We start from the raw sequence: 144,179 nt of genomic DNA on the forward strand, positions 1-144,179 counted from the left end.
AGATGCAGATGAGGGCAGCATTGATGATGTCTTTTACTGTATCTGGTGCTCCCAGCGTGGTCTCCTGTGGATTAGTGAGACCTGACATAGGTTGGGAGACCGCTTCACCAAGCCAGAAAAAAGCAGGATCTCCCAATGGCTACCCATTTTAATTCTACTTCCCATTCCCATTCTGACATGTCAGACCATGGCTTCCCCTACCATCGCGATGTGGCCACACTCAGGTTAAAAGAACAACACCTTCCATTCCGTCTGGATAGCATCCAACCTGATGGCATGAACATCAATTTCTCAAACTTCCGGTAACCCCCTTTCCTTCACCATTTCCTGTTCCCATTTCCTACTCTCACCTTATCTTCTTACCTGACTATCACCTCTCTCTGGTGCTTCTCCCCCTTTTCTTTCTTTCACAGCCTTCTGTCCTCAGATTCATCATTCTCCAGCCCTGTACCTTGTTACTCTGACTTCTCATCTTTTCCTCCAGTGCTGATGAAGAGTTTCAGACCAAGACATCAACTGTTTACTCTTTTCCATAGATGTTGCCTAGCCTCCTGAGTTCCGCCAGCATTTTGTGTGTGTTGTTTAGATTTCCAGCACCTGCAGATTTTCTCTTATTTGTGCTAAGAATGCTTTAAATCCCTCTGCTAAGGTCCCTGCAATTTCTGCACCAGCTTTCTACAAGGTCTGAGAGGCACATTGTCAGGCTCTGGGATTTATGTACCCTAATTTGCCTCAAGAAAGCAAGCATCTCCTCCTTTGTAATCTGTATACAGTTCATAACATCACTGTTTTGCTTGCATTCAATAGACTTTGGGATCATCGCTCAAATAAATATATATGCAAAAAAAAATGTAAGATCTCTCCCATCCCTTTCAGCTCCATGCATAGATAGCCATGTTGATCTTCAAGAGGACCAATTTTCCTCCTTGCTACCCTTTTGCTCTTAGTATATTTTTAAAAACCTTTGGAATTCTCCTACACCTTGCCTGCGAGAACAACCTCATACCATTTTTTAGGCCTTTTGATTTCCTTTTATGTATTCTCTTATCTTTCTCATATTTAAGTACATCATTTGCTCCTTGCTGCTTATACCTGTTATGCACATCCTTCTCTTTCTTAAATAGAGCCACATTATCCCTCAAAGAAGGAAGGTTCCCTAAACTTGTTAACTTACCAAGCATGGCTTTGCCAGAAAACAACCTGCCCAATCCACAATTGCTAAATCCTTTCTGATACCAGCAAAATTGGCTTTTCTCTAATTTACAATCTCAATTGTGTCAGTGCGTGGCCAAGTGGTTAAGGCATTGGTGATCTGAAGGTCACTAGTTTGAGCCTCAGCTAAGGCAGCGTGTTGTGTCCTTGAATAAGGCATTTAATCACACATTGCTCTGCAACGACACCAGTGCCAAGCTGTATTGGCCCTTGCCCTTCCCTGGGAGAGGGGAGACTTGCAGCATGGGCAACTGCCGGTCTCCCATACCAAGGCGCAAATCCATGGCCTCTCGAGTCTAACAGATGCCTAAAAAGATCTCATTTCAAGGACTAGAACTATCCTTGTCCATAATTATCTTGAAACTAATGGAAGTTTGACCATGAGATTCAGAGATGTGTGTCAGACAATCCCGCAGGGGATTGTATTGGCTCCCTTCCTGTTTACTTTGTACGCCTCAGACTTTAGATACCACACTGAGTCATGACATCTGCAGATATTCTCCAATGACTCAGCAATAGTTGGGTGTATAAGGGGAGGATGGGAGGATGAATACAGGGTCCTGGTGGAGCATTTGTCAAATGGTCCAAGCTGAATCCTCTGCAGCACAACATCGGTAAGACAAAGGGGATGGTGATAGACTTTAGGAAGTCTAAGCCTGCATTGCTCCCTTTTACTGTTGATGGTGAGGACATGGAAGTACTGAGGACCTACAAGTACCTGAGAGTGCATCTGGATGACAGACTTGAGTGGAGCACCAACACAGAAGCTGTGTACAAGAAGGGCCACCTCTACTTCCAGAGGAGACTGAAGCCCTTTGGAGTATGCAGGCCTCTTCCTCACATCTTCTACCAGTCTGTTGTCACAATCCTCTATGTGTGCAAGTCAATGGCATCAACACAGGTGATACCTACAGACTCAATAAACTGATTAGAAAGTCTGGGTCTGTTACGGGAATCAAACTGGACACATTGGAGACTGTAGTAGAACAAAGGTCGCGACGGAAAATCCTGACAATTCTGGACAATGTTTCTTATCCTCTGCATTCCACCTTAACTGAACAGAGAAGCACTTTTAGTGATAGACTAAGACAACTGCACTGCTCCAAAGAGGTTATTTTTACCCTTGGCTATTATGCTCTATCATAAGTCAACCTATAGCCAGGGAAGTGATGACCCCCCCTCCTGTTAGACTGTTTGAGGTAACTTATTTTTTATTCTTTTTACTTCTCTTCTAATATTGATATCTGTGCACATGTAATGCTATTGTGACACTAACTTCCTTTGTGATCAATGATGTATCTATCTAAATCCAAAGAGTTCCCTTCACACACTTCTGTCACCTGCCCAATACCACTGACTTGAAATCACAAAAACTAACCACTATCACCTTTGTGTGTCCAGTCTTTAATACTAAAATTATCACAGCTGATAAGATAAAATCATATTACTGTGGGTATGGGTAGAATCCTTTACCCCTATAACTCTACTATTCTGATGCCTCTCTGTGGTCTCATGAACTGTTTGAAAGAGGCTCAAAGCGAGCTTGAGGAACAACACCTCATCTTGTGTGAAGGAACATTTCAATTAGAGTGGCCAGCCAGTGCTTTTGTCCCGGGTGGAGTTGGCTAGTATGAGAGGGCATTATTTTAAGGTGATTGAAGGGGAAAAGTCAGAGTCAGGTTATTGCAGAGAGTTTGTGTGTGGAATGCACTTTTGGGTGCTGATAGAAGTAGGTACATTAGGGTCATTTAAAATAGACAGGCAATGGATGAAAAAAAACTGGAGGGCTATGTGGAAGAGAAGGGTTAGATTATTCTCTGAGCAGGTCGGCTTAACATTATGGCCAAACTGCCTTGACTGTTCCTTGCATCAGTTCAGGGCGGTTCTGGTATAAGTTAAAGAAACATCTATGAAAACAAAGAGATGATCAGCAGTCAGGTCAAGACACTGTATCAGGCTTCTGCTTCAGAGTCCAAAATCTAAAACACTAACCACCCCTCTGCCTTCACAGATGCTGCCTGACTTTCTGAGATAAAATGCTGGTAAGTGGGATGGTTGGAATAGACATTATAGGCATTATGTTTATGATATGAAAGGGGTAAATTGATACCATGTAAAGGCCACAGCAATCCCATTCTTCCACTAATTTTCATTGTAGCACATATCTCTGGGTATGGGACAATTTCCAACAGTCAATTAAATTACTGAACCTTTGGGACTTAAGAAGAAAGTGGAGCATCCAGGGCAAGTCTACAGATCACAGAAATAATGTGTAAAATTCACACAGATCGGACCCCAGGCAGGACTGAATCTAGATTGCTCATCACCATATACAGTTCTCTCTCTCTCTCTCTCTCTCCTCTCTCTCTCTCACTCACACACACTCACACAAATCTCCTTACTAAATCAGCAATGGTAATAGAAAAAGAGGAAAAAGACATCAAAATGCAGTCAAGCAGTGCTGTAGAATAGAGTTAACATTTCCTGTTAAAGATCCTTTGTTAGAACTGGCGGAGTTAACTTCAAGGTGCAAAGAGGAAAGGGAGGAATTGATAGGATGGTCTGATATTGTAAGGCCAGGAAGGTTGTACAGGTAATGTTTACAAAGCTTTCTGGTTGATAGACTAACATATGCAGTTGGAAAGAGAGTAAGAGAGTGGGTGGTTGGGGGAGAGTGAAACCACAGGAATAATTGAAGTATGAAACTTAGTAGCAAGTCAGAAGAGCTACAGAGAAATTAAATTAGTGTGGTCTGGAAATGCCCAGCAAATCAGAGTGGCTGTGAAATGAGGAGAACCGAATCAATGTTATAGAAGTATAAACTCAGAGCAAAGCTTGCTAGTTCTGAAACAAAGAGTTTAAAAAAAAACCTGAAATGATTAAATTTGACATTTAATGTCAATTTAATGTCACAGTGTGTCCAGGTGAGGATGAAGTGCTGTTCCTCAAACTGTCATTGGTCCTCATTGGAACTGTACTGGAGATAACAGTCTTATGCCCTCTTCAAATGACAGTAAAGGTTTGCTATCAACTAGGGAAATTTGTATGTGTGGTCTTATCTTATCACATAGACATGATTTTAGGAATACATATTTAAAACTTGAATATAAAACTCAGTAAATCTGTCCTCATGTATTTGTGAAACATATTTCTTTATAGGTGATCGTTCACATTGACACTAATTCAGAACTACCTCTGGGTCCAAATCGTAAAACTTGTCACCTCATTGTATGGTTGTGCACAAAACAACACAGAGAACGAGTGACAGGACACATAAAAATAGAACGCAACAGTGATTTAGCTGCAGTGCATCCTTTATTTATCTACGCTGACAGATTTGCAGTTTGATGAATCACCTTTCTCTTCAAGGCAATATGGAATATCCAAAACAACAATGGAAGCAACAGGGAGATGATTATCCTGAAATTTATCTTCAAGGCTTTTATGAAACATATTCATTAAACATTTTTCTCAATAATCATGCAGATTATTTTCACCATCAGAATTATTCCGACCATTCTACAATGTCATTGAACAGGAGCTCACAGAATTTTGAACTAAGTCATGAGGGATCTTCACCTCATGTAATTCTACACCACCAGCTTGAACATTATCAACAAAGCAACCAATTACAAAGAGCAGGATGTCCTGTTGAAAGTATCACATCCTGTGGCCACCAAGTAATTGTCACATCACACCAAGGGTTGCCTGCTTATGGAGCTGCAGCAGAACCTGCAAAGCAAAGTGAAACTCCCAGAACATGTATCCTTGCTCTTGCCATGATGATAGCTGGCATCCCCACTGTCCCTGTGCCCACTGTGAAAACTGAAGACATGGTGTTGGCAGCACAAAAATTCAGAGATGATAACCCAAATCTAAGCAGTGACATAGATGAAATGCTGAAAGTTCAAAGAGACAGAAAAGAAGCCTTTATGAATGGTTCACCTTTTTACAGATGAAAGTTAACACTGCAGATGAGAGGATCAACTAACTGGAAGAGAATGAGAGAATGTACCATTCTTTATCCTCAAGTTAATGTCTTGCTAAAAGAGAGTGGAGATCAGACTGATACAAAGAAAGTCAAATCAAATAACCTAATGCACTCATGAATGCTTGACCTTTTTGAACAAGTTGGCCTCAGGGAAAAGAATCTACAATTGTTGCAATTGATACCACTTATAAATATGTTAATTGAGTTCCTGTACTTTATAAAAGAACATTTGAAATAAATCTGTATATGATTGAATAACATTGTTTTACAATTCAGTTTTTTCTAAATTATAGTTTTAATTTTGTAATAATTTTCAATAATGCAAAATAATATGTTGGCTATTATTTCTCATTGGCAATATGATCTGTAAGTTTTTATCATTAAGACAAATACAAACTTACTAATTAAATGGATAAAGTAGTCTTTAGTTTTAAGAATGTAAATTCAGCATGAGAATGAACACGTAGATTCTGTAATTCCAACTGTTGCAAATATAAATATTCTGCACAAAACGTTGCAACTCTGGAAAAATCAGTTCCACATGCAGATCATAAACATAAGGGATTCTGAAGATTCTGCTGGAAATCCAGAGGTACACACACAAAATGCATCCGCACCAGACGTCAGTACAGGGTTCAAATCTAGCTGGCTCCTTGCACTTGTGCTGGGTTAAGTGTCAAGCTTGCAACTCAACCTCGTAAAACAGCCAAACACCACAGAACTGGCAAGGTTGCCCCCTCCCCCAAGCAAAGCGGAGGGGGGGTGGGGTGGGGGAGAGAATAAAGCATGCAAAAGCTTGAGGAACTCAGGTCAGTTTGCATCTATGGAAAGGAATAAAGAGTCTGTGGCGACCCACTTCCTGCGCAGGCGAACCGGCTCACAGATAGCCAACTTGTGGTGGGAGACTTTGGTAATGCACCTCTGAGGTCATTTCCGCCTGGAGAGGGCGGGCGCTAGGGGTTAAATGCCAGCGCCACGAAGTTTGAATAAACTAGTCTTGAAACGTCTTACCAACTGCGCGTCGTCTCTAACTCTGTATGTAGTACATCGCTACATTGGTGACCCCGGCGGTCCAAACGAGATTTGGACCAAAGATGACTGACTCTTCATTTGTTCACGCAGTTTCGCTAAAATGCGTGAGATTTAGCCAAGCAGAAGCCCAGTTCCAGATTCGGCGCATATCTTCTGATTCCACGCGTTACTATCACGTGGTGAGCGCCCTTGACCAGGAGATGGCCGCCCAGGTTGCGGAATTCATACAGTCGCCCCGGAAGAAGGCAAATGTGAAGCATTCAAAGCGCTGCTCATTGGGACCTTTGGCCTCTCACGGCGGCACGGTTCACGTGGGACTTCACACTGGCCGCTGTGGCCCAATCACTCCTGGGGGTGGACTTCTTGCGAGCTCACAGCCTGCTGGTCGACTTGCAAGGGAAAAGACTGGTACATGCCGAGACTTTTCAGACGTTCTCCCTGGGTGAAGCCAAGTTGCCGGCCCCACACCTGGACTCCATCACGATGTCGGACAATGAATTCACCAGAATCCTGGCGGACTTTACATCGATTCTGGCACTGCAGTTCACGGCCGCCATGCCCAGACGTGGAGTTCAGCACCACATCCTGACCAAGGGACCACCCCTCCACGCCCGCACATGAAGGCTTCCCCCCCCCCAGGAAAGCTCTGCCTGGCGAAGGAGGAGTTCAAGAGGATGGAGGAATTGGGGATCATAAAGAGGTCCAACAGCCCATGGGCCTCCCCCCTGCACATGGTGCCCAAAGCAGCTGGGGGTTGGAGACCAAGCGGCGACTAGTGCAGACTGAACGAGGCTACAACTCCAAACCGCTATCCCGTGCCGCACATACAGGACTTTGCAGCAAAATATTTCCCAAAGTAGACCTCATCCGGGGATGACATCAAATCCCGGTGCACCCTGAAGACATCCTCAAAACGGCACTTATCACCCCATTCGGCCTATTCGAGTTCCTTCGAATGCCGTTCGGCCTGAAGAATGCCGCACAGATGTTCCAGCGGCTAATGGATGCGGTGGGACGCGACCTGGACTTTGAGTTCATCTATTTGGATGACATCCTTATAGCCAGCAGTAGTCGCCAGGAGCATCTGTCCCACCTCCGCCAGCTCTGCTCCCGCCTGAGTGAATTCGGCCTCACGATCAACCCGGCCAAATGCCAGTTCGGTCTCGAGACCATTGACTTCCTGGGCCACAGGATTTCCAAAGATGGGGCAGCACCTCTGCTCGCCAAGGTAGACTCGATCCGCCACTTTGCCCGGCCCAACACGGTCAAAGGCCTACAGGAGTCGGTTGGTATGGTGAACTTCTACCACCATTTCCTCCCCTCAGCAGCCCATATCATGCGCCTTTTGTACACCCTGATGCCGGGTAAAGGCAAGGACATTACTTGGGATGAGGAGGCCGCGGCCACTTTCGTTAAAGCCAAGGAAGCCTTGGCAGATGCCATGATGCTGATGCACCCCAGAACGGACGTTCCGACTGTACTCATGGTGGACGCATCTGACACAGCAGTCAGTGGGGTGCTGAAGCAACTCATCGAGGGGCGCTGGCAACCCTTGGTGTTCTTCAGCAAGCACCTATGACCACCCGAACTCAAGTACAGTGCTTTCAACTGGGAGCTGTTGGCACTGTATCTGGCAATCCGGCATTTCAGGTACTTCTGAGAAGGTGTCCACTGCGTTCACGGACCACAATCCGTTGACCTTGGCGTTCAAGAAGGTGTCCAATCCCTGGTCGGCTCACCATCAGCGACATCTGTCGTACATCTCTGAGTACACGACGGACATCCAGCATGTCTCGGGAAAGGACAACATTGTGGCGAATGCACTCTCCAGACCAGCTGTCCAGGCCCTGTCCCTGGGGGTGGACTATGCAGCACTGGCGGAGGCGCAGCGGGCAGACAACGAGATGCCCAGCTACAGGACCGCAGTCTCGGGTTTACAGTTGCAGGACTTTCTCGTAGGCCCAGGTGAGAGGACCCTCCTGTGCGACGTGGCTACCGTCCAATCTCGCCTCATTGTCCCAGCTGCCTGGAGGCTGCGAGTTTTCGACTCCATACACAGTTTGGCGCACTCATCTATCAGGACAACCATCTGGCTGGTCTCCAGCAAGTTTGCGTGGCACAGACTTCGCAAGCAGGTCAATGAATGGGCCAGAACGTGCACACAGTGCCAAACAGCCAAGGTGCAGCGGCACACTAAAGCCCCACCGCAGCAGTTCGAACCCACCCACCGGAGGTTCGAGCACATTCATGTGGATATCGTGGGCCCCCTACCAGTGTCCTGAGGAGTGCGATACCTCCTAACTATGGTAGACTGGTTCACGAGGTGGCCAGAAGCAGTCCCGCTCACCGACACATCTGCTGATTCCTGCGCCCGAGCACTAATTGCAACCTGGGTAGCATGCTTCGGGGTACTGGCCCACATTACCTCCAACAGAGGAGCCCAGTTCACCTCCAGCCTGTGGTCGGCTGTGGCCAACCTGTTGGGAACTGCCTACCACCCACAGTCGAATGGACTAGTGGAACGCTTCCACCGTCACTTGAAGTCGGCTCTCATGGCCTGCCTGAGAGGACCTAACTGGGTGGACGAGCTTCCCTGGGTCCTGCTTGAAATTCGCACAGCGCCCAAAGAGGATCTGCACGCCTCGTCGGCCGAGTTGGTGTACGGCACACCCCTGGCCGTCCCGGGAGAGTTCATACCAGCCCCAAGGGGGCAAGAGGAAGAACCCGCAGTAGTCCTGGACAGACTATGGGAGAGGCTCGGCAACCTGGCCCCCGTACCGACTTCATGGCACGGACGGACCCCGACCCATGTACCCAAAGACCTGCAGAATTGTAAGTTTGTGTTTGTACAAAGGGGTGAACACCAGGCACCGCTACAGCGGCCATACGAGGGGCCGTTCAAGGTGATCAACAACAACGGGTCCACGTACATTCTGGACATTGGGGCGAAAGAGGAGGTTTTCACAGTGGACCGACTCAAACCAGCCCATGTGGATGGCACAGCCGGTCGAGGTTCAGGCACCGCGGTGCAGAGGCAGACCTCCCAAACAGAGGCTGACCCAGACTGTGGACATTGGGGGGGGTGTATCGCCGGTTCTGGGGGGGGGGGTGTTATGTGGCGACCCACTTTCTGCGCAGGTGAACCAGCTCACATATAGCCAGCGTGCGGGGGGAGACTTTGGTAATGTACCTCTGACGTCATTTCCGCCTGGAGAGGGTAGGCGCTAGGGATTAAATGCCAGCGCCGCGAAGTTTGAATAAACTAGTCTCGAAACAACTTACCAACTGCTATTTGTGTTGTTATTTCAGCGCTGTGTGTAGCACATCGCTACAAATCGATGTTTCAGACTGAGACCCACCCTTCATCAGGACGGCATGTTTTCCATATGATTCCTATATCTTTTTGTCATTCATAGTTCCCTAATCTTGCCACATTTTGCTTTCATGCTCAAAGTCAGTCGAGTTTATTGTCAAATACATAAAAATCAGAACACTACAGCACGGAAACAGTCCCCTTCTGCCTATCTAGTCTGTGCCAAAGTATTATGTTGCTATTGAAGCCTTCCATCCATATACCTATCCAAATTTCTATTAAATGTTGAAATTGAACCTGCATCCATCACCTCTGCTGGCAGCACGTTCCATGCTCTCACCACCCTCTGAGTGAAGAAGTTATCCCTTATGTTCCTCTTAAACATTCCACTCTTCACCCTTAACCCATGACCTCTAGTTCTAGTCTCACCCAACCTTAGTGGAAAAAACTTACTTCCATTTACTCTATCTATTCTCATCATAATTTGATATCTCAATATCATATCTCTAAAGCATAACCTATTCAGCATTTCTCTATAATGCAGGTCCCCATGTCCCAGTAATTTTCTCTTTCAATCTTCCTGACATTTCTTGTAAGTAAGTGACCAGAACTGCATACAATACTCCAAATTAGGTCTGACTACAATGTGTCAAAAGTTCTCTTTGTGACCCTGTCTACTTGTGATGCCACTTTGAAGGTATTATGGATCTGTATTCTCAAATTCCTTAATTCTACTGTACTCCTCTGTGCCCTACCATTGACTTGTAAGTCTTAACCTGGTTTGTCCTCCCAAAGTGCAGCATTAATTTTCATTTGCCTTTTTATTCAGCCCATTTTTCCAAATGGTACTGATCCCGCTGCAAGTTTTGTTAGCCTTCCTCGATGTCCACTATGACCCAAATCTTGCTGTCACCTACAGATTTGCAGATCTTGTTTACCACATTATTATCAAGATAATTGATACAGATAACAAACAATAATGGACCCAGCATCAATCCTGTTAGCACACCAAGACACAGGGCTCCAGTCACAAAGACAACAATCTATAAGACCATAAGACAAAGGAGCATAATGAGGTCATGGTGCATGGAATCTACTCTGCCATTCCATCTTGGCTGATACATTATCTCTCTCAACCCATTCTCCCACCTTCTCTCCATAACCTTCGATGCTCTGATGAATCAAGAACCTATCAACCTCCACTTTAAATATACCCAGTGACCTGGCCTGCACGGCAATCTGTGGCAATGAATTTTTTTCTTCATCTCTGTACTAAGTGGATGTGCATTTAGAATCTAGAGACTGTGCCCTATGGTCATGGACTCCCAAATTATAGGAAACATCCTCTCCACATCCATTCTATCTCTTTCAATTTTGATAGATTTCAATGAAATTCCACCCCACACTTCTAGACTCCAATGAGTACAGGCCCAGAGCCATCAAATGATTCTAATAAATTAACCCTAAGATTAGCATGAATCTCGTCTGGACCCTCTCCAATGCCAGCACATCTTTTCTTACATAAGGGGCCCAGAACTGCTCATAGTACTCCAAGTGCAGTCTAACAATGCCTTATAGAACCTCAGCATTACAACCTTGTTTTAGTATTTTACTCTCTCAAAATGAATGTTAATATTACACTTGATTTCTTTAACACTAACACAACCTGCAAATGAATCTTCAGAGAATTCTGTACAAGGAATCCCAAGCCCCTTTGCACCTCTGAGTTTTGAATTTTCTCCCCATTTAGAATGTAGCCTATGCCTTTATTCCTTCTACCAAAGTGCAAGACCATGCACTTCCCTAGACCATATTTCATCTGCCAATCGTTTGCTCATTCTAAGCCCTTCTATCGACATCCGGCTTCCTCGGCACTATTTGCCCCTCCACCTTTGTATCGTCTGCAAATTTGGCTGCAAAGCAAGCCATCAATTCCTTCATTTAAATCCTTGACATATAACATGAAAAAATTTGGTTCCAATACAAATTTTGTTCCCTGTGGAACACCACTAATCATTGGCAGTCAAGCAGAAAAGGCCTCCTTTACTCCCACACTTAGCTTCCTACAAGTCAGCTCATCATCTATCTTTCCTGTAATACCACAGGCTCTTGTTAAGCAGCATCATGTGCAGCAACTTGTCTAAGACCTTTGGAAAATTCAAGTAAACAACATCCAATGACTCTCCTTTGTCTATCCAGCCTGTTATTTCCTGAAAGAATTCCAACAGATTTATCAGGCAAGATTTCCCCTTAAGGAAGACATGCTAATTTTGGCCTATTTTATCACGTCTTCAAATACCTCAAAACGTCATCTTGAATAATAGTCTCCAACATCTTTCCAACCACTTAAGTCAGGCTAACTGGCCTATAATTTCCTTTCTTCAGCCTCCCTCACTTCTTAAAGAATGGAGTGACATTTGTAATTGTCCAGTCTTCAGAATGATTCCAGAATCTAGTGATTCTTGAAAATTAATTATTAATGCCTCCACAATCTAATCAGCTACCTCTTTCCAAAACTTGTGGTGTAGTCCATTTGTCCAGGTGACTTATCTAGCTTTAGGGTTTACAACTTCCCAAGCACCTTCTCCTTGGTAATAGCAACTACACTTATTTCTGCCCCTGACATTTCTCATATTTCTGGCATTCTGCTAGCATCTCCCACAGTGATGACTGACTTAAAATACTTATTAAGTTCATCTGCCATTTCTTTGTTCCCTATTTTTACCTATCCAGCGTCATTTTCTAGCAGTTTGATATCCACATTCATCTCTCTTTATATTTCTGAAAAAAAAAAATTTTGGTATCCTCTTTTATATTTTTGGTTACCTTAACCTCATATAAGCTTAACTTCATATAAGCTTCAAATAAGCCGGTTTTTAAAAGCTTCCCAATCCTTTGTTCCCACTAATTTTGCCATATTATAATTTTTGCTGTATTTTGCTCTCTTTTGCTTTTATGCTGTCTTTAACTTCTCCCTTGTTAGCCACAGTTGCTTCATCTTCCCTTTAGAATACTGCTTCAGCTTTAAATCCACATGACAATAAGATATAGGGTTTTTCGGTGACGTCGTCGTCGAGAATGGCAGCTTAAGTCACTAGCTCCTCCGGAAAAACGCGTATTAAGTCCCATTAACCCATCAAATATAATATTTTTCGAAAAATATCTGATCTGAAAAGAGGAGCAAGAATGGGGAAAAAGAATGGAAATAAAAGAAGCGAGACTGCGGAGCCTGCGTCCGAGAGGAGTGCAGCGAGCGGCTCTCCGACCCGACCGCATGCTCACGAGGCGGCCGCCGGGCCTCGTTCAGATGAAGCGGCAAATATGTTAGAAATCCTGAAAGAAATAATGGAGGTCCAGAAAGATATAAGGCAGCAGCTCCGTGATATTAAGGCAGAGCTCGCCAGCGTTAATCAAAAAATAACGGTGGCAGAGACTCGCATTGAGAAGGTGGAACGGATACTGAGCAAGACAGTAAAAATCATACATCACCAAGAAGGTAAACTGCTTGATCTGGAGGGAAGATCATGGCAGAAAAATATCAGAATCTACAACGTTCCCGAAGGAGCAGAGTTTGTTGGAAAGTTACTTCGGGATGCGCTGCAGCGTCCCCCGGCTATGAAGTTGGAAGTCGAACGAGCGCACCGCGTGCTCGTTCCAAAACCTACCCAAGATAGAAAGCCACAACCAATTATAATTAAATTCCTTCGGTACAGCACCAAGGCGGAGATTCTACAAAGGGCCTGGGGTAAGAAGAGAGTGTTTTTAGAGGATAAATTAATATATTTCCACCAAGATTACCCAGCCCCCCCCCCCCCCCCCCCCCCGTGGTCCTCCAGAAACGCAAAGAATACTCCGAAGCAAAGCGAGTACTAAAGCAAAATAAGATTAGATTTCAAATTCTGTACCCTGCTAAACTTCGAGTGTTTTATGACAACGGGACGCAGAGGACCAGAGGGTTGTCCGTCAGCATGATCAAAATGAAAGAAAGCCTGGCTGAGGAATTGTCTCGCTTGGCTTGGGAAATAGTGTGAGAATCGAGAAGGCAGGAGATGGGAGGAAGCTGAGAGAAACATATCAGGAAGAGACTGGGAGTTTCCCAAAGACAGTCCTCACCCCTTTCAGAAGAGCCATAAGGTTTGGCTAACTTTAAAAATGCTGAGAAGCTAAACAGAAGCAAAAGTAAATGGTGATATACCTATCTCAAGAAATACTTACTATAATGTGGATTTTATATTACTCAGTTGTTATTCTTTATTCGCTCGCTTACTCCTTTTACCCCACCAAAATGAGAATATATATATATGGATATGTGTGTATATATATGTATGTGTGTGTGTGCGCGTATGTATATGTATATATGTGTGTATTTTGTGTATGCATGTATATATATGTGTGTGTGTGTATATATATATATATATATATATATATATATATATATATATATATATATATGTATGTATGTATGTATATGTAGGAGGAATACACAGGGAAATCTTTTCTGTGTAATGGATTTGTTCACTGACTTTTATGAATACTGCAGTGGGGGCCCTCAACTCACAAATAGGAGGGGTTATCCCCCACAGCTAGACATTGCCTCCAGCTCAACGGATGGTCATTTACTAGAGACCTCAGCCATGGAATCACACATTCATTGCCATTTTTGTTATTATAGACAATAGACAATAGGTGCAGAAGTAGACCATTCGGCCCCTCGAGTCTGCACCGCCATTCTGAGATCATGGCTGATCATTCACTATCAATACTCAGTCCCTGCCTTGTCCCCTTGATTCCCCTATCCATCAGATATCTATCTAGCTCCTTCTTGAAAGCATCCAGAGAATTGGCCTCCACCATCTTCCGAGGCAGTGTATTCCACACCTCCACAACTCTCTGGGAGAAGAAGTTCTTCCTCAACTCGGTTTTAAATAACTGACCTCTTATTCTCAATCCATGCCCTCTGGTACTGGACTCTCCCAACATCTGGAACATATTTCCTGCCTCAATCCTATCAAATCCTTTAATTATCTTAAACGTTTCAATCAGATCCCCTCTCAATCTCCTCAATTCCAGTGTGTACAAGCCCAATCTCTCCAATCTCTCTGCGTAAGACAGCCCTGCCATCCCAGGAATCAACCTAGTGAATCTACGCTGCACTTCCTCAATTGCCAGAATGTCCTTCCTCAAACCTGGAGACCAAAACTGTACACAATATTCCAGGTGAGGTCTCACCAGGGCCCTGTACAAATGCAAAAGGACATCCTTGCTCTTGTACTCAATTCCCCTTGTAATAAAGGCCAACATTCCATTTGCCCTCTTCACTGCCTGTTGCACTTGCTCATTCACCTTCATTGACTGATGAACTAGGACTCCTAGGTCTCTTTGCATTTCTCCCTTTCCTAACTCTACACCATTCAGACAATACTCTGCCCTCTTGTTCCTGCTTCCAAAGTGGATAACTTCACATTTATTCACATTGAATGACATCTGCCAAGTATCTGCCCACTCACCCAGCCTATCCAAGTCTCCCTGTATTCTCCTAACGTCCTCTTCACATGTCACACTGCCACCCAGTTTAGTATCGTCAGCAAACTTGCTGATATAGTTTTCAATGCCCTCATCTAAATCGTTGACATAAATCGTAAAGAGCTGTGGTCCCAATACAGAGCCCTGTGATACCCCACTAGTCACCTCCAGCCAGTCCGAGAAACACCCATTCACTGCTACCCTTTGCTTTCTATCTGCCAACCAGTTTTCTATCCATGTTGAAACCCTGCCCCCAATGCCATGAGCTCTGATTTTACTCACAATCTCCTATGTGGCACCTTATCGAATGCCTTCTGAAAATCTAGGTTCACAACATCCACTGGCTTACCTTCATCTAACATCCCTGTTACACCCTCAAAAAACTCCAACAGATTAGTCAAGCATGATCTGCCCTTGGTAAAGCCTAATCCTATTACTGCCATCAAGATGTGCCACTATTTCGTCCTTAATAATGGACTCAAGCATCTTCCCCACGACTGATGTTAGATAGTTCTCTGTTTTCTCCTTCCCTCCCTTCTTGAAAAGTGGAATAACATTAGCCACTCTCCAATCTTCAGGAACTGATCCTGAATCTAAGGAACATTGGAAAATGATTACCAATGCATCCGCAATTTCCTGAGCCACCTCTTTTAGACCCCGCGGATGCAGACCATCTGGACCCGGGGATTTATTAGCCTTCAGTCCTACCAGTCTACTCATCACAGTTTCTTTCCTAATGTCAATCTGTCTCAATTCCTCTGATATCTTATGACCCTGGCCCATCCATACATCTGGGAGATTGCTTGTGTCCTCCCTGGTGAAGACAGATCTAAAGTACGCATTAAATTCTGTTGCCATTTCCCTGTTTCTCATAACAATTTCTCCCAATTCATTCTTCAAGGGGCCAACATTGTCCTTAACTATCTTCTTTCTCTTCACATAGCTAAAAAAGCTTTTGCTATCCCCTTTTATATTCCTGGCTAGACTGAGCTCATACCTGATTTTTTCTCTCCGTATTGCTTTTTTAGTTAAGATCTGCTGTTCCTTAAAACTTTCCCAATCATCTGTATTCCCACTCATCTTAGCCCTATCATACTTCTTTTTCTTTAATGCTATACAATCTCTGACTTCCTTTGTCAACCACTGTGGCCCCTTCCCCCTCTTTGAATCCTTCCTTCTCATTGGAATGAACTGCTTTTGCATCTTTTGTATTATCCCCAAGAATATCTGCCACTGCTGATCCACTGTCTTTCCTGCCAGGGCATCCGCCCATTTAACTTTGGCCAGCTCTTCCCTCATGGCTCCGTTGTCTCCTTTATTTAATTGCAACACTGACACCTCTGATCTGCCCTTATCCCTCTCAAATTGTAGATAAAAACTTATCATGTTATGATCACTACTTCCTAATGGCTCCTTTACTTCAAGATCACTTATCAATTCCTGTTCATTACACATCACCAAGTCTAAAATAGCCTCGTTCCTGGTTGGCTCAAGCACAAGCTGTTCCAAAAATACATCCCTTAGACACCACAAACTCTCTATCCTGGGGTCCAGCACCTACCTGATTCTCCCAGTTCACCTGCATGTTGAAATCTCCCATAACGACTGCATTACCTTTAGCACATGACAATTATTTGAGTTTCTTGGTTCTTATTTGTTCAGTAAGTAGATCGATTAAGTTTTATTCTAATTTCAATGATACATTGACAGATAAATACAGATGGCTAAGGACAAGGTAAAATTCATTTCTTTTAATGTAAATGGGCTATTAAAACCAATCAAGCATAAGAGAATTTTATCCAAAATGAAAAAAGAACAAGCCCATGTAGTATATTTACAGGAAACTCATTTAAGTGATAATGAGCATAAAAAACTAAATCTGTTTTTCTCCTCATATAAATCAGGACATAGGAGAGGAGTGCTATTCTTATCTCAAGTAAGCTAAATTTTGAAAAAGTATTCAAAACTGGAGATAAAGAAGGCAGATATATTCTGGTAAGGGGGAATATAGATGACAATTCAGTTACTCTATTGAATATATACGCACCCCCGGGAAGTGATATTGGTTTCTTTCAGAAAATTACTGATATTAGGGTAACGGAAACAAAAGGTCTCCTGATATGTGGGGGAGACTTAAATTTACAATTACAACCAAACTTAGACTCTTCCAATAGAAAAACCTATGAAACAAAATCTTTACATAAGAAAGTTAATACACTTTTTGAGGATGTTGGTTTAATTGACATATGGAGGGACCTTTTCCCTGACAGAAGGGATTACACTCATTATTCTGCTCCTCATTCTGTATATACAAGAATAGACTATTTTATAACATTTGGAAAAGACAAAGACAAAATAAACACCTGTGGGATTGGGACAATAGATGTAAGTGACCATGCACCTATATATTTATCAGTTGATTTTGACCTACAACCAAAGAATACTATTTGGAAACTAAATTCAAGTCTACTCAATGATACGTACTTTAAGGAACAAATTAAAAAAGAAATTGGTCTCTACTTAGCATTTAATGATAATGGAGAGGTTTCACCTCCCATTTTATGGGATACTCTGAAGGTGGTCTTAAGAGGGAAAATTATAGCGATATCTTCATATAAGAAAAAAATAAGGAATAAAACATTAGAGGAATTACAAAATAGGCCGAAGGAGCTAGAGAAAAAACACAAATTGAATTTGGCACAGGATACATTAGGGGAAATTAAAAGAATTAAGAATGAAATAAATAATTTGGCTACATAAGAAATCAGGAAAAACTTAATGTTTCTGAAACAGGGACATTATGAAAATGGGTCAAAATCTATGAAAATACTGGTGTGGAAACTGAAAAAAAAAGATAGCAGAAAATACAATTCATAGAATTAGGGACCTAAGAATGAAAATGATAAAAAAAATAAGCTAAGTGAAATTCAAGAAGCTTTTGAAGTGTTTTACAAAATGCTATTTTCCAAAGTTCCAGGGGGAAGCATAACCCAAATTGACACCTTCTTGAATTCTCTCGAGTTACCCACTTTAAGCAAAGAACAAAATAGAAGGATGACTACTGACATAACTGAAGTTGAATTAAAAGCTGCAATTAGTAGGCTTCAATTAAGCAAGTCACTTGGATGAGATGGGTATACAGCAGAATGGTACAAAGAATTTTGAAATGAGTTAATTCCTGTTTTACTCCCCACACTGAACTGGGCTCTAAAAAAGGCACAAAGGCCACCCAGTTGGAAGGAAGCGATAATCTCAGCTATACCAAAAGAAGGCAAGGATAAAATGGAATGCGTGTCATTTAGACCAATATCCGTTCTTAATGTAGATTATAGGTTATTTACCTCCATCATGGCCAAACAGTTAGAGGAGTTTCTACCCATACTGATACATAATGATCAGACAGGTTTTATACAACAACGCCAGACTCAAGACAATATCCGATGGAAACTTCACATTATGGATCATATACAAAAAAATAAAATCAAAGCAATAGTGATAAGCATGGACGCTGAAAAAGCATTTGATTCAGTTAATTGGAATTTTCTTTACAGAGTTTTACATAAGTTTGGTTTCCAAAACACAATTATTAAAACTATACAGACATTATATGACAACCCTACTGCTAGGATTAAAATCAATGGATATTTATCAAATAGTCTTACCCTAGAAAGGGGTACGAGACAGGATTGTGCATGTTCACCACACTCTTCGCGCTATATCTGGAATCATTAGCTCAATACATCAGACAAAATGAAGATATTGGGAATTGCTATTAAAAGGACAGAGCATAAATTGGCTTGTTATGTGGTTGATATTTTAATCTATCTAGGGCAACCACCATCTCTTTACCTAATTTGATGCAATCCTTTGAACAATATGGTCAATTATCAGGATACAAAATCAACATAGATAAAACCCAATTACTTTCATATTACTATAGCCCACCAAGAGAAATTGAAAGTCGATACCCCTGGGCATGGCACACAGAGTCTTTCAAATATTTGGGCAACATTATGCCAAAAGATTTGGCAAAATTACCAGAATGTAATTATCAGCCTCTATATAAAAAAATTAAGGAAGATGTGGCAAGATGGAGCCTGATTCCTTTTTTCAGTCTCAGTTCAAGGATTGAGTCTATTAAAATGAATATACTGCCCAGACTGTTATATCTCTTTTAGACCCTACCAATAGAGATTAATCAAAATCAATTCAATGAATGGAACAAGATGCTCTTAAGGTATATTTGGCAGGGTAAAAGGCCTAGAGTTCATCTCAAAACTTTGCAATTAGCAAAGGAAAAGGAGAGATGGGGAATGCCTTCTCTTAGAGATTATTATTTTGCAGCACAGTTGAGAACTGGGATATGTAGGTGCAACTCATCATATGACGTTCAATGGAAAATCATTGAGGAGCGGGTACTTCCCATCCCCATACAAGCAATTTTGGCTGATAACAACCTGCAAAGGTACATAAATACTATTGATAACCCATGGGTGAAATTGACTCTTAAACTATGGAAAACCACTATAAAAGAATATTATCTAGAGGGAGATATTGCAATTCTTAAATGGTGTGCATATGACTCTGATTTTACACCAAATAAATTGGATGCTAGATTTAAGGACTGGACAGCTAAAGGAATAACAGTTCTTTGCAACATAATGAAAGAAGGAACACTGTTCAGTATTGAAATGCTTAAAGAGAAACACTTATTAGAAAAACAAGATTTTTATCGGTATTTACAGATGCGACAATATGTTAATAAGATGCTTAAAAATGTAACCAAGGCAAATACATGCTTAATAGAGCTCTTTAGAAAAGCATATAATTCAGATAATGGTAGTAGAATCATTTCAAGCATGTATAAGGGTTTGTCAAATCTTAAAACACATTCAACTTCATACATTAAAACAAAATGGGAGAAGGAAGGAGGGATAATTATATCTGAGGAAGAATGGACAACAATATGGAGATATCAATGGAAGTGTACCAATTCACAGAAATGGAGGGAGTTTGGTAGGAAAAACTTGATAAGATATTTTATTACATCCTCTCAGAAATCCAATTATGATGGTAACCTCCTTGTTTGCTGGAGAAATTGTGGAAATCAAAATGCAAATCATTGTCATATTTTTTGGGACTGTCCTGTTATCAAAAACTATTGGAGGGGGATACACAATGCCCTACAAGACATCTTTAAATGTGAAATACACTTGGACAGTAAGACTATATATTTTGGATATATACCACAAGAATGGTTGAAAAGAGATAAATATTTAATGAATATACTTTTGGTGGCTGGTAAAAAGACTGGAAATGGTTATCACAGGAGAGCCCAACTTTAAATACTTGGATGGAAATTACAATGGACATTTACAAAATGGAGAGGATAACAGCATCTGTTAATCATAAGCTGGAACAATTTGATTCATACTGGGAAAAATGGTTTTACATAATGCCTCATAGGCCTGATTTTATTCTCATAAATCAATGAATCTGTTGTATAAAAAGATCACTCCCTACTTGTACATACTTCTTTCCTTTTGCTTGTTTTTCCTTTCCTCTCTTTTCTATAAGTGTATACCTCAGACAAATACTTTGTGGAGATTTGTGATATATATGATTATATGATGTATATGTACAATGTCTGAAATACATCTTATGGAAATGTTTGTTTGATGAACTTCAATAAAAATAAATTACAAAAAAAAGACAATAAGATATAGAGGTAGAATTAGTATAACAGGAGTCTTCTCTGCCATTTCATCATGTCTAAACCATTTCCTTATATTTCTCATATGCCCTGGCTAATCAAAAGTCTATCAATCTCTGTTTAAATGTACCCAATGACCTCCACAGTCACCTGTCACTACAAATTCCACAGATTCACCTGTTACGAAATCCCGTAACTGGATCACTTACCAGCAAAGATAGAGAGGTCCGTTGAAGTCTGATGGTACTATTTTTAAAAAGTCTTTATTTATGTAGGGGCACAAAAATATGATTAATACAAACATTCAGATAATATACGTCGTCACTACTCAATCTAAAAGCACGGGTCGAATAATGACCATCAATAAGAAACAGCTCGATCGTTTGTCTAGGGGATAATATATTGTCCGATGGAAATATAAAAGTCACTCAGTTCCGGCAGGCTTCAGCCCTTTGGGGGGACCGCTGGGTTTTCACTTGTTGGAGAGAGAGAGAGATTGGTGAGAAAAGAAATTTGCCCGGGTCTTTTATGAAGCGAATCCTTTGAATCAGGGGAGCGGGCTTCCCCGTTGTTAGCTAAAAGCTGGTTTCCGCGGTTCCAGTCACCAGAACATTCCGCGGTTCCAGCAACAGAATCGAACACACGTGACTTCCTTCAAATGGCTTCCCGCTACTACAGGATAATTAGCGTTTCTTCTGGTGCGTCTGAAGGGGGTGTTCCCCCAGGCCCTCCTTTATACTTCCTCACGGGGTCTCAGATGTCAATCAGGTTGGGATGATGCAATCTCTCTCTCAACCAGCCCACTTTGCCCAAGGGCTTGCACGTAGCATAGTCCCCAATCCACAAACGTGGTCTCCAGGAGACAATGGTCAATGTCGCATTATTTTGCATCGCGGTGGAACGAGGTATTAGGCACGTCTCTCTCTCTCATTTCCTGGGTCTCCCGAATGGACTCAATAGTGATCTTGTGATTCTCACAAAGGAGGGGGCTACCCCGCACCCTTCGGCCCCTCAGAGCTGTAGTACATTCATAACACCCCCTTTCTTCAAAGCGTTTTCACCAGCGGTGAAAACGAAGTAGTACAGAGTCTTACCGGGTTTTAGAATCTAAAAACAATACAGAAGGTTTTTTTTACAGAGTAATACAGTTATACATTCAATTCAGTATCTAAACAGTTAACAATTACAGTATCAGTTTCTTTAATATCTTAACATCGTGTACCGTACTAAAGTCTTGTAGCATCAGACTTCAATTTAATAACCACCTATTTTATTTCTTTCCTTCAGCAACAAAACTAAGGAGGTGTGATCTTAGCTTATGTGCATCTACAAAAGTTTATGCGAATACTAATCGTTCCGGTCATTTTACTTAACCGGCAGGTCTCCAAGGGGCTGTCTTTATTATTCACAGGCTTTGGCGCAATCCCGTACAACCTGCTTTGCTTTTCAAAATGGCATCCCATTAACCGTTGCCTCTTTTCCGGTGAGTTCCCCCCCCCCCGTGGGGAACTTGAGTAATTTGGCATGGTAAACTCCCGCCCGCCTCGTTCATAGGGGTTATTTTATCAACACCATGTCCCAAATTTAGACCATTTTCACCCAATTTAGGTGGCTAGCCCTTTTGTCAGGACCCTCCAGGCTATTGGTTTTTAATTCGAACTCTTTGTTCAAGTAGCGCACTGAATTCAGCCTCTTCACACCCCATCCTGGCATAACAATAGAGTGCCCCCCCCCCCGCTATCTCCCGGCTCACTCGGTAAGCGATCTGCCAGGTTTAAATTTTTTTCATTCAACTTGGGAACTACAGACTTTCCGTTTCCTTCAATAATAATCCTCATCTCCCCATTCTTAAATTCTGCATTAACTTTGAACACACCTTCGAGCACAAACACCTGGGAACTCTCACTTCCCACGGTTACCAAGTTTAACCCTTTTTCCACTGAACCAAGTCTATCTGACCCACAAGGACGGCCACTGAATCAAATACCTCAGACTTCTGAGCTCCGTTACTAGGTTCAGTACCATGTGCATCCCCATCTTGGACACACTCAAATGGGACATTGGCCTCTTCCAGGCTTTCAATACCCATATCCTTTTTAAATTCTAAGTTCCCCCGTTTCTCCCAGGTAATCTCTGGGCAACTCCCTTCCGGAGTAAACTCAACCCCGCGGGCTGAAACAACCTCATCTGCCAACCCAGCAGACTTCTTCGAGGTAAGGGCACCTTTTTCATCTAGGGCTGCCCTCATTTCATTATCGGGAACACCTTTAGAAGTTTCAACTTCCTCAAACAGTTCTGCCAAACCAGACAGATCATCCATGTCCACCTCTGGACCTCTTAACCGCTCTATTGGTTCCTCATCTTTATTTTCTGCCTCTAGAACCTTTCTCCTCGCTAAAGGCATATCTACCTCCGTTCCCTTACCCTCTTTCACTTTACTACTCTTCGTTTTACCCGCCTCTAAACCCTCGTGGTACAGGGTCGGTAGAAACGTCTGGGCCAAATCAAAACTGGCCCGATTTAAACTGCTCTCGTTCTCAGCTGCCTTTCAGAACAGACTGCGAGTGACCGGGCATGCGGGATAGATCTGGGACTCTAGGGGCGGGGCTACCGCACTCGCCGGTCGGCGGGTCGGCATCATGACTGCCCAAACCTTACCACCTGCTAAATCGTCCACGTCAGTTCTCGAGAACTCTGATGGCACCCCTATTTCAACGGGTCCAGACACCAGCTCACAATCCATAATGACCTCATGTAAAGGCACCATTTCTATTCTTTTACTGATTCCCTCTACCGCTACCATGCCCGTTTTTCGACCAAATTCTAGTACCTTACTGCTGATCAATGACAGCTCAGCCCCCGTGTCTCTCTAGATTCGTACGGGAATTGGTGGTTCCCCCTTCCTCAAAGACACGGTTCCGTGTGTCAGACAAGTCTCAGACCCTTCTCGTACTCTGTCTACCCAGGGCTCTCTTGTCGATTTACTGATTACCACGGCACACCTGATAGGGACTGCGGCTTTCCCTTTTCCTATCTCTTTCCTCGGAGCAAATCATCGAGATGCAATATGCCCTCCCTTTCTACAATTAAAACAGGTCAAACCCGGAAACCTCTGGCCGTCTTGCCTTTCCCCCTCAACCATACCGCTAGCTCCCGGTGGGACCTCTGCCTCACTCGTCGGACTTTCTCGATCGTTCCCACGGTCTCTCTGGGAACTTTTATTCAAGGAAAACTTTGTCTTGTGGGTGAGGGCATATTCATCCGCGAACCTAGCAAATTCTGAAATGGACTTATTCGGCTTCTCATTCAAATACATCCGGATGTCCTCCGAAACACCACCTTTAAATTCCTCAATCAAAAGTAACTCCCTGAGACGCCCATAATCCTCGTCCACTTTTTCCGCGGTGCACCAACGGTCCAAGAGCACACCCTTCTCATAGGCAAACTCGGTATACGTCTGATTCCACCCTTTTTGTAAATTTCTGAACTTTTGTCTATATGCTTCAGCTACTAGCTTGTAACCCCGGAGAATGGCCGCCTTTACTTGGTCATATTTCTCTTCCCCTTCCCCCTCCGTGGACAATGCCGCATATGCCCGCTGGGCCTTCCCTCTTAACACACTTTGTAACAACGCCACCCACTGCTCTCTGGGCCACTTCTGATTCCCTGCCACCTTTTCAAAAAGCAAGAAATAACTATCAACATCCGTCTCCTCGAACGGGGGTACTAATCTCAACGCCTGACTGACATCAAACTGCTCCCCTCGGTCCGACCCCTGACTTCGTTGTTCTTGCCTTAACTTCTCCATCTCCAAGTCATGTTTCCTCTCCTTCTCCTTCTCGGCCCTTTCCTTCTCCTTCTCAGCTGCTTCCAGCTCTTTTAGCTTTATTTCATGTTCCCACATTAATTTTTCCAACTCTAACTGAGCCGCCCCACTAGCTGGTACCTTTTCAGGGATAATTTCCAATACCTCAGCTGTAAACACATTCTTCCCAATATAATACTGAGTTATTGCCCTTCGTACCTCCTGCTCTTTCATTGACAACCTCACCCCTGCGAGGTTTAACTCCTTTGCCAATTTTATCAAGTCCGATTTGGAGGCCACCTCCAGCGCCTCCAGAGTCGGGTTTTCTATAAATTCACCATGTCCATCTTTGCTGGTTTCCCGTCTGGCTACTCATGTAACCAGATCCAAGTTTTGGACCTTCCAGCCCGATTCACTGGCCCTCCAATTTGGTGTCAAATCCTGAGACGAGAACCCCAACTGTTATGAAATCCCGTAACTGGATCACTTACCAGCAAAGATAGAGAGGTCTGTTGAAGTCTGATGGTACTATTTTTTAAAAGTCTTTATTTATGAAGGGGCACAAAAATATGATTAATACAAACATTCAGATAATATACGTCGTCACTACTCAATCTAAAAGCGGGGGTCTAAAAATGACCATCAATAAGAAACAGCTCAATCGTTTGTCTAGGGGATAATATATTGTCCGATTGAAATATAAAAGTCACTCAGTTCCGGCAGGCTTCAGCCTTTTGGGGGGACCGCTGGATTTTCACTTGTTGGAGAGAGAGAGAGATTGGTGAGAAAAGAAATTTGCCCGGGTCTTTTATGAAGCGAATCCATTGAATCAGGGGAGCGGGCTTCCCCGTTGTTAGCTAAAAGCTGGTTTCTGCAGTTCCAGTCACCGATTCCAGCAACGGAATCGAACGCAAGTGACTTCCTTCAAATGGCTTCCTGCTACTACGGGATCATTAGCGTTTCTTCTGGTTCGTCTGAAGGGGGTGTTCCCCCAGACCCTCCTTTATACTTCCTCATGGGGTCTCAGATGTCAATCAGGTTGGGATGATGCAATCTTTCTCTCAACCAGCCCACTTTGCCTGAGGGCTTGCACGTAGCATAGTCCCCAATCCACAAACGTGGTCTCCAGGAGACAATGGTCAATGTCGCGTTATTTTGCATCGCGGTGGAATGAGGTATTCGGCACGTCTCTTTCTCCAATTTCCTGGGTCTCCTGAATGGACTCAATAGTGATCTTGCGATTCTCATAAAGGAGGGGGCTACCCCGCACCCTTCGGCCCCTCAGAGCTGTGGTACATTCATAACACACCACACTCTTTCCCGCACCTTCCAAATTGTTCCCAGAAACTCCAGCCATTGTTCTGCAATCATCCCTGCTAGTGTCGTCTTCCAATCAGCTTTGGGCAGATCTTCTCTTGTGCTTCTGTAATTCACTTTACAGCAATAATGATAGATCTGATTTTAGCTTCTCCTTTTCAAATTTCAGAGTGAATTCTATCATATTATGATCACTGTCTCCTGGGGATTCCTTTACCTTAAACTCCCTTATCAAAGCTGTATCGTGACGTAGCACACAATCCAGTTTTGCCATTCACCAAGCTGTTATGAAAAGCCATCTTGTAGGCATTCTACAAATTCCCTCTCTAGGGTTGTAGCACCAACTTGATTTTCCCAATCTGCTTGCATATTGATATCCCCATTTTTACATGTCTTTTCCATTTCCCAATATAATTTGAAGAGCATATCCTGAATACTGTAATTTACAACCTCATCGTGAAAGCCAAGTGACTGAACCTTTTTGACCATCCTCTCATGTGGGACCTTGTCAATGCCTTTGCTAAAGTCCATGTAAACTGCATCCACTGTCTCTCCTGCATCAACTTACCCAGTAACTCATTTAGATAGACCTACCATACAAAAAAACTAATGTAGATTATCCATAATCAGTCCCTGTCTATTGAAATATTTATATATCCAGTCCCTTAGAATATCTTCTAATAACTTACCCACTCCTGATGTCAAAAACAGAATCAGAATCAGGTTCAATATCATCGCATATGTCGTGAAATTTGTTGCCTTTATGGCAGCAGTAAAATGCAATACATAATAATTTCCTGTTGATAACAGCCTTTCTTAAACAACAGAGCAACATTACCTATTCTCCAGTATGTCATGCATTTTAAATACCTCTGCTAGGGCTCTAGAAAGTTATGCACTCACCAATCAAAGACCTTATCAGGCCCTGGGAGCTTATCCAGCCCAATTTGCCTCAAAGCAACAAGCACCTCCTACTCTGTATTCAATAACCATAACCTTATTGTTGTGACCTCACTTCTATAGACTCTGTGTCTATCTCCCAAGTTCGAAATTCAAAATAAAGTTATTATCAGAGTACATTCATGGCACCACATGAATGTATATCCCTGATATTCTTTTCTGCAGACATATTTAGTAAATCTATAGAAGAGTGACAGTAAACTGTAAGCAAACTGTGCAAATGCAGATAGAAATAAATAACAATATAACAAGAGTCCTTAAATGAGTGTAGCGAGCCCCTTTTGTTCAAGAGCCTGATGGTTGAGGGGTAGTAACTGTTCTTGAACCTGGTGTAGTGAGTCCTGAGACACCTGGACCTTCTACCTGTTGGCAGCAGCGAGAAAAGAGCATGGCATGGGTGGTGAGGCTCTTTGATGATGGATGTTGCTTTTCTACAGCAACGTTTCCTGTAGATATTCTCAATAGCTGGGAGAATTTTTCTTGTGATGTACTGGACAAATTCCATGTCCTTTTGCAGGATTTTCCACTCAAAGGCATTGGAGTTCCCATAGCAGTCTGTAATGCAGTCAGTCAGCACACTTTCCACCACACATCTTTCAAAAGCTTTAAGTTCCTCGGGGTGAATATCACAAATGACCTGACTTGGTCTAACCAAGAGACCACTGCCAAGAAGGCCCGCCAGCACCTTTACTTCCTGAGAAAGCTGAAGACATTTGGCCTGTCCCCTAAAACCATCACTAATTTTTATAGGTGCACCGTAGAAAGCATTCTTCTAGGGTGCATCACAACCTGGTATGGAAGTTGTCCTGTCTAAGACTGGAAGAAGCTGCAGAAGATCGTGAACCTAGCCCAGCACATCACACAAACCAATCTTCCATCCTTAGACTCACTTTACACCACTCGCTGTCGGAGCAATGCTGCCTGGATAGTCAAGGATAAGTCCCACCCAGCCAACACACTCCGGGAGAAGGTTCAGGAGCATGAAGATATGTATGGCCAGATTTGGGAACAGCTTCTTTCCAACTGTGTTAAGACTGCTGAACAGATCCTGACCTGGATCTGTGCCGTACCTTCCAAATATCCGGACCTGACTTGCACTACCTTACTTTCCCTTTTCTATTTTCTAATTATGATTTATAATTTAAATTTTTATTATATTTACTTCGATTTGTACTTCAGGGAGCGTGAAGCGCAGAAACAAATATCACTGTGATGTTTGTATGCTCTAGTATCAATTGTTTGGTGACAATAAAGTATTTGTATTTGCATTGAATTGTATTTGTACACATCTATAGCTTTCCAAGATTTTTGATGACATGCTGAACCTCCACAGACTCCTAAGGAAGTAAAGGCACTGTCGTGCTTTCTTCACAATTATATTTATATGATGAGTCCAGGACAGGTCCTCTGAGATAGTGACATGCAGCAAGTTAAAGTTATTGACTCTCTCTGTCTCTGATCCTCCAATGAGTACTGGTTCATTGACCTCTAGTTTCCCTCTCCTAAGGTCAGTAATCAACCCTTTGGTCTTATATGTAAATATAGATGCAAAAAATCCATCGAAGACCTTCCCTATTTCCTTAGGCTCCATGCATAGATCTTGTTGCACTATTATGGATTGTTAGGTATGATGGTGTGGCAATCAGTGATTTGTGGCTGAAGGTTGTAGTTAGGGGCTGAATGTTCAAGGTTACACTTTGTATCAGAAGGATAGGAAGGTAGGCAAATGGGCTGGCATGGCTCAGCTGGGAAAGAATGGCATCAAATCAGTTGAAACTTGTGACATAGGATAGGAAGATGTTGAATCCTTGTGGGTTGAGTTAAGAAACTGCAAGGTTAAAAGGTCTCTAATGACAGTTATATCCAGGTCTCCCAGTAGTTGCTGGGATGTGGACTACAGATTACAAAAGGAAATAGAAAAGACATGTCAAAAGGGCAACATTTTGATAGTCTTGGGAGATTTCAACATGGAGGTCGATTGGGAAAATTAAGTTGGAAATGAATCTCAAGAGAATAAGTTTGTTGAATGCTTAGGAGATAACTTTTTAGAGCAGCTTGTCGTTGAGCCTACTAGGGAATCAGCTATACTGGATTGGGTATTATGTAATGAACCTGAGATGATTAGGGAACTTAAAGGTAAAAGAACCCTTAGGATTGAGTTCAACTTGAAATTAGATAAGGAGAATGTAAAATCTGACATGGCAGTATTTCAGTGGAGTAAAGGCAATTACAATGGTATGGGAGAGGAGTTGGCCAAAGTAAATTGGAAGGAGCTGCTGACAGGAATGACAGCAGAACAGCAATGGTGTGAGTTTCTGGGAAAGTGAGGAAGGTGCGGGATAGATGTATTCCAAAAATGAAAAATTACTCAAATGAGAAAATAGTACAACAATGGCTGACAAGGGAAGTCAAAGCTAATGTAAAAGCGAAAGAGAGGGCCTACAACAAAGCAAAAATTAGCTGGAAGACAGAGGATTGTGAAGCTTTTAAAACCTTACAGACAGCAACTAAAAGAATCGTGAGGACGGAAAAGAGAGATTAGAGTGAACATAGGACTGCTAGAAAATGAGGCAGACAAATAATATTGGAGGTCAAGGAGGTGGCAGATTAACTAGATGAGTATTTTGCATCAGTCTTCACTGTGGAAGACATTAGCAGTGTGTCAGATGTTGTAGTGAGTGAGGGAACAGAAGTGAGTGCAGTTACTATTACAAGGGAGAAGGTGCTCAAAAAGCTGGAAGTCCTAAGAGTATGTAAATCACCCAGACCAGATGAACTGTGCCTTAGGGTTCTGGAAGACGCAGTGTTAGAGATTGTGGCTGTCATGGTCTGGATCGGTTCCCCTTAAAATTTAGTTAGGTTGCGTTATGATCCAGACCATTGACTCTTTGTTTCCTTCTAATTCCGTTTCACGCGTCCCTTGAGCTGGCAATTAAGGTGATCTACTCTCGACCCGAACCCGCAGCTTATAAGCCCCTGGCTTTAGCTGTTCGGGGCGAGAGTGTTAAGAAGCCTTAGCAGATCACCGTCACTACCACAAGCCAGAGTTATCCAGCCCGCATTTGGAGTACCAGCAATTTGCCTTCCTTCACCAGAGTGAGTCCAGGCAAGGTCAATCGGCCAGGGGTGAGTTGAAGGCGTAGACCTGTCTCGACATTCATGCCCATTGTCCGTATCTACCCCTTGAAGAGTCCCGGCTTGGTGCCTGAGTGGAAGGCGAAGTCCTGGCTCGATGTCCATGCCCTGTGTCCGTGTCTACCCCTTGAAGAGCCCTGTTTGCATCAGTCCCCTTGAAGAAGAGTCCCGGCTCGATGCCTGATCTGAAGGAGGAGTCCTGGCTCAAGGTTCCTTGTCCTGTGTTTTGGTGTCCACATTTCTGGCTGCAGTAAATCAAGGTCCTAGTCTCCTAGTCCAGGGTCCACGATGATCCAGGTTCCATTTTCCCGGCTGCGACAATCCATGGATCCCAGTCTCCAAGTCCAAGGGCCATGACGGTCCCAGTCATGGCCACGACGATCCATGTTCCCACTGTCCAAGTCCAAGGGCCGCGGCTGTCCATGTTCCCATAGTCCAAGGTCAGCGGCTGTACATGTTCCCACTGTCCAAGTCATGGCCACGGCGATCCCAATTCCCTGTTTCCAAGTCCCAGGTCCGCGGCGATCCAAGTCCCTAGCCCCCTAGTCCGAGTTTCGTGTTCCTCTTTGTCCTCCTTGATTTCCCGATTTTCTGTGTAGCGAGTAATAAACACTATTTTATTGAACCTAAGAAAGACGTGTTTGTGTCCTGCGTGTGGGTCCTCTCCCAGCACCCTTGTCCCCACCTCGTGACAGTGGCAGCATTAGCAATGATCTTTCAAGAAAGCATTGGACTTTTTCATGGTGCCAGAGGACTGGAATATTGCAAATGTCACTCCAATCTTTAAATAAGGAGGAAGGCAGCAGAAAGGAAATTATAATGGAGACCAAGAAGGTGACAGCTGAAATACATGAATTTCAGCTGAAATAAATGAAGTTCAGTTAGCCTGACCTCAGGTTTGAAAGATGTTAGAGTCCATTGTTAAGGATGAGATTATGGAATACTTGGTGACACAGGACAAGATAGATTCCTTAAGGGAAAATCTTCCTTGATGAACTCGTTGGAATCCTTTGAGGAGATTATCAGTAGGAGAGATAAAGAGGATGCAGTAGTTATCGTACAATTGAAGTTTTAGAAGTCCTTTGACAAGGTGCCACACATGAGGCTGCTTACCAAGTTAAGAGCCCATGGTATTAGAGGTAAGTCAGTAGCATGGTTATAGAATTGACTGACTGGTAGGAGACACAGAAACATAGAATACAGGACCCCCGGCCCACAAAGTTGTGCCGAACATGTCCCTGTCTTAGAAATTACTAGACTTCCCCATAGCCCTCTGTTTTTCTAAGCTCCATGTACCTATCCAAAAGTCTCTTAAAAGACCTTATCATATCCGTCTCCACCACCATTGCCAGCAGCCCATTCCACACACTCACTACTCTCTGAGCAAAAGACTTACCCCTAACATCACCTCCGTACCTACTCCCTAGCACCTTAAACCTGTGTCCTCCTATGGCAACACTGAATAACACTGAATGGGAATAAAGGGATCCTTTTCTGGTTGACAGACAGACTTACTTTATTGATCCCGAGGGAAATTGGGTTTCATTACAGTCGCAACAACCAAGAATAGTGTGGACAATATAGCAATATAAAACCATAAATAATTAAATAATAATAGGTAAATTATGCCAAGTGGAAATAAGTCCAGGACCAGCCTATTGACTCAGGGTGTCTGACACTCCGAGGGAGGAGTTGTAAAGTTTGATGGCCACAGGCAGGAATGGCTTCCTATGACGCTCAGTGTTGCATCTTGGCAAAATGAGTCTCTGGCTGAATGTACTCTTGTGCCTAACCAGTACATTATGGAGTAGATGGGAGATGACATTGTCCAAGATGGCATGCAACTTGGACAGCATCCTCTTTTCAGACACCACCATCAGAGAGTCCAGTTCCACCCCCACAACATCACTGGCCTTACGAATGAGTTTGTTGGTTCTGTTGGTGTCTGCTACCCTCAGCCTAGTGCCCCAGCACACAACAGCAAACATGATAGCACTGGCCACCACGGAACATCGTAGAACATCCTCAGCATCGTCCAGCAGATGTTAAAGGACCTCAGTCTCCTCAGGAAGTAGAGATGGCTCTGACCCTTCTTTGACCAGTCCGGTTTATTGTCAATTCTTATCCCCAGGTATTTGTAATCCTCCACCATGTCCACACTGACCCCTTGGATGAAACCAGTGGCTAGCGGTGTTCCACAGGGGACAGTGTTGGGACCACTTCTTTTTATGCTGTATATCAATGATTTAGATGACAGAATATATATTGCCATGTTTGCAGATTATACGAAGATTGATGGAGGGGCAGGTAGTGTTGAGGAAACAGGGAGGATGCAGAAGGACTTAGACAGATTAGGAATGGGCAAGAAAATGGCAAATGAAATACATTGTTGGAAAATGTATGGTCATGCACTTTGCTAGTGGAAATAAATATGCAGTCTATTTTCTAAACATGATGAAAATCCAAAAATCTGAGATGCAAAGGGGCTTGGAAGTTCTTCTGTAGAACACCCTGAAAGTTAACTTGCAGGTAGAGTTGGTGGTGAGGAAGGCAAATGCCATGTTAGCATTCAGAATCAGAATCAGATTCAGGTTTACTATCACTGGGATGTGACGTGAAATTTGTTAACTTATCAGCAGCAGTTCAATGCAATACATAATATAGAAAAAGAAAAAAACGCAGTAATAATAATAAATAAATCCCTTACAATATATGTATACCTCATTTCAAGAGGTCTGGAATACAAGAGCAGTGATGAAATGCTGAGACTTTATAAGGCACTGGTGAGGCCTCACCTTGAGAATTGTGAACAGTCTTGGGCTCCTCATCTGAGAAAGGATGTGCTGGCATTGGAGAGGGTTCAGAGGAGATTCACAAGGATGATTCCTGTAGGGGAATCTAGGACAAGAGGGTGGTGAAATTAGCTAGAGGGTGGTGAAATTATGGAATTTGTTACAACAACCAGCTGTGGAGATCAGGTTGTTGTGTGTATTCAAGGCAGAGCTTGATAGGTTCTTGATTGGACACAGCATCATAGTTACAGGGAGGAGGCGGGGAGTGGGGCAGAGGAGGGGAACAAAATGATCAGCCATGATTGAATGGCGGAGCAGATCTGATGGGCCAAACGGCTTAATTCTGCCCCTATGGTCTTATGGTCTAAAACAATCCACACATGTCAGATCCTGTCTGATACCATCGAAATTGGCCATTTGCAACTTAGAATCTCAACTTGTGGTGTAGTCCTATCCTTTTCTATAATTATCTTGAAACTAATAGCATGATAATCACTAGATTCAAAATGTTCCTGTACACACACCTTTGTCACTTGCACTGTCTTAATTCCCTAATTGGAATTGCAATATTGCATTCTATGCACGGAAGCAATTAAAAAACTTACTTGCAACAAACATTACAGGCAATTGGTATCATATAAGCAGCATTCACAAGAAAAACATATTAAACATTTAATGTCCAGAAGGTTTATAAGAAATACCATGATCAGAATGAATAAAAAGTGCAAAGTCCATTCTAGTGCAAAGTGATGAAATGATCAAAGGGTTTTGTCTATTGGTTCAAGAACCAAATGGTTGAAGGGAAACAACAGGCTTGGAGATGGCAGAAAATGAAATAATTGCACTACTTCAACAAGTTAGGAACTAAGAAATATTTAAATATATTGATTGACAATTCTCTTGCATGTTACAATGAAAAGGAAGATTTGGTGGATGCATTTCTGCTAGCATTGTATGAAATCAGTCCATTATCTGCACTGATTTATTTTATTGCTTACATTGGATAAATTCTTTCATTGATAGCTATTAGGAACTAATACACAATTTTATACGACTAAAGTTTGAAGTTCAAAAAGTTCAAACTAAATTTATTATCAAAGTACATATATGCCACCTTATACATACATAACTGAGATTAATTTCCTTGGAGCATACACAAATCCATAATAAAATAACATAATCAATTAAAGACCCGCACCAACTTGGGCATTCAACCAGTGTGCAAAAGACAACAAAATGCAAATACAAAAAGAAAGAAATTATAATAATAATAAAAAATAAAAAGGATCAAATATTGAGAGCATGCAATGAAGAATCTTTGCAGTAAGTCCATAGGTTGTGGAAACATATTAATGATGGGACTAGTGAAGTTGAGTGATACTATCCCCTTTGGATCAAGAGCTTAATGGTTGAGGGGTAATAACTGTACCAGGTTGTGATGTAGAACCATAGAACCATAGAAAACTATAGCACAGAGAACAGGCCACTTGGCCCTTCTAGTCTGTGCTGAAACTTTATTCCGCTAGTCCCATTGAACTGCACCCAGTCCATAATCCTCCAGACTTCTCCCATTCATGTCCAATATATATCCATGTCCAATATATATTCACGTCCAATATATATTCATGTCCAATATATATCCAATGTATTCTTAAAACTTAAGAGTGAGCCCGCATTTACCATGTCAGAAGGCAGCTCGTTCCACTCTCCCACCACTCTCTGAGTGAAGAAGTTACCCCTAATGTTCCCCCTAAACCTTTCCCCTTTCACCCTAAAGCCATGTCCTCTCATATTTATCTTTCCTAATTTAAGTGGAAAGAGCCTACTCACATTTACTCCGTGACATGGGAAAAATGGGAAGTGCCAGCAGTTGATTGGCTAGCGCTGATCCTGCTAATAAACCGAAGAGTTCCAGAGGTAAGACGAAGGCTTTGAATACTCAACTGCAGGTAGAAAAAAAGACCATTAAGAAGATTAAATGGCACTGCCAGCAATAGGAGACCTCATAGTCCCGCCTGGATCCCCAAAAGATATGGTAATCATTGTTATGCCATAACATCCAGTAGTGTTTTGTATGAGTGGTGGCATGGGGATTGGCCACATGGGGAAGGTTTTAATTTGAGACTAATCCAGCACTGGGAGGATGCCACCTGAAATGGGGAAGGTGATCCAAATTGGGGTGTTGATTCCCCTTGTTGCTCAGTTGTTAAGTTGAGATCGACTCTTCATAACCTCATGGACTCCTGCACACCAAGCCTTGTTAGAAACTGCCTCTCTAAGATCCCTGAAGGCATATGTATTGTCTGAATAACATTATCTATCTATCTATCATAGCCTCTGTCGTCCTTTCCTTTTACCTCCTATTTTACCTAACATTTGAGTCATCTCCAAGGAATCCTGTCTTCTCATGAAGTAGTCAAAATATCTGAGCTTTTGTCTCATAAGCAAGTCTCTTAGTGAGCAGTCTGGCTGTATTTCTTCAAGTAATTGACTTGTTGGATGTTCTTGCTGTCCAACAAACTCTTAAGATGTTTTAGATGATGGAAGACAGTGGCTAAAGACACCAACTTCCAAAGGAAAAGGAAAGCAGGCAGCCTGAAACAGAAAAGGCTAGTGCTGAAACGAAGCCTGTCACAGGACTTTATCCCCGACTCCCCATACCGGCCAGTACCCTATCAGCAGCCAATAGTGAAATAGGCGATTTAATAATGATGATGATTGCCTTGGGACAACCCACACACCCTCCATACAACCTCCCCCCCCCCCATGCCAAAAGTTCACCTGATGCCTCCATGGGAGCAGATATCACTAACGAGAGAAGGGTCTCAGGAAAGAAGAATTGAAGCTGAGGGAACCAAAGGAAATATTAGCAGTATTAGTGCCAACTCAAAAAAAAACACCACCTGAAAAGGCGGACACCAAAAAAGAAGAAGAGGAACCTGGGAATGGGTGCACAATGATTGGCAGCGTTCCCCTATTAAAACCATGGACACCTGCAAAGGCAAGAGGTACAGTAGTGGAAGCCCCTGGACCCATTAAAGAAACCCAATGTGTTCCATAATTGTCTTGTGCAGATGTTTACAATCTATTCACCCTTGCCTGGGATGTGCAAATGCTATTAAAATGTGTATATGGAAATGAGTCCTCAACCACTAGCTGAAAAATAAGGGAAAGGAAACTATAATAGGGCCAGTGGGTCAGAGATTATAAGTCTGTGAACTATTCAAGACGTGGAAGCTTGTATTCAGAACAGGCCCCGATGCTTAGAGAGTTCCCAGCTCCGACAGGGACGGTACCTTTTTCTTTTAACTGCCCTGACCCATCAGCTTAGGGGTGCTGTGGAGAAAAACTGGTACAGGTGGCGGTAATCAGATTGTTCAAAACCATGAAACAAGAGCCCATGACCACTAAGAGTAGTAAATAATTATTTGGATTGTTTGATTGCTACTGGTGCTACCATGTCTTCTGCAACCCTGTCTGCGGACATCCTCGTGAGTGGTGTAACTGCTGAAACCATTGGAATAACCAATATTTCCATGACAGAGCCTCTGTGCAAGTGGAGGATAAGCCTTTAACAGATACCTTCATTATATCTAAAACAGCCCTGCCTCCCCTGCTTGGTCGACAGACCCTTTGTAAGTTTGGGGTAATACTGCACTGTATGGCTCAGGTATATAAATGGAGCTTCCTCAAAACCTAAATGCTCCCTCAAATGCTAAAAATTAATGACCGGGCCAGAAAAGAAAAAAACACAAGAGCCCATATTATACTGTTGGCAGCTGAAGAGCAATCCCCATGCTTGGCAACTCCAGTGATTGTATAACACATTAATAGGTTGAGCCAATCTCTACATGCAATATTTGATGAATGCCTACCCAGAAAAGCAGCTTCCTTGCACGGCTTATTACACTTTGCAAATGGATTCACTCTATGATCAAGCTGTACACCCTTGTTTGATCAATACAGAAAAGCAGAAGGCTTGTATGTGTATTTTGTTCCCAAGAGATTGGAGGTCCTGGTAGACTTAGTGGAATGTCAGGAAGAAAGATTCCGGCTAGGGGATTCCTCGATGCCCCAATTCACGGTGGCTGTAAAACCACCAGAAAAACCTGAAGATATCAGGACGATAATAAAATGAGAGGTGGGTACTAGGAAACTATGGGCCCAACATAAATATCATGTGGGAAAGGCCTAAACAGCTCCAGAGCATAAAGTTACTCTAAAAGAGAATGTGCCACTGTGCTGTATTAAACAGTATTGTATAACTACTCAAGCCGAAGGTCTCATTACGGCAGCAAGGGGTGCTGGTGAAGACTCAAAGCCTGTGTAGCACCCCTCTATTACCTTTCCCAAAAGTGGGCTGGAAAAATGAGTGGCGTTTTGTGCAGCCATTGATAAGATGGTCATCCCTATTACTCTGCTGGTGCTGGACACCAACATTATGCTTGCTTCTATACCTGGCGGAAGCAAGTACCTTTACTGTAGTTGATCTGTGCTCAGCACTTTTCTCCATACCTTTGCACAAGGATAGCCAGTATTTATTTGCCTTTAGTTATAAGACCCAGCAATATACATAGACATGTCTGCCCCAGGAGTATACCAAAAGCTGCAACAGTTAAAAATGATTTGGACAAATGCCAGCTGTCTGAATATTCCATGCTGATTCAGTATGCAGACGACATCCTGATAGCTTCTGCTACTGGAGCCACAATGTCTGGCAGATTTTTTTTAAAACTCCTTGAATATTTGGTGAAAAGAGGGCAGTGTGTCTTTGGAGAAAGTTCAGTTTTGCCAAGAGACTGTCTGGAACCTTGGATTCTGGCTCAGCAAAGGTTGGCGAAGTTTGGGAAGGGATCCAATAAAAGCAATAAAGCAGGTACCAGTCCCCAAAACGAAAAGGGTCATCCTTTCTTTCTTGGGTATGGCAGGGTATTGTCGACAGTAGATTCCTGAATACCAGAAGAGGGATGCAGTATTGTGTACTGTTATGTCAAATGGAGCCAAATGGAGTCCATTGTGGAATGGACACCCAAAAGGGAGAAAGCCTTCCATAACCTAAAGCAGGCTTTAGTCACAGCGCCCACGCTAGGATTACCTAGCCATTGCAAGCCCTTTCAACATATATATGTGAATGGATTCTGAGGGTTTGCCAAGAGCACGGGGGGAAAGAGACCAGCAGGTTATTATTCTGTGGCAATACTGGCTGTTACGGTATGCAACTGGCTGTAATTCCCTTATCTGTCATCGCTGTAATGGTGGAAAAATCTATTCCTATTGTGTTGGATCACCTTTGTACTGTGATAGTACCCCATGCCGTAATGCTACTGTTGAATTCAGCTGCTATGCAGCATTTTACCATGGCCAGAAGAACAGGTTAGGAGGTGATTTTTTTTTTCCCTCTTGATCCAACTATACGTATAAGATCTCTGGCTACTAATCTAGCTACTTTTGTTCCATTAACATCTGCACAGCAGGATGGGGATGACCATAACTGTCTGCTTGCAGTGGAAGCCACTACTCTATTCCCCGACCAGATTTGAGAAGTGAGCCTATTGATAACCCTGATTTAATTCTTTTCACAGTTGGCTCTGCACCACCCAAGAGATGATCTATTGCTGGAAGGGTATGCTATATTAACTCCCCATGAGGTAGTAGAAGCTTTTGCCTTGCCAATAGGAACATCAGCGTAGACAGCAGAACTCAATGCCATTACCCATGGCTGCATTTTGGCTGGAGGGCAAGCTGCCAGAGTTTATACTGACTCTCATTATGTGTTTGGGGTAGCACATGACTTTGGGAAATTGTGGAAAAATAGAAGATTTATCACCTCATCGGGGAAAGCGATTAAGCACTCCTCCTTAGTAATGAACCTTTTAGAAGCTATACAGTTGCCACAGGCTTGAGCAATAATTAAGCGCAAGGCACACACCTCAGCCGAGGATGAGGTCTCCAAGGGAAGTGGGTTGCTGACATAGTAGCAAAACAGATGGCCCTTCAGTACCAGCCTGTGCTACAAGCCCCTTGGGTTGAATCGGGAGGGAAGGAGTATTGACACATATTGATGACCAGCAGTTCCAGGAAGCCCAAAATCCTGCCTCTCAGCAAGAGAAATGTACCTGGAGCAAATCTAGATTCTACCAGGATACCAGGCTATGGCCAAGTAGTGTACCTACGTAATTTATTTTTGCCCCGGCTCACCTGGCACATGGCCAGGCTCAAATGGGCAAATAAGGAATGCAGTAATGGTATGCAAAGGGATAACAGTAACTATCGAGAACGTAGCACAAACTTGTTTAGTTTGCCAGCAAAACAATGTAGGAAAGACACCCACTACATTTGATCACCTGTCCCAACTGGAAATTCCTTTTGAAAACTTGCAAATTGACTTTGTACATATGCTCGCTGAAAGAGAATTTAGGTATATGTTGGTAATAGTAGACATGTTTTCCAGATGGGCAGAGGCCTATCGAACTAGGAGGGACAATGAAAGGACTGTGGTGAACATATTGATGACAGAAATTATGCCTAGGTTTGGAACTCCCCCAGGGATAAGTAGCGACAGAGAAATCCCATTTTATAAGTAAATTAGTGCAGGGACTGAAGGAAGCCTTGGGGTTCCAGTGGAAATTGTATATCCTAACCAGCCCCAGTCCTTGGGTATGGTAGAAAGAGCAAATGGGGAAATAAAAGCAGCTTTGACAAAAATGTGTCAGCAAAATGGCCTCAGATGGCCAGAGGCACTGCCCTTAGTAATTTACACTCTGTGAGATCAGAAGAATAGAAATACAGGGCTTGGCCCTCCTGAAAGTTTGATGGGGCAGCCTGTGACAACAGCAACTAAACATCCCATGACCCCAGGAAAGATAGCACTACTATGGAATGATGAGAAGACACTGAAATATGCACAAGCATTGTGTCAGGAGGTAGGAAAAATTATCTGAGAGGTAATATGCACCCATTTAAACCAGGAAATAAAATGTATGCGAGAACAATGACAATACTTTCTTGACAATAGACCTCAGCACACCACACTCCTCCGGTTAGCGGAACTTCTCTTTTGGCTCTTCCCACTTTCTTCAGACCAAGGGTGTAGCTATGGGCACTCGCATGGGCCCCAGCTATGCCTGCCTCTTCACGGGTTATGTGAAACAGTCTATGCTCCAAATCTATACTGGTACTGCTCAACTTTTCCTTCGCTACATTGACGACTACATTGGTGCTGCTTCCTGCACCCATGCTGAGCTCGTCAATTTCATCGACTTTGCCTCTAACTTTCACCCAGCCCTCAAATTCACTTGGTCCATCTCAGACATTTCTCTCCTCTTTCTTGATCTCGCGGTCTCCATCGCTGGAGATAGACTGTCCACTGACCTCTTCTATAAACCCACTGACTCCCATAACTACCTTATACCTCTTAACACCCTGTCAAATGTAAAAATGCTATTCCCTAATCCCAGTTCCTCCATTTCCGCCGCATCTATTCCCAGGATGAGGCTTTCTGTTCCAGGACATCCCAAATGTTTTTTCTTTAAGAATCGTGGTTTCCCTTCTGCCGTCATCTATGATGCCCTCACCCGCATCTCCTCCATTTCCCACACTTCGGCCCTCACCCCATCCTCCTGTCACCACAACAGGGTCCGTGTTCCCCTTGCCTTCACTTACCACCCCACCAGCCTCCGGATCCAGCATATTATCCTCCGCAACTTCCACCACCTTCAACAGGACCCCACCACTAAGGACATCTTTCCCTCTCTACCCTTCTGCTTTTCGCAGGGATCGTTCCCTCTGTGACTGCCTGGTCTACACGTACCTCCCCACAGATCTCCCACCTGGTATTTATCCCTGTAAGTGCAAGTGCTATACCTGTCCCACACCTCCTTTTACCACCATTCAGGGCCCCAAACAGTCCTTCCAGGTGAGGCTACACTTCACTTGTGAGTCTGTTGGGGTAATCTATTGCATCCGGTGCTCCCGGTGCAGCCTCCTCTACATCGGCAAGATCCGACGCAGATTGGGGGACCACTTCGTCGAGCACCTCTGCTCCATCCGCAACAACAGACAGGATCTCCCGGTTGCTATCCACTTCAACTCTGCCTCACATTCCCATGTCCATACATGGCCTCCTCTACTGCCATGATGAGGCCAAACTCTGGTTGGAGGAGCAACACCTCATATACTCTCTGGGTAGTCTCCAGCCCCTTGGTATGAACATCGAATTCTCCAAGTTCCGGTAATTCCCTCCCTCTCCCTTCCCCATCCCACTTTCACTCTGTCCCCTTTTCTAGCTGCCTATCACCTCTCTCATGATTCTGCCTTCTACTACCCATAGTGCTTTCCCTTTAGATTCCTTCACCTCTCCTGCCTTGATCTTTCCTCTGATTGGTTTTCCACCCCCCCCCCACCTTTATGGGGCCCCTGCCCCCTCCTTCTTCAGTCCTGACGAAGGGTCTCGGCCCGAGACGTTGACTGCTCATTTCAACAGATGCTGAGCTGCTGAGTTCATCCAGCTTGTTTGTGTTAATCTGCTTTCAGTTTTCCGTTCCAAGGTGGATGACCATGTATTTACCAACATTGTACTCCATCTGCCAGACACTTAACCTATCTATATCTTTCTGTAGACTCACCATATCTTCTGCACAATTTGCCTTTCCACTCAATTTAGTATGATCAGCAAACTTAGATACACTTGGCCCCTTCTTCCAGATCAATAATGTATATCATGAACAGCTGCAGGCCCAGTACCCACCCTGGCACACTGCTCACCACTGATTGTCAACCAGAGAAACACCTATGTATCCCAACTCTCTGCTTTCTATTAGTTGACCAATCCTCTGTCCATGCTAATGGACATCACCCCCAACTCTATGCATCCTTATCTCATGGCATCTTATCAAATGCCTTCTGGAAATCCAAGTAAATAACATCCATCTATTCCCCTCCATCCACTGGACTTGTTATATCCTCAAAGAACTCCAGTAAGTTTGTCAAACAGGACCTGCCTTTGCTGAATCCATGCTGCATCTGCCTGATGGATCCATTTCTTTCCAGATGCCTTGCTATTTCTTCTTTAATGACAGCTTCAAGCATTTTCCCAACTACAGATGTTAAACTAATTGCCTGCATCCTTTTTTTTTTGAACAGTGGCATGACATTCACCATCTTCCAATCTGTCAGGACCTGCTCGGAGTCCAGAGAATTTTGGTGAGTTATCACCAAAGCCTCTACTATAACTTCTGCCATTTCTTTCAGTAACCTGGGATGTATTGCATCAGGGCCAGGGGACTTATCTATCTTCAGGCCCACAAGTTTGCTCAGCACCATCTCTTTAGTGACAGCTATGGTATTGAGGTCCTCCCCTCCCATCGCAACCATAACATCTCTCTTTGGTATGTTAAATGTATCCTCCATTGTGAAGACTGACACAAGATGGTCATTTAAAGCCTCAATACCCAATATGAACTACCCTTATTGTTCTCCAAGGGACCTACATTCGCTTTAGCCAATCTTTTCTGCTTTACATAATTATGAAAGCTTTTACTATCTGTTTGTATATTTTGTGCTAGTTTATTTTCATAATCTAGCTTTCTTATCTTTATTGCTCACAGTGGTACTTTATTGCTTTTTAACATTTTTGCAATCTTCCAGTTCCCCACTACTCTTGGTGACTTTGTATGCACAAGCTTTTAGTTTGATGCCTTCCTTTATTTCCTTAGTTTCCAAGGCTGGCTCTTCCAACCCTTACTGTCCTTGCTTTTAATTGGAATATACTTTTGAGCATTGTGAAAAATCTTTGAAAATCTTCTACTGTTCCTCAACTGTCTCACCATATAGCCTGTGTTCCCAGTCTACACTAGCCAAATCCTCCCTCATCCCTTTGCAGTTTCCATTGTTTAGGCATAATATACTGGTTTTAGATTGAACTACTGGTGCAGCAGTCCATATTGATGAGAAATTCAATCTTACTGTGATCACTCTTTCCAAGAGGATCCCAAACTACAAGATTACTAATTTCCCTTGTAGGTTCAGTAACATGCTGTTCAAGAAAGCCATCATGGATGCATTCTATGAAGTCCTCCCCAAGCCTATAATATCTCTGGCAGTGAGTCTGCTTGGCTTGGCTCCACTTGTGTTCAGAAACAGGGCCCAAGAGAAACTGATCAGGATTTTCCTTGTGTGATACCTCCTTTGTGCCTCTAACCCAATCAACCCGACAATGTGACTAGCAGAGAGAATTGGGCCGGTAAAAATTGGACAAACTTTTTTAGTATATGGATGGCAATGGGAATATATGGCGTGCCCAAGGTAAGCTGGATTTGTGGGTGTCAGGTGTATCCATGGCTCCCTAGGCAATGGGCTGGCTACTGCTATTAGTAAAATTGTCTACTTCTGTTACAACTATAGTCCCGCCAATCAATGTTTCTCATGCAGACCACCTACGCTTACGAACTAGACATGGTCTTTGGATTTCTGCGGGGAATAAGTTTTTATCAGGATTACTCCCCTGGTGGGGTACAGTAAATAATGTCCATATAATAGACAATATAAGTTTAGAACTAGACCAGTTGGCCAATCAGACTATTAAAGGGATTTGCCATTCTAAACCAGGAAATATAGTATCTTCTAATTGTGACCTTACAGAACAGAATGGTCCTAGACTATGTATAGGTCAAGGAAGGAGGGGTCTGTGCACTAGTAGGGAAAGAATCTTGCACCTACACACCTGATGCTTCAGAAAATATGACCCATGTGTCAGAACATATGACCCAACTGCAAGACGAAATACATAGACAGAACTCTCAAGCCCCTCCAGAAGGCTGGGATTTCTTTAGGTGGGTTAAGTTAGTGCTAGGAGAAGGAATATTTTCCTGGTTACAGCCCCTCTTTTTCGGGCTCATTGCCCTGATGTGCTTAGCGGTGGTAGTTCATTGTATCATACTACTATACACCCCTCAAGTCAAAGCCAGCAGAGATGGTAGCATTATTCTATGCACAATCTCACATTACAGGAGAGGGAGAAGAAGGGGATAGTTATGATGAAGAGGAATGTTTAAGAATGCATCCTTACCAGTGGATCATGAGCCCCCTTTTCAGAAAGAGGGGACTATGAATACTTAAGTGTTGATCAGAAAGATAGTCAAGGAGGGATTTGTGGTGGAAATAGTTAAAACTAATGAATGATGGGATACTTGGCCATTCTGGTGCATCTGGACTTGGGAATGCTGATGTGAGTCAATAATAGCTTTGAATGATAAGCACAGCACCAGGAATTCAAATAAACAGGATATTAAGCTCCTGGGACCAGGAGAGGGGATGCGTCTGGGGTAAATTGAGTCCTGATAACATGGAATAAAAAGGGCCTCTTAGACTCGCGCTGAGAAACAATTGACATACCTTTTCAACAATTGATCCTGTATTGACTGGGATGCTAAACACAGTTATGCAAAGTTGTTTGTCTTGCTGTATAAATATGAGCTCTGTATAACCAAAAAATTACGAGTTCTGGTGTCGGTGGAGACTGCTGCAGACTCTCCATAATATTATGTTAATAAACTCTTAAACCAAAATATTAGCCGTTCTGGTGTTCTTAGATAGTATTTCCATGACACAGGCAATAGCACAGCCAGTCGGGATGCTCTCAAGGGTGACCCTGTAGAAAGTCCTGAGGAATTGAAGACCCATGCCAAACTTCTTCAGCCCTCTGAAGTGAAAGAGACACTGTTATACTTTTCTCACCACACGGCTGGTATGTACAGTCCTGGTGAGACCCTTGGTGATGTGTACACCGAGGAGATTGAAATGCTCACCCTCTCAACTATCCCATTGAATTCCATACACCTGCTTTCTCACCATATCCTTGACGCCCAATTGATTAGCAAGCTATCAACATCTGCCTTATCTATATCCACAGATTTGGCCTCCACCACAGTCTATGGCAGAGCATTGCACAGATTCTCTACTTCGACCAAAAAAATTCCTCCTTTCTTTTCTAAAAGGTCATCCTCAATATTCAGGCTATGCCCTTTAGTTCTGGATACTCCTATCATAGGAAACATCCTCTCCACAGCCGTCCTGCCTGGTCCTTTCAACATTCGGTGGGTTTCAATGAGATTTTCCCACGTTCTTCTAAATGCCGATGAGTACAGGCCCAAATCTGCCAAACAGTCCTCATATGATAATCCCTTCATTCCCAGAATCATCCTTGTGAACTTCCTCTGGATTTTCTCCAATGACAATGCATCCGTTCTGAGATATGGAGCCCAAAACTGTTGACAATACTCAAAGTGTGGCCTGACTAGTGTCTTATAAAGCCTAAGCATTATCTCCTTGCTTTTATGTTCTATTACCCATGAAATGAATGCCAACATTGCATTTGCCTTCTTTACCACAGACTCAACCTATAAGTTAACCTTCTGGGAGTCTTGCATGAGAACTCCTAAGTCCCTCTGCACCTCTGATGTTTGAACCTTCTCCTCATTTACATAATAGTCTGTATTGTTATTCTTTTTACCAAAATGCATTATCATATATTTCTCAACACTGTATTCCATCTGGCACTTTTTTGCCCACTCTTCCTGTAACACCTTGGGAAAGATTTCATTGCTAAAGTAATGGTCTTAAATGGTCTTTCTGTAGAAGCAGTGTTTAGGTTATGGCTAGAGATAATGGGTACTATTACCCATTACTTGCAATTACTATTACTATTACTTACAAGCTGTCCAATGACAGGAGTGTGTTTTGTGCGGTGTGCCTGACTCCAGGGTGATCTGGGTCTTTTATTCCAAGAGAGATGAAGAGAGAAGACAGCAGAGCAGAACCATGATTAGATGAAAGCCAGGAGATCGAAGGAGGTTCAGTGAAGGGAAAACAGTGAAATCCAACTTGTGCACATTAGACTGTTTCATTAAAATGGGTCCTTTTCCTTTCTTGCTTTTTTTTTCACTAACCCTGTAGTCAAATTAAGAATTATAAGGCTAAATCATTTAATTGTACTGTTTGTTATTTCATGGTATTGATTTGTAACAGGGTAACAACTCATGCAGCATAGACACAAACACGGAGTTTCGGGGTGGACTCACATCTCAATCTCACCTGTCAGCAGGACCAGAGATTGTCTCTCTGGACTTACACAGCCGACAGAACCTGAGGGTTACATTCCAATTTATCTAAGTCCTGCTGCAATCGCATTGCTTCCTCAGCACTCCATACTCCTCCACTTATCTTTGTTTCTTCTGCAAACTTTGCTACAAAGCCATCAGTCATCTAAATTACTGACAAACAATGAGAAGTAGCGGTCCCAATACTAACCCCTGAGGAACACCACTAGTCACTGGCAGCCAACCAGAAAAGGCTCCCCTTATTCCCACTCAGCTTCTGTCTATCAGCCATTCATGTATGAGGAGAAGGTTCAAACATCAGAGGTGCAGAGGGACTTGGGAGTTCTCATGCAAGACTCCCAGAAGGTTAACTTACAGGTTGAGTCTGTGGTAAAGAAGGCAAATGCAATATTGGCATTCATTTCATGGGTAACAGCACTGGAATGCGCAAGATTTTATCTTGTTAAGCAGCATTACATGTGGCACCTTGGAAAGTGCCTTCTGTAAGTGAAATTCACTGTCTTTTCTTTGTCCACCCTGCTTGTTACTTCCTTGAAGAACTCTAACAGATTCGTCAGGCAAGATTTCCCTTTACAGAAACCATGCTGACATTGGCTTATTTTATAGTTAGTCTCCAAGTACCCGAAACCTCATCCTTAATAACAGACTTCAACGCTTTCCCTACCACTAAGGTTTGGTTCCCTGGCTTATAATTTCCTTTATTTGCCTTTCTCCCTTCCTAAAGAGTGGAGTGCCATTTGCAATTTTGCAGTCCTTTGGAACCATGCCAAAATTAAGTGATTTTTAAAAGATCATGACCAATGCATCTGTTATTTCTTCAGAAACCTCTCTTAGGACTCTGGGATGTATTCATTTAATATAGGAGACTTATCCACTTTTAAACCTTTGAGTTTGCTTAGCACTTTTTCCTTTCTAATAGCAATAGCACTCACTCCTGCTCCCTGATACTCGTAATCCTCTGACACGTTGCTAGTGTCTTCTACAGTGAAGACAGATGCAAAGTACCAATTAAGTTCACCTGCCATTTCCTTGTCCCCCATTACTACTAACTTCTGCTACCTTGGCTTTTATGCATTCCTTTGTCAGCAATGGTTGCATACCCCTGCCATTTGAAAACTTCTTCTGTGGGAAATATCAATCCTGAACCTTGTGAACTACTCCCAGAAACTTCAGCTATCATCTCCACCAGTATCCTCCTCCAATCCACCTGGGCAAGCTTCGCTCTCATGCCTCCGTAGTTCCCTTTATTCCATTGTGATTAGGATACATATGACTTGTGCTTCTCCTTCTCAAATTGCAGTATGAATTCAATCATATTATGATCACTGCCTCCTTAGGGCTCCTTTACATTAAGCTCCTGAATAAGTTCTGGGACACCCAATATTAGGTAGCCTTTCTCTGGGTAGCTAAAGCACAAGCTGTTCCAAAAAGCTATCTCATAAGCATTCAACAAAATTCCCCCTCCTGTAATCCAACATGAACCTGATTTTCCCAATTCCCCTGCATATTGAACTCCCCCATTACAATTTTGTCATTACCCTTATAACATGCTTTTTCCAGCTCCCTTTGCAATCTCAACCCTACATCTTGGCTGCTATTTGGATTCCTATAATGTATTTTTTTACCTTTCCAATTTCTTAACTCTACCCACAAGGATTCTACATTCTCTGATCCTATGTCACTTCTTCCTAAAGATTTAATTCCATCTCTTATCAACAGAGCCACACCACTGCCTATGCTTTCCCGCCTGTCCTCTTGATACAAAATATATCCTATGATGTTAAACTTCCACCTATGACCTTTTCCCAGCCATGACTCAGTAATACCCACATCGTCCGACTAATTGTGCTACCTGTTCATCAACCTTATTCCGAATGCTACGTGCATTTAAATACCACACCTTCAGTCCTGGATTCTTTGCACTTTTCAATTTTGCCTTTGTGGTACAATCTAACTCTTTGCTCTATCTGCATTTGTGCCCAACATTTGGCTTATCCTTCCTTACACTCAAGTTACATCCAGGTTTACACTTGTAAATCTGCTGGCTCACCCTCAGATCTATCATACTGGTTCCCATCCCCTTGCCATATTATTTTAAACCACTCCCAACAGCTCTAGTAAATCTGCCCACAAGAATATTGGTCCCCCTGAAATTTAAGTGCAACCCTCTCTTTTGTACTGGTCCCACATGCTCCAGAAGAGGTCCCAATTATCCAGAAATCTGATTCCCTGACTCTGCTCCAATTCTTCAGCCATGCATTTATCTGCCACCTCATTCTATTCCTATCCTCAATGTCATGTGGCACAGGCAGTGATCCCGAGATTACTACCCTTGAGATCCTACTTTGCAGCTTCCTTCCTAACACCCTGTATTCTTTTTTTAGGACCTCCTTCATTTTTCTTCCTATGTTGTTGGTACCAATATATACCATGACTTCTGGATGCTCACACTCCCTTTTCAGGATATTATGGAAGCACTCTGAAACATCTCGGGCCCTGGCATCTGTGAGACAAATTTCCACTTGTTTCTGTCCCCCTAATTGCCTAGTCCTGTTTTTACTATTGCTATCCTCTTCAGTTCCCTACCCTTTAGAGCCACAAGGTCAAACTCAGTGCCAGAGGCACAGCCACTGTTGCTTCTCCCAGGCAGGTTGTACCCCCAACACTACTCAAAATGGAATACTTATTGCTGAGGGGGACAGCCATATAACCATATAACAATCACAGCATGGAAACAGGCCATCTCGGCTCTCCTAGTCTGTGCCGAACTCTTAATCTCACCTAGTCCCACCTACCTGCACTCAGCCCATAACCCTCCACTCCTTTCCTGTCCATGTACCTATCCAATTTTACCTTAAATGACACAACTGAACTGGCCTCTACTACTTCTACAGGAAGCTCATTCCACAGGGATACTCATCACTATCGGATGTTCTTTCATCCTTCTCCTGACACATATCCATTTATCTGTCTCCTGGCTACCTCCCTGTACCTCCTGTCTATCACTGCTTCATTTTTCCTAACAAGCTGAAGATCACTGAGCTACAGCACCAGTTCCCTAGTACCACAACTTCTGGCTGCTCAACCTCCTTTTCTCAGGATATTGAGAACACGTCTGGAAATATCTTGGACCCTGGCAGGCAAACTACTATCCGTCTTTCCTTTCCGCATCCACAGAATTTCCTATCTGTCCACCTGACTACTGAGTCCCCTATTACTGCTGCCATCCTCATTCTCATCAGTTCCCTACCATTCTGCACCACAGGGCAGACTCCGTGTCAGAGGCATAGCCACTGTTACTTCAGGTAGGTCACTTACCCTCCAAACAGCACTCAAAATGGATTACATTGTTGAGGGGGATGGCTTTCCCTCACCCATTTATCTGTCTCCTGTAGCCTTAGGTGACTACCTTCCTGTAGCTCCTGTCTATCACTGCCTCACTTTCCCTAACAAGCTGAAGGTCATTGAGCTGCAGCTCCAGTTCCTTAACATGGTCCCTAAGGAGTTGCATCTCGATGCACCTGGTGAAGATGTGTCTACTGGAGAGACTGGAAGTCTCACAGAAATCCCACATCTGACCTCTTCGCCACTTCTTTCTCCCACTCTCCCTTCCCCATCTCATCTTCTCCTCCCCTTCCCACCCTCCTGCACCCCTGCCTCCTTTTCCCCTATCCCCCCCTCCTCCCACACCTTTCCTCCTCCATCCACCTCCCCTATTCTCCCCTTCCCCTTTCCTCCTCCACCATTTCCCCTAACCTGTCTTCCACCCCATTCCACATCACTCTCTTCAACCCACTCCCTCTCCTCGTCCACTCCCCTATTCCCTTCCTCTCCCCAGTCTTCCTTCCCTTTCCTAACCTGTCCCTTCCTCCTCCACCTTCCCGTCCCCTTCCACCCATCACTCCATCCCCATCACCTTCCATCCCTCCATTGCTCCCCATTCAGTTTCTACCCCCTTCCTTCCCCCTCCCATTCCATTCACTCCTCCCTTTCTTCTCCACATTCCCCTTCCTTCCCTTTCCCTTACCTACTTTACCCTCCTCCCACTTCCTCCCTTTTCCCCTCCCCCTCCCCACCCCTAACACCCTCCTCTTTCTCTCCCACTTTCCCTTTTCCTTCTCTCCCCACCCTTTCGCAATCCTCTTCTCCCTCCATCCTTTTCCCCTATTTTCCCTCTCCACCTTACCACGCATCCTCTCTTCCCTGTTCCACCCATCCCCCTACTTCCCTTTCCCCCTCCCAGCCTTGCCCTTTCCCCTGCCTCCCCTTGCCCAGTCTCTCACCCTTTTCCTACTCTCCCCTTCTCCTTCCACCCCTTCCCCTGCTCCATTCCTCCCTCCCCACATCCCTTTCCCCTCCCTTCTTCCCCCCTCCACTGCTCTCTCCCCTCCTCCTCTTCCCCACTTTCACCCTTCCCCCCTCCACTGCTGCCCTTCCCTTTCTCCACTCCCTCTCTCCTCCCTCCGTTTCCTTCCATTTCTTCCTTACACCTCGACCCCTTCCCACTTACCCCATTTCCCCTTCCATCCTTCCTTCCCCTCTCCCCTTGGCTTTTCCCCTCTCCACACCCTCCTTCTCTTCCCCTATTGCATCCTCCCCTCCCCCTCCCCCTCCATTTACACTTGCCCTGCTCCCCCTTCCTAACCCTCCCTTTCCCAACCCCCTCCCCAATCCGCCAATCACAATACCCTTTACTATCCTACTGCCCTCCTTCCCCCTCCTCCATTCCTTTCTCCCTGCACTCCTTTCCCCTAATTTCCACCAATTGGTCAGCACAATTTTTCAGAGCCTTACCAGGTACCCCATCAGGACCTTCCATCTTGTGAGGGTTCACCCTCTTTAAAGTCAGCCTAACATCGGTCTCCGAGACAGAGATTACAGGGTCACCAGGTGCAGCAGGGTTTTTCACAGCTGCAGTTATATTCTCCATTTCGAAGCGGGCATAGATAGCTGCACTAGTCTGGGTACTTGACTGCAGATATAGATTGGCTGTGACACTGACTAATGTATTTGATCTGGACCAATAAACATGTGATTGGTCAGTAGTCTTTACATGCTACCCACATTTTAAAGTCTGCATTCTTATAGCAAAATGCACAGTCCACAGTATATATTACTGCCAATACAGATTTTTTTTAAGAATGTGTAAGATTTTATTTTAAAAAAGTACTAAATAATCCATGATCTTGGTGGTATGTATACTTTCTTAAATTACCTACAATTAAATATTACCATCACTATTGCATATTTTTCTTGTGTATTGCAGTAAAATTGATTTACTTTGATTATTATTGACTATTGATGTATGATACACATGCACATAAGCTACAGACAAAATGCAGGAGGAACTCAGCAGACCTGAACTAGCTCAGTTATTGGCATCCATTGTTCTGATCCAAGATGAGAAGCTCTGACACCAATCTCCTTGTACACTGAACCATTACATCATTAGTTTGGTGTCTGCTTGTTACTAGTTAAATGATGTATCACCCATGAAGTTAGCCAACAGTGCATAGAGAAATAGTCAGTCTTTTTTCTCATCTCCATACTTGGTTCCTGATCTAAATATTTCCAGAATTTGCTGTGGGGTTTTTAATATATTTCAGATTTCTATCATCTGCCACTTTTCTAACAGTGTAGAGTAGTACTTAAAGGATGTACAATCTACTTTCTCTTGTGGCTTGTTGGCCAGAAGAAACTGCAGTCTGATCAAGGACAGGAGAAGCAGACAAGCCAGTTGTCTTTGTTTCTCCCATTTTGTGGACTCTGAACAGTTTCTTGCTCTTGGATAATCTAATCAGAGCAACTGAATGTGGACAACGGAAGCTTCAAGTAATGATCTGATAAACCTGAGACCATTGTCAAAGAAATAGCCATTCGTTATGTAAAGGGAATGGACTCTGAACTAGGACAATCTAATCAGAGCAATATACCTGAGCTATTTGTTATGTAAAATGACAGACTTGCTAATAATCTCATTAGACTCTGTCTGGGTTGCCTCATTTAACTGGTTTGGACCAGTCAGAGTGTAAAGACACAAATACACAAGGCTGGGGTGGGCAGAGCCATGAAACAATGTTGGCTGTAGCTCTGTAGAGTGACTAGTAAGGTGGTGACCCAGGTAGGTCAGGTGACCTTGAGCCAATGGGGTGGAGCTCCAATGGCTCAATTGATGAGGAACAGTATAGGACTCAGGAGCTCCAAATACACCGGGACGATAACTCTCCAGCAGCCAAGGACCAACCATCGTGGATAAGTGGGACCCCACGGACACGTGGAGATCAGGACCACGAGGAATGCCTGGCCAGCAAGACTCCTTTCCCCAGTGATATCCTTTTCTCTTCATTGACTATCAGAGAATTCTAGTATGGTGCTCAGAGAGACAGTTCATGAACCGATGTGCTTTTAGTTGAAACAATATAAGTTACTTGTCTGTAACTACAGATTCTCTGTGCCTCACTGATCATTATTACAAGGGGTGATTCTTGTAACAGGCTTCACAGCAGGGATAACCCTGTGGTATGGCCTGCTTTGAGGTAAGAGAGAGAATGCTGGTTTGTGTAAAGAATGATTTCTGCTTCACCCCTGCTGCAGCTTGTTCCCATTGGTGTAGTAGAGATCCTATTGCATGCAGCAGGGAGAATTGGCATCTGGTCTGCATTGTGCTAATGGAAAACATCAAATTGGATTGCTAAATACTTTTTGTAAAATTCTTGTTATATGGTTTCATTCTAAGTTATAACTGTATAGGAAATCATTTATTCCCAAGAATATGGCATTGTTTCTAAAACCTAGGCAAAGTTCCTCTGCAATTGCCGAAATTGCAATCTCAAAACCTGTTGATAGGAAAAAAACTTTGTTGCTTCTGTCACTGCTCTTCCAACAGGTCCCTGTTCTTTTGTACCTGCTCAATTGTATCACCATTCTTCTTCTTTGGAGTTTCCTTTTTCATCTTTTCAGTTGCTGACACTTTGAGACATTATGCTATTCGCTGAGACTCGTCTGCTGATTCGCAGTGAGCAGTGCAAATATTCATGGAGATAGTGAATGTTACCCATAGCTGGTTCAATTCCGTCCTTACCTGGTGCCCATCATACATATAGTTTTGTTGAAGGGGTTGGACATACATGGAATTGAGGACTCCAAACTTATCTTTTCCTTCGTAAACATGAGAAAATCTGCAGGTGCTCGAAGTCCCAGCAACACACACAAAATGCTGGTGAAACGCAGCAGGCCAGGTAGCACCTATAGGAAGAAGTACAGTTGACATTTTGGGCTTTGTTAGGACTAACTGAAAGAAAAGATAGTCAGAGATTTGAACCTCCCCCTCCCACTTTCAAATCTCAAGTCTCGGCCCAAAACATCGACTGTACTTCTTCCTATAGATGCTGTCTGGCCTGCTGTGTTCCACCAGCATTTTGTGTGTATTGCTTATTTTTTCCTTTCTGACTTATCTGCCTGCATTGTTAAAGGTGTTGAGATGTACTCCAGTCTGTTGATCTGCAGAACTTTTAAGACCATTTGTATCATCTATGGTATAAATTTTCATTTAAGCAACTAAAATTAATATTGGAGAACCCATTTGAAAGTGTAGGAAACGAGTGGGTATATTGAATATCTTTCCCTCCTATTCCAGCTTTTCAATGTAAACATTCCACTTAGATTTTGCATGATTTATCTGAAGCATTTTATATTTAAATCTTTTGGGATCACACCCTTTATCTGTTTAAACTTCCTCAAAAGAAGACTTAAAAACATCAATGTACAAGAAACTTATGGTTCTGATTTCTGTAATTAATCTTGTAAATTTTGCAAAATTATTCTCCCTTTCATATTTAGCAGTTGATGATTAATGAGTTATGCTGGATTATATTCAATAAAAAGACTAAAATTAATATAAAACAGCTAAAGTTCATCCAGCCCATCTAATCAATTCACTATTTATAAAGTAAAACCAGATTATTCTGGCTTTTCCTCACCATATCTAGTATCAGGTATCAGGTGAAATGGGAAATTGAGATTAGCTCTCCTTTTGTGATGGTCTTCTTTAGCTTGTGGGGAAAGTTGCACCAAGGTACAGTAGGCAAAGTGTTCCTGATGGCAGTGTGAATAAATGAATGACAAAATACAAAGAAGCAAATCTATTAAAAATACTATGCTGAGAAGAGTATCTTAATGATACCTTTCTACAAATCTGCCCATGTTTCTACTGCCTTGTCCCACAGGATGCAGAAAAGGGTCCAGAGTACCCTGCAGAGATTGCAGAACCAGTTCCCAGTGCCAGGCTCGATCAGAGCTATACAGCACAGATTTTGGTCAATGATGATGAAACTTATTTAAAACTTCCTTCCTCGTCCCTCACTCCCTCCTTCCCTTTCCCCATACTCCATCTTCCCCTCCCACCCTTGGACCCCTTTCCCCTCCCGCATTCTTACCCCTTTTCCCCTCCCCCATTCTTACCCCCTTTCCCCTCCCTCCCCATTGCCCTTTCATAATCCCCTTTCTCCTTCCCCCTCCCCTTTACCGTGTCCTCTTCCCCTCTCCACTTCCTCCTTCCTTTCCTCTCCCCCTACCTCTTCCACAACCTCCTCTCTCCTCCCCATTTCCCTGTCCCCCAGCCTACTCTCCCCTCCCCTTTTCTCTGTTTTCCTCCCTTATCCCCACCTCCCTTCAGGCTCACTATTCCCCTTGCCTCCCCCCCCATTTCCACATTCACCCTTTCCCTCCCTCCTTTTACCCTCCCCTAGCCTATTTCTTCCTCCCGCTTTCCTTCTCCCCTTCCACTTTCTCTCTCTCCACCTTCCCTTTTCCCTTCACTCCCCCTTTCGTCATTCCAGCTCCTCCCATTGCCCCTTCTCCCTCCCCTTTTCCCATCATCCCCCTTTCCCCATCCCCTCATTTACCATATCCCCATCCCACCATCCCCCATTAAACCCCTATTCCCCACCCCTCCCATTTTCCCTATTCCCTCTTCCCAGGGGGTTTCCACTCTCCCATTTTCCCCTCTTCCCCTCCCACATTCCACCATCCCCCATCCATTACACCCCCCTCTTATTCCCCATCCCGTCCTGCTTACCCCCATTCTCTCCTTTTCACCCATCCCCACATAACCTCCCCTCCCCTTCATCTCCACTCCCCATTGCCTCCCCTTCCTTCCTCCTATCCCCAGCCACTCCCCCTTCCCATCCCCCATTTCCTCACTCCTCCCCATTCCGTCCCTTACCCCATTCCACCACCCCCTCCCATTCCCTCATCCCTTTTTGTCCCTCCCCTTTTACCCATCCACACCCCCTCCACACTTTCCATCTGCTCCCCTTTTCCCTATCCCTCCCCACTTGTCCCCATTTGCCTTACCACCTCCTCCCTTCCCTCTTCACCCCACCCTCTCCTTCCCTCTTCCCCCCACCCTTCCCTCTTCCCCCCACCCTCTCCTTCCCATCGACCCATTCAGCTCCCTTCTCTCACTTTCAATCCCACTTCCCCATTGCCCCATTCACCTCCACTCCTCCATTCCCAGTTGCCTTTTCTCATTCCCCTATCTCCCCTTCTCCCATTTTCCCCATCCTTACCTTATCCCTCCTGATCCCCTATCCCCACTTATACCTCCCTTACCCCCTTTCCTCATCTGCCACCCATCCCTCTCCCCTTTTCATCTTTTCTCTCATTCCCTATCCCACATTCCCACTTTTTCCCATCCTCCACGTCCACTCCTCCCCATCTCACCCCCACGCTCCCCTCCCACCTCCATTTACTCCCTAATACCACTGCTTTCCCCATGCCCCCTTTTACCACTTTCCCTCTTTTACTCCTCCCCCTCCCCTTTCAACTCATTTCCTCTGATCTTCTCGGCCTTCCCCCCCACACCGTTCAGCACGCCTGCGCGACCCTGAAACCCACACGCATCTCGCACCCCTCCCCCTCTCCCGCTCATATTTGCGACACGTGATCCGAGGTCACGGGGTCTGATGCCCGAGAGTGAGGAGGAATAGCGCGCGGAGTGGCGGGCGTTAGGCGGCTGCTTTTGAAAACCTTCATTTGCTGTTGGCTTGGGGACAGGTATAGAGCTGAGGGGATGTCGGGCACTGGGACGGAGGTCAGTGATCGGTGATGGGGTAGTGTGAGCGTTTCGGTCGTGTTGCCGGGGGTGGGTGGGTTCCGGTGATAGTGAAGGGATGCTGTTGGGAGGTTTTGATTCATCTAGAGTAGTTGGAACGCAGCTTTTGGTCGTATAGATTCCCCACCATCCAGCCTTTCCCATCCCTCTCCCATCTCCCCACCCTACTTGTTGTTGTCTTCCCCTCCCCTGCCTTTCTCTCCCTAGCTGTTCACACTGTACAAATTTAAATATTGAGCAATTTAATCCTGAATCAGATTGTTCCTTTTGGTGCTAATTTAAATTTGTAGTTTGCAGAATGAGTTCCATTGACCCCGAAGACCTTCTGCAGTGTCCCTATGACAAGAGCCACCACATTCGTGCCTGCAGGTTCCCTTATCACCTCGTAAAGTGCAGGAAAGTAAGTCTCATAGTTTTAAGCCACTGGGTAACAGAACATACTGGCTGCACAACATTCTGATATACAATACATTTCCCAGCTGGTAGAGTTACGGTTGGAACTTAGTATTAAGGATCCAGGCAACTTGTAACACAACAAAGCTGTGTTGATCAAGAAGGCAGAAGTGGAAGAGTACAAAGATTTTTGGAGAGTTGTAGAGATGCTTAGTTCTCAAAAAGCTAACACAACGTCAGTATGCTCCGGTATAATTTCATTCTATGGAAGATGAGCAGTGAATAAAATTAAGAAAGCTTTGCCTGTTTTTAAATATGTTGTTAACCATCCTTTTAAGTAAACACTGGGATTGGGCATACTTCCACTTCAGTCTTTGTGATTTGTGATGGCTGATGAGGTGGATGGATGTGTAGTTTCTGAGATTAGCTGTGGGTAGCTGAATAGTTTGTGAGATGGTGCACTCTTAGCACAGTGTGCTCCTAATGGGTGGGACTCATGAGTGTGTATTTCTTGGATTTCTTCAAGGTGGATTTGACCACATCCTTGAACAATTTACTTTCACCACTTGGTGATCTCTCTGGATAACAGCTCAGGAGTCTGGTGGGGTGTGTAAGTGATGTGGAGTAACCAGGAGTTCAGTGTTTGGGATGTTCACTTGGATGAAGATACTGGCATAGGTCATAAGTGTTAATGTGCTCAGGCTGTTTCTCAAGATTGAGGAATCGAGATCTGGAAGGCAAGTGATTGAGATGAGAGGGGAGCTATCTAATAGGAACCTGAATGGAAATACAGTAGCAGATATATGGAATGAACTGTGGAAGAAGTGGCTAAGCAGATACATTAACATTTAAAAGAGACGTAAATAGGAAAGGTTTACAGGAAGTGTGTAGTGTGACTGGTGGAAAGGTCAGGCAGGTGATGGGGCAAAATTACGGTCAGTGGGATGAGCTGCATTGCAACAGACAATATTGAAAAGGGTGATGAATACAGAATGAGGGTGTTTGTTATATTTGAATGCATATATAGGGAATAAGGCAGATGATCTTGTTGGCTGGAATGATGTGGGCATTGCTGAGTTGTGGCTGAAGAAGATTATGCAGGTAGCCCCTGAGTTACGAACGTCCGACTTACGGACAACTCGTACTTATGAACCAAGGAAGGAGAATGCTGTTCGCCATTTTAAGTTGGATCGCAATGCCATCTGCCATTGTCATGGACACTGTGTTGAGTGTTTAACTTTGTATTTGGCTTAAATTTTTTTTAGTAAGGTTCACCCTGACCCCGACCCCACCCCCCTCCCTCCCGTTCCAGTCGGCTGGTGGCGCAGTGAGATCAGTGAGTTCGATCCAGTGACAGAGTGCTCCCGTGCCGGGTTGATGACGATCCAGTGACTCCCGTACCATCCGTGCTGGGTTGATGTCGAGCTCACAACTTGACCTCGTTAAAAAAAAAACACTGCCACCTCCAGTTTAAATACTCAAGCGGAATATTGTGGAGGATCAAATACCCAAACCCAGCACAGCCCCCACTTGTCCCATTTAGCCTGTCTCAATGTGGTGGTCCTTAGGACCCAGCGGACCTCGGGAGCTGGCGGAGGTCGGGTCCCGCTGCCCGCAGTGTTTCTGTTCCATTGATGAGAAGCGATAGCGATTGAAAATAAAGTGGAAATAATAAAGCATTTGGAAAGAGGTGAAATGCCATCAGTCATTGGAAAAGCATTAGGCTACAGTTGTTCAACGATCGGAACAATTTTAAAGGATAACTGATAAAATGAGAATAATGGAGTATGTGAAACACCCTGTCCTGATGAAAGCTACAATTATTACTAAGCAACGCAGCAGTTTAATTATTGGAATATATATGTTCCTTAAGTGTTTTATATGCATAGAAAGGTAAAATATATACTATATACTAAGACAAACGTTTGATGAACTGACGTTTAATAACACTGGGTGTACTTGTTCCGACTTGCGTACAAATCCGACTTCAAGACGGACTCAGGAATGGAACTCGTACGTAACCCGGGGACTGCCTGTAGTTGGGAGCTTAATGTGCAAGTTGATACATTGTATCAACTGGACATGCAGTTAGGCAGAGGGAGTGAAAATGAAGTTAGTAAAAATGAAATTAAATCTTTAGAAAAAACTGACATACGATTGGAAAGTGTAGAATCCTTGTGGGTAGATGTAAGAAACGGCAAGGTTTAAAAAAAACCCTTTTGGGAGTTATATGTGGGCCTCTGAGCAGTAGCCAGGATGTGGGCTACAAATTACAGGCAGTCCCTGGGTTACGTATGAGTTCTGTTCCTGAATCTGTTTTTAAGTTGGATTTGTTTGTAAGTCGGAAAAAGTACATCCGGTATTATTTAGCGTCAGTTAGTCAAATGCTTGTCTTAGCACATAGTATATATTTTACCTTTCTATAGATACAGAATAGTTAAACACATGTATTCCAGTAATTAAACCATTGCGTTGCTTAGTAATAATCGTAGCTTTCATCGGGGCAGGGTAATTCACATGCTCCATTATTCTCACTTTATCCGTTATCCTTTAAAATTGTTCTGATCGTTGACCGACTGTAGCCTCACACTTTTAAAATGACCGATGGTGTTTCACCTCTTTCCAAACGCTTTATTATTTCCACTTTATTTTCAATCACAATCGCTTCTTGTCAATGGAACAGAAACACTGCGGGCGGCAGGTCCCGAGCTGTGCCAGCTCCCGAGGTCCGCTGGATCCTAAGGACCAGTGTACTGAATTCCCCGGGTCCTAAACTCCACCGCACTGAGACAGGTTAAATGGGATAAGTGGGGGCTGTGCTGGGTTTGGGTATTTGATCCTCCACAATATTCCGTGTGGGAATTTAAACTGGAGGTGGCAGTGTTTTTTTTACAAGGTCGAGTTGCAAGCTCGACATCAGCCTGGCACGGATGGTACAGGAGTCACTGGATCGACATCAACCCAGCAGGGGAGCGGTCTGTCACTAAATTGAACTTGGGAACCTCTGTTCTCCAGCCCGGTGCTGATTTCACTGCGCCACCAGCCGACCACAATGGGGAGGCGGGGTCAGAGTGAATCTTACTAAGAAAAATTTAAGCCAAATACAAAGTTAAACACCCAACACAGCGTCAACGGCAGCGACTTAAAATGGCGGACGGTGTTCTCCTCCCTCGGTTCGTAAGTACGAGTTGTCCGTAAGTCAGATGTTCGTAACTCGGGGACTACTTGTACAACATCTCAGTTGGACAATGTTATAATAGTTGAGGGATTTCAATATGCAGGGAAATTGGGAAAATCGAGTTGGTGCTGGATTCCAAGAGAGTGAATTTATAGAATGGCTGCAAGGTGGCTTGGGTTAAGCCCATAAATGGAAAGGCAGTTCTGCACTGGGTGTTGTATCATGAACCAGATTTGATTGTGGAACTTAAGGTAAAGGAACACTTGGGAGATAGTGATCCAATTCACTGCAGTTTGAGACGGAGAAGATAGAGTTGGGTGTATAAGTATTATGTAATAAATGGAATTACAGAAGCATAACAGGGGAGCTGGCCAAAGTTGATTGGAAGAAAACACCATCTGGGATGACAGCACAGCAGCAGTGGCTGGAGTTTCTCGGAGCAATTCAGAATGCGCAAGGTGGATATATCACAAATAAATATAGTATTCTACTTCCAGACAAGGGAAGTCAAAGTCAACATTAATGCAAAAGGAAGGACATAAAATAGAGCAAAAATTAGGAGATTAGGAGAGTGGACAAAGAATAGTCAGGAAGTGTATGGTAATACACTTTGAAGGAATAAAAATATAGACTATTTGCTAAACGGGAATGAAATTCAAAACTCCAAAGTGCAAAAGGATTTGGGAGTCCTTGTACAGGATTCACTAAAGATTTAACTTGCAGGTTGAGTTGGTGGTGAGGAAGCCAAATTCAATGTTAGCATTCATTTCAAGACAACTAGAATGTAATAATGCACTGGTGAGGCCTTACTGGAGTATTGTGAGCAGTTTTGCATTCCTTATTGAAGAAAGGATGAGCTGACATTGGAGAGGGTTCAAAAGAAGTTCATGAAAAAAGTTCTGGGAATGAAAGACTTGTCATCTGAGGAGTGTTTGATGGCTCTGGGCGAAGAATGAGAGGGAATCTCATTGTTGAAAGGCCTACATATAGTGGATGTGGAGAGGACGTTCCTAGAGTGGAGGAAGTTTAGGACCAGAGGAGCACTCATTTAGAATGGAGATGGAGGAATTTCTTTAGCCAGAGAGTGGTAAATCTGGAATTCATTGCTACAGGCAGTTGTGGAGACCAAGTCTGTATTTATCTTTAAGGCAGAGGTTGATAGATTCTTGATTGTTCAAGACGTGAATGGATATAGGGAGAAGGCAGGAGATTGGGTCTGAGAGGAAAAATGGTGATCCATCCAAAAAAGATGGTGGATCCCTGCGAGAATCTATGGTGGAAAATGGTGGAGCTTACTTGATGGGCCAAATGGCCTAATTTCCTGTATCTTGTGGTAAGCCAATAATACTCTGTTCAGTGGTATTGTTTGAAGAAGAAAATTGGCTCCTCTGCTCTTGGAAAAGGTACAATGGAATGCTAAGAGAGCAGAATCACTTCCTAATAATGTCTTGTTGGAAAGGCAGCATCTCCATTCAGTGCAACATTACTTCAGAACTGGGATCTTGAACTCTTGAGTGAGGTTATCCTTTGATAACCACAGTTTATCAAGGGTTGGAGAAAAGGAAGTGTGAGGTAGATATTTTCTGATCTCAAGAGATAGACAATAGGTGCAGAAGTAGACCATTCGGCCCCTTGAGTCTGCACCGCCATTCTGAGATCATGGCTGATCATTCACTATAATAGACAATAAATAATATGTAGAGCCATGGAGGTGGCAAAATGGCAACAAGGACAATATCCAGACACAACGACAATGACACATGCAGTTTGGCAAGGACTGCTCACCATCATGGACTAAAAGAGGAAACACAGCACTACAGCCAATTTTGCCACTTCACCCTGGACGAGTTTGATGTTTTTATGCTTGGTTTGAGATTGATAGGACTGAATCCCCAAGGTGAGCTGCCAGTGAGACCTGCACGGTGGTATTCTCTAAGGCTGAGGTACATAGAACATTCAGCCGCAAGGAAGCAGGGCTGGACGACATCCCAGGGCGTGTCCTTAAAGTGTGCGCTGAACAGCTGGCAGTGGGTTTACAGACATTTTTAATCTCTCCCTCTCCCAGTGTGTAGTGCCCTTCTGTACCTAAGAAAACCAAGGCAGCATGCCTGAATGATAGGGCACCTGTCTTACTCTGCTCAATTATAAGCAAATGCTTTGAGAGGCTGGTTAAAGTTGACCTCTGTAGCATGCTGGCACCCACATTGGACCTCCTACAATTCACCTACTGACAGAACTGGTCTACCGATGACACCATAGTCACAGCACTACACACTGACCTCACTCACCTGGAGAAGAGGGAATGCTGTTGCTGGACTACAGTTCAGCATTTAACATCATCATTCCCTCAGACTTGACAGGAGGGTCAGAGATCTCAGCCTGTACCCCACCTTGTGCAGCTGGATCCTAGACTTCCTATCGGATCGCAGACAGGTGGTAAGGATGGCTGCCTTCACCTCTGACCCTCAACATAGATGCCCCTAGGGTTGTGTTCTGGATCCCCTCCTCTACTTCCTTTACACCCACGACTGTACTGCCATACACAGCTCCAATCTGCTGAACAAATTTGCAGATGACGCAACTTTGACCTTATTTCTAGCGGTAATGAGACAGCCTGCAGAGGAGAGGTTGACACCCTGACATAGTAGCGCCAGGATAATAACCTCTCCCTCAATGTCCAAAAAACAAAAGATTAACATCAAAGTGTGTGTAGTTGAGAGCAGTTTCAAGTTCTGTGGGATAAACATCACCGAGGATCTCACCTGGACTGTACACACTAGCTATGTGGCAAAGAAAAAGCACAACAACTCTTCTACCTTCAGGTGACTGAAGTTTGGCATGGGCCCCCAAATCCTCAAGACCTTCTTGTGAGGCACCATTGAGAGCATACTAACTGACTGTATTACCGCCTGCTACGGGAATTGCGCCAACCTTGATTGCTGGAGTGCTTCTGGATGTGAACTTGCCTTCGTTGAGGACATTTATAGCAGCAGGGGCAGAAAGAAGGCCTGGAAGATCACTGGGGACTCCAGTCACCCCAAATGAAAACTGTTTCAGTTGCTGCTGTCTGACAAATGATACTGCAGCGTTAAAGCCAAAGCCAACAAGCTATGGGCCAGCTTCTTTCTACAAGCCATTAGATTTTTAAATTCACCTGTCTGAGGCTAGTACAAAAATTGCATGGGTCTCTGCAGAGGTATTTAAAACATCCTTTGCCAGAGGAATGGAGGATAGCTAATAGGAGCAGAATTAGGCCACTCAGCCCATCAAGTCTGTTCTGCCATTCCTTCCTAGCTGATCCCAGATCCACTCAACCTCATACACCTGCTTTCTTGTCATAGCCTGACCAATCTGGAAGTTATCAATTAAAGCTGTTACATCGTTCAAGTAAGGATCCAAGAATATGTCAGGAAATAATTGGCTAGAGAGCCTGATGTTAGTTGTGGGTAAATTATTGTAAGGTATTCCAAGGGACTGGATATACAAGTATTTGGATAGACAGGGCATGATTAGGGATAGTAAATGTGGGTTTGTGTATGGTAGGTTGTGTCTAATCAATCTAAGTTTTTCAAGAGTGGTTACCAGGAAAGTTGATGAAAGAAAGGCAGTGGATGGTGTCTACATGGACTTTAGCAAGCCCCCTCGTAAGGTCAAGTGGGAGGCTATCAAAAAGATTCAGTCACTTGGTTTTCAAGATGAAGTAGCAAATTGGATTCAATATTGGCTTTGCAGGAGAAGCCATTGAGTAGTAGCAGATGGTTGCCTCTTTGGAGGCCTGTAACTAGTCGTGTGCTGCGGGGTCGGTACAGTTGTTGTATATCAATGATCTGGACAGTAATGTGGTAACTGCACAAGTCTGGATAAGCTGGAAAAAGGGCAGATAGAATTTAATGCAGACAAGTGTGAGGTGTTAAATTTTGGGAAGATAGGGTAGGAATGCAGAGTCAATGGTAGGGTACTGAGGAGTGTCCTACCATTCCCTTGGACCCTGCGCAGAAATAGCAGGTACCACAGTAGAGTATGTGGTAAACTGAATAGCAAATTAGTGGATAACACAAAGATTGTGGGTGTAGTGGACAGTGAGGAAGACTATCATAGTCTGGACCAGCTGGGAAAATGGGCTGGAATAAGTGGCAGATGAAATTTAATGCAGACGAATGTGAGCTGTTGCATTTGGGAGGACAAGCCAGGGTAGGTCTTGAATGGTGAATGGAAGGGCACTGAGGAATGCAGTAGAACAGAGGGATGCGGGAGTATAGATCTATATTCCATCAAAGGGGTGTCAGTGATAGATAGGGTCGTAAAGATGGCTTTGGCACATTGGGCCTCATAAAACAAAATAGTAAGTCTAGGAGTTGGGATGTTATGTTGAAGTATAAGACATCGAGAGGCCTGATTTGGAGCATTGTGTGCATTTTGGTTGCCTACCTCTAGGAAACATCTCAATAAGATTGAAAAACTGCAAAGAAAATTTACAAGGATATTGCTACAACTTGAATTACAGGAAAAGGTTGAATAGATTAGAACTTTATTTCCTATAGCATTGAAGAATGATGGGAGAGAAAGGTATTGCAATTCTGAGGGATTTGGGTAGGGTTGGCTTTTCCATTGAGGTAGGGTGAGATTAGAACTAGAGGTTGTGCGTTAATGATGAAAGGTGAAATATTTCAGGGGAACGTGTGGAGGAACAACTTCACTCAGAGGGTGGTGAAATGATAGAACAAGCTGCTAGCAGAAGTGGTGGTTGTGGGTTCGATTTCACCATTTAAGAAAAAATTGATTAGGTACATGGATGGGAGGGTTATAGAGGGCTATGATCTGGGTGCAGGTCGATAGGACTAGGCAGATTTCTAGTCCATGCTGAATTATTAGGGCCAAAGGGCCTGTATTGTACTGTAGAGTTCAATAATTCTATACCACTATAAGAGGAATAGGCAGAGTGGACAGCCAGCGCCTCTTCCCCAGAGCACCACTGCTAAGTACAAGAGGACATGGCTTTAAGGTAAGGGGAGGGAAGTTCAAGGGGGATATTAGAGGAAGGTTTTTCACTCAGAGTGGTTGGTGCGTGGAATGCGCTGCCTGAGTCAGTGGCAGGCAGATACAGATACACTAGTGAAGTTTAAGAGACTACCAGACAGGTATATGGAGGAATTTAAGGTGGGGGGGGTTATATGGGAGGCAGGGTTTGAGGGTCGGCACAACATTGTGGGCTGAAGGGCCTGTAATGTGCTGTACTATTCTATGTTCTATACAACATCATGGGCCAAAGAGCCAGGACTTGAGCTACAGGGAAAGATTGAGTATGTTATGACTTCATTCCTTAGAGTGTAGGAGAATTAAAGGTGATTTGATAGAGCTGTACAAGATTATGAGGGGTATAGGTAGGGTAGATTAAAGCAGACTTTGTTCACTGAGGTTGTGTGAGAGTAGACATAGAGGCCATAGGTTAATGGTGAATGTGAAATATTTAAGGAGAAACTGAGAGGAGCATTTCTTCACTGAGGATATCGCAAGTGTGGATCAATCTGCCAGTGGAAGTCATGGTTGTAGGTTTGATTGTAACATTCAAGAGAAGTTTGGTTATAAACATAGATTTGTGATATTTCCCATTTCAGTCGATCATTATAAAGTTGATTAGTATTACTAATCAGGTTATGTTCTCCACAAGCAAGAGAAAATCTGCAGATGCTGGAAAGCTGAGCGACACAGAAAATACTGGAGGAATGCAGCAGGCCAGGCACAATCTGTGGGGGAAAAAAAACTACAGATGATGTTTTGGGCCAGAACCCTTTGGCAGGACTGGAGGAAAAAATGCTGATTCAAAAGGTTGGGGCAAGGGAGAGAGAAACACAGTTGATAGGTGAAACCTGGAGGGGGATGGATGAAGTAAAGTGCTGGGAATTTAATTGTTGAGATGAGGCAAGAGGGAAAAGGGGATGGAAAATGGAGAAGGGGGTTAGTTGGGGGGCATTGCCAGAGGCTTGAGAAATTGATGTTCATGCTACAAGTTTGGAGACTACCCAAATGGGATATAAGGTATTGCTCCTTCAACCCAAGTGTGGCCTTGTCACAACAGTGGAGGAGGATGGACATACCGGAATAGGAAGAGGAATTAAAATGGGCAGCCACTGGGAGATCTGGCTTGTTCTGGCGGAGATGCTCGGTGAAGTGGTCACCTAATCTACGTCAGGTCTCACCAATGTACAGGAGGCCACACCGGGAGCACTGAACACAGCAAACGACCCCCAACAGACTCACAGGTGAATAGTTGCCTCATCTGGAAGGACTGTTCAGGGCTCAGAATGGTGGTGTAGGGGCAGGTGCAGCTTCGCCGAGCATCTGCACTCTGCCAGAACAAGCGGAATCTCCCAGTAGCCACCTATTTTAATTCCACTTCCCATTCCCATTCTGGTATGTCTGTCCACGGCCTCCTCCACTGTTGTGATGAGGCCACACTTGGACTGGAGGAACAACACCTTGAATTCCATTTGGATAGCCTCCAACCTGATAGCATGAACATTAACCAGATAACAATTACAGCACGGAAGCAGGCCATCTCGGCCCTTCTAGTCCATGCCGAATGAATACTCTCACCTAGTCCCACCTACCTGCACTCATCCCATTTCCTCTCCCTTTACTCTCTCCCTTTACTCCCTCCATTTCTTTCTTGTCCATATACCTATCCAATTTTTTTTTTAATGACAAAATCAAACCTGCCTCTACCACTTCTACTGGAAGCTCGTTCCACACAGCTACCACTCTGAGTAAAGAAGTTCCCCCTCGTGTTACCCCTAAACTTTCCCCCCTAACTCTCAACTCATGCCCTCTTGTTTGAATCTCCCCTGCTCTCAATGGAAAACAGCCTATCCACGTCAACTCTATCTATCCCCCTCATAATTTTAAATACCTCTATCAAGTCCCTCCTCAACCTTCTACGCTCCAAAGAACATTGATATCTCAAACTTCTGGTAATGCCCCCCCCCCCCCAACCCCCCTTCTCCACTTCCCATCCTCTTTTCCCTCCCTCACCTCATCTCAACTATCAACTTCCCAGCTCTTTACTTCATCCCTCTCCCTCCAGGTTTTACCTATCACCTGGTGCTTCTCTCTCCCTTCAGCCTACTTTTTAAATCTACTCAGCTTTTTTTCTCCAGTCCTGCCAAAGGGCTTCAGCCCAAAGCATTGACTGTACTTTCTCCATACATGTTGACTGGCCTGCTGAGTTCCTCCAGCATTTTAAGTTATGTTCTCCACTTGAATTGTATTTGTATCTAGAGTAAAGGTCTTGTGTAAGTGACCAAATAACAGCAGATACAGAGTGGTTTGCAGAACCAAGCGAGAATTTCTGAGCTAAGTGTTTTGGTTTGACTTCTCTCAGTGATCTTCCTGACTGATATTTTTCAAGCTTGAGTTACTCATGAACCAAACATAGCAGTCGTCTTATTCAGTGTGTGTGTGTGTGTGTGTGTGTGTGTTTTTAATTTGAAACCAAACTTAGATGTACGTTCTTCATTTTCAAATCATTTTGTGAAATATCTGTGGATTGTGTTGAACTGTTTTACTGACAGATGCTGCAGTTTGGAAAACAGTGTTATTGAGGGATCTGGCTGTTTATATACATTTGATAATTCATCATATATTTGTTTCCTCCTCAAGCCTACTTCCAACCAAGCTTTTGGACATCTGTCAATATTGCACTGTCTTATTCCTCTATGGTGATTAGAGATGTTTAATGTAATTTGTTTGCTACCTTTGGTGTTTTAATGTTATATTATTTGATGAAGATTTCAAACTGGCGTAACCAAACTAATTTATAATCCTAAATGTATATAAACTAGTGACTCAAAGGTGAAACAAGCAGGAAGCATATGTATGTACTGTATTTTGCATCTAATTAAATGGTCTCCAAATAATTTTTTTTATTCTTATTCTGGCTTTGTAAGAATTTCCCTGACATAGCTCGGAAATTAGAGTCCTGTCCATTCAATGCAAGACACTGTATCCCAAAAGCGGAAATGATGCATCATATCATGAATTGTGTGGACAAGAAAGTCATTGAGGAAGAGTTTGGTAAGAACAGTGATGCTATTATACATTGGGGCAGGGAAGTTGGAATTAAATTCAAGCTAAAATTACAAAACAAGCTGGAGGGATTCAGTAGATCAGGCAGCATCTGTGGAGGCAGAGTGATGATCTGGATGCCATGCACAGTCATGACCCAAAATATTGCTCAAACAGTGAATTCCTCTAGTCATTGGTTCTTCCCAAATTTGCAGTCTCTTGTCTATAACTAATATTACAAGGGAATGTATTATAAATTTAGTCAGATAATTTTAGATTGCAGTTTGTGAATTTTAGATTGCAGTTTGCACGGAGATCAGCATGCTGTCTGGGTTACGTACTAAGGTGCTTGCTGTAAATGTGTCACATTGGGTGTGTTTGGTGTTTTGATTGCATGGGTTGAATAATCTGGGTGCTGAGAAAGGTGTCCTATGGTTTTTATGTAAAGCCCCTTTGGGCTGAATTGATTTTAATCATGTTTGATGGTTTAGATCAGGGTGCCAACTCTGGAGTTTGGTGTTTGGTGTATGTGTGGGGTTGTAGATATTGTTGTGTGAATATTGGGGTAATTCTGAAACTGACATATTGAAATGTAAGATGTGTTCATTGCTTCCCTCAATTCACAGTTTTCAATGCCCAAGGAAAGCCTTATGATATCCCTCAAAGTTCATGGCAGTGTCCTCCCCCTGAGGAAGACTGGGACAAAGGTTGGTGTTGAGTATACTTTGATTGTCCTTCACTCAATTTGTTTCTGTTTTCTTCTGTCTCAGCATTACCTATCAATCCTCTCCATTAAATAGTTGCCTATCCATATTAATCCTTATAACCATATAACAATCACAGCACGGAAACAGGCCATCTCGGCCCTCCTAGTCCGTGCTGAACTCTTAATCTCACCTAGTTCCACCTACCTGCACTCAGCCCATAACCCTCCACTCCTTTCCTGTCCATATACCTATCTAATTTTACCTTAAATGACACAACTGAACTGGCCTCTACTACTTCTACAGGAAGCTCATTCCACACAGCTATCACTCTCTGAGTAAAGAAATACCCCCTCGTGTTTCCCTTAAACTTTTGCCCCCTAACTCTCAAATCATGTCCTCTTGTTTGAATAAAACAGTATGAAACAGACCCCAATTTCTTTGCCTTCTGAATGGATACCACAGCAAAGAGGGGAGGGAGGTAAAACTGGTGTAACTGATGAAGAGAATGCCAGTAAAATCTCAAAAGGATGGTTGGTAAAAATTGATAAAAGGAGCAAGTAGAAAAATTGACAATGTATATCAAATGAACAAGTCCCCTGGTCCATAGAACCATAGAACACTACAGCACAGAAAACAGGCCATTCGGCCCTTCTAGTCTGCCAAAAATTATTCCGTTAGTCCTGTTGACCTGCACCCAGTCCATAACCCTCCAGACCTCTCCAATCCATGTATCTATCCAATTTATTCTTAAAACTTAAGAGTGAGCCCGCATTTACCATGTCAGGAGGCAGCCCGTTCCACACAATGTTTCCCCTAAACCTTTCCCCTTTCACCCTAAAGCCATGTCCCCTCATTTATCTCTCGTAATCTAAGTGGAAAAAGCCTACTCGCACTTACTCTGTCCGTACCCCTCATAATTTTGTAAACTTCTGCCAAATCTCCCCCTCATTCTTCTACACTCTAAGGAATAAAGTCCTAACCTGTTCACTTTCCCTGTAACTCAACTCCTGAAGACCTGGCAACATTCTAGTAAATCTTCTCTGCACTCTTTCAGTCTTACTGATAGCCTTTCTATAGTCAGGTGACCAGAACTGCACACAATACTCCAAAGTACTGAACTTTGAGGGATATCATAAGCCTCAGCAATGTCTTATACAACCTCACCATATCATCCCTACTCCTATATTCAATACTTTGATTTATGAATGCCAAGATGCCAAAAGCCGCCTTTACAACCCTGTCTACCTGTGACACCACTTTCAGCAAATTATGTATCTAAACTCCCAGATCCCCTTGTTCCTTCACACTCCTCAGTACCCTTCCATTTACTGTGTATGTCCTACCTCGATTTGTCCTTCCAAAATGCAACACCTCACACTTTTCTGCATTAAATTCCATCTGCCATTTTCTGGCCCAGTTTTCCAGTTTGTCCAGATCCCTCTGCAAGCTTTGAGATCCTTGTTGTCCACAACACCTTCAATCTTAGTGTCATCAGCAAACTTGCTGATCCAATTTACCACATTATCATTTAGATCATAGATCTAGACAACAAACAACAATGGTCCCAGCACAGATCCCTGAGGCACACCATTAGTCACTGGCATCCAGTCTGAGAAGCAATCATCTGCTACCACTCTGTCTTCTCCCACACAGCCAATTTCAAATCCAGTTTACAACCTCTCCATGGATACCTACTGTCTGAACCTTCTGAACTAACTTCCCATGTGGGACCTTGTCAAAGGCCTTAATAAAGTCCATGCCTTTCCACAACATCCACAGCCTTTCCTTCATCTACTTTCTTGGTAACCACTTCAAAAAAAACTCTACATGATTCATTAAACATGATCTACCACGCACATAGCCATGCGGACTATCATTAATCAGCACTTGGCTGTCCAAATACTTGTATATCCAAACACCTAAGAACTCCTAATAATTTACCTACTTCTGATGTCAGGCTCACCGGCCTGTAATTACCTAGTTTACTTTCGGAGCCTTTTTTTAAACAACGGAACAACATGAGATACCTTGCAGTCCTCTGGCAGTGCACCCGTGGCTAAGGACATCTTTCTGCCAGGACCCCTGCAGTTTCTACACTAGTCTCTCTCAAGGCCCAAGGAAATATCATGTCAGGCCCGGAAGATTAATCTACCTTCATTAGCTGTAAGGCAGCAAGCACCTCCTCGAATCTCTATATGTTCCATGACACTACTGCTTGCTTCCCTTCCTTCCATGTAAGCTATGCCAGTTTCCTGAGTAAATACTGATGCGAAAAAAGCTGTTGAAGATGTCCCTCATCTCATGAGGCTTCACACATAGATGACCATTCTGATCTTCTAGGGGACCAATTTTGTCCCTTACTATCCTTTTACTCTTAATATGCTTGTGGAAACCCTTTGGGTTTACCTTCACATTATCTGCCAAAGCAACCTCATGTCTTTTTGCCTTCCTGATTTCCTACTTTAGTTACATTTTCTATACTCTTCAGGTACCTCATTTGTTCCTTGTTGCCTATACCTGCTATACACCTCTCTTTTACTTAACCAGATCACCAGTATCCCTTGAAAACCAAGGTTCCCTATGCCTGTTAACTTTTAATCCTGGCAGGAACATGCAAACTGCACTCTCCAAATTTCGCCTTTGAAGGCCGTCCACTTACTGAACACATCCTTGCCAGAAAACAGCTTATCCCAAACCACTCTTCCTAGATCCTTTCTCATTTCCACAAAATAGGCCCTTCTCCAATTTACAACCTTACCTGTGCGCTGCTCCTTTGGCGTAACTGCCACCCTGTAACTACTATCTGTAAACTCCTCATTCTCTCGAATGATCCAGAGGTCATCCAGCTCCTGCTCCAGTTCCCTAACATGGTTTGTTAGGAGCTGCAGTTGGATGCACTTCTTGTAGGTGTTGTTGTCAGGGACACTGGAGGTCTTCTTGACTTCCCACATCCTGCAAGAATAGCATTCCATATCCTGCCTGGCATTCCCTCTACTCTAAACAGAACAAAACTTACCGGAACCTACCCTCACCTCTGCCTGTTCACGCTGAAGCCTGTTGAGCCAAAGCCGTCCCACTCTGATTCAGTCCACTCCGACGATGGCCGCTGTTTATGGCGGTCTTTTTTTTTTAAACCTTTGGCGTGCTACATCATGTGCCTGTGCAATCTAGCCTCTTTTCCCTGATCAGTTTAAAAAAAAAAATGGCTTCTCTCCGAGATGCCTTTACTACTTCACTCTCTGCCTCTCGCTTCCTTTAGTTTTTCTAAAATCTGTCCTTGGCCAGCTAGTGGTGATGTGGCATCAGCACCAGACTTTGTAAGGCGAGTGGTCCCAGGTGTGAATCCAGCTGGCTCCTTGTACACTTTCCTTCTGTGCTGGGCTGAACATTGAGCTAACAACTCAGCCCTTTTTTTTAAAAAGGGACAGATGCTCAAGAAATGGGAATGTTGTAGTCCAGTATACCATAAAGCTTGGGGGGGGGGAATGACAATAAATCTGTCCTGCCTAAGCATGTCCAGGCATGCCTAGACAATTTAGGAAATTTTAAAGTTTTCATTGTGGGCAACATTTTAATTGACTTGAATTATGAATTGAAATAAGAAATGTAGGCAATTTTTAAAATTAGGTGTGTAACAGGGTAATTTCATTGTGATATTCATGATCAAGAGCCCAAAATTCATATGATATACCCACAAGTATAGGGAGTTAGGAAGGCAGTTAAGAAGAAGGACCGCAAAGGTAGTAATCTCGGGATTACTGCCTGTGCCACGCGACAGTGAGAGTAGGAATAGAATTAGGTGGAGGATGAATGCGTGGCTGTGGGATTGGAGCAGGGGGCAGGGATTCAAGTTTCTGGATCATTGGGACCTCTTCTGGGGCAGGAGTGACTTGTTCAAGAAGGACGGGTTACACTTGAATCGTGGGGGGACCAATATCCTAGTGGGGAGGTTTGCTAGGGCTACAGGGCGGACTTTAAACTAGTAAGATGGGGGGGCGGGAGACTATTTGAGGAGACTATGGGAGAGGAGGTTAGTTCACCAGTGGAGCAAGTAAATAGACAGTGTGTGAGGGAGGAAAGGCAGGTGATGGAGAAGGGATGCGCTCAGCCCGAAGATGTAGGGGAGAAGAAAGAAAAGGATAATAAATTTGAATGCATTGTTAGGGATGGAAAGAGAGGAGAAGATGGAGAGTATCTTAAATGTATCTATTTTAATGCTAGGAGCATTGTAAGAAAGGTGGATGAGCTTAAAGCGTGGATTGATACCTGGAATTATGATGTTGTAGCTATTAGTGAAACATGGTTGCAGGAAGGGTGTGATTGGCAACTAAATATTCCTGGATTTAGTTGCTTCAGGTGTGATAGAGTAGGAGGGGCCAGAGGAGGAGGTGTTGCATTGCTTGTCCGAGAAAATCTTATGGCGGTGCTTTGGAAGGATAGATTAGAGAGCTCCTCTAGGGAGGCCATTTGGGTGGAATTGAAGAATGGGAAAGGTGCAGTAACACTGATAGGAGTGTATTATAGGCCACCTAATGGGGCGCATGAGTTGGAAGAGCAAATGTGTAAGGAGATAGCAGATATTTGTAGTAAACACAAGATGGTGATTGTGGGAGATTTTAATTTTCCACACGTAGACTGGGAAGCTCATTCTGTAAAAGGGCTGGATGGTTTAGAGTTTGTGAAATGTGTGCAGGATAGTTTTTTGCAACAATACATAGAAGTACCGACTAGAGATGGGGCAGTGTTGGATCTCCTGTTAGGGAATGCGATAGGTCAGCTGACAGATGTATGTGTTGGGGAGCACTTCGGGTCCAGTGATCACAATAGCATTAGCTTCAATATAATTATGGAGAAGGACAGGACTGGACCTAGAGTTGAGATTTTTGATTGGAGAAAGGCTAACTTTGAGGGGATGCGAAGGGATTTAGAGAGAGTGGATTGGGTCAAGTTGTTTTATGGGAAGGATGTAATAGAGAAATGGAGGTCATTTAAGGGTGAAATTATGAGGGTACATAATCTTTATGTTCCTGTTAGGGTGAAAGGAAAGGTTAAAGGTTTGAGAGCACCATGGTTTTCAAGGGATATTAGAAATTTGTTCAGAAAGAGGGATGTCTACAATAGATATAGGCAACATGGAGTAAAGGAATTGATCGAGGAATATAAAGAATGTAAAAAGAATCTTAAGAAAGAGATTAGAAAAGCTAAAAGAAGATACGAGGTTGGTTTGGCAAATAAGGTGAAAGTAAATCCGAAAGGTTTCTACAGTTGTATTAAAAGCAAGAGGATAGTGAGGGATAAAATTGGCCCCTTAGAGAATCAGAGTGGTCAGCTATGTGTGGAACCGAAGGAGATGGGAGAGATTTTGAATGATTTATTCTCTTCGGTATTCACTAAGGAGAAGGATATTGAATTGTCTAAGGTGTGGGAAACAAGTAAGGAAGTTATGGAACCTATGACAATTAAAGAGGTGGAGGTACTGGCGCTTTTAAGAAATTTAAAAGTGGATAAATCTCCGGGTCCTGACAGGATATTCCCCAGGACCTTGAGGGAAGTTTGTGTAGAAATAGCAGGAGCTCTGACGGAGATCTTTAATATGTCATTAGAAACGGGGATTGTGCCGGAGGATTGGCGTATTGCTCATGTGGTTCCATTGTTTAAAAAGGGTTCTAGAAGGAAGCCTAGCAATTATAGACCTGTCAGTTTGACATCAGTGGTGGGTAAATTAATGGAAAGTATTCTTAGAGATAGTATTTGTAATTATCTGGATAGACGGGATCTGATTAGAAGTAGCCAGCATGGATTTGTGCGTGGAAGGTCACGTTTGACAAACCTTATTGAATTTTTTGAAGAAGTTACGAGGAATGTTGACGAGGGTAAGGCAGTGGATGTAGTCTATATGGACTTCAGCAAAGCCTTTGACAAAGTTCCACATGGAAGGTTAGTTAAGAAGTTCAGTCGTTAGGTATTAATGCTGGAGTAATAAAATGGATTCAACAGTGGCTAGATGGGAGATGCCAGAGAGTAGTGGTGGATAATTGTTTATCGGGATGGAGGCCGGTGACTAGCGGGGTGCCTCAGGGATCTGTTTTGGGCCCAATGTTGTTTGTAATATACATAAATGATCTGGATGATGGGGTGGTAAATTGGATTAGTAAGTATGCCGATGATACTAAGGTAGGAGGTGTTGTGGATAATGAGGTGGATTTTCAAAGCTTGCAGGGGGATTTATGCCGGTTAGAAGAATGGGCTGAACGTTGGCAGATGGAGTTTAATGCTGAGAAGTGTGAGGTTCTACATTTTGGCAGGAATAATCCAAATAGAACATACAGAGTAAATGGTAGGGCATTGAGGAATGCAGAGGAACAGAGAGATCTAGGAATAACTGTGCATAGTTCCCTGAAAGTGGAGTCTCATGTAGATAGGGTGGTGAAGAGGGCTTTTGGAACGCTGGCCTTTATAAATCAAAGCATTGAGTACAGAAGTTGGGATGTAATGCTAAAGTTATACAAGGCATTGGTAAGGCCAAATTTGGAATATTGTGTGCAGTTCTGGTCACCGAATTATAGGAAAGATATCAATAAATTAGAGAGTGCAGAGACGATTTACTAGGATGTTACCTGGGTTTCAGCAATTAAGTTACAGAGAAAGGTTGAACAAGTTAGGTCTCTATTCATTGGAGCGTAGAAGGTTGAGGGGGGATTTGATCGAGGTATTAAAAATTTTGAGAGGGATAGATAGAGTTGATGTGAACAGGCTGTTTCCATTGAGAGTAGGGGAGATTCAAACTAGAGGACATAATTTGAGAGTTAGGGGGCAGAAGTTTAAGGGAAACACGAGGGGGTATTTCTTTACTCAAAGAGTGATAGCTGTGTGGAATGAGCTTCCTGTAGAAGTAGTAGAGGCCAGTTCAGTTGTGTCATTTAAGGTAAAATTGGATAGGTATATGGACAGGAAAGGAGTGGAGGGTTATGGGCTGAATGCGGGTAGGTGGGACTAGGTGAGATTAAGGGTTCGGCACGGACTAGGACGGCCAAGATGGCCTGTTTCCGTGCTGTGATTGTTATATGGTTATATGTATTCAGGAAGCAAAATCTTTGTTGTCGACTGATATTAATGTGTTGGAAGTAGCTGAGAGGTTTATTAGACTGATATCAGTAGGATTAGTGTAAATGAATGGTTGTTACTGACTGGGCTGAAGGTTACATGGCTGTACTTCTGTGATAGCTGGAGTGGGTGAGTTATTTAATGATAGGTTGGAGAGGATGTGTTTGTAACTGTTGAAGTCTCACAGAATAAGAGGAGACTCGACTGAGGCATCCCAGGTTCTGAGGAGTCTCAACAGGGAGGATTCAAGGATTGTGTTTTCACTTAATGGGGAAATCTACAACTGGAACTTACTGTTAAAGAAGCCATGGGTTTAAGGTAATGTTTGTTTTTCTCTCTTGGATTGGTGAGAGTCTTTGGACACTTACTTCCTTAAAGGGCACTGAAAATAAGACTCTGAATATTTCTAAGGTAGAGGGAGATGTGAAGGATTACTGTAGGTAGATGGGACTGTAGTTAATTTTATAGAATGGGAGAACGGGCTTGAGAGGGCAGGTAACCAGATCCTTTTCCTGATTATGTTTATATATGATCAATATCGCCATTGTTCACAGTGCACTTGATCTGTGACAATGTATTCATGCTCTTGATTTTTCCACTAACCTTGTTACTGTTTAATTTACCTTTGTAACTGATCTTTTGAAGATGAAGCAGAATCTTCTGGCACATTCGTCTATGGCTACACCAACCTGAACAAAAACTGCATTAAAACCAGGTAGCTATCGTTTTTTTAGAAAGCTCAACAGTGATGCTGTGGAACAAAACAGCTTCCAGTCTTAATTATTTCAGTGTAAAATCATACTGAGAGTCTTACCTACTGGCTACTATGCTGCTGGAATTTAGAGCAGCAATGAAGGTCCTCCATTTCAGTCGGTTTTCAGGGCTTCCACTCGGTTTTCACTACCGTCAGTCATGCAAGTCCCCGGGTGGAGACTCAGGAATACTGTTGCACTCAGATGCAGAAGGATTCTTCATTGGTGTTTCTGTAGTGATTTTGTTTTACCAGTCAGGATTGTTAGCCCTGTGCTTGCACCCCTGAACCTGGAGAACCAGTGATTATCTATCCTTTGACTTGTTGGCATAGATTACCCTACCAAGAGCCAAAAGCATAAAGCCTGTGACTCCAGCCAAGCTAGCTCCAGCTCATTAAGATGTGCAAGCCTCCAAACCACGACAAGGTTGAAGTCCTCTTGGAGGACTGAGAATCTTACTCCACGTTAAAAGTTACCTTGATAGAATAGTTGGATTGTTCGGAGCAGAAAACAAATTACAAAAAATTGTGTAGAAAAATTTCTGCTAAGTACACAAAAAAAGCGAGGTAGCAATTGTAACATTAACTGGCACAGCAGAAAAGGGAACACAAGAAGCAAAGCCTATATTCCAGAGAATATCTTAATGGGTCGTGTCAAGTATCATGATGGGATTGGGAAGGGACTTTGTTTGAATGAACTTGAACAAGTGGAATGGACAACAGAGAGAAATGAAAGGCAGGGTAAGAATTCAGTTAAACAAAGTAGTTACATGGAATACTTATAATTTGGGGCAAGATCACTTGCTCAGCCGAGATAATGAGAGCACTGTCAGAGCTGTTGTGGAGGAAACAGTTATGGTTCAGACCAAATATGCTGTTATTATAAATTAATAAATTCACTAAGTGTAGATCTTGATGGATTTGATGGATATTCGGGGTAGAATGTGGCAAAAAGGAAGTTTTATGGCAACAAGAGCCTATCACAATCCGGAAGAATGCAGGTGTTGCAGGGTATATTCAAAACTGAAATTAGGAAGCTGAAAGGTGTTCTTATAATAATATAGGCATGTAAAGTTGAGGAAATTCCAAAGCTGTTTAATGAATAAGTGATAGGAAATAAAGCTCAAGAAAGAAGAGGTCCTGTGAGAGATTTCACTGTCCACTCTTAATCTATGATCTCTAGTTCTAGTCTCACCCAACTTCAATGGAAAAAAAAACCTGCTTGCATTTGCCCCATCTATACTAATCATAATTTTGTTTACTTCTATCAGACCTCTTCTCAGTCTAAATTCAAGGGAATAGACTCCTAACCTCCTCAACCTTTCCCTATATTCTGGTCCTCAAGTCCTGGTAACATCCTTGTAAGTTTTTTCTGCATGCTCTAAATCTTAGTTTCATCTTTCCTGTAGGTGGGGTGACCAAAATTGGACACAATAGTCCAAATTAGGTCTTACCAATGTCTTATACAATTTCAGCATAACATCCCAATTCCTGTACTTGGTACATTAATTTATGAAGGCCAATATGCGAAAAACTTTATTTACTACCCTGTCTACCTGTGGTTCCACTTTAGAGATGGTATAGCTCTGTCTTCCCAAATCCTTCTGTTCTACCATATTCCTAGTGCCCTACAACTTACCGTGCAAGATCTACCCTGGTTGGTCCTCTAAAGTGCAAGACCTCACACTTGTCTGCATTAAATTCCGTGTGCAATTTTAACAGCTGGTCTCAATCCTTCTACAATCTTTAATAGTCTTTTTCAGTGTCCACTATACCCCCAATCTTGGTGTTATCCACAAATTTGCTGGTCCAGAATCAGACTTTAATCGCCAAGTACCTGTGCACATACAAGGAATTTACTTCCGGCAGATGTTGTCTCTCTGCTCATAACAGTAATAATGATAAATATAAATGAAAATATAGTCCTTGTCCAGTTTACCACATTATCATCCAGATCATTGATAAAGCGAACAAACAACAACAGACCCAGCTCCGATCCTTGTGGCACACCACTGGTCACAGGCCTCCAGTCAAGGAGGCAACAATCTACAGCCACTCCTGAGCTTCTGCAAAGCCAGTGTCTAGTCCAATTCACTAAATAATCTTGGTCTTGCTAAAGCCAATGTAGACAACATCTACTGCCATGTTATCATCAACTTTCCTGGTAACTTCCTCAAAATCCTGTAGGATTGGTTAGACATGATTTGCAACACAAAGCCATGTTGACTATCTGTAAGCGGTCCTTGTCTGTCCAAATACTTATATATCCTGTCACTTAGAATACCTTCCAGTAACTTTCCCACTACTGAGGTCAGGTTCACCAGCCTATCATTTCCTGGCTTATTTTTAAGCCTTTCGTAAACAACAGAACAACATTAGCTATGCTCCAATCCTCTGGCACCTCTACAGTTTCTGCACTAACATCCCACTGGGTCCGGGGGAACACATTGTCAGGCCTTGGGGATTTATCCACCCTAATTTGCCTTAAGACAGCAAATGCCTCCTCATCCTGTAATTTGTATATGGTCCATGGTCTCACTGTTACATTGCTGCACAGCTATATGTCTGCCTCACAAGTAAATACAGATGCAAAAAATCCATTTAAGACCTCCCTTGTCTCTTTTTGGCTCCACACATAGATTACCACTCTGACCATTGACCAAATTTGTACCTTGCTATCTTTCTGCTCTTAATAAATATCTGGATTCTCCTTCACCTTGTCTGCTAGATCAGCCTTGTAGCTTTTAGCTCTTAGATTTCTTCATAAGTTTTCTCTTGCATTTCATGTACTCAAGTACCTCATTTGTTTCTGCCTGCCTATTCCTACTTACCCAGTGCCTCAATGTCTCTCTAAAACAGGTTTAGAAAAACTTGGTTACCTTAGCCTTTTATGACAGGAACTTACAAACTCTATTCTGAAAATTTCACTTTTGAAGATCTCCCATTTACCAAGTACACACTTGCCAGAAAACAACGTGACCCAATCCACACTTGTCAGAACCTTTCTGATGCCATCAAAATTGGTCTTTCTCTAATTTAGAATCTCAGCCCAAGGACTTGACCTATCCTTTTCCATAATCACCTTGAATCTGATGGCATTATGATCATTAGATGCAAAGTGTTCCCCTACACAAACTGCCCTGTCTCATTCCCTAATAGGAGATCTAGTTGGGACTTCTGTGTACTGATTAAAGGAACTTTACTGAACACATTTGACAAACACTTTCACATCCAGCCCTTTTACATTATGGGAGTCCTAGTCGATAAGTAGAAAGTTAAAATCACCTCCAATTGCAATCTTCTGTTTATTGCAACAGTCTGTGATCTTTCAATAAATGTGCTCCTCTAAATCCCATAGACCAGGGGTCAGCAACCTTTACCACTGAAAGAGCCATATGGACCCAATTCCCACAGAAAAGAAAACACTGGGAGCCACAAAACCCGTTTGACATTTAAAATGAAATTACACTGCATACAACGTTTTTTTTTTTGCCTTTATGCTATGTATAAACAAACTATAATGTGTTGCATTTATGAAATTGATGAACTCCTGCAGAGCAAACGAAATTACATTTCTGCATGCAACAAAAACATTTTGAACTCCGAAAAAAAGACGTTGGGTTGAAGGTTACTACATCGTTAGCTTACCTTGGATCGAAAAATTAAAAGAAATCACGCACTGGCGGGTGTCAGGCATTGGCAGTGGTGACATATATTAATAGCGATAAAAACACGTTGTAGCTGTGTGCTACACGCAGCGCTAAAATAACGACACGGAGTGGGTAAACTGCAGTCAAAGATAACTATTTGAACTACACAGCCTTGCTTTTAAGCCTCTCTCAACCTGCCCCCCTATGGGCGCGGATGCTCTAAAAGACACATACTCACAAACCCCCGTAGGCTATCACCCTTAGCCGGAACGCTGGCAAATTGTGAGCCGGTTCAGATGTGACAGGAAATGGGTCGCCACAACGTTTTATTTAGATTGCACAAGATCACCATAATCTTCAAATTTAGAATTACATTTCAAAAACTAACAAACTAACATAAAATACATTTTAATTAAATACTCATCATTTATTTTCCAAAGCCACAGGGAGCCGCAGCACAGAGTTGAAAGAGTCGCATGCGGCTCCGGAGCCGCGGGTTGCCGACCCCTGCTATAGACTATTTGGTGGTCTATAATATAATCCCATTGACATGGTCAGACCTTTCTTATTCCTCATTTCTAATCCATAAAGCCTCACTAGATGACCTCTTCAATTTGTACTGTCCGAGCACTGCTATGACTTTTTTTCCTGACTAGTAATGCTGCCCCTCCTACTTTAATCCCTCCCATTCTATTATTTCTAAAACAATGGAACCCTGGAATACTGATCTGCCAGTCCTCCCCCTCCTGCAACTATCTTACTAATGGCTACAATGTCATATTTCTATGTCCTAAGCTCATCCACCTTTCCTACAATGCTCCTTGCACAAAAGGTCCTTGAGTAGTCTTACCACATTAGGATGGTAGCTGTCCTTGAGCCTGGTGGTATGTACTCACAGGCTGTTGCATTTTCTATTCGATGGGAGGTGGGGAGGAGAGAGTATTCAGGTTGGGTGGTGTTTTTGATTATGTTGGCTGCTTTATTGAGGCAGTGAAGAAGGGTAGACGGAGTCAGTGGAGGGAGGCTGTTTTTGGTGATATGCAGTTGTTCAACTCTCATCTGTTTCTTGTGGTCTATGATAGAGCAGTTGTCATACTATGCTGTAATACATTGGATTAAGTGCATCTATCAAATTGTTGAGGGTCAATGGTACATGCTGAGTTTTCTTAGACTGGATGATAAGGTGGTTTCGGAGATAGGAAAGTCCTCTTCTTTTCTGGCTGAGGTATGGAATGTGAGAATAGAGAGGTTGTGTTGTACCTGGATCAAGAATGAGTAAGGGCCCAGCAAAAGCACTGGAGATGGGTCTGGTTATCACACTGTAGATAAAGTGACAGCACTGCAGAGGGAACTTACAAGGTTGTCACCAAGGCCAGAGAATTCTAAGAGCAAGCACAAGGAAATCTGCAGATGCTGGAAATTCAAACAACACACAAAATGCTGGTGGAACACAGCAGGCCAGGCAGTATCTATAGGGAGAAGCGCTGTCGATGTTTCGGGCCGAGACCCTTCATCAGGACTAACTGAAAGGGAAGATAGTAAGAGATTTGAAAGTAGTGGGGGGAGGGGGAAATGCGAAATGATAGGAGAAGACCGGAGGGGGTGGGATGAAGCTAAGAGCTGGAAAAGTGATTGGTGAAAGTGATAACGAGCTGGAGAAGGGAAAGGATCCTGGGACATGAGGCCTCGGGAGAAAGAAAGGAGGGGGGTGGGGGAAGCACCAGAGGGAGATGGTGAACAGGCAAACAACTAAATTTGTCAGGGATGGGGTACCAACCTGATGGCATGAACATTGACTTCTCTAACTTCTGTTAATGCCCCTCCTCCCCTTCTTACCCCATCCCTGACACATTTAGTTGTTTGCCTGTTCTCCATCTCCCTCTGGTGCTTCCCCCCCCCCCCACCTTTTTTCTCCCGAGGCCTGCCGTCCCATGATCCTTTCCCTTCTCCAGCTCGGTATCACTTTCGCCAATCACTTTTCCAGCTCTTGGCTTCATTCCACCCCGTCCGGTCTTCTATCATTTCGCATTTCCCCCTCCCCCCACTACTTTCAAATCTCTTAGCATCTTTCCTTTCAGTTAGTCCTGACGAAGGGTCTTGGCCCGAAACATCGACAGTGCTTCTGCTTATAGATGCTGCCTGGCCTGCTGTGTTCCACCAGCATTTTGTGTGTGTTGTCCAGAGAATTCTAGTTATGAGAGAGATTTATGTCTAAATTGGGTTGTGTCTTTTGGATCAGTGGAAGCCAAGAGGAGATTTAAATCAGATCTGTGTTATTATCACAGACTTAGAACTGCTCAGTTGAGCAGTAAGGAATTATTTTCATATGTTCATAATTGAAGTTAAATTAATACCTGGAAATATTATTCGGAGAATTTGGAGCAAGAAATTGTTTCACTACAAGTAGTAGGGGAATTAAACAACTGAGGAATCATAGTTAAGTAGCATCTGTGGAGGCAGAAGCTGCAAGTCAGTGTTTTGAGCTGTCACCCTGCACCAGGACTAAGGGGGAAGAGGAAAGTACAGTACGAAAGGAGATGAGACAAGGTGGTAGGGGATGCAGGATACCAGATGGGAAGAAGATGGACAAACGGAACCAGTTTGGGAAGGCTTGGGAAAAGTGAATAAAAGGAGTATGGAAGTAAGCGGAATGATGTGTAAGTGTGTATGTATGTGAAGAGAAGAACATTGGGAGAGTGTTCCCTGAAATTGGAAAATTCAGTGTCAATACCATCAGGTTGAAGTGGAATATGAGACTTTTTTTCAATTTTTGATTGTCCTCTCCATAGCAGTTGAGGGGAAAATGGATAACTCCCAAACCCCACGTATCCATAACGTCAAACCCAGAGATGTTCCCAGACTTCCCAAAGGGGCACCTTCACCCTGCTCCATTTGGAAGCCTTTAGGTGTTGATGTCATAAGAATTATAGAAATAGGCCTGGCAGCCAAGTTAATCCACGCTATCTATGTTGCCCGTCTAAGCTAGTCCAGCTTGGCCCATATTCCTCTCAATCTTTTCTATCCATATACCTGTCCTTGTGTCTTAAATGTTCATGTACCTACTTCAACCTCTTTTTTTGGTAGCTTGTTCCATACATGCATCACTCAAAGAAGTTGCCCTCAACTCTCTTGTTAAATCTTCTCCATCGCACATGAAGCAATGCCATCAGATTTTGATTGCTGTTCTCTTGGAGAAAAACTGCATAAACCTTATCATATTTTGTATACCTCTATTTGGTGACCCTTCAGTGTCCTGTGCTCCAAATAATAAAATCCTATCGTGTATAATGTGTCCCCTTGATTCCTGACAACATCCTCAATTGTTTTTGCATTCTTTCCAGTTTATTGACATCTTTCCTATTGAAATGTCACCAGAACTGTATGCAATGCTCAAAGTAGCAGCCTCATTGATGTCTTAACAATTGCAACAAACCTGACTCATTTACTGAGTGTCATGATGAAAGCATGATGAAAAAAAGTCCACCTTTACCACCCTGCCTATCTGTTTGCCACTTTCATGGAAGATCCCTCAGTTTTGCCAGCTCCTGAGCATTCACCATGCAAGTCTGCCATGGCTTGACTTTTCCACAATGCAGTACTTCACACTTATTTGAATTAAACACCATTTGCCATTCCATAGTCTACTTTATCTAACAGATCAATATCCTTCTAATTTCTGATCACTGTCTTCAACACCACTTATTTTGGTGTCATCTGCAAGCTTACTAAACCATGATTTGTACACCAACATTCAAGTTTTTTATATAAATGAGCAGTGAAGGTCCCGGTGATGACTTCTATGGCACACCACTTGTTACATGTCTCTAGTCAATAAGCAACCATCGACAATTACTCTTCTTTCCCATCATTGAGCCATTTTTCTGTATCCACTATCTCTTCCTGGATCCCATGCAATCTGAAATTTCAGACTAGAGTTCCACGTAGGACCTTGTCAAAGGTCTTACTGAAGGCCATGTAGACAACATCCACTGCCTGAGCCTCAGCTATCCTCTTGGTTACCTCTTCAAGAAACTAATTGTCACAACAAATTTGCCTTTTTTTACCTGGGGTGGAATGGCAACCCCTTCACCCCCAAATGGGCTTGTGGCTTTGACAGATAAAGAAGTCCAGGGGCCCTCCCAAGTAGCCAACTCCCTTCCATCAGGTGATCTAAATGCCCTGCATCCATCCTCCACCTTAGAGGAAGGTTGCATCCTCTTCCCTGAGGGGTGAGGAAATTCAGTGACCATCACCACGAAGGAAACCTTTATGCAAACGCAGAGGAGCTGCTCTCCCAATGAGCAGGATTTGGATGATATCTGACCCCATTGTTTCCTGCTAGTGCAGATGGGTGGAAGAAGGACGTGAGCTATTTCAAAGGATGAAACTCTGAACAGGATCCGTTGTCAGGAAGAACTTTCCCACTGTGACTCTGTCTATTTGGGTACATAGACCATATTCACACAGTTTTCAGGAAGAACACAGCCCTAGTGTTAACATTCAGTCTGATGTAGAAGTTGACCATAAGTGACTTTCATTGGTATTTTGGCATAATAATTCCCTCAAATGGATGCGTGCGAAGTTCTACTTTCTATATATGAATATTCAGTTGAGGTGAAGGTCATTGTGATTATTGATGGAATTGTGGGTGTTTCATTTCTCCCTTATCTGTAGTTCTATTTCAGCTTATGAAAATAGCACCAATATTGCTACTGCGATCAGAGCTCCCAAATCTTTTCCAGAACAGCTTTCATCATCGAATATTCATCTGGGATCGATTCCATTTGTTCAGCCTTGGAGAATTGGTAAGGTGGAGAATGAAATTGGGTTAATGAGGACTGTCGTTAAATTTTGTCTCTAGCAAGCTGGTCTGATAACAGATGATTCCCCCCTACTCTGTGTAAATCGGTTTGTTAATCTGTTTGTGTCATTCAGGAAACACATCCGTGGTGTTTCTGTTGAGAAGGCGAGATGGGTGGCAGTCACACCATGAGAACTATAATGATCCTGTTGAATTTAAGGACACAGTTTCACTGTTGACACAATAATAGTATTTGTAGATACAGAAGAAATATACAGCACAATACAGGCCCGGTGGCGCACAAAGCTGTGCTGAGCGTGTCCCTACTTTAGAACTACTTAGGCTTTCCCATAGCCCTCTATTCTAAGCTCCAGGTAGCCATCCAGGAGTCTCTTAAAAGACCCTATCGTTTCCGCCTCCACCACTGCCGCCAGCAGCCCAATCCACGCACTCACCACTTAGCGTATATTTAAAAAAAACAATTACCCCTGACATCTTCTCTGTACCTGCTTCCAAGCACCTTAAAACTATACCCTCTCATGCTAGCTATTTCAGTCCTGCGGAAAATCCTCTGAATATCCACATGATCAATGCCTCTCATTATCTTGTATACCTCTATCAAGTCATCTCTCATCCTCCATCGCTCCAAGGAGAAAAGGCCAATCTTTGTATCATCAGCAAATTTGTTGGTCCAGTTTACCACATTATCATCCAGATCATTGATATAGATGACAAATAACAATGGACCTAGCATTGATTCCTGTGGCACACCACTAGTCACAGGCCTCCACTCAGAGAATCAATCCTCCACTACCACTCTCTGACTTCTCCCATTGAGCCAATGCCTAATCCAGTTTACTACCTCACCATGTATACCTAGTGACTGAATCTTCCTAACTAACCTCCCATGCGGGACCTTGTCAAAGGCATTACTGAAGTCCATGTAGACAACTTCCCTTCATCCGCTTTGCTTGTAACATCCTCGAAAAACACTAATAGATTGGTTAAACATGACCTACCACGCACAAAGCCATGTTGACTCTCCCTAATAAGTCCCTGTCTATCCAAATAGTTGTAGATCCTATCTCTTAGTACTCCTTCCAATAATTTACCTACTACTGACGTCAAACTTACTGGCCTATAATTTCCTGGATTACTTATAGCTGGAACATTATTTCTTAGCTCTTAAACTCAATCCCACGATTGATGAAGGCCAATGTACCATATACCACCTTAGCAGTTTGAGTGTCAGCAGCTTTGAGTGTCCAATGGACTCAGACCCCAAGATCCCTCTGATCCTCCACACTGCTAAGAATCTTACCATTAATGCTATATTCAGCCATCATATTTGACCTACCAAACGGAACCACCTCACACTTACCTGGGTTGAACTCCATCTGCCACTTCTCAGCCAAGCTTTGCATCCTATTGTAACTTCTAACAGCCCTCCACACTATCCACCACACCCCCAACCTTTGTGTCATCAGCAAATTTACCAGCCCATCTCTCCACTTCTTCATGGAGGTCATTTATAAAAATCACAAAGTGTAGTGGTCCCAGAACAGATCCATAGAACCATAGAACACTACAGCTCAGTGCAGGCCCTTCAGCCCTCCATGTTGTGCTGACCCATATAATCCTTATTTTAAAAAAAGTACCAACACAACTGCATAACCCTCCATTTTTCTTTCATCCATGTGCCTGTCCAAGAGGCTCTTAAGTACTCCTAATGTTTTAGCCTCCACCACCATCCCTGGCAAGTCAGTCCAGGCATCCAGGCACTCACAACCTTCTGTTTGTATATATAAAAAAACCCCCAAAAAAACAACTTACCCCTGATGTCTCCCCTAAACTTCCCTCCCTTAATTTTGTGCATATGCCCTCTGGTGTTTGCTATTGGTGCCCTGAGAAACAGGTACTGACTATCCACCCTATCTATGCCTCTCATAATCTTGTAGACCTCTGTCAAGTCCCCTCTCATTCTTCTATGCTCCAAAGAGAAAAGTCCCAGCCCTGCTGACCTTGCTTCACATGACTTGTTCTCCAAACCAGGCAACATCCTGGTAAATCTCCTCTGCATCCTCTCCATAGCTTCCACATCCTTCCTATAATGAGGTAACCAGAATTGAACACAATACTCTTTAAGGATGGTCTCACCAGAGATTTGTAGAGTTGCAACATGACCTCTCTACTCTTGAACTCAGTCCCCCTGTTTATGAAGCCTAGCATCCCATAGGCCTTCTTAACTATCCTGTGAAGCAACCTTGAGGGATGTATGGATTTGAACACCAAGGTCCCTTTGTTCATCCACACTCTTAAGTAACTGACCATTAATCCTGTACTCAGTCTTCTGGTTTGTCCTCCCAAAATGCATCACCTCACACTTGTCCGGATTGAACTCCATCTGCCATTTTTCTGCCCAATTCTGCAACCTGCCTATGTCCTCTTGTAACCTTTGACAACCTACAGCTCCATCCACAACTCCTCCAATCTTCGTGTCATCTGCAAACTTACTCACCCATCCTTCTGCCTCTACACACAGGTCATTTATAAAAATTACAAATAGCCAGGGTCCCAGGACAGATCCTTGCGGCACTCCACTAGTCACCGACCTCCAGGCAGAATGCTTTCCTTCCACAACTACCCTCTGCTTTCTTCCTTTAAGCCAATTTTTTATTCAAACAGCCAAGGTTCCACTTATCCCATGCCTCATGACTTTCTGGATGAGTCTGTCATGAGGGACCTTGTCAAATGCTTTGCTAAAGCCCATGTAGACCACATCCACTGCCCTACCCTCATCAATTTCTTTTGTTACCGCTTCAAAAAACTCAGTCAGGCTCGTGAGGCAAGATCTTCCCTTCACAAAGCCATGTTGACTATCCATGAGTAGACTGTACTTCTCCAAATGCTCATAGATCCCATCCTTAAGAATCCTTTCCAGTAGTTTGCATACCACTGACGTAAGACTCACCTGTCTATAGTTCCCAGGTTTCTCCCTATTACCTTTTTTAAATTGGGAACTACATTTGCCATTCTCCAGTCCTCCGGTTCTTCCCCTGCAGCCAAAGAGGATTCAAAGATCATAGCTAATGCTCTTGCGATCTCTTCTCTTAATTCCCACAACATCCTGGGGTGTATCATATCAGGCCCTGGGGATTTAGCAATATTAATGTTTTTAGGAAGAACCAGCACAACTACTTCCTTAATCTCAATATTGTTCAGCACACAGGCCGCTCTACTTCGACCTCATCCTGATCAAGATCCTTTTCACTTGTGAATACTGAAGCAAAGTATTCATTTAGGACCTCCCCAACATCCTCCGCTTCTAGGCACATGTTGCCCTCTTTATCCTTCATTCTCGTCATCCTCCTATTCTTCACATATGCATAGAATGCCTTGTGGTTCTCCTTAATCCTACATGCCAAGGCCTTCTCATGCTCCCTTTGAGCTCTCCTAAGTCCTTTCTTTAGCTCCTTCCTGGCTACCTATATTTCTCATAAGCCCCTCCTACTTCCTGCTTCTTATATCTAACATATGCTTCCTTTTTCCTCTTGACGAGTTGCCTCACGTGTTTCGTCAGCCATGGTTCCCTTTTCCTACCACTTTTTCCTTGCCGCAGTGGGACAAACCTATCCTGAACCCAGCTCAAGTGGTCCCTAAACTTTTCCCACATTACTTCTGTGCTTTCCTCTTTGAACATCTGTTTCCAATTTACTCTCGCTAGTTCCTGCCTCATCCCTTCAAAGTTAGCCCTTTCCCAGTTAAGCACTTTACCATTTTGTCTGATTTTATCCCTTTCCATAGCTATGCTGAAGCTAAGGGAGTTGTGGTCACTCTCACCAAAATGTTCCCCCAACAAGAGGTCTGTCACCTGACCAGGTTCATTACTCAACTAGATCCAGTATAGTCTCTCCTCTCGTTGGCTGGTCCACATACTGTGTCAGGAATCCCTCTTGAACACACCTGACAAATTCAGCCCCATCTATCCCCCTTGCACTCAGGAGGTGCCAGTCAATATGAGGGAAGTTGAAATCTCCCATAACTACTACCCTGTATTTCCTGCACCATTCTAAAATTTGCCTGTTTATCTGCTCCTCGGTGTACCAAGGGCTATTTGGGGGCCTGTTGACTACTCCCAGCACAGTGATTGATCCCTTCCTATTTTTGACTTTCACCCAGACCTGTGGACACTCCTTCTGCATAGAAACATAGAAAATAGGTGCAGGAGTAGGCCATTCGGCCCTTTGAGCCTGCACCGCCATTCAGTATGATCATGGCGGATCATCCAACTCCAGAACCCTGTACCTGCTTTCTCTCCATACCCCCCGATCCCTTTAGCCACAAGGGCCATATCTAACTTCCTGTTAAATAATAGCCAATGAACCGGCCTCAACTGTTTCCTGTGGCAGAGAATTCCACAGATTCACCACTCTCTGTGTGAAGAAGTTTTCTCATCTCAGTCCTAAAAGGTTTCTCCTTTATTCTTAAACTGTGACCCCTCGTTCTGCAGCGTTCTCCCTTTCTATAGCTGTGATACTATCCCTGATCAGCAATGCCGCTCCTTCCCCTTTTCTACCTCCCATCCTATTCCTTTTAAAACACCTGAACCCTGGGACCTGCATCATCCAATCCTGCCCTTCCTCCAACCAAGTTTCAGTAACGGCCACAACATCGTTGTTCTGCGTACTAATCCATGCTCTAAGTTCATTCTCCTTGTTCCTAATACTCCTAACATTGAAATAGACACATTTCAACCCTTTTAACTGGCTACAATTAAGTTCTGTCCCCTGCCTGTCCTTCCTCATCAACTCAGAACTCTTAGCATCATGTCTTTGTCCTTCTATCTTATTCCCTGCACTCACATTCTGATTCCCACCCCCCTGCCAAACTAGCTTAAACCCTCCCGAACAGCTCTATCAAACTTGCCCGCCAGGATATTGGTCCCCCTGGGATTCAAGTGCAACCTGTCCTTTTTGTACAGGTCACACCCACCCCAAAAGAGGTCCCAATGATCCAGAAATCTGAATCCTTGCTCCCTGCTCCAATCTCTCAGTCACGTATTTATCCTCCACCTCATTCTATTCCTATTCTCACTGTCGTGTGGCATATGCAGTAATCCCGAGATTACTACCTTTGAGGTCCTGCTTTTCAACTTCCTTCCTAACTCTCTGTAGTCTTCTTTCAGGACCTCTTCCCTTTTCCTACCCTTGTCATTGCTACCAATATGTACCACGACCTCTGGCTGTTCTCCCTCCCACCACAGGATATCTTGGACGCGATCAGATACATCTTGAACCCTGGCACCTGGGAGGTAAACTATCATCCGAGCTTCTTTCCTGTGTCCACAGATTCGCCTGTCTGAACCCCTGACTATAGAGCTCCCTATCACTACTGCCTTTCTCTTCCTTTCCCTACCCTGCTGAGCCACAAGGCCAGACTCTGTGCCAGAGGCACGGCCACGGTAGCTTCCCCCAGGTAGGTTGTCCCCCCTAACAGTACTCAAACAGGAATACTTATTGTCAAGGGGTACAGCCACAGGGGTACCTGACTCTTCCCCTTCCGTCTCCTGACTGTGACCCATTTCTCTGTCCCCTGTGGCCACGGAGTGACCACCTGTCTGTAACTCCTCTCTATCACCTCCTCACTCTCCCTGACCAGACGAAGGTCTGCAGCTGCAGCTCCAGTTCCCTACCACGGTCCCTTAGGAATTGCATTTTGATGCAGTGGGTGCAGATGTGGCCATCCACGACGCCGGGAGTCTCCAAGACCTCCCACGTCTGACACCGACCACAGAAAATTGGCCTGACACATATACTACCTCCGTTTGCAATCAACAACAGCCTCACCTCGTCCCGTTACCGCCAAAGCCTGTGGAGCCAAAGCCCTTTCACTCCACTGCTTGCTCCAGCTCCCTTAGGTGCTCTCTTGCTGCTTTCTGGTTCCGAATCAAAATCCCTGAGGCACGCCACTGGCCTCGATGCAGAATATGACCTGCCTACAACCACTCTTTGCCTTCTGTGGTCAAGCCAGTTCTGGATCCACAAAGCAATGTTCCCTTGAATCCCATGTGTCTTTATTATCTCACTAAGCCTTGGATGGGGTACCTTATCAAATGCCTTGCTGAAATCCATTTACACTACATCTACTGCTCTACCTTCATCAATGTACACTTTAGTTACATCCTCAAAAAATTCAATCAGGCTCGTAAGGCACGACCTGCCTTTGAGAAAGCCATGCTGACTATTCCTAATTATATTATGCCTCTCCAAATGTTCATAAATCCTGCCTCTCAGGATCTACTCTGTCAATTTTAAGAAATTTAAGAGACTACTACACAGGTACATGGAGGAATTTAAGGTGGAGGGTTATATGGGAGGCAGGGTTTAAGGGTTGGCACAGTATTGTAAGCCTTACAGCTTGTACTGTGCTGTATTGTTCTATGTTCTAATTTACCAACAACTGAAGAAAGACTCACTAGCCTATAATTTCCTGGGCTATCGCTACTCCCTTTCTTGAATAAGGGAACAACATCCGCAACTCTTCAATCCTCTGGAACCTCTCCCATCCTGATTGATGCAAAAGTCATTGCCAGAGGCTCAGCAATCTCCTCCCTCGTCCCACATGAGCCTGGGGTACATCCAACTTGATGCTTTCCGAAAGCTCCAGCACATCCTCTTAATATCTACATTCTCAAGCTTTTCAGTCCATTGCAAGTCATCCCTACAATCACCAAGATCCTTTTCCATAGTGAATACTGGAGCAAAGTATTCATTAAGTATTTCCGCTATTTCCCCCAGTTCCATACACACTTTTCCATTGTCACACTTGATTGGTCCTATTATGTCTCCTCCTCTTGCTCTTCACATACTTGTAGAATGCCTTGGGATTTTCCTTAATCCTGTCTGCCAAGGTCTTCTCATGGCCGCTTCTGGCTCTCCTAATTTCATTCTTAAGCTCCTTCCTGCCATCCTTATAATCATCTAGATTCATATCATTACCTAGTTTTTGCTGGAATATTTCTTCAAATGTGAGAAATACACTACCGTAAATTCCGGACTATAAGCCGCTACTTTTTTCCCACGCTTTGAACACTGCGGCCTATACTACGGTGCGGCTAATGCATGTTTTTTTTTCATGCCGCCAAAAACATTTTGCCTCGTAACAGTAGACCAATAAAATTGATGAGTAGTTCTCAGAGGTCCAATGAAATTGTACGATAAATCAAGCGCACTTTCACAATTAAATTATTGTAAATCAGTCATTTGTACTCACCCTCATCAACATAGAAAACACTGGAAGAAAAGCATATGATGCAGCTTTTAAGTTAAAGGTGATCAATCTGGAGGTTGAAGAAGGAAATCGAGCTGCTGCACATAATCTTGGCATAAATGAATCGATGTTGAGACGGTGGAGATGCCAGTGTGAAGAACTGAGTCAATGCAAAAAGACGACAAAAGCTTTCAGAGGTAATCATAGCAGATGGCCCGAACTTGAAAACTTTCTTGAAGACCGGGTTAACACACAGAGAGCAGGTGGCTACGGTGTTTCCACTGTGCAGATCAGACTGAAGGCTAAAGCAATCGCCACCAAAATGAAAATCGAAGATTTTAGAGGTGGGCCATCGTGGTGTTTTAGATTTATGAGACGAAAAGGCCTGTCCGTCAGGGTACGCACGACTCTGTGTCAGCAGCTCCCTCCCGACCACGAGGAAAAGCTTGCTAACTTCCGCACATTCACTCAAACAAAGATAACGGAGAATTCCATCGGGCCAGATGATATCATAAATATGGATGAAGTACCTTTGATGTTTGACCTGCCTCTCACTCGGACTGTTAATAAAAAAGGTGACTCATCCATCACACTGAAAACAAGTGGCCATGAGAGAACGCATTTTACTTGTGTTCTGAGCTGCACAGCATCCGGACTAAAGCTTCCACCGATGGTGATTTTTTAAGCGGCTGACAATGAAAGTTCAGTGAAAGCTGCCATCAAGAGTACAAACTCAATTCCAGCTGTGATTCCTGGGGGCACCACGAAGTATTTGCAGCCACTGGACATCAGCGTGAACCGGGCATTTAAAGTGGCGCTGCGCGTTGAGTGGGAGGCTTGGATGACGAGCGGCGAGAAATCCTTTACCAAAACAGGACGCATGCGAAGAGCATCTTTAACTCAAGTCTGCCAGTGGATCCTTAATGCGTGGAGCCGTGTCACAACATCCACCATCACCAGCGGGTTTCGAAAGGCTGGACTGCTGCGTGATGAAGAGGACCGCGTGCGCTCAAGTGAGAGCGACAACGAAGAGACTGAAGTGAGTGACGAGATCCTGAGGTTTTATTCAATTCGGACACTGAAGAAGAGGACTTTGATGGTTTTAGTGCGCAGGAGGAAGATGAAGAAGGTGATCAATAACTTTTCCTGGTAGGCTGCAGTATATATATTTATTTACCAGTCGTTAGGAGATATTGGAATGTTGTTCATGCACTGTTCAGTAAAAAAGTATACGCAACGTAATTTGTGTGTTACCGATACGTATGTATATTTATGTAAAGTAGCTGTGTTACAGGCACTGTTCGAAAAAAAGCATTTGCAATATATATTTGTTTATGGTACCATACGGATTTAATTAAAAGTTAAAAAATCCTCACGTAATATTTCTGTGTAAATATCTCATATTACTACGTGGGACACCTGCGGCTTAAAATCCGGTGCGGCTTGTACAAGTACAAAATTGATTTTCTTTCTAAAATTAGAGCGTGCGGCTTTTACTCAGGTGCGCTCTGTAGTCCGGAATCCCTCGTCCCACAAGAGCCTGGGGTACATCCAACTTGATGCTTTCCGAAAGCTCCAGCACATCTTCTTAATATCTACATTCTCAAGCTTTTCAGTCCACTGCAAGTCATCCCTACATCACCAAGATCCTTTTCCATAGTGAATACTGGAGCAAAGTATTCATTAAGTATTTCCGCTATTTCTCCCAGTTCCATACACACTTTTCCATTGTCACACTTGATTGGTCCTATTATGTCTTCTCCTCTTGCTCTTCACATACTTGTAGAATGCCTTCGGATTTTCCTTAATCCTGTCTGCGAAGGTCTTCTCATGGCCGCTTCTGGCTCTCCTAATTTCATTCTTAAGCTCCTTCCTGCCATCCTTATAATCGTCTAGATTCATATCATTACCTAGTTTTTGCTGGAATATTTCTTCAAATGTGAGAAATACACTAGTCCATTGGTGCATTGCAAGCTGCCAAGCACCATGGAAACTAGCAATGTACTTTGAAGCAAATTGAGAAATAAATTTTGGAAAGCAGGTTAATCCTCCTACCAACAGCACTTCCTCCTTTCAGAGTGAATTTCTCCACAGTAATTTGCTGCACTGTGACCTCTGTACTCTCCTTGTCTTTGTGTTCCAGCTCACTGTCTCACGTTTTGCTTCTTACTCCTTTGCACATTAAGCATACTTTTTATTTAAAATGCTTAATAGATTTTTAATGGAATGTTTTTTTGCAGAAACTTCAGAAATGTAAAATTATTTATCTGAATAAGTGGCATGGTTAATATAGGTGAAATCATTTACTGTCCTCTGGACAGCAAGAGCAGGTCTAATTGTGATAACGCATTCAAATTCCTGGAAGAATAATTCTTTAATCAAGTTACAGCAATGTGTGATTATGTTCATTTTTGTTTGTTTTTAGGTACAGGTTCCAAAATGAAGGAGTCATCCAGCGTCCCACCAGAGTCTGTGAGTGAAAGGATTAATAATTAGTTGAAATGTGGAACTAACTTGAAGTTTGGTAAAATTTCTTATTACTCATTTCAATGGCAAAATAGTTTTTGATTGATGCATCTGGATTGTGAAAGTAAAGTAGAATAGTTTAAAGTATTAACTGAGTCCTAAGTCCAGTGGCTGCACAGGTTAATAAGGTGGTAAAGAAGACATATTTATTACTTAATACTCGAGGCACTGAGTTTGAGTCTGAAAGTTGTGTTGCAGCTTTCTAAACCTCTTGTAAGGTTGTATCTAGAGTATTGTTTTCAATTCTGGTTGCTCTGTTAAAGGAGGTTTGCCAGAATGCTGCTGCATTAGAGGGCAGTGAGATAAATTTGGTTTATTTTCTGTAGCGCACAAGAGGATAAGAAGTCCTGAAAGAAGTTTACAGGATTATGAGAGGTTTGGATAGGGTAGACATTAGGAATCTTGCTGCCAGGGTGATGGTAGAGGCAGATACAGTCAAGGCATTTGAGGTACTTAAGCACACGCATTGCAGAGAATTGAGGGATAAGGACATTGTGTAGGCAGAAGGAGTTAGTTAGGCATTTACTTGCTAGTTGGTTTGGCACAACGTTCCTGTGCTGTATATTTCTATGTTCTATTTCAGTGTGGGGTGCATACATTTCTTTAAATAAATAATGATTCCATAGTTGGGGGTTTGTGCCCCAAAGGCATATACCTCTTCATTAATTTCACCAAGCATTCTAAAAGCAAATGTCTATTTACTTTGTTTCCATTATATCATTCGGATTCGATTATGACTGTTCTTGGTTCACTAAAATATTGCATTTAGTGTTGGCAAATCAGGCTGCAAAGACGCTGCAAAATTAGATGTTGTAATGTATTTTTTATAAATTATTGGATCTAAATGTGCAAGATAAAGTTGGTAAATTTGTGGATAATAAAATAGCTTGTATTACAGACAGTATGGAAGGGTATGAAAAGTTAGTGGGATTTTGATCAGCTCGGTATATGGGCAGAGGATTAGCAAATAGCTTTCAATTCAGATAAATGTGAGGTATTGCATTTTGAGAGATCAAACTAAGGAAGGACTAGTACTTCCCACTTTTCTGCAATTTAACTATTTTTTTTGGTTTCCCCATGAAAAGTCTTTGATCCAAAATGGGAGCTTTGTTTCTAATCCCATAGATGTTGTCTAGTCTACTGACCATTGTTAAGAAGAAAGAATGCTGTAGTCATATTTATGGGCAAGGTAATTTTTGTTGTGAGAAATTTTCGTAGCATAACAGATCATGGTGTAGAATTAGAATCCATTTGGGACAATGGCAAAAGTTGGGAGTCATTGATAGTAGTTGCATTATTGCATCTGGCAGAGATAAGAAGTTTCAAGTGCTTGTAACAGGATAATTCAGTACATACAAACATAGGAACATGGAAAACCTACAGCACAATACAGGCCCTTCGGCCCACAAAGTTCTGCCGAACATGACCTTGCCTTAGAAATTACTAGGCTTATCTATAGCCCTCTATTTTAATAAGCTCCATGTTCCTATCTAAAAGTCTCTTAAAAGACCCTATCATATCCACCTCCACCACTGTTGTTGGCAGCCCATTCCACGCACTCACCACTCTCTGAGTAATAAAACACACCCCTGACATCTCCTTGGTACCTACTCCCCAGCACCTTAAACCTGTGTCCTCTTGTGGCAATCATTTCAGCCCTGGGGAAAAAGCCTCTGACTATCCGCACAATCAATGCCTCTCATCGTCTTATACTCCTCTATCAGGTCACCTCTCATCCTCTGTTGCTCCAAGGAGAAAAGACCGAATTCACTCAACCTGCTCTCATGAGGCATGCTCCCCAATCCAGGCAACATCCTTGTAAATCTCCGCTGCCTCTTTTCTATGGCTTCCACATCCTTCCTCTAGTGAGGTGACCAGAACTGAGCACAGTACTCCGTGGGTTCTGACCAGAATCCTATATAACTGCAATATCACATCTCTGCTCCTAAATTCAGTTCCGCGGTTGATGAAGGCCAATACGTCGCACACCTTCTTAACCACAGAGTCAACCTGCGCAGCTGCTTTGAACATCCTGTGGACTCGGACCCCAAGATCCCGCTGATCCTCCACACTGCCAAGAGTCTCATCATTAATACTATATTATGCCATCATATTTGACCTACCAAAATGAACCATTTCACACTTACCTGGGTTGAACTCCACCTGCCGCTTCTCAGCCCAGTTTTGCATCCTATAAATATCCCGCTGTACAGCCCTCCACACTATCCACAACACCTCCAACCTTTGTGTGATCAGTAAACTTACTAAACCATCCCACCACTTATTCATCCAAGTCATTTGTAAAAATCACGAAGAGTAAGGGTCCCAGAACAGATCCCTGATGCACCCCACTGGTGACTGACCTCCCTGCAGAATATGACCCTTCTACAACCACTCTTTGCCTTCTGTGGGCAAGCCAGTTCTGGATTCACAAAGCCATGTCCCCTTGTATCTCATGCCTCTTTACTTTCTCAATAAGCCTTATCAAATGCCTTGCTGAAATCCATATACACTACGTCTACTGCTCTTTCTTCATCAATGTGTTTAGTCACATCCTCAAAAAATTCAATCAGGCTTGTAAGGCATGACCTGCCCTTGAGAAAACCATGATGTCTACTGCTAATCATATTACACCTCCCCAAATGTGCATAAGTCCTGCCTCTCAGGATCTTTTCTATCAACTTACCAACCACTGATGTAAGACCCATTGGTCCATAATTTCCTGGGCTATCTTTACTCCCTTTCTTGAATAAAGGAACAACATCCACAACCCTCCAGTTCTTCAGAACCTCTCCCATCCCCATTGATGATGCAAAAATCATCGCCAGAGGCTCAGCAATCCCCTACCTCGCTTCCCACAGTAGCCTGGGGTACATCTCATCCGGTGCCAGCGACTTATCCAACTTGATGCTTTCCAAAAGCTCCAGCACATCCTCTTTCTTAATATCAACATGCTCAAGCTTTTCAGTCTGCTGAAAGTCATCACTACAATCGCCAAGATCCTTTTCCATAAGTAAAGTATTCATTAAGTACCTCTGGTATTTCCTCCGGTTCTGTACACTTTCCCACTCAAACACTTGATCGGTCCTATTCTTTCATATCTTATTGTCTTGCTCTTCACATACTTGTAGAATGCACTAGACACTAGAATACTGCAGCACAGTGCAGGCCCTTCGGCCCTCGATGTTGTGCTGACCCATATATTCCTTTTAAAAAAAAAAGTACTAAACCTACACTACCCCGTAACCCTCTATTTTACTTTCATCCATGTTCCTGTCCAAGAGGCTCTTAAATACCCCTAATGTTTTAGCCTCCACCGCCATCCCAGGCAAGTCATTCCAAGCATCCACAACCCTCTGTTTAAAAAAACTTACTCTTGACATCTACCCTAAACTTCCCTCCCTTAACTTTGTACATATGCCCTCTGGTGTTTGCTATTCGTGCCCTGGGAAACAGTTACTGGCTATCCGCTCGACCTCTGCCTTTCATAATTTTGTAGACCTCTATCGAGTCCCCCCTTATCCTTCTACGCTCCAAAGAGAAAAGTCCCAGCTCAGCTAACCTTGCCTCATAAGACTTGTTTTCCAATATAGGCAACATCCTGGTAAATCTCCTCTTCACCCTCTCCATAGCTTCCACATCCTTCCTATAATGAGGTGACCAGAACCGAACACAATTCTCTAAGTGTGGTCTCACTAGTGATTTGTAGAGTTGGGACATGACCTCTCTACTCTTGAACTCAGTCCCCCTATTAATGAAGCCTAGCATCCCATAGGCCTTCTTAACTATCTTCCTTGTCATCCGCAAACTTACTCACCCATCCTTCAGCCTCTTCATCCAGGTCATTTATAAAAATCACAAAGAGCAGGAGTCCCAGGACAGATCCTTGCGGCACACTAATAGTCACCAGCCTCCAGGCAGAATACTTACCTTCCACTACTACCTTCTGCTTTCTTCCTGTAAGCCAATTTTTTTTATCCAAACAGCCAAGGTTCCATTGATACCATGCCTCATGACTTTCTGGATGAGTCTCTCATGGGAGACCTTGTCAAATACCTTGCTAAAATCCATGTATACCAGATCTACCACGCTACCCTCATCAATTTCTTTTGTAACCTCTTCAAAAAACTCAATTAGGCTCGTGAGGCACGACCTTCCTTCACAAAGCCATACCTTGGGGTTTTCCTTAATCTTGCCCGCCAAGGCATTCTCATGGCCCCTTCTGGGTCTCCTAATTTCCTTCTTAAGCTCCTTCCTATTAGCCTTATAATCTTCTAGATCTCTAACATTACCTAGCTCTCCGACCCTTTTATAAGCTTTTCTTTTCTTCTTGACTAGATTTATTACAGCCTTGTATACCATGGTTCCTGTACCCTATCATAGCTTCCCTGTCTTATTAGAACGTACCTATACAGATCTCCACACAAATATTCCCTTGACTATTTGCTACAGTTCTTTCGTACTTTTCCCTGAGAACATCTGTTTCCAGTTTAAGCCTCCTGATTCATGCCTGATGGCCTTCATTCCCCTTATTCCAATTAAACACTTTTCTAACTTGTCTGTTCCTATATCTCTTCAATACTATTGTAAAGGAGACAGAATTAGTCAAGTCGAGTCACTTTTATTGTCATTTTGACCATAACTGCTGGTACAGTACATAGTAAAAATGAGATGTTTTTTCAGGACATGGTGTTACATGACACAGTACAAAAACTAGACTGAACTATGTTTTAAAAAAAATCCACAGAAAAAGACTACACTAGACTACAGACCTACCCAGGACTGCCTAAAGTGCACAAAACAGTGCAGGCATTACAATAAATAATAAACAAAACAATAGGGCAGTAAGGTGTCAGTCTCTGGTTACTGAGGAGTCTGACAGCTTGGGGGAAGAAACTGTTATATAGTCCGGTCATGAGAGCCCGAATGCTTCAGTGCCTTTTCCCAGACGGCAGGAGGGAAAAGAGTTTGTATGAGGGGTGCGTGGGGTAGTTCACAATGCTGTTTGCTTTGTGGATGCAGCACTATCTTGATCACTGTCTCCAAAATGCTCCCCCACTGAGAGATCTGACACCTGACCAGGTTCATTTCCCAATACCAGATCATGTACAGTCTCTCCTCTTGTAGGCTTATCTACATACTGAGTCAAGAAACCTTCCTGAACACACCTAACAAACTCCACCCCATCTAAACCCTTGGCATCTCCCTAAAGCAAATTGATATTTGGGAAATTTAAATCTCCCATCACGACAACTCTGTTATTATTACACTTTTCCAGGATCTGTTTCCCTATCTGCTCTGCGATATCCCTGTTACTATTGGGCGGCCTATAAAAAAAAAACCCAATAAAGTTATTGACCCCTTCCTGTTCCTAACCTCCACCCACAGAGACTCAGTACACAATCCCTCCATGGCGTCTACCTTTTCTGCAGCTGTGACACTATCTCTGATCAACAGTGCCATGTCCCTACCTCTTTTGCCTCCCTCCCTGTCCTTTCTGAAACATCTAAAACCTGGCACTTGAAGTAACCATTCGTGTCCCTGAGCAATCCAAGTCTCTGTAATGGCCACCACATATCTCCAAGTACTGATTCACGCTCTAAGCTCATCTGCTTTGTTCACAACACTCGTTGCGTAAAAACAGACACATCTCAAACCTTTATTCTGAGCGCTTCCCTTTTCTATCATCTGCCTATCCTCCCTCTCTCACTGTCTACAAGCTTTCTCTATTTGTGAGCCAACCTCCTCTTCCCAAGTCTCTTCAGTTCAGTTCCCACCCCCCAATAATTCTAGCTTAAACTCTCCCCAGTAGCCTTAGCAAACCTCCCCGCCAGGATTTTGGTCCCCCTGGGATTCAAGTGCAACCCATCCTTTTTGTACAGGTCACACCTGCCCCAAAAGAGGTCCCAATGATCCAGAAATCTGAATCCCTGCCCCCTGCTCCAATCCCTCAGCCACCTCATTCTATTCCTATTCTCACTGTCATGTGGCACAGGCAGTAATCCTGAGATTGTTACCTTTGCAGACCTGCTTCTCAACTTCCTGCCTAACTCCCTGTAGTCTATTTTTCAGGACCTCTTCTCTTTTCCTACCTCTGTCATTGATACCTGTATGTACCATGACCTCTGGCTATTCTTCCCACCGCAGGATATCTTGGACATCCCGGATCCTGGCACCTGGGAGGCAAACTACCATCTGAGTTTCTTTCCTGGGTCCATAGAATCGCCTGTCTGACCCCCAACTATAGAGTCCCCTTTCACTACTGCCCTCCTGTTCCCTTCCCTACCCTTCTGAGCTACAGGGCCAGACTCTGTGCCAAAGATACAGCCACTGTTGCTTCCCCCAGGTAGGCTGTTCCCTCCCCCCCCCTTCCCAACAGTACTCAAACAAGAGTCAAGGGGTACAACTACAGGGTACTCTCTAGTACCTGACTCTTCCCCTTCCCCTTCTTGACTGTGACCCACCTGTCTGTCTCCTGTGGATTCCAGTTTATTGGGCCATCTAGTTGTTTGGGACAAATCTGAAAGAACAATCACTAATCAAGAAAATAATCAAAATTCCTGTCATTTGGGATATTATACCACTTAAGTGGGACAGAACACTTACAGAAGCTTCTAACTAGTGTCAGTCACATGCACTTGTCTGGCCATTACACATGGCAATGTGCTTAGAGTGAACGGTTTTTAAATAGCATTATTTGCATGGATTTGTTCAAAAAAAAGTGATTTTAGTTTACTGATAGTTGGCAAGAAATAAACAGTAAGACAGTTCAGAAGTGTTTTGCTCACTGTGGTTTCAAGCATTCAGACTTGGAGATGGTAGAAACTGTTCAGACAGTGCAGGTGAAATGATTTCACTACTTCAAGGTAGGAACTACAAAGAGTTTGAAGGTATTGACCCTCACCTTGAATGTTGCAATGTAAATGATTACTTGAAGGATACAGGGTTATAAAAAACATGGCAGCATATTCTTTGGTCGATAGCTATTAGGAATGCAGATTTTATAGCATTGTTAGTGTTCTGTTTTCGCATTTCATTTAGATACATAATTTGTTACTCAGTTTAAATGGTAATTTTAAATGGTCTTTTTATATGTTTTAAAGTATCTCCATGAAACTTTGGCAAATGGGGCAGCTGCTTAATTGGACCAAAGTGTACTAGTCCTGATATATCCGAATTAACTGAAACCCACTGTATTCATGGTCAACTTTATTCATAGTCACACAACATAGAAATGGGTCCTTCAGCCCATCTGGTCCATACTCACCAGATTCCCACATAAACTAGACTCATTTGCCTGCATTTGGCCCTTAACCTCAAAGCATTTATTATACATATACTCATCCAAATACCTTTTAAGTGTTGCTAATGTACCTACATCAATCACTTGCACTGGCAGTTCATTCCGTCTATCGACCACTCGTAAAGAGTATTGTCACCCCCCCCCCCCCCACCCCCGGGTTTCCATTAAATCTCTCTCCCTTTCATAGAAGCATAGAATACCTACAGCACAATGCAGGCCCTTCAGCCCACAAAGCTGTGTCGAACATGTCCTTACATTAGAAATTACTTAGGGTTACCCATAGCTTTCTATTTTTCTAAGCTCCATGTACCTATCCAGGAGTCTCTTAAAAGACCTTAAACTATTTCCCAACTTGGATTAAAACATGTATTCATCCATCGATGCCTCTCAAGATCTGATACACCTCTTTGAGATCTTCTCTCATTCAGCACACCAATGAAAAAAGTTGCAAACTGGTCAACCCCTCTTCACAGCTCAGTCAGAATCAGGTTTATCATCACTGGCATGTGATGTGAAATTTGTTAATTTAGCAGCAACCATTCCATGTGATATATAATAAAATTACAAATAAAATAAAAATAATAATAAATAAGTCAATTACAGTATACATATTGAATAGATTAAAAAACATGCGAAAACAGAAATACTGTATATTTTTAAAAAAGTGAGGTAATGTCCACAGGTTCAATGTCCATTTAGAGGGGAAGAAGCTGTTCCTGAATTGCTGAGTGTGTGTCTTCAGGCTTCTGTACCTCCTACCTGATGGTTATAGTGAGAAAAGGGCATGCCCTGGGTCCTAGAGGTCCTTAATAATGGACACTGTCTTTCTGAGATGCTGCTCCCTGAAGATGTCCTGGGTACTTTGTAGGCAAGTACTCAAGATGGAGCTGACTAGATTTACAACTCTCTGCAGCTTCTTTCGGCCCTGTGCAGTGGCCACTGCCCCATACCAGAGTGATGTAATCTGTCAGAATGCTCTGCAAGGTACATCTATAGAAGCTTTTAAGTGTATTTGTTAACATGCCAAATCTCTTCAAACTCCTAAAGAAGTATAGCCACTGTGTTGCCTTCTTTATAACTGTGGCGATATATTGGGACTGGGTTAGATCCTCTGAGATCTTGACAACCAGGAACTTGAAACTGCTCACTCTCTCCACTTCTGATTCCTCTGAGGATTGATATGTGTTCCTTTGTCTTTCCTTTCTTGAAGTCCACAATCAGCTCTTTCGTCTTACTGAGGTTGAGTGCCAGGTTGTTGCAGCGGCACCACTCCACTAATTGGCATATCTCATGCTTGCACGCCTTCTCGTCACCACCTGAGATTCTACCAACAATGGCTGGATCGTCAGCAAATTTATAGACTATTTGAGCTATGCCTAGCCACACAATAGACAATAGGTGCAGAAGTAGACCATTCAGCCCTTCGAGCCTGCACTGCCATTCTGAGATCATGGCTGATCATCTACTATCAATACCCGGTTCCTGCCTTATCCCCATATCCCTTGATTCCCCTATCCATAAGATACCTGTCTAGCTCCTTGAAAGCATCCAGAGAATTGGCCTCCACTGCCTTCCGAGGCAGTGCATTCCAGATCCCCACAACTTTCTGGGACAAGAAGTTTTTCCTTAACTCTGTCCTAAATGACCTACCCCTTATTTTTAAACCATGCCTTCTGGTACTGGACTCTCCCAGCATCTGGAACATATTTCCTGCCTCTATCTTGTCCAATCCCTTAATAATCTTATATGTTGCAATCAGATCCCCTCTCAATCTCCTTAATTCCAGCGTGTACAAGCCCAGTCTCTCTAACCTCCCTGTGTAAGACAGTCCGGACATCCTAGGATTTAACCTCGTGAATCTACGCTGCACTTCCTCTACAGCCAGCATGTCCTTCCTTAACCCTGGAGACCAAAACTGTACACAGTACTCCAGGTGTGGTCTCATCAGGGCCCTGTACAAATGCAAAAGGATTTCCTTGCTCTTGTACTCAGTTCCCTTTGTAATAAAGGCTAACATTCCATTAACCTTCTTCACTGCCTGCTGCACTTGCTCATTCACCTTCAGTGACTGATGAACAAGGACTCCTAGATCTCTTTGTATTACTCCCTTACCTAACTCTACACCCTTCAGATAATAATCTGCCTTCCTGTTCTTACTCCCAAAGTGGATAACCTCACACTTATTCACATTAAACGTCATCTGCCAAGTATCTGCCCACTCACCCAGCCTATCCAAGTCACCCTGAATTCTCCTAACATCCTCATCACATGTCACACTGCCACCCAGTTTAATATCATGAGCAAACTTGCTGATGTTATTCTCAATGCCTTCATCTAAATCGTTGATGTAAATTGTAAACAGCTGTGGTCCCAATACTGAGCCCTGTGGCACCCCACTAGTCACCACCTGCCATTCTGAGAAACACCCATTCACCCTTTGCTTTCTATCTGCCAACCAGTTTTCTATCCATGTCAATATCTTCCCCCCTCCCCCCCCCCCCCCCAATGCCATGAGCTCTGATTTTACCCACCAATCTCCTATGTGGGACCTTATCTAATGCCTTCTGAAAATCGAGGTACACTGCATCCACTGGATCTCCCTTGTCTAACTTCCTGGTTACATCCTCGAAAAACTCCTATAGATTAGTTAAGCATAATAAGTTTGTGACCTACAGTGGAAGGAGATGAGTTATTATTCTGCATAATCACTCAGAGTTGAACTGCATGTGCATGTAACGAGAGCTGTATAACTCATCTCCTTCTACCTTAGGCCACTCAGTGCAATTAGAGCTGACATATACAGGAAACCTGTTGGGGGTTTGGCAAAGCCGTTGCACTGGGACAGTTATCACTGTCCAGGTCCACTGATATGAGTAGCCATCAGAGCTGGGGAACCCTTGGTTGCAGTCGATGATCATAACTTCTTTTGTGCCATGTCATGCTCTTCACTCTCCATGGAGTATTATAGAATGAAACAACTTCCTGGCCATGGAATTTCATTGTACATGTGATCCACCCAGTCCACCAAAGCTGACTTCACATGCTAGGACAGGCATGCCCCTATCTCACCTGGGTATGAGGCTGCTGCCTACCCTTGCCTGTTTTAGCCTGCATGTGGAAGCGGTAAACTGAGGTGTGGATGCTGTTGCATGCAATCAGCTACTTGGTAAAACAGGTGAGAGCTGAGTGTCTAGTGGAGACCAAAGGTGAGTCAAGTGTGTGAATGGAAACCAGAAGCCCCTTTCACATTGTTGATAGTCAGACTTGTAGCCAAAGACACTCCAGTAGGTGTCATGCATCAAAGGTAGAGAAGCAACACACATAAAATGCCGGAGGAACTCAACAGGCCAGGCAGCATCCGTGGAAAAGAGACCATCTTGAACTGAAATGTCGACTGTTTACTCTTTTCCATAGATGCTGTCAGGCCTGGTGAGCTCCCTCAGCACCTGTGTGTGTTGCTTGGATTTCCAGCATCCTGTGTTAAAGATAAATAAATGTTTTGCGACTTCTGACCATTGCAGGTTGGTGTCGGATTGTAAGTGAGGGTATTTGTTGAATGCCTAAGAGATGGCTTTTTGGAGCAACATGTGCTTGAGCCTACTCGGGAAAGACTATCTTAGATTGGGTGTTGTGTAATAACCCAGAGCTTGTTAGGGAGCTTAATGTAAAGGAACCCTTAGGAGACAGTGATCATGATATGATTGAATTTTACTGAAATCTGAGGGAGAGAAGGATACGTGATATGTATCAGTATCATAACGGAATAAAGGGAATTACAGGGGCATGAGAGAGGAGCTTATCCAGGTGGATTGCAGGGGGATTCTGGCAGGAATGAGGCAGAATAGAGGTGGCTCTGGTTTCTGGGAAGAGTTTACAAGGCGCAGGATAGATATGTCCCACAGAAGATGACGTTCTCAAATGGCAACCATGACTGACAAGGGAAGTTAAGGACTGCATAAAAGCAAAGGAAAAAGCATATAAGGTAGCAAAAGTGAGTGGGAAGTTAGCTGATTGGGAAAAATTTGAAATCCACCAAAAAGCAACTACAAAAGCTATAAGAAGGGAAAAGATGAAATGTGAAGGCAAACTAACCAATAATATAAAGCAAGAGACTTAAGTTTTTTTTTTCAATTATATAAAGAATAAAAGGGAGGTGAGAGTTGATATTGGACCACTAGAAAATTATGCAGGGGAGGTAGTAATGGGATTGGGGCAAAGAAATGCCAGAAAAACTTAATAAATACTGATACGGATTCAGCAACAATAAATATGAGTGAGGCACGGGTTTTTATAACAAACAAAACGTTTATTAAACACTGAAAAACAAACCCCCAAAAGTAAACAAACCACTCACGTAAATGGAAATCAGCTGCTATGCGGCAGCTTAAACAGTTCTTAAAGCAATGAAGCTTAAACAGTTCTTCAGAGTAATATTGCGAAAGTTCAAACTGCCTACAGTCCATTTAAGGGAGAGACTTTTTAACACGATTTAAATTCTCTTTCATGTCGTGTTGTTGCGATTCCAAATCGAACTTTTCCCACGAAGAATTTAGGAAGATGAAGAATGAAACGGCTTAAAGGCACTGACCTTTCCTTTACAAAACTGTTCCCAGTCCTTTCTGCTATTCACAGGGATTAACACGGGGACAGTCAACAAATTCCTTCTGAATGAGGATCAAACAAGGTTGAACCTGTTTCACCGTCGAAAATTGACTTTCCTCGAACTTTTAACTCCTGAACTCCGATCTTCATTCTCCACTGATTTTCAGCTAGCAGTATTATAAAGAAACTGCTGGCACTGACCTTTTAAACATTAGGCATTAGATAAAGCTTCATCTTTCAACTAAACTGCGTCATAACATTAAATCACGCAGTGGCATGAAGTCAACATGGCAAATCCAGCCACGAACTGCCCCTCCTCACAGGGAGGGGTCCTCTTTTTATACCCTGTGTATATTTAAAAAAAAACCAAACACCTGTCACATGACCTCTACTGGCGGGAAAATGACGTCACTCCACCATCACAAGACCATTACCTCAAGTCCAGTATAGCTTCAACACCTGTCACGTGACAAGTACACCTCTGTCACGTGTCACGGGTACGTAACAGTACTTTGCATCAGTCTTCACTGGATGACACTAGTAATATGCCAGAGGTCTGTGAGTGTCAGGAAGCAGGAGTGAGTGCCATTGCTATTACAGAGGAAAAAGTGCAAGCCAAACTTAAAGGTCTTAGGGTGGACAAGTCACCTGGGCCAGATGGATTACATCCTAGAGTCCTGAGAGAGGTTGCTGAAGAGACACCAGATGCATTGCTCATAATCTTTCAAGAATCACTGGATTCTGGCATGGTCCCAGAGGACTGGAAAATTGAAAATATCACACCACTCTTTAAGGGAGGAAGACAAAAGAGAGGAAATTATAGGCCAGTTAGTCTAAGTGTTTGGGGAAAGTGTTGAAGTCCATTATTAAGGACAAGGTCTTGAGGTACTTGAAGGCTAATACTAAAGTAAGTCAAAGTCAGCACAGTTTCTGTAAAGGGAACTCTTGCCTGACAAATCTGTTAGAGTTCTTCGAGGTAGTAACGAGCAGGGTGGACAAAGGAGAGGCAGTGGATGTCATTTACTTGGATTTTCAGAAGGCATTTGACAAGGTGCCCCACACGAGGCTACTTAACAAGATAATATCCTATGGCATTACAGGAAAGATACTGACATGGATAGAGGAATGGCTGACAGGCAGGGGGCAGCAAGTGGGATTAAAAGGGGCCTTTTCTGGTTGGCTGCCAGTGACTTGTGATGTTCGTCAGGGGTCAGCATTGGGACCACTGCTTTTCCCATTGTTTGCTAATGATTTAAGTAGTGGAATTGATGGCTTTCTGGCAAAGTTTGCGGATGATATGAAGATAGGTGGAGGAGTAGATAGTGCTGAGGAAGCAATGTGATTGCAGTGGGACTTAGATAAATTGGAAGAATGAACAAAAAAATGGTAGGTGGAAGACATTGTTGGGAAATGTATAATAATGCATTTTGGTAAAAGGAAAAATAATGTGGACGATTATCTAAATGGGGAGAAGGTTCAAACATTAGAGGTGCAGAGGGACTTAGGAGTCCTTATGGAAGACTCCCAGAAGGTTAATTTACAGGTTGTGTCTATGGTAAAAAAGGCAAATGTAATATTGGCACTTATTTCAAAGGGAATAGAATATAAAAGCAAGGGGATAATGCTGAAGCTTTATAAGACACTAGTCAAGCTGCACCTGGAGTATTGTCCCATATCTCAGTAAGAATGTGTTGTCATTGGAGAGAGTCCAGAGAAGGTTCACAGAAATGATTCTGGGAATAAAGGGGTTAACATATGAGGAGCATTTGGCAGTTTTAGGCCTGTACTCACTGGAGTTTAGAAGAATCAGAATCAGGTTTATTATCACCGGCAAGTTTCATGAAATCTGTTAACTCAGCAGCAGCAGTTCAATGCAATGCATAATGTAGAAGAAAATAAATAAATGTATATTGAGTATATGTATATTGAATAGATTAAAATTGTGCAAAAAAAAAGAAATTATATATATATTAAAAATAAAATCTTGTGTATAGAGTAGAGCAGTAGGCTAAGGACAGTGTTGATCGTCAGCGAGGAGGATATGTTATCACCAATCCACACAGACTGTGGTCTTCCAGTTAGGAAGTTGAGGATCCAATTGAAGAGGAGGTACAGAGGCCCAGGTTCTACAATTTAATCAAGATACTGGGAATGATGGTATTAAATGCTGAGCTATAGTCAATGAACAGCATCCTAACGTAGGTGTTTATGTTATCCAGGTGGTCTAAAGCCGTGTGGAGAGTCTTTGAGATTGCATCTGCCATTGACTCAGTCCCTCAAGTCCCAGCATTAGCTTCGTAAACCTCCTGTGCACTCTTTCCAACTTTATGGCATTATAGCAGGGCATTCAACCTGAACACTCTCTTCCAAGTACAGCCTCACCAGTGTCTTCCAGTGTCACCAGCTGTAATATAACCTACCAACTTGTATATTTAATACCCTGGCTAATGGAGGCCAGTGTGCCAACCACCACCTTCACCTTTAGGCTACATAGTGAATGGATAAATGTTGCTGCAATAAGGCAGAAGATAAATTCATGGGATCTGAGTTTTCTGATCAGAAAGGAGGTTCAACTGAGGACAGGCTGGTTTGGAACTTGAAGGGGTTAATTTATATTGTAAATAAATCTTTGGAGAACTGTGATGCTATTATGGAATTTTACTTTGCGTTTGAAGGTAATAGAGATCAATGGAGGTTCTTGAATTTCAGGTTTATGATGTGGTCTAGTTTTGGTTGCTCTTTTTTTTTGTTGCTACTTTTGGGGCTATTTTTGAATTGGGGTGGCCTGCAGCTGATGAACACTGCAGAACAGGTCTGAAATTAGCTTTTTGATTTTGTGTTTTATATTCTGTTTTTGCTCTTTTTTTGTTGCCGTTTGCATGGTGGGGGAGGGGTGTTTGATGTTTTTCTTTCAATAGCTTGGTCCTGTCGCTATTCTTTGTTTCGTGACTGTGGGAGAGATGAGTGTCAGGGTTGTATACTGCATACTTTGATGATAAATGTACTTTTAATCTTTGAATCTAAACAACAAATCTATTTCTAACGAATTAGAATCTAATCAAAGGTTGATTGAATAAAACTATTGCAAGGTGCGATGGTGGACAGGCAGTTCTGACGTACTACGACAGGTAGTCAACACTAAGATTTAAGGTAGTAGTGTATCCATGGCTAAAAATATACTACACATAGTCTTGGGGAACATAATCCCAAAGGGAAATTGATTCAGCTGTGGGTGATAGAAACTTAGAATAACGGTAATACCAGGAATATGATCATATACAACTCTAAGTCATGTCATCTGCAGAAATTCTCTGACAGTAATAATTGGGTGTATAAAGGGAAGATGGGAGGATGAATACAGGTTCCTGGTGGAGGACTTTGTCAAATGGTGCAAGTTGAATCATTTGCAACTCAACATTAGTAAGACAAAGGAGATGGCGTTTGACCTGAGGAGGACCGTCTGTTATTAATGGTGAAGGCCTACAATTACCTAGGGGTGCATTTGGATGACAGATGAGTGGGGTACTAACACAGGCAGTGTACAAGAAAGGCCAGAATTGCCTCTACTGATTGAAGAGACTGTGGTCTTTTGCAGTATGGAGGCTTCACCTTCACATGTTCTATCAAACTGTTGCCAGTACAATAACATCAACATGGGTAATACCAACATGTACAATAAACTGATTAGAAAGGGTGGCTCTGTCTTGTCTTGTCCATACTGCACCAACCGCCGCCACTGGGTTATAAACGTGCAGGAGTAGTGTGTGGTTAAGTGCCTTGCTCAAGGACACACATGCTTTCTCAGCTGAGGCTCAAACTAATGACCTTTAGATCGCTAGCTCAAAGCCTTAACCACTTGGCCATGTGCCAACACCTTTATAGGAGTCAAACATGACACACTGGGGTTGTGGTAGAACAAAGGGCCATACCGAAAATCTTGGCAACTTTGGACAATATTTTTCATCCTGTGCAAACTTGACTGAACAGAGGAGCACTTTAGTAATAGACTAAGACAACTGCACTGCTCCAAGAGCGCAATGTGAGGTCATTCTTACCCTTGGCCATTAGGCTCTATATTGAGTCAACCTGTAGCTGGGGAAGTGATGATTCTCTCCTTTTAGACTTTTGAGGAAACTTATTTTTTATTCTTTCTTCTCTAATATTTGTATATCTGTGCACTTGTAAAGCTACTGTGACATTACTTTCCTTTGGGATCAATAAAGTATCTCTCCAATTGTTGGAAATAGCAGGAGATCAGGAGATTGGATCTCAAAGTCTGTGGAACAGGCAAGGAAATCAGATCAAGGAACTGAAGGAGACAATTATTCACATGCCAGAATTTTGAATAAAGTACCCCAAGTGCATGCTCTGGTTCTAGTCTTCCAGTTTTTGACAGATTCTATGGGCTGGAGGGCAACAATTGTGACTCCACCATTGAAGGAAGGAGAGGGAGAGAAAGAGGAAAACATTGTTAGCTGAACAGCTGGAATCTATAATAAAAAATGGATTAAGACAACAGCTTGAATAACGTAATAGGATTGAGTAGAAACAGCATAGATTTAGAAGAAAGATCATGTTTGACTTTGAGATATGACAAGTACAATAGATTTAGGACCAAGTAGACTTTGGAGTTTCAGAAACACAGGAATTAGGTTAATATATTGATCAGTTGTAAATATGGTCAGAAATGGCAGATGGATGTTTTCTTTGGAGCAGCAGAGGCTGAAGAGGTTATCTGGTAGAGCTTTACAACACTATGAAAGGCATCGATAGAATAGACAACAAATATTTTTTCCCCATGGTTGAAATGCTTAATTGCAAGATGCATGCGTTTAAAGTGAGAAGAGTTTATTGAAAAGTGATGCACAGGATAATTTTTTTTTACATGGTGGTGGGTGCCTGGGATGTTCTACCTCAGGTAGTGACAGAATGTTCAACAGCCTTTTAGATTGGCACATGAATGTGTAAGAAATGGAATGATATAAGCATTGTGTAGGCAAAAGGAATTAGTTTAGTTAAAAATTTGGTTGTTAATTACTTTGGCACAGTATCTTGGGCTGAATACCCTTTCCTGTGTTCTTTGAGAATTGGTTGTAAGACAGAAAGGAAAGAGTGGAAATATAAACAGACTTTTCTTATGTTAACCAGCTGTGACTGAACAGGAAGGCAAATGATAAGTTGCCCTTTATAATTGGAGAGCTCGTTTACAGGAGTAAATAAGTCTTACTGAAATTATATCAGGCTACACCTGGAATAACATGTAGTTTTATGATGGCAGAATTCGTCGCATCTTAGTAGTATAGAGGAAATGTAGCAAAGGTTCGAGGGTCAAAGGTCTAAGAACCATAGAGGCAGTGCAGCAAAAGTTCACCAGCCTGGGAGGGAAAAAAAGTGCTATGCAATTTAGTTTCTGGGCAAATTAATCAAAAATCTTTGCTTGGTAGAAGGTGGTAGTCTGAGATTGCTATTTACTGAGTCCATTCAGATAATCAGAGTATAAGTAGTTGGCACTGTTTTTCATGTGAATGCTGTATTTGTGCACTTTATATAGTTCTGAAGATCAGTGGTTCAGCACAGTTATCTATCTTCAAGTTCTTATATATATTCTACTTATTTTGTAGCCTGTTTCCTGTGTGTTTGACTCAGATGAAAGGACTTGAAGGACAAGCATCTATTTCAAGACCAGAAAACTGCAAATTCAAAGCTGATTTTATTTTTCTTTTACCTGTGTGAAACATTAACTGAATAAAAGAAAGTGAACTTGAGTTTCAGAGACCTGCTTGGTGCAAGCTTGCTCATTCAGTACAAGAAATGCTTCATAACAATCAGGTTATGAAACATCAGGTGCTAATTCAAAAGCCTTTGTAAAATGCTTTGTTTTTATGGTGGTCATAGTGTAGCTGAACTGTAGTGATTAGGATTGTGCTATTTGTTTCAAAAAGCAAATAGTTGAAGAAAAGTATCTGCATGTAAACCTAGTGGTGTGGGATTTGTTTTTCTGTCTGATACAGAAAATGGTAAGGCCTGGATGGTGGGATCTTCAAGGGATGTTGCTTCCTGTAGATGGTGGGTAAACTGGTTTATTATATCCACTGGCACCAAAGTACAGTTTCTGTGCAGCACACAGGATTTCGGAGGAATTCATCAAGTCAGCCAGCATCTATGGACATTTAAAAAAAAATGACGTTTTCTGCTGAGACCAGGATTGGAAAGGAAGGGGGCAGAAGCTAGAATAAGAAGATGGGGAGGAAGGTGGGTGGGTAGGGGAGGGAAAGTGGTATGAAGCTGGGAGGGATCGCTGAAAGTGGGAAAGGGCTTGAGAAGCAATCCAAAGGGAGAAGACAGTGGACCATGGAAGAAAGGGCAAGGAAAGGAGCCAGTGTTAGGTGGATGAGACTAGGAGTGGGAGGGTAACAGGAATGGGGATTAGAAAAACAGAAGGGGGAGGGAGAAATAATTACTAACATTTAGAGAAATAGTTGATCAGGTTGGAGGCTACCCAGACTGCATAAGGCATGTTCCTCCTCCTTGGAGTTCTGTCTTATGTAGCATATGGAGAGAAGGTGCTCAACAAAACAGTCCCCCAGTTTGCACCATGCCTCACCAATAAGGCCATAAGATAGGAGAAGAATTAGGCCATTTGACCCATAAAGTCTGCTCCACCATTTTATCATGGGTGACCTTGATGAAAGACCTGATCTCCTGCCTTATTCCTTCATGTCCTGACCAAGAATCTTTCAACCTCTGCCTTAAATATAAATAAAGACTTTGTCTCCACAGCTGCTTGTGACAAAGAATTCCACAGATTCACCACTCTTGGCTAAAGAAATTCCTCTTCATCTCTGAAACATCCATTCCTATCATCCTATCAAGACCTTTCAGCATTCAATAGGTTTCAAAGAGGTCACCTGTCATTCTTCTGAATGCCAATGAATACAGACCCAGAGCCATCTCATACACTCTTAATATGAAAGCCAATCAATCCGGAATTATTTCTGTAAAGCTTCTTTGTGCACTCCAATTTTGGCACATTCTTTCTAAGATGAGGGACCCAAAACTGCTCACGATACGCCAAGTAAGTCCTCGCCAGTGCTTCATAAAATGTCCACATTATATCCTTGATTTTGTATTCTAAACCTCTTGAATGGTAACATTGTAGTTGCCTTACTTACCACAGATTCAACCTGAAAATTAATCTTTAGGGAACCCTACTCAGGGACTCCCAAGTACCTTCGCACCTCAATGTTGTTTTGTAGTCTCTCTCCATTTAGAAAATAGTCAACATTTTCATTTCTTCACCAAAGTGCATGACTATACATTACCTGACACTGTAGTCCATGTGCCACTTCTTTCTCCTAATCTTTCCCCTGCAGACTGTACTTCCTCAGAACTACCTGCCTCTCTACCTATCTTCATATTGTCTACAAACTTTGCAACAAAGCCATTAATTCCATCATCCAGATCTTTGACATATAATGTATAAAGAGTCTGTCAACAGACACCTGTGGAACATCACTAGTCACAGGCAGCCAGCAGAAAAAGCTCCCTTTATTCTCACTCTTTGCCTCCTGCCAATCAGCCACTGCTTTATCCATGCTAGAATCTTTCCTGTATTACCATGTTTGTTTAGCAGCCCCATGTGTGGCACCATGTTAAAGGGCTTCTGAAAATCTCAAGTACAGTACTCAATGTCAACTGATTCTCCTTTGTCTATCCTGCTTGTTACTTCTTAAAAGAATCCCAACAGATTGTTCAGGCAAGGCTTTCCCTTGAGGAAACCATACTGACTATGGCCTCCATCATGTGCCTCCAGGTATCCTGAGACCTCATCATTGATAATTGACTCCAACATTTTCCCAGCCATTGAGGTCAGACTAACTGGCCTATAGTTTCCTTCTGCCTCTCTCCTCCTTTGAAGAGTGGAATGGTATTTGCAATTTTCCAGTCTTCCGCAACCATTCTACAATCTAGTGATTCTTGAAAGATAATTGCTAATACCTCCATGATCTCTTCAGCCACCTCTTTAAGAGCTGTAGGGTGTACAGCACTTGGTCCAGGTGAGTTATCTATCTTCAGATCTTTCAGTTTACCAAGAATCTTCTCAAGTTATGGTAACTTCACACACTTCCATCAATGACGTACACCAGAACTGCTGTATTTGCAGAGCCCTCAGCATTGTACAGGGCCTCCCCCATCTCTCCCACAAACTCTTTGACCTCCTACTGTCAGGCAGCAGGTACTGCAGTATAAGAACAAGAAACTAACAGCTTCTTCCCCCAGGATGGAAGACTTCTGAATACCCTGCTATCACCCAATACACATTTTATGATAGCGCCATTAGGAGTAACACTATATATAATTTGTCAATTTGTACATCTACAGAATATTTTTATCCATTAAAGATGAGTTAGTGTTGTTTTATGTGCTGTATATAATAGAATGCTGTGTTTTGCGCATTAGACCCTGAGGAAAGTTTTGTTTAGCTGTATACATGTGTTGCTGAATGAAAATAAACTTGAACTTGACAAATAAAAGCAATCAGACCCTAATCAGACATCATGAAGGGGAGAGATTCTCTTTATAGGGATCTCCTATTGGGGGGAGGGGGTTCTCTTTAACAAGGGACTCCGATGGGCGAGAAACTCCTATTTCATAGGGGCGAGACTGTCCTTTCACAAAGGGGAAGACATTTTTTTCTGAATTTCCTCATGAGGGCAATACTTTTAATAAGAGCTCCTGAAGGTCAGGAGGTTCCCTCGTTCATAGGGTGTCTGATAGTATATTCAAAAATTGGGTTATTGTGGCCGGAGAGAAAGTGAAATCTAATTTTGCATTTCATCCATACAAATCATTTCAGCACATCAGTACATTGAGATATTCTGCATTCTGTACTAAATTTTTACGTTTTGTGAAAGTGCGGACAGATAATAAGGTGCAAAATCAATAAAAGAAAGGTTGTGTGATCACATGTCTACCTTTCTTACCATGGAACCATTGAATCATAATACAGTGGAATGGGAACTGTCCTTGAGCCTGATGGGTGGGGAGAAAAAAGAGAAAATAAAGTGCCTTGACCCTTGCTCAAAGTAGTGCACAAAATAAGAAGTGGTTGGGGGAGGTGGTTCATGAGCAAGGCACAGGCCTAACTTGTGTATTGTGGGGAGGGAGAGAGATGTTGAGGTCCTCCAACCTCACCCATATAACCCCTGCCGCCTGTGAGGTCAATGAAGTATTGTGACTTTTCCCTCTCCAGACGTCATATAGCTGAGCTGCCCTGGCATCAGGAGCTGAGAAGTCCTGGACAGGTATTTCCAAGGTGAGCCCAGGCGGTCAGGATCATCATAGAGCCTTTCACTATCTGCAACATCTCAACACAATGCGGAAGATGTGCTAACTTGGAAATTGATGTATCAGACCATGGTGGGAAAGGTGGAGTGAAGAGGGTGTTGGGTGTTTGGGGGGCAGCATTGAGGGTGGGAGAGTGAAGCTCAGTGGTGTAGAGAGTGATGACACTGTCTTTGTCCTCTCCCACCTCCCTCCTTGGAACTGCCGTCGGAAACAACATCCTCTCCAATGAAAGTTTAGTGAGTGTATTTTTCAGAATGATCAAAAAGTATATACTCATGGGTCACTGACTGATCCTGGAAGTGACTTTTACTTTTTGATCATATCTATACCACGTGTACCAGAGTCAGACACAGTGTCAAACTCCCTATGTTATTGTTCCACTAGAAATTGAGACACTTGAAAGGGAAATTTTTCAGAAAGTGTTGGGATCGCTTCAGCTGTATCTCTATTCATCAATGCCATGATAAGAATTTTGTGAGATTGTAAATATTTGTTAGTAGGTTCTTTTCCAATAATAAACTATGTTGGAAATAAGAGCGGAAGGTAAAAGTTCACACTCTGAATCTGCCCATTCATTCTTCACCCAGTGCCTACCCGTGCTGCATACTTTGTGATTCTGAATATTCCCCCTTCTGTAACCTCAATGTCTCCAGAGAATTAAGACCATAAGACACAGGAGTAGAATCAGGCCATTTGGCCCATCAAGTCTGCTCCATCATTTAATCATGGCTGATTATTTTTTTCCTTCCTCAGCCTCGCCCTGTAGCCTTCTCCCCATAACCTTTGAGATCATGTCCAATCAAGAACCTTTCAATCTCTGACTTAAATACTCCCAATGACCTGGCCTCCACAGCTGCATGTAGCAACAAATTCACTACCCTCTTGCTAAAGACATTTCTCCGCACCTCCATTTCAAATAGATCCCTCTCTATCCTGAGGCAGCGCTCTCTTGTCCTAGACTTTCCCATCATGGGAACCATCCTTTCCATATCTACTCTGTTTAGGTCTTTCAACATTTGAAAGGTTTCAATGACATCTCCCTCCATCCCCCCTCCACACCTTCTCATCCTTCTAAATTCCAGTGAGTACAGACCCAGAGCTCTCAAATGTTCCTCGTATGATAAACCTTTCATTCCTGGAATCATCCTTGTGAACTTCCTCTGAATCCTCTTCAATGCCAGTACATCTTTGGTGAGGAGCCTAAACTGATCAGAATACTCAAGGTGAGACCTCAACAAAGCCTGCTCTTGTATGCTAGACCTCTTGAAATGAATGCTAACATGGCATTTGCCTTCCTCACCGCCAGCTCAAACTGCAAGTTAACCTTTAGGGTGTTCTTCTCATGGAGTCATGTGTCCCTTAGCATCTCAAATTTTTGGATATTCTCCATTTAACAAAAAGTCTGCACATTTATTTCTACTACCAAAGTGCATGACCATGCATTTTTCAACATTCTATTTCATTTTCCCCTTTCTTGCCCATTCTCCAAATCTGTCTAAGCCCTTCTGCATCCTACCTGTGTACTCAACACTACCTGCCCCTCCACAATCTTGATATTATCTGCAAACTTGGTAACAAAGCCATCTATTCCATCATCTAAGTCATTGATAGACAGCATAAAAAGCTGTCCAAACACTGACACCTGTAGAACACCACTAGTCACCAGAGTCAACCAGAAAAGGATCCTTTTATTCCCACTCACTGCCTCCTACCAATCAGCCAGTGCTCTAACCATGTTAGTAACTTTCCTGTAATACCATGGGCTTTTAACTTTGTAAGCAGCCTTTCCTTTCTACTGCCTTCCTCCTTTCTTAAAGAGTGGAGTGATAATTGCAATTTTCTAGTCCTCTGGCACCATGCCAGAGTACAATGATTTTTGAAAGATCATGCCTCCACAATCTCTTCCAGAACCCTATTGTGCAGTTCATCTGGTCTAGTGGATTTATGTACCCTGAGATCTTTCAGCTTTTTGAGCACCTTTTCCCTTGTGATAGTAACTGAATTCACTTTTCTTTCCTCACACCCTTCAACATCTGGCACACTGCTTGTGTCTTCTACACTGATGCAAAATATTTATTTAGTTTATCTGCCATCTTCATGACCCCCTGTTATTCCTGCAGCCTCATTTTCTCATGGTCGTATATCTACTTACATCTCTCTTATTTTTTTACATCCTTAAAGAAACTTTGATATTGTTTCCTAGCTTGTTTTCATATGTCATCTTTTCCCTCCTAATGATTCTTCTGGTTGCTCTGCAGGTTTCCCAATCTTCTATCTTTCTGCTATTTTATTTTTTGCTTTGTTGTATGGCCTCTCTTTTGTTTTTATATTAGCTTTGACTTCCCAAGTAAGCCACTATTTTACTATTTGAGTATTTCTTCATTTTTGGAATACATCTATCCTGCACTTTCCTAATTTTTCCCAGAAACTCTTACCATTGCTGCTCTGCTCCTGTTTACCTCTTCCCAGTTTACTTTGACCAACCTCTCTCACATACCACTGTAATTTCCTGAACTCCACTGAAATGCTGCTACATCAGACTTTACTTTCTCCCATTCAAATTTCAAGTGTAATTCAATCATATTATGATCACAGCTTCTCAAGAGTTCTTTACCTTAGTCTCCCTAATCACTTCTGGTTTATTACATAACACCCAATCCAATATAGCTTAATGACAAACTGCTCTAAAAAGCCATCTTGTAGGCATTCCAACAAACTCACTCTCTTGAGATACATTACCATCCTGATACTCCCAATGGAACTGCATGACTATCATGATACCATTTTGACATGCCTGAAAAAAGACTACAGGGAGTTAAGAAGGAAGTTGAGAAGCAGGACTGCAAAGGTAGTAATCTCAATGGAGGATAAATGCATGGCTGAGGGATTGGAGCAGGGGGCAGGGATTCAGATTTCTGGATTATTGGGACCTCTTTTGGGGCAGGTGTGACCTGTACAAAAAGGATAGGTTGCACTTGAATCCCAGGGGGACCAATATCCTGGCGGGGAGGCTTGCTAAGGCTACTGGGGAGAATTTGAACTAGAATTGTTGGGGGGTGGGAACCGAACTGAAGAGACTGGGGAAGAGGAGGTTAGCTCACAAACAGAGAAAGCTTATAGACGGTGCAATAGGGAGGATAGGCAGGTGATAGAGAAGGGACGCGCTCAGACCGAAGGCTTGAGATGTGTCTATTTTAATGTAAGGAGTGTTGTGAACAAAGCGGATGAGCACAGAACATGGTTCAGTACTTGGAGATGTGATGTGGTGGCCATTACAGAGATTTGGATGGCTCAGGGACAGGATTGGTTACTTCAAGTGCTGGGTTTTAGATGTTTCAGAAGGGACAGAGAGGGAGGCAAAAGAGGTGGAGGTGTGGCACTATTGATCAGAGATAGTGTCACAGCTGCAGAAAAGGTGGACGCCATGGAGGGATTGTATACGGAGTCTCTGTGGGTGGAGGTTAGGAACAGGAAGGGGTCAATAACTTTATTGGGTGTTTTTTATAGGCTGGTTAATAGTAACAGGGATATCGAGGAGCAGTTAGTGGAAAGGTTGTGGAGGCATGTTGTTAGACCTCCGACAAAGTCAAGAATCAACAGGTTGAGCATGGTGTGACTAATATGTTTCAATGCAAGAAGTATTGTAGGAAAGGCAGATGAGATCAACACCAAGAATTATGATACTGTAGCCATTAGTGAGTCTTGATTGCAGGAGAGACAGGACTGGCAGCTTAATATTCCGGGGTTCCATTGTCTCAGACAAGTGATTCCCAATGGGGGTGGTTATGTGTCCTGGGGGGTGTTTGGGGAAATTGAAGTCATTGGGGATGGTCAAGTTCTTTGGGTTGGGGTGGGGGTGCGGTAAGCGGTACTCTAACTTGAGGCATGAGACCTCACTGATTATGGAGTAGAGCAGGCACTTCCAAAACAAAAAGAGGATGAGGCACTGGAACACAGGAAGAACCATAGCTCTGCTGGCGGAGAGCACTCGTTGTCACAGTTTGTCTGAAATCTGACAATACCAAGTAGACAATATTGGAGATCCATAAATTAGCAACTAGAGTGAGTGCCCAACAATTCCCCTTGACTCATGCCATGGAAACTGTTCATGCAAGTTAACAGTTGGTAAGTTAAGCACACCCTCACAACTTTCCCTACAGATCTATGGAAAACAGGTCACACAATGATACAGTGCTGGCGGCAACCAAACAGTGAAATAGAGCCAATCATGAACATGCCAACCCCGAGGATTCCTCTTGAGGTGTTCAAAGCAATCTTGGCCACATATGTGCAGTCAAGATCCATCTTTGGGGACTATCAGACCTTACAAAATTGGTCAATCATACCAACTAGAATAGTATAAAGGTAGCTTGTCGAACACCAGCTTTATCCAGACTAACATTCAGATTCCAGTTTGAGTCAACATAATGTTTGCTGTTGTGACAATCTTCATCTTCGCTTTGCCGTTCCTTTCCTTTCCGTGCCTTTCCTTTCATCGTTCCATCTGTGTCAACTCGCTGCCATCATCAACATCTGATCGGCATTTCCAGTTTGTGTTATGTTTTATTTTAACTTAGCCCCATTACTGACAGAGAAATGCATATCTGTGTGACTCTGAAGGTGGCAAAGCCTTGAATTCTAATCCTGCTAAGAAACAGAAACTACTTCCTGGAGTATGGTTTTATTCCGTTCCCGTCAGATCACCATGTGTCTCATTTGTAATACTGTGCTGTCTAATGAAGCCATAAAACCATCAAGATTCCAGGAACATTTTTGTTAAAGACACCCTGAAAAGTCTACTCAGTTCCAGCAGATAAAAGAAGAATTTGAAAAGTGTTGCACACTTGAGTCATTTGCCAAGACAGCTAAAAATGACCCTGATAGTGGTCTTATTGCTTCTTAAAACATTTCCAAAATGATAGCAAAGGGTGGAAAATCTCATACAATTGGTGAAAGATTAATAAAGCCTGCTGTATCAGTAGTGCTCATCACTGTTCTCAAAATGGATACCAGTATTTTAAAATCAATTCCTTTGAGTAATAACTCTGCAGCTTATCTTATTGATAAAATGAGTGAAGACATTGAGTATCAACTATGCACAGAGCTACACAAAAAAAATTGAGATACAAGTGAATGAGACAACTATGAGATATTACAAATATCATATGTACAGTTTATCAAAAATGGAGAAGATTACAAAGAGATTCCCTTTTGTAAAAAGTTAAAAATAAACATCAATGGAGAATCAAACTACGATGAGCTCAAAATGTATATTGAGGATAAAGGTATTCTGATTTGGAACATGATTTCTTGTGCAACAGATGGAGCACCATTTATGACAGGTTGCCATGCTGGTTTAATAGCGCTTACGAACAAAGAAATTCCAATCCTGACAAAGGGTCTCGGCCCGAAACGTCAACAGTGTATAGATGCTGCCTGGTCTGCTGCGTTCCACCAGCATTTTGTGTGTCTTGCTTGAATTTCCAGCATCTGCAGATTTCCTTGTGTTTGCTAAAGAAATTCTAAGTCTGTTTGCAATCCATTGTGTAATTCGTCAACAGCTTGCAGCCAAAAACCTCAGCCAGTAACTTTTTTTTCAACCATGACTCTGCTATCAACAAAATTAAATCTCATCCATTAAATAGCAGAATCTTATGCCAGTTATGCCAAGATAATGATGAAGAGTTTAAATGCTTGCTTCTTCACACTGAAGTATGTTGGCTGCCATAAGGCTGCAGCTTAAAATGTTTCTTTGATCTTTTTGACAATGTGGTTGAATTATTTCTCAAGGTCAACAAGAGCTTGGGAAACAATAATGAACTTCTACGTGGAGACTCTAGAATTATCGACATTATCGGAATGACAACTGAGCATGCTAAATATGACACTAGAGAATGAAAATTTCAATTTAATCCTAGCAAAAAGTGCAGTGTCCATCTTTATCAGAAAATTGTAAATAAATAAGGAAAACATTGGGAAAAGAATGTTCTCAGTTTCCCTACATGGAAAGTATGGCACTCTCTTTCACAGATGGTGATTTGCAAGAGGAATACTTACACTTGCAGTCACCGAAGAAGGATTTTCAGAATTGATTCAAGGATTTGAATGATCTCAAAATTCTGGAATCCATTTCTTTGCAAGGTGGAAGAATAGGAAGAGACCTTGCAAGAAGAAATGATTGAAATTCATAGTGATGATTAAACAAAAATGTTGGCTTTTGTGGTATGTGGCTGCACTGTCATACAAAGTTTCCTGGTCTTTGTAGAAGAGCCAAACTGCTCTTCATTGCATTTCCATCCTCCTACCTTGAAAGAGGCTTCAGTGCAGTGAACCATATGCTCACAAAAGAAAAACAGAAACAGCTTAGAGATTGTTACACATGGGCTTTTGCTGTCACAACTTGAACCAGATATTTCAACATTTGCTAAAAAACATCAAGCTCAAGGATCACATTGGTATCAAAGCTGCTTTACACTGCACAGGTACTGTGTAAGCTAGGTTTAAAGCCAAATAAAATTTTAAAGCAGTATCATTTTTCTCATGTCGGTACAAAGCCCTGCAAAGTGAGTTCAGGAAGATAGGTACTAAGTTAAAGGACAGGACCTCCAAGGTTGTGATCTCAGGATAGCTACCTCTGCCACGTGCTAGTGAGCCCAGAAATAAGAAGATTATATAGTTTAACATGTGGACAAGGAGTTAGTGCAGAAGGGAGGCTTTAAGATTTCTTGATCATTGTACTCTCTTCCAAGGAAGGGTGGGACCTATACAGAAAGGATGGTTGCATCTCAACTGGAGGGTAACAAATATCCTAACAGGAAGTTTTGCTAGTCCTGCACAGGGGGATGGTTTAAATAGAGTTGTAAGGGGATGAAAACCAGAACAGAGACTGGGGTGGTTGTGAAGAAAGATATTGTTAAGCCTACGTATGAAATCAGGAATCTTAAGGTCCAATATGGTGGCACTAATGTTCTGAGCTACGTATATTTCAATGCAAGGAGTATTGCAGGAAAGGCAGATAATGTTAGTGAATGGATCAGCATGTGGGATTATGACTGTAGCCATTAGTGAGACTTATGTAATGCCTGTTAAGCGTTTACTGCTAATAGTTTACTGTAGAAGCAATGTGTTCTGCTGGTAGTGTCTTCGAGTTATCGCTAAAGATAAGGGTTCTGTTTAGGAATGTTGGGTCAGCCAATCAGGATAGTGGAATTGGGTGAAGATTCTAGAGAAAGTTGGGTGAAGATTTTGTGATGGACACTAAAGGGGTCGAGGCCCTTTACAGTAGGAGGTGGAGAGAAGATCGAGAGAACTGGCGGTAGGCTTCAATCCAACTGAAATGCACAGTTCTATGGAGTAAAAGATGGAAAGTTGTATTGGTGATCAGTGAATAGGATTGGCGCGGTGGACACCTCCCACTTTGTGCTGTTACGTACCCCGTAACTAGGTCACTTACCAGCAAAGATAGAGAGGTCCGTTGAAGTCTGATGGTACTATTTTTAAAAGTCTTTATAAAGGGGCACAAAAATAAGATTAATCCAAACATTCAGATAATATACGTCATCACTACTCAATCTAAAAGCGCAGGTATAATAATAACCATCAATAAGAAACAGCTCGATCGTTTGTCTAGGGCAGGGGTCAGCAACCTTTACCACTGAAAGAGCCACTTGGACCCGTTTCCCACAGAAAAGAAAACACTGGGAGCCGCAAAACCCGTTTGACATTTAAAATGAAATAACACTGCATACAACGTTTTTTTTTGCCTTTATGCTATGTATAAACAAACTATAATGTGTTGCATTTATGAAATTGATGAACTCCTGCAGAGAAAACGAAATTACATTTCTGCATGCAACAAAAACATTTTGAACTCCGAAAAAAAGACGTTGGGTTGAAGGTTACTTTTAAGTAAAATACTCAACGTCTATTTGAGTCCTTCTTGTATTTATAAAAAACGCCAAACTTAAATTTGCCGCCAGCAGCAAACCAAAAATAACATCAGCCAGCTGTCAGCCTGAAAAATAAAAGGACTATTTCACTGAACAATGAAAAAATATGAATATACATAAAATAATAGGCAATTAAAATATTTATCATACTTGGTTAATGGGATTTCTGCTCCTGGACCTCAGCGCACAGTGTCTGCACATCAGGGCTGTATGACGTCACCTTCATCTTTACACAGGATCGCAAGCTGTCATCTGTGAGGCGTGCGCGATGTTTGTTTTTAATAATGTTCATGTTGGAGAACACCTGCTCACATACATATGTGGATCCAAAGATCGACAGGACTCCAAGCGCATACTTTTTCATGTTTACATAAATGTCGGGCATAGCATTCCATGTTTCGAACACAAGTTTGTCCGGTTTTGGAAGGCTTTCAATATCACTCCATTTGTGATTCTGAGCAAGAACGGCCTTCTGACGGGCAACATCTTCAAGGTCTGCTGTCAAGCGTCTAAACTTGGACACCCATATGTCTTTGTCGGCTATGTCGGCCAGTTCCATCTCAAGATCAGGTTGACTCACACCTGCCAATGCAGTCGTATTCAGTAGGGAAGGATCAATGCTTAAGGGAGTGACCGGGAAGGATAATGTGTTTTTTTCCTCTCTGAACTCACAGAAGCGTTTCCCAAACGATGTTTGCATTGCGATGATTGCAGAATGTAAATACTCCGAAATTATCATGTCGTGACCTTGTTTGAACTCTCTCAAATTGGGGAAGTGAGACAAAGTGCCTTTCTGTAAATCTCTGGCAAGCACTGTCAACTTGCGCTCGAATGCCAAAACATCCTCCAACATGTGCAGGGCTGTGCGTCCTTTCCCCTGAAGAGCTGTGTTCAGCGTGTTCAGGTGCGCTGTCATGTCTACCATGAAGTGTAGCTTTTCCAGCCACTCTGGCTGTTCCAGCTCAGGAAAGGTGAGCCCTTTGCTGCCCAGGAAAGTTTTCACTTCTTCCAGACACGCGACAAAGCGTTTCAGCACCTCCCCTTTGGACAGCCACCGGACTTTGTTGTGCAGCAGGAGATCAGAATATGCGCTTTCCATCTCGTCCAGTAACAAACGGAATTGACGGTGATTTAAACTTTTTGCCATTATTTTATTGACAATCTGAATGACAACATCCATTACTTCTGTGCATTCCGGAGGAAATGTTTGAGCGCACAGTGCCTCTTGGTGCAAGATGCAGTGAAAAGTCAGCAGCTTTCTGTCCAGCGACTTCTGCAGTAAAGCCACAAATCCCTTGTGCGTTCCCGTCATATTCGGAGCCCCATCAGTAGCTACTGACACCAGATGGGTGGTCTTTATTCCTTTGGCTCTTAAACAATTCAAGACAGCCTCACAGATGTCCTCCCCCTGTGTTTGGTCTTTTAGAGGTATCAACTCAATCAGTTCTTCCTGTGGCCCGGCAGAGTTTACATACCGGCAGAACAACGCTATTTGTTCAATATCACCTTTGTCTTTAGACTCGTCACAGGCAATCGAGTAGGCCACAGCTGAATTGATGTCTTTAATTTGCTGTCTTGTGATGTCTTCTGCCATTTTTATGGTTCTGTCTTTGACAGTCTTTGCAGAGAGGGGCATATCCCTGATTTTCTGCACAATTTCACTCTTGTTTTTAAAGTCCGTGAATAGATGTTCTGAAATCTTAATGAAAGATTCTTTTATATATTCACCATCTGTAAACTGCTTCCCGTGCCTGACTATTTCCTGAGCGGCAATATAACTGGCGTATGTCGTTGATTTTCCAGACTTCATCCATTTCTGGAAATGATTTTTGCTCAGATCAACCTTCCGCATCAGTTCCGAAATGGCTTTTTTTCTCTCATCTCCATCTGGATATTTTTGAGCAAAGGCTGCGTGTTTACTCTGGAAATGCCTTGCGACATTTGACTTTTTGTTGTTTGCTAGTTTCTCATTGCATATTAAGCATACCGGTAAACCAGTCTCGTCAACAGTGAAAGCAAATGAATCTGTCCACGTATCATTAAACGTTCTGTTTTCTTCAGTCACTTTTCTTTTTTTAGAATTCTCCATAGTTGGCTTACCTTGGATCGAAAAATTAAAGAAATCGCGCACTGGCGGGTGTCAGGTATTGGCAGTGGTGACGTATATTAATAGCGATAAAAACACGTTGTAGCGGTGTGCTCACGCAGTCAGTAAACTGCAGTCGAATAACTTTATTCGAACTAAACAGCCTTGCTTTTAAGCCTCCCTCAACCCAGCCCCCATGGACGCAGATGCTGCAAAAGACGCGTACTCACAAACCCCCGTAGGCTATCTCCCTTAGCCGGAATGCTGGCTAATTGTGAGCCATTTCGGATGTGCCAGGAAATGTGTCGCCACACTTAGATTGTACAAGATCACCATAATCTTCAAATTTAGAATTACATTTCAAAAGCTAACAAACTAACATAAAATACATTTTAATTAAATACTGACCAATTATTTCCCAAAGCCACAGGGAGCCGCAGCACAGAGGTGAAAGAGCCACAAATGGCTCGGGAGCCGCAGGTTGCCGACCCCCGGTCTAGGGGATAATGTATTGTCCGATGGAAATATAAAAGTCACTCAGTTCCTACAGGCTTCAGCCTTTTGGGACCGCTGGGTTTTCACTTGTTGGAGAGAGAGAGATTTGTGAGAAAAGAAACTTGCCTGGATCTTTTATGAAGCAACCCCATTGAATCGGGGAAGTTGATTCCCTGTGGTTAGTTCAAGAACATCGGTTCTGTGGTACTCGCCACTGGCTCCCAAGCACAGGAACCAAATGCACGTGGCTTCCTTCAAATGGCTTCCCGCTACTACGGGATTGTTAGCGTTTCTTCTGGTGTGTCTGAAGGGGTTGTTCCCCCAGACCCTCTTTTATACTTCCTCACGGGGTCTCAGATGTCAATCAGGTTGGGATGATGCAATCTCTCTCTCAACCAGCCCACGTTGCCCGAAGGCTTGCACGTAGCATAGTCCCCAATCCACAAACGTGGTCTCCAGGAGACAAAGGTCAATGTCGCGTTATTTTGCATCGCCGGGGAATGAGGCATCCGGCACGTCTCTCTCCCATTTCCTGGGTCTACTGACCCCCCCCCCAACTAGTGCTCTTGAGATTCTCACAAAGGAGGGGGCTGCGGTCATAACACCTCCCCTCTTAACAGCGTTTTTTTACCAGCGGTTAAAAACGGAGTCGTACAGAGTCTTACAGGATTTTAGAATCTAACACAATACACAAGTTTTTCTTTTCACTACAGAGCAATACAGGTATACATTTAATTCAGCATCCAAACGGTTAACGATTACAGTGGCATTTCCTTTAATATTGTAACATCTTGTACCTTACTAAAGTCTTGTAGCATCAGATTTCAACTTAATAACCACCTATTTTTTTTTCAGCAACAAAACTGAGGAGATGCGCTTATGTGCATCTACAAAAGTTTATGCGAATACTAATCGTTTCGGTCATTTTACTTAGCCGGCAGGTTTCCAAGGGGGCTGTCTTTATTCCAAGGGGGCTTTGGCGCAATCCCGCACAACCTGCTTTGCTGTTTAAAATGGCATCCCCATTAACCGTCGCCTCTTTTCCGGTGGGTCCCCCCCTTTCGGGAACTTGAGTAATTTGGCGTGGTAAACTCCCGCCTGCCTCTTTCATAGGGGTTATTTTATCAACACTGTGTCCCCAACTTAGACCATTTCCACCCAATTCTTTAATTTTACCCAGGTGGCTAGCCCTTTCGTCTGGACCCTTCAGGCTATTTGTTTTTAATTCGAACTCTTTGTTCAAGTAGCGCTTTGAATTCGGCCTCTTCACACCCCATCCTGGCATAACAATAGAGTGCCCCCCCCCCCGCTATCTCCTGGCTCACTCGGTAAGCGATCTGCCAGGTTTAAAATTTCTTCATTCGACTTGGGAACTACAGACTTTCCGTTTCCTTCAATAATCTCCCCATTCTTAAATTCTGCATTAACTTTGAACCCCCCCTTCGAGCAGAAACACCTGGGAACTCTCACTTCCCACGGTTACCAAGTTTAACCCTTTTTCCACTGAACCAAGTCTATCTGACCCACAAGGACGGCTGCCCCGTTCCACTGAATCAAATATCTCAGACTTCTTCTGAGCTCCGTTACTAGGTTCAGTACCACGTGCATCCCCATCTTGGACACACTCAAATGGGACATTGGCCTCTTCCAGGCTTTCAATACCTGTACCCTTTTCAAATTCAAAGTTCCCCCGTTTCTCCCAGGTACTCTCTGGGCATCTTCCTTCCAGAGTAAACTCAACCCCGTGGGCTGAAACAATCTCATCTGCCAACCCAGTAGACTTCTTCGAGGTAAGGGCACCCTTTTCATTTAGGGCAACCCTCATTTCATTATCGGGAACACCTTTAGAAGTTTCAACTTCCTCAAACAGTTCTGCCAAACCAGACAGATCATCCATGTCCAACTCTGGACCTCTTAACCGCTCTATCGGTTCCTCATCTTTATTTTCTGCCTCTAGGACCTTTCTGCTCGCTAAAGGCAGATATCTGCTCCCTTACACTCTTTCACTTTACTATTCTTCGTTTTACCACCCTCTAAACTCTTGTGGTACAGGGTCGGTAGAAATGTCTTGGCCAAATCAAAACTGGCCAGATTTAAACTGCTCTCGTTCTCAGCAGCCTTTCTTGACAGACTGCGAGTGACCGGGCATGCGGGATAGATCTGGGACTCTAGGGGCGGGGCCACCGCACTCGCCGGTCAGCGGGTCGGCATCATGGCTGCCCAAACCTTACCACCTGCTAAATCGTCCACGTCAGTTCTCGAGAACTCTGATGGCACCCCTATTTCAACGGGTCCAGACACCAGCTCACAATCCATAATTACCTCATGTAAAGGCACCATTTCTATTCTTTTACTGATTCCCTCTACCGCTACCATGCCCGTTTTTCGACCAAATTCTAGTACCTTACGGCTGATCAATGACAGCTCAGCCCCCGTGTCTCTCCAGATTCGTACGGGAATTGGTGGTTCCCCCTTCCTCAAAGACATGGTTCCGTGTGTCAGACAAGTCTCAGACCCTTCTCGTACTCTGTCTACCCGGGGCTCTCTTGTCGATTTACTGATTACCACGGGACACCCGATAGGGACTGCGGCTTTCCCTTTTCCTATCTCTTTCCTTGGAGCAAAGCATCGAGATGCAATATGCCCTCCCTTTCCACAATTAAAACAGGTCAAGCCCGGAAACCTCTGGCCGTCTTGCCTTTCCCCCTCAACCATACCGCTAGCTCCCGGTGGGACCTCTGCCTCACTCGTCGGACTTTCTCGATCGTTCCCACGGTCTCTCTGGGAACTTTTATTCGAGGAAAACTTTGTCTTGTGGGTTAGGGCATATTCATCCGCGAACCTAGCAAATTCTGAAATGGACTTGTTCAGCTTCTCATTCAAATACATCCGGATGTCCTCCGAAACACCACCTTTAAATTCCTCAATCAAAAGTAACTCCCTGAGACGCCCATAATCCTCGTCCACTTTTTCCGCGGTGCACCAACGGTCCAAGAGCACACCCTTCTCATAGGCAAACTCGGTATACGTCTGATTCCACCCTTTTCGTAAATTTCTGAACTTTCGCCTATATGCTTCAGCTACTAGCTCGTAACCCCGGAGAATGGCCGCCTTTACTTCCCCTTCCCCCTCCGTATACAACGCCGCATATGCCCGCTGGGCCTTCCCTCTTAACTCACTTTGTAACAATACCACCCCTCTCTGGGCCACTTCTGATTCACTGCCACGTTTTCAAAAAGCAAGAAATAACTATCAACATCTGTCTCCTCGAACGGGGGTACTAATCTCAACGCCCGACTGACATCAAACCGCTCCTCTCGGTCCGACCCCTGACTTCGTTGCTCTTGCTTTAACTTCTCCATCTCCAAGTCATGCTTCCTCTGTCTCTCTGCTTCCTTCTCCTTCTCGGCCCTTTCCTTCTCTCTCTCTTTCTCAGCTATTTCCAGCTGTTTTAACTTAATTTCATGTTCCCACCTTAATTTCTCCAACTCTAACTGAGCCGTCCCACTAGCTGGTACCTTTTCAGGGATATTTTCCAATACCTCAGCTGCAAACACATTCTTCCCAATATAATACTGGGTTATTGCCCTTCGCACCTCCCGCTTTTTCATGGACGACCACACCTCTGCGAGGTTTAACCCCTTCGCCAAATGTACCAAGTCTGATTTGTTGGCCGCCTCTAGCGCCCCCAGAGTCAGGTTTCCTATAAATTCATCCACGTCCATCTTTGCTGGTTTCCCGTCTGGCTACCCGCGTACCAGATCCAAGTTTGGACTTACGATCCCGATTCACTGGCCCTCCAATTTGGTATCAAATCACGAGACGAGATCTCCAAGTTGTTACGTACCCCGTAACTAGGTCACTTACCAGCAAAGATAGAGAGGTCCGTTGAAATCTGATGGTACTATTTTTAAAAGTCTTTATTTATAAAGGGGTACAAAAATAAGATTAATACAAACATTCAGATAATATACATCGCCACTACTCAGTCTAAAAGTGTGGGTATAATAATAACCATCAATAAGAAACAGCTCGATCGTTTGTCTAGGGGATAATATATTGTCCGATGGAAATATAAAAGTCACTCAGTTCCTACAGGCTTCAGCCTTTTGGGACCGCTGGGTTTTCACTTGTTGGAGAGAGAGAGATTTGTGAGAAAAGAAACTTGCCCGGGTCTTTTATGAAGCAACCCCGTTGAATCGGGGAAGTTGGTTCCCCGTGGTTAGTTCAAGAACATCGGTTCTGTGGTACCCGCCACTGGCTCCCAAGCACGGGAACCGAACGCACGTGGCTTCCTTCAAATGGCTTCCCGCTACTACGGGATCGTTAGCGTTTCTTCTGGTGTGTCTGAAGGGGTTGTTCCCCCAGACCCTCTTTTATACTTCCTCACGGGGTCTCAGATGTCAATCAGGTTGGGATGATACAATCTCTCTCTCAACCAGCCCACGTTGCCCGAGGGCTTGCACGTAGCATAGTCCCCAATCCACAAACGTGGTCTCCAGGAGACAAAGGTCAATGTCGCGTTATTTTGCATCGCTGGGGAACGAGGCATCCGGCACTTCTCTCTCCCATTTCCTGGGTCTACTGACCCCCCCCCCCCACCCCAACTAGTGCTCTTGAGATTCTCACAAAGGAGAGGGCTGCGGGCATAACAGTGCACAGTTGACTGTATCAATTATAATAGGTCCTTTTTTTTATTATGCTTTTTTTCTTCATTAAAAACCATTGATTAAGTGACATTTATAAATATACACAGAGACGTGGAAAATACGGGCCCTTTGGCCCACAAAGCTATGCCGAACACCTACCTTAGAACTTACCTCTGCTTTACCATAGCCCACTATTCTTCTAAGCTCCATGTAGCCATCCAGGAGTCTTGTAAAAGACCCTATTTTTTCTGCATCCACCACCGTCGCTGGCAGCCCATTCCACACACTCACCACTCTCTGCGTAAAAAACTTACCCCTGGCATCTCCTCTGTACCTATTTCCAAGCACCTTAAAACTATGCCGTCTTGTGCTAACCATTTCAGCCCTGGGGAAAAGCCTCTGACTATCCACATGATCAATGCCTCTCATTATCTTGTACACCTCTATCAAGTCACCTGTCATCCTCCATTGCTCCAAGGAGAAAAGGTGGAGTTCACTCAACCTATTCTAAAAGGCATTCTCCCCAATCCAGGCAACATCCTTGTAAATCTCTGCACACTTTCTATGGTTTACACTTCCTTCCTATAGTGAGGCGACCAGAAGTGAGCAGAGTACTCCAAGTGGGGTCTGACCAAGGTCCTCTATAGCTGCAACATTACTTATCGGCTCTTAAACTCAATCCCACAATTGATGAAGGCCAATGCACTGTATGCCTTCTTAACCACAGAGTCAACCTCCGCAGCAGCCTTGAGTGTCCTATGGACTCAGACCCCAAGATCCCTCTGATCCTCCACACTGACAAGAGTCTTACCATTTCTTATAGTTGTATGCAGTGTACGATCTGTTATCCCTCGCTGATGGGTAATTGTAAGTGGGCAGCACTTACACAGTAGTCTCTCAGATCGGGGTGTGGGTGGTGGAAACATCCCGGCTCTCCTGGTCTACTGAGTCCTTTGGCTTGTTAGTGAGGTGCTAACCAGTCATCTTTCTAGAGACATTCAGTAATAGAGGAGATTCATTATGGGGTCTATCATCTGCGATTTGATTCACCAACACTGAATTTGCTGTAAGAATTGATGAAGTGGTTTGTGTGTTTAAGCCTGTATTTAAACTAGTGCCTAGGAAAGGATTAAGATGCGTGATTATGGACACTGCAGGGAGTAAAGTTTGGTACGATTCAGAGAGATCACCTGTGACTAATGCTTGTGTTCTGAGTGGGTGGGTAGGGGTGGTGGGGGGGATATCTGCAGCCCAGATGAATTCTTGATTAGGGTTTTAAGTACTGTTAGAGCATTAGGGAAAGTTACCTTGTTGAATGGAATTTTGGTCAATTGGCTGATAAAGATGTTGTTTTAATCCAGATTAGCATGGACATGATGGGGGGGGTAGATCTACCTGGTAGGATCGGGGCATCTGATGAAGCAGGGCCATGGGCCGTCCAACTTTCAGAGAAGAGGGGAGTGTAGCCAGGGGTGAAGAATTTGAAGACAAGATTCCCGCAGCTGAGGGCAAGTTGTTCTCATTTCTGTGGAATGAGAGGAAGGGGGTTGTCTGATGTGAAAAGTCTAATGGATCCTTCAGTGGGTGTTGGAAACTCTGAACAAGTTTTGGCAATGACACCCCCGGTAGATAATTGCCAAAGTGCACTGGTGAGGAGCCAAACTTTCTAGTAGGCCGAGAATGTTCTCGGGAGTGAGCCCACCCCTGAGGGAGAGGAGAAATATGAGACTTGGGTGGAACAGACATCTCAGTTACTGGATGAGTGTCAGTGCTCAGGTAGTATGAAAAAAGCGGGATTGATAGAGAGTCTAAAAGGACCAGCTCCTGAGGTGGTGAGGTTCTTAAAGGCAGAGAACCCATTGGACACTTCTGCAGGCTACATGCAAACATTAGAAGATGTTTTTGGCACACCGGCTAGTCTGATGGAGCTTATAATGAAGTTCAGGAGAAAGGGGAGACTAGTAGTCTCTGTCGCTGAAGCCACACAAGTTGGGTGGGGGGGGATTTCTTGAAAGATTTTAGGGCTGAGGTATCTCAGCTAATAGTGACTGCTTCTGCCACCAAGCATGACAAGGCCAATAGGTGGTTAAGTGAGGAAATGCCCAAGGCTTTGACTGACTGTTTTGTTGGTCTTCACTGTGGAGGATACATCAAACATGCCAAAGAGAGATGTTATGGATACGATGGGAGGTGAGGACCTCGCTACAGTAGCTATCATTAAAGAGATAGTGCTGAGCAAACTTGTAGGCCTGAAGATAGATAAGTACTGAAAGAAATGGCAGAAGTTATAGTAGAGGCTTTGGTGATAATTTGCCAAAATTTTCTGGAATCTAGGCTGGTCCTGTCGGATTGGATCATTGGAAGACGGTGAATGTCATGCCACTGTTCAAAAAAAGATGTAAGCAAAAGGCGGGTAGTTATAGGCCAGTTAGTTTAACATTTGTAGTTGGGAAAATGCTTAAAGCTATAATTGAGGAAGCAATAGCAGGGCATCTGGAAAGAAATGGATCCATCAGGCAGACGCAGCATGGATTCAGCAAAGGCAGGTCCTGTTTGTCAAACTTACTGGAATTCTTTGAGGATATAATGAGTGCAGTGGATAGATGGAAATGGATGGATGTTATTTACTTGAATTTCCAGAAGGCTTATCCGTACGATAAGGCATAGAGTTAGGGCTGATGTATCGGCTTGGAAAGAGGATTGGTTAACTAATTGAAAGCATTGAGTTGGGAAACATTCGTGTTACTCTGGTTGGCAATTAGTGGCGAGCAGTATGCCACAGGGGTTGGTGCTGGGCCCACAACTGTTCACAATATACATTAAAGATCAAGAGGGGACCAAGTGTAGTGTAAGTTTGCTGATGATACTAAATTGAGTGGAAAAGCAAATTGTGCAGAAGATATGGAGAGTCTACAGAGATATGTATGGAGATACAGAGATAGGTTAAGTGAGTGGGCAGGGGCCTGGCAGATGGAGTACAATGTTGGTAAATGCGAGGTTATCTACTTTGGAAGGTAAAATGAAAGATCAGATTATTATTTAAATGGTAAAAAATTGCAGCATGCTGCTATGCAGAGGGACTTGGGAGTGCATGGGCCTGAATCACAAATTTGGTTTGCAGGTGCAGCAGGCTATCAAGAAGGCAAATGAGATGTTGGCGTTCATTGCAAGAGGGGTTGAATTTACGAGCAGGGAGTTTATGCTGCAACTGTACAGGGTACTGGTGAGGCTGCACCTGGAGTACTGCATGCAGCCTGGTCTCTTTACTTGAAGAAGGATATACTAGCCTTATAGGTGGTGCAGAGGAGGTTGATTCCAGGGATGAGGTTGTTAGACTATGAGGAAAGATTGAGTTGCCTGGGACTGTATTCATTGCAATTCAGAAGAATGAGAGGAGATCTTGTGGAAACACATCAAATTATGAAAGGGATGGATAGGATAGGGGCAGGAAAGTTGTTTCCACTGATAAGTGAGACTAGAACTCAGGGACATAGCTTCAAGATTCGGAGGAGTAGATTTAAGATGGAGATGAGGAGGAACTGCTTTTCCCAGACAGTGGTGAATCTTTGGAATTCTCTGCCCAATGAAGCAGTGGAGGCTACATCAGTAAATATATTTAAGACAAGGTTGAACAGATTTTTGCATAGTAAGGGAATTAGCAGTTATGGTTATGGGTTATTAAAGGTTCCCCCAGTTGCTGTATATACTGCATGCAGATGCAGCCAAGAGGGGTTAGGGGCATTCTATATCAGGATCAGGACACAGGGTTGAAACCTGTCACTTTGTCAGCTGGAGTCTGTTACCCTATGACCAAAACTACGCCATTGGTTTCTGGTATTGAAGTGAGCTGTGGTGGATAAGCTAAGTGATTATGTGTAAGATTCAAGATTCAAAAACTTTATTGTCATTCTAACCGTACATCAGCTCTGCAGGGCAGAATGAGGCAGCGTTTCCCAGGAGCAGTGCAATCATAACATAACAAACGCAACACTAAGTAATACACATAACAATAAATAGTAAAACACAACAGCCAGTTAAAAACAAGTTATAAGTGTCCAGTGCAAGTTAAAAGTGTCCAAAGTAGAGTCAGGTAGAGCAGCTATTTAGCAGTCTGACTGCTTGTGGGAGGAAGCTGTTTAGTAGCCTTGTGGTTTTAGTGCTCCTGTAACGTTTACCTGATGGCAGAAGAACAAACAGTTCATGGAGAGGGTGTGAGGAGTCTTTAATGATGTACCGTGTCTTCTGGAGGCATTGACTCTGAAAGAGGTCTTGGACAGAAGGTAGGGAGAACCCAGTAACTTTCTCTGCTCCCCTAACCACCTCTGCAAGGCTTTTTTGTTGGCAGCATTGCAGCTGGAGTACCAGGTTGTGATGCAAAAGATTAACACACTCTCAACCACTCCTCTGTAGAATGTAGTTAAGATGTTAGTGGGGAGTGATGCTTGTTTAAGCTTCCTCAAAAAGTGCAATCTCTGCTGGGCTCTTTTCACAATCCCAGTGGTGTTCCTGGACCAGGTGAGATTATCCGAGATCTGCACCCCAAGGAACTTGATGTTTTCCACTCTCTCCACTGTGGATCCGCTGTTACTGGGGGGTGTGTGCTCAGGCTGAGACCGTCTGAAATTGATGATCATCTCCTTGGTTTTGGTGACATTAAGCATCAAGTTGTTGTCACTGCACCAGCTCTCTAGGTGTTTAACCTCGTTTCATCATTTTTGCTGATGAACCCCACCACTGTGGTATCATCAGCAAATTTAATGATCAGGTTCTCCTTGAATCTGGTTGCACAGTCATGTGTTAGCAGTGTAAACAGCAGTGGGCTAAGCACACAGCCTTGTGGGGATCCAGTGCTCAGTGTGATGGAGTCAGAGATGTTCCTGCCAGCACGGACTGACTGTGGTCTCTCTGTCAAGGAATCCAGAATCCAGCGACACATAGCAGTGTTAAGGCCAAGCAGCAACAGTTTCTCCACTAGTCTCTACGGGATGATGGTATTGAATGCTGAACTGAAATCAATGTACAGGATTCTGGCATAAGTGTCTTTGTTGTCCAAGTGAGAGAGAACTGTGTGCAATGTGGTGGATATTGTGTCCTCCGTAGAGCGATTTGGACGATAAGCAAACTGTAGAGGATCTAGCGATGAGAGGAGGCTGGCTGTGATATGAGGCTTGACAAGCCGTTCAAAACATTTCATCACTATGGGGGTCAGGGCAACGGGACGGTAATCATTCAGACAGGCTACAACTGATTTCTTTGCTACAGGGATGATTGTGGAGGTTTTGAAGCATCTGAGGACAACCTGCTTTTCGTGGATTAACCCTGGCAAGGGTCCTCCATGTTTGCTCTGAATCAATCATTGGAGCCGGCTGGTCAGATGGTAAGAAGGGACTGGCTCTCCCCCTTGCTGTAGTGTTTGATGCTTCGAAGTGTGCAAAGAATTTGTTAAGCCTGTTAGGAAGAGAGGCGTCGCTTTCATCAGTTTTCTGCCTGATCTTGTGGTCTGTCAGAGCTTTAATTCCCTACCACATCCATCTGGTGTCACCTGTGTCACAGAAGTGTCCATGTATTTTGCCCCCGTAGGCCCTTTTCGCTTTCCTGATCCCTAGTGAAAGCGCAGACCTGGCTGAGCAAAGTGCACTCCTGTCCTCTGATCTGTAGGCTGTGTCACGGGCCTTCAGTAGTGAATGCACCTCTGTTGTCATCCATGGCTTTTTATATCCACGTGCGGTGAAGATTTTCATCACAGTGACATCCTCCGTGCATTTGGCAATGTAGCTGATTACTGCCTCCACATACTTCTCAATGTCTGTATGGTCATCATAGGAGGCTGTTGTTTTGAATATGTCCCAGTCTGTGTGCAAAAAACAGTCTTGTAGTGCTGAGGCTGCTCCTTTTGGCCAGAACCTTATCTGTCTTTTCTCTGCTCTCACACGTTTAAGCAGTGATTTTTTTGCTGGTGTTAACATGACAGGTATGTGGTCAGAGTGGCCAAGATGGGAGTGGGGGGCTGCTTTGTATGCCTGTGGTGTGTTTGTATAAACCAAGTCCAGTGTGTTGTCTCCCCTGGTTTTGAAATCCACATATTGCAGGTGTAACACTTACCCAAAAGGCTGGTATATGTCTAGGGCAGGGGTCGGCAACCTGCGGCTCCGGAGCCGTATGCGTCTCTTTCATCTCTGTGCTGCGGCTCCCCGTGGTTTGTTAGTTTTTGAAATGTAATTCGAAATTTGAAGATTATGGTGATCTTGTACAATCTAAATAAAACATTGTGGCGCCCCCATTTCCTGGCACATCCGAACCGGCTCACAATTAGCCACCGTTCCGGCTAAGGGAGATAGCCTACGGGGGGTTTGTGAGTATGTGTCTTTTGGAGCATCCGCGCCTACGGGGGGGGGGGGGGGCGGGTTGAGGGAGGCTTTAAAGCAAGGCTGTTTAGTTCGAATAAAGTTATCTTTGACTGCAGTGTCATTATTTTAGCGCTGCGTGTAGCACACCGCCACAACGTGTTTTTTATCGCTATTAATATACGTCACCACTGCCAATCCCGCCAGTGCACGATTTCTTTTAATTTTTCGATCGAAGGTAGGCTAACTATGGAGTAACCTTCAACCCAACGTCTTTTTTTCGGAGTTCAAAATGTTTTTGTTGCATGCAGAAATGTAATTTCGTTTTCTCTGCAGGAGTTCATCAATTTCATAAATGCAACACATTATAGTTTGTTTATACATAGCATAAAGGCAAAAAAAAACGTTGTATGCAGTGTTATTTCATTTTAAATGTCAAACGAGTTTTGTGGCTCCCAGTGTTTTCTTTTCTGTGGGAAATGGGTCTATATGGCTCTTTCAGTGGTAATGGTTGCCGACCCCTGGTCTAGGGGAAACGGAGTTCCAGCAACTCACCAGCCCACCTCCCGTTCACGCAGGTGCTGTGAGAATCGAGTTTATGCCTCGCGCCCGCCAACAGTATCAAACCCACAACAAATACCGTTATGAAATACACTTTAAAGAGTTTACTAAAATTAAAAAGAGTATTAGGCAATACAATATATATATGTAAGGAAAAAAACAAAAGCGCCAACTTATCAAAGTTCAGTCTGTTTAGTGCATTCGTTGGAGCTCAATCAACAAACCAATTGACCCATCCGACCACCACACCGTCGCACCTGGGACCACCCCGGTGGTCTTACGAGCTGTCCAGCACACGTCCACCTTCCTCGGCGTCTCCCTCACACCAAAAACCCGCGAAAACCCCTCCCCCAAGTTCCCAGCATCACAAGACACAATAACATTCCCCATTGATTAACAAATGAATACAATTACCATATCAGCCATTCTAAAGCGAAACAATGGCGAGAGAAATACTTATCCGACAAATAAGCATTCCTGCTCGTAACAAACCAAAGAAGCCATTTTGAGTAACATACACAGTAACTGTACATCCTCTCCCCATCAGCAAATGTCATGCCCTCATGGCATTACTAGAGTTCCCCAAAGCTTCTTGCAACACACAAAACCCAACCCAGGTGCAGAAAGCAGTGACATAACTACCCAGAGCAGTAGAAATCACACTCGGTTCTCCTGGTACCACATATGTCAACTGCTCCAGGGGGGAGCCTTATCCTCTGAGATCTCCATACCCCTTCTGCCCCACTGGGCTCCCTCATCACCTGCGAACCCACTGTCTCGGACACCCCAGGTCTACCTGACAGACCCGCACCCCCTTCCTCACTGGGGTCCTCCCTCACCTGGCTCAAGCTCGGGTTCCACCCTCTCTCCCACCAATGTTGGCTGCCTCTCCATCTGACCCTCAAGACCTTCCCTCCTCTCACCCAATTCAGTATGGGAAGGGCCAGGAGCCTCCTCTCCTGGTACTGGAGCACCAGCGAACAGGGCCCACTCATCTGAGACGTCCTCTTCCGAATCGGTAGCCATTCCCAGGTGAGGGACCTGTCTTCAGCAGCGGGCTCTTCCCTTTCTCCACACCCTCGCAGAGTCCTTGTACTAGGCGTAACCTCCCACTCGGGCTCCTTATCCACCTGCACCGCTTGACCCAGTGGCAGCTGGTGATTCTGATGGAGTACCTTGATAGGCCCTTTCCCATCCTCAGGCTTCACCCGGTAAACTGGCAGGTTCGGCATCTGGCTCTCTATTACATAGGGGCTGGCCGCCCATCGATCTGCCAACTTGTGCTTACCAGGGAGTCCCAAATTCCGTAAAAGGACCCGGTCGCCCGGCAATAATTGGACAAACTTCACCTTTCGATCATACCGCATCTTATTCCTCTGATTTTGTTTGGTAGCCGCCGCCTCGGCCAACTCGTATGCCCGCTTTAACTCCCTCTTCATGTCGGACACATACTTTAGATGGGACTTCCCGGGTAATTCACCCACTCCACCTCCAAAACACACGTCAATGGGCAACCTCGCTTCCCGCCCAAACATCAGAAAATAGGGCGAATATCCTGTAGCATCATTGCGAGTACAATTGTAACAGTGAACCAATTGTCCAATATGACGACTCCACCTGCTTTTCTGCCCAATCTCCAGCGTCCCGAGCATATCCAACAGGGTCCTGTTGAACCTCTCTGGCTGAGGATCTCCCTGTGGGTGATAAGGGGTAGTCCTGGATTTCTCAACCCCAAGCATAGTCAGTAATTCATGGATAAGGCGACTCTCAAAGTCCCGCCCCTGATCACTATGGATTCGCCTGGGAAGGCCGTAATGCACAAAATACTTCTCCCATAACACCTTCGCCACTGTTGTCGCCTTCTGATCCTTAGTGGGAAATGCCTGAGCATAGCGAGTGTAATGATCGGTGATGACTAAGACATTTGTGGTGTTGCTGGTGTCAGGCTCAATTGACAGGAAATCCATACGTACCAGGTCCAGAGGTCCCGCACTCTGCAAGTGCAACAGTGGAGCCGCCAACGCTGGCAGGGTCTTCCTTCGGATGCAATGACTGCATCCCCTACAGTATTCTTCGACTTACCCCCTCATCTGGGGCCAGTAGAACCGGTCTTTAAGTAATCCATAGGTCTTTTCCACCTCCAAGTGTCCAGAATCATCATGTAAGGCCTGGAGTACAGCCTGCCGATACTCCTCCGGCAGGACCAGTTGCCAACAGTGGGGTTGGTCCGGAGGCGCCGTTACCCGGTACAAGATTTTGTTCTTTAACTTCAACCGAGACCACTCCTTCAACAACAGAGGCACGTATGGGTGTTTTGCCTTCTCAGCCAACGCCCCATCCCCCTTCTCGACCGCTCTCCACACAGTGCCAATGCTGAGCAGTTGCCACTTCCCCCAGACTCAGTTCCGGCAACTGTTTAGTCCGCAGTGCGGTCAGGTCACAGTAAGCTAGGGGTATGGCGTCGTCAAAAACCCCCAAATGGTCCATGGCTCGTTCCAGCCTCCCTCTTCCCTTGGCCTTCACGGTGATAGCAAACTGACACATCGCCTTCACTCCAGGGGCAGGGACACTCTCCCACTCCTCGTCCCTCTCCTGTTCCCCTGGCTCTCAATGAGACAACGCATCCGCATCAACATTCTTGCTTCCGGGGCGGTACCTCAGGCTGAAATCATATACCAACAAGGCCGCCAGCCACCAATGTCCTGTGGCATCCAGCTTCGCCGAAGTCAAAATATATTGTTATCCGTTCTCACCTCAAACTTGGCTCTGTACAGGTAATCGCCCAGCTTGTCCACCACAGCCCACTTCAGCGCCAGGAACTCCAACTTGTGAGTGGGATAGTTTCTCTCCGATGGTGACAAGCTTCAGCTGACAAAGGCTACCGGCCTCAATGCTTTGCCATGCTCCTGGTACAGAACAGCCCGGAGACCCTCTCGGCTGGCATCCGTGTGCAGCACATATGGCTTCTGGGGATCGGCAAAAGCCAACACCAGGGCCTGGGTCAGTGCCCTTTTCAAAGATCGGAACGCCTCTTCACATTGATCATCCCATCTCAAGCCAAAAAGTTCCGCTGGGTTCCAGTATCCTCCAGCGTCCTGACTCTGGTCCCCCGTCCTCTTCTTTCCCACCGGGGGATAACCACACAACAGCTGAGTCAACGGGTGACACACTTTGGCGTATCCTTTCACAAATCGCCGGTAATACCCACAGAACCCCAAAAATGAGTGCAGAGCGCCCACTTTCTGGGGTCTCGGCCAGGTGGTCACGGCCTCTATCTTGATTGGATCAGTAGCCACTCCCTCTCACGAAATGATATGGCCAACATAGCTAACCGACTTGCAGAACTGTCCAGGGAAAGCTTCAACCCTTCTTCATTAAGCCGGCCCAACACCTTCAACAGCCTCTCCTCATGTCCCTCCAAAGTCGATCCAAACACTATCAAATCGTCCAGGTACACCAGCACCTCTAACAGATTCATATCCCCCACAGTTCTCTCCATGAGCCTCTGGAAGGTGGCTGGGGCTCCCGATATGCCTTGGGGCATTCGTTCGAACTGAAAGAACCCCAGCGGGCAGATAAATGTGCTCTTTATTGCCCGCACTCGTCGGGATCTGGTAATACCCACTTCTTAAATCCAGCACACTGAACCACCTCGCACCGCTCAGGCAGGCCAGCGCATCCTCGACTCTTGGGACAGTATATTGATCAGGGACAGTTCGCCGATTCAAAGTCCTGTAGTCAACACACATGCGCACTCACCCATTCTTCTTCCGTGCCACCACTATTGGGGACGCATAAGGACTTCGAGACTCAGCTATGATTCCGGCCTCCTTCAACTTGCACAAGTGCTGCCGCACGTCCTCAACATCTGCCGGAGCCAGCCGCCGGGATCTCTCTCGGAACGGGGTGTCCTCCGCCACCCGGATGGTGTGGCGAGTGCTTTTGGCGCAGCCAACATCAAACTCGCCCCGAGAAAAAACAGCTTCCATCTTCAGCATCTTCTCCACTGGCCGGTGTTTCCACTCCGGCGACACGGGAATCCCTGAAGTTAAAGGCTTCAGCGGTCAGCTCCCTTCAATGCTCCGATCCCTCCCCATTAGGGGTCCTCACTGGTGCGCTAGACATTACCGTCACCGGGAACAGCTGTGCCAGCGGCATTCCCCTCTTAAAGGTGATTTCTCTTGCCGTGGTGTTCCTGACACTTATAGCTATACGCCTCGCATGTACCACCCCTGGTCTCTGCACTTCGGGCCTCACCAGCGCCCCCGCCGGAAATCGTGTCTCCCCTTCAAGATTGTCTGGGGCGTCTACTAACAGGGCTTCTCCCGTCGGCACTCCTGGGAATCTGGGGGTCCCCATCACTAATGCTACCTCCCCGGGTCGGATCACCTTGGGCCTCGTCTGCGTACACCACACCGTCCCTCGTTTACACTCCGGGTCCAGCCCTTGGGAGGCAACCCCTTCTTCGAACCCTGCTCGAAACACTGGATGCACTGAGAGGGTCTCCAATAAGTCTTCCCCCCCTTTCTCCTTACAAGCTCCCAGGAGCCGTCGCACCACAGGGGAGTTAGTCCCCACCAGGAGGGCAGCACCACCGGTTTCCACCGGGTCAGGACACACCAACACCAATGTCTCAATAGCTTCGGACACTCCCACATCGCCCTCCAAGAACTCCAATCTCATCGATAGGTACCCATCGTACGGGTAGTCACCCTCGCTCACACCCCAAATCTGCAGGGCGTCAAATGGGGTTACGGGCAAATGCTTTAGATATTGATTGTAGAAAGACCGGTACAATAAGGTCACCTGCGATCCCGTTTCAAGAACGGCTTTTGCGTAAACTCCCTCTATCCGTAGACCCACACTGGCATGGGTTCCTACCAGCCCATCCGGAATAGAGGCGTGGGCACCCAGTGGTCTTCTGGCTGATCTCTGGGAACGTGTTCCTCCAGAGGCTCCAGTCCGTTCCCTCACTGAGCCTCTCCTAAGTTTCCCGACACCTCCCTTCTTAGTCGTAGGGGGGCTTGTCCTCCGCGGGATTCCTTGTCTCTCACAATCCCACCTAAAGTGTCCCTCCTCTGCACAGCTATAGCACACCCTCGGCCGCCCACAGTCCTGCCTGAAATGCCCCTCTTTCCCACAGTTAAAGCACAAGCTGCCTGCCACCCCTCCTCTCCCAGGACGGCTCCTGCTCCCGCTCCCAATCCACTGCACTGATCGCCCCTGAGAAGAGGTACCTCCCCTGTCCCTCCCCTCCAAAGGGGGTTCCCTACTCCCTGGGGGGTTGTCATTCCTCCACCCAGCCACCACTTCCTGTATCACTGAGGATCGCTCCCGTAGGCCCGCGCCCCTTTTCTGCCCCAACGCTCTCTCTTCCTCTCGCACCTCTCTAATCAGTTGCCTGAACGATGGAGGGGGACCTTTCCTATAAGCCTGCCGGATAGTCCACGCCACCTTGTCCTCCTCCAGAGAGACACTGAATATCTGACTCATCCTCATGCTAGCCACGTCAGTCACCTTCACTACCCCCCGGTGCCGCAGCCCCGAGAGCATCCCCTCCATCCTAAATATGTACTCAGAGAGCTTTTCCCCTCTCCATTGTTCCAGGCGTTGGAACTCTGCTAAAAGCAGCCAGGGTTCCCCTGACAACACAAACGCTCCCTCCAAAACTTCTATACATTCCTCCACTGAGGCCCCAGGCTTCTCAGCTTTAAACTCCCGGACAGTTTTGGCTGCTAAACCCCTCAAACTTCCCACCAATTGCTGCCTCTTCTCCTCCACCGAGCCTGGCCACTCCTCTAACATCAAGGACGTATGCTCGATCCAGGTCTCTTAGTCCACCTCCCCGTCTGGAGTAGGCTTGGCTCCGGAGAACATCCCCAGCTTCAGCCATGGCCTCTCGGCCACCCCCACCAGGGAGTTAAGTGCAGCTGCCAGCTCCGAGGCTTCCACCCTACTTGGGGAGCAGGGCTTAGTCACAACTCCCTCCTCCCACCTCCCTTTACTAGTGCCAGGCACCTGTCTGGGGTCCACCTCTAGCTCTAGCTCCTCCTCCGATGTCTCCTCAGCCTCATCCTTGTAGAAGGAGTGGAGCCCTCACGGCCCCTCCTTCCCCAGTACACTGACCATCGCCGGCAGTTCCACCGTCCTGACTTCAGCACTCATACGAACCAACACCCAGCTAGACTCTACCTCTTTACCACACCGTCTAGCTACCAATTCTACTTGCCCAATACCCTTCACTGAACTTAAGCCCCGCACTATCGCGTCTCCCGAAACTTGAAAATCCACTCCACTCACTACGTATGCGTACTGTACTGGTACACCTTCAAACTCGCACCAACAAAAAATCTGATCTCTGTCCATTCCTCTCTGCTGCC

General features: G+C 43.7%; 1 protein-coding gene across 7 annotated transcripts; it reads left to right on the forward strand.

Annotated features, from left to right (window-relative positions):
- The first annotated feature begins 55,839 nt into the window (after window positions 1–55,839).
- Window positions 55,840–115,650, forward strand: LOC132399482 (gametocyte-specific factor 1-like). 7 transcript variants are annotated; one of them, XM_059979902.1, is made up of 8 exons: window positions 55,840–55,964; window positions 56,313–56,422; window positions 67,537–67,663; window positions 68,281–68,361; window positions 76,111–76,180; window positions 84,541–84,671; window positions 94,362–94,408; window positions 111,989–112,142. In XM_059979902.1, exons 2-8 carry the CDS (start codon window positions 56,321–56,323, stop codon window positions 112,025–112,027), a joined length of 597 nt encoding a protein of 198 aa, XP_059835885.1. In that variant the 5' UTR covers window positions 55,840–55,964; window positions 56,313–56,320; the 3' UTR covers window positions 112,028–112,142. The 7 variants fall into 7 exon arrangements, with proteins under 7 accessions (XP_059835885.1, XP_059835886.1, XP_059835884.1 ...); XM_059979903.1 differs by lacking the exon at window positions 111,989–112,142 and adding an exon at window positions 115,621–115,650 and having other exon boundaries at window positions 55,857–56,001; XM_059979901.1 differs by having other exon boundaries at window positions 55,857–56,001.
- Window positions 115,651–144,179: the final 28,529 nt, after the last annotated feature.

This window comes from Hypanus sabinus, chromosome 9 (genome assembly GCF_030144855.1).
Source record: "Hypanus sabinus isolate sHypSab1 chromosome 9, sHypSab1.hap1, whole genome shotgun sequence".
Lineage (NCBI taxonomy): Eukaryota > Metazoa > Chordata > Chondrichthyes > Myliobatiformes > Dasyatidae > Hypanus > Hypanus sabinus.

Excerpts from the sequence above, each read along its gene's own strand:
- LOC132399482 (XM_059979902.1), top strand. The coding sequence starts at position 56,321 with ATGAGTTCCATTGACCCCGAAGACCTTCTGCAGTGTCCCTATGACAAG. Across the intron at positions 84,672-94,361 it reads TGTTCAGCCTTGGAGAATTG|GTACAGGTTCCAAAATGAAG; the intron begins GTAAGGTGGAGA and ends GTTTGTTTTTAG. Across the intron at positions 94,409-111,988 it reads CCAGCGTCCCACCAGAGTCT|CCTGTTTCCTGTGTGTTTGA; the intron begins GTGAGTGAAAGG and ends CTTATTTTGTAG.